The 144,179-nt window shown below is 38.1% G+C and overlaps 3 protein-coding genes and 1 non-coding gene across 7 annotated transcripts; all 4 read left to right on the forward strand.

Annotated features, from left to right (window-relative positions):
• The first annotated feature begins 9,595 nt into the window (after window positions 1–9,595).
• On the forward strand, window positions 9,596–15,060 carry LOC119250143 (uncharacterized). The gene is made up of 4 exons (XM_037517856.1): window positions 9,596–9,913; window positions 12,412–12,496; window positions 14,261–14,403; window positions 14,938–15,060. Exons 1-4 carry the CDS (start codon window positions 9,611–9,613, stop codon window positions 15,058–15,060), a joined length of 654 nt encoding a protein of 217 aa, XP_037373753.1. The 5' UTR covers window positions 9,596–9,610.
• A 25,571-nt stretch (window positions 15,061–40,631) lies between these two features.
• On the forward strand, window positions 40,632–112,734 carry SCIN (scinderin). Its single transcript, XM_037513394.2, has 16 exons — window positions 40,632–40,902; window positions 47,474–47,628; window positions 50,606–50,767; window positions 62,438–62,587; window positions 80,296–80,388; window positions 83,226–83,355; window positions 83,806–83,894; window positions 84,404–84,619; window positions 87,997–88,118; window positions 95,781–95,871; window positions 98,038–98,208; window positions 104,501–104,678; window positions 104,946–105,067; window positions 108,880–108,957; window positions 110,719–110,779; window positions 111,936–112,734. The coding sequence occupies exons 1-16, from the start codon at window positions 40,704–40,706 to the stop codon at window positions 112,061–112,063; spliced, it is 2,145 nt and encodes a 714-aa protein (XP_037369291.1). The 5' UTR covers window positions 40,632–40,703; the 3' UTR covers window positions 112,064–112,734.
• LOC119251879 (small nucleolar RNA SNORA13) lies at window positions 91,529–91,662 on the forward strand. The gene has a single exon (XR_005126632.1). It is a non-coding gene; the product is annotated as a small nucleolar RNA SNORA13 (small nucleolar RNA).
• Window positions 112,735–133,889: 21,155 nt separating the features above from the next.
• On the forward strand, window positions 133,890–136,117 carry ARL4A (ADP ribosylation factor like GTPase 4A). Of its 4 annotated transcripts, none has more exons than XM_037508329.2 (2): window positions 133,890–133,963; window positions 135,116–136,117. In XM_037508329.2, the coding sequence occupies exon 2, from the start codon at window positions 135,205–135,207 to the stop codon at window positions 135,805–135,807; it is 603 nt and encodes a 200-aa protein (XP_037364226.1). In that variant the 5' UTR covers window positions 133,890–133,963; window positions 135,116–135,204; the 3' UTR covers window positions 135,808–136,117. The 4 variants fall into 4 exon arrangements, with proteins under 4 accessions (XP_037364226.1, XP_037364221.1, XP_037364217.1 ...); XM_037508324.2 differs by having other exon boundaries at window positions 135,119–136,117; XM_037508320.2 differs by lacking the exon at window positions 133,890–133,963 and adding an exon at window positions 134,557–134,668.
• The last annotated feature ends 8,062 nt before the right edge of the window (window positions 136,118–144,179 follow it).

Consider the following 144,179-nt stretch of genomic DNA (forward strand, 5'->3'; position numbering starts at 1 on the left):
AGGGCCAAACATGTCCACCCACCATACTTCAAAAAGAAAATGAAACCACAGTGAGAAGTCAAAGACCACAAGGATTGAAATTCCACTCATCACTGCTTGACAAATTTTCTGCCAATCAGAACTGCAATTACTGAAGCCTTCATTTGCATAAAGAGGACCTGAGTATGGACTCCCACTTTTTTGTATACATAAGGGTTCTCTAGTCCAGGTAACTCAAAGATATGGTTAGAGTCCTCACTGGATCTGTCTTAGATCTGCAGTCCTAAGACACGCTTTCCCCAATACATACTTTTATCTTGGCTATAACTGCACCAGACTTTGTTGCTTGATATATGGCTGGAAATTACTCTGATAAATAAAAGCAGCTCTACTTAAAAATGAGGCATTGCCACCTCACCACAAGAAAACAGATAAAATTATTCAACAGCTAATCAAATTCTAAGGTATAGAAAGTAAGATGCAATTTATTCTCAGGCTGATTTACAGGCATATATACCCTGGTCCTCTGCCAGGCTCCTGCTGTGAAATGACTGCAGCTTTGTGAGGTGTTGCCAATGGCCCTTTTGCCTACTTAACATCTGGTTTTGCAACTTCCTTGACCCTTTCTGCAGGTGCAGACCTCTGTGTGATGACTCTGGCTTTTTCCTTATAGACAATTACTTTGGGTGTGACTGCCCCTGTCATCTGGTGGCAAATTTGGGTTCTTCAGCAGAACACTGTCCCTTCTTGGGAGCAGAGGGCTTCCTGGAGAAAAGGATGAGCCTGGATTGTTTCTTCTTTAGCTGCACGTGGGCAGGCAGTTAGTTCACCCTTTTGGATTCATGGATATCCCAGTGGTCTCAGTCACTTTCTTGTGGATGCTGGTCAACCCCAATTCTTCTAATCTGAAGCCTCTGCCAACTCACACTTGATATATTACATCGCCCATGGGTATCTCACTGTGAACCGGTGGCTCCAGACAAGGGCAGGGCAGAGGGGGATGCTACTTGGTTTTGCTTGCCCAGACTTTCATATGTGGATCTTCCATTGTGGCTGAGAACCATGAGCTGCAGCCAATTTTGAGGAATCAGGACTTCAGGATCAGGTCTTTCTTGCTGGGTCTCTGAGGGAGAACAATGGTGAGAATGCAGCTCAAACCTCCTTGGGCCCAAGGTAATGAACAGGTTGAAACTGCTTCTCGAATCATGTTTATATCATGTGTCAAACACATCAAGTTATGAAAGATTACTAAGCAAGAACAAAACATGAGTTGTCAGGATTTTTCATATAGTAAAAGTGCACGGAAGGACAATTATTCTCTCTTCCTATCTCCTCATTGAGTTTCCGAATATGTCCATTTTCTAACCTTTCAAAAAGAGGGTTGAGAGTTCCTTTCCTCCACATCCTTGCCAACATTTGGTTTTGCCAGTTTTGTTTTTTTTTTTTTAATATGTGACATTCTCACTGGTGTAAAGTGGTATCTCCTTGTGGTTGTGATTTGCATCTCCCTGATTACAAGAAATGTTGAACATTTTTTCATATACCTGTGTCCTCTTTGGAGAAGTGTCTTTCATGGAATTATACTCAGTGAAATAAGTCAGAAGGAAGAAGAAAAATATGGGATGGTTTTACTTATAGGAGGAATATAGGGGAACCAAATAAGGAATCAGAAAAAAAATAATAATAAATAAGCAAAGCTAGCAGGCAACTATAAGTCAGAGACATTCTGCAGGGGACGGCAAGGGAGAAGGATCCAGATAGGGGTGGAAAAGCACAAGGGACTATGGTGATGGTGCCCAGGTGAATTGGTGGTGGGAATTTTACCCGGGACTACACCTGAGAGGAGAAAGCAAACATTGTACAAAAATGAGCAATGATGTGATGTGATACACACACACACACACACACACAAATATAAAAATAAATAAACCAAAAAAGAGGATTGGTGTTATTGTCTCGTTGCTAGGTTTTAGGCAACAATTACAGGTCCAGCTTTCACTTTTTTGTTTCTACCCTCAGTTGAATCCTTTAGAAAATTCAGTTTCATAGCAACCCAATGGGTAAAACTTAAGTATACTATAGTTCTTTTGTAGAGCAGAGGATAAATGTTTTCTTTGTAAACTGTTTGCTTAGTCTTGCTTGACTTTGCAGAAAAGATTTGCTATGACATACAGCCCTAGAAATTTTTACAAAAAAACTTTCAATTTCAAATGGTAAGTGTAGTTACCAATTTTCTTGAATTTTCTACTTTCTTGTTTATTTTGAATTATTTTAGACTGTCAAATTGAATAGCTCTTGGGAAAGTACATATTTTATGAGATTTGTGATGAATTCAAGTAATAATAAATATGTGTGTGTATATATACTCACACACACACACACACACACACACTGAAATATAGCACTCTAAATGAAAAACCATGAAAAAATATTAAAGGGAAAACCCAGCTGGAAAAAAGTACAAATTTCTTTACAAACTTACAAATGTAGTTGAATTTGTAGTCTAGGAAGTTCACTGTGATCTTAAGAGCAAACTATTTTAAGTGATCTTTTCTTTATGTGAGCAGCATTTAATTATATTGCATGTTTTGTCAATCTCTCTAGCTACCAAAATATTTAATGTTACAAAATTAAACTCAGATATGTAAGCCAAAGAAATTTAAATTTGCATACATTTGCTAATTGAAGAAGTGTGTTTCTTTTTAAGTAGTAAATTGTAAGTTACCAAAATATATATTGGAACTTTCCAGTGTAAATTATTTGAGGAATAAATTTAAATTAAACTTTATCTTTTCATTGCCACTGTTATGAAGAATTTAGAAAAAATTATGGGATTTTAGATAAAATTTGCAAAAGGGGGACTAACTGTGATTTCCAGAATTTGACAAATATAGAATTCCTATTATTCCTATTGTGGGTGAACCATATAGAATTTTCATTTTTGTAAGGTTAAAAAATTATTGATAACAACAATTTCACATGAAAGAATCCTGTATAGGGTTTGTAAAATTAGAAATCCTTGTTGCAATAATTTTATAATTTAACTTATGGGAAAATTTATTAAATTATTTACTTTAATGCATGGTACAAGGCAAAATGTCATTTTAAGTTCTATTGCTGTGTTTAGAAGGATAAATGAATCCCCTTAGGAGGACCTGCGAAGTGGTATTTTTGAATTTCTTCTTGAGACATTGGTATAATTTCATTGATGGAGAATAACTTGCTTACTAGAGGTAGAGTGTCATTTTTTAAAAAATTTATTGAGCTATCTAATCAATAGCTTCTATAATGTCAACATTTACTACTTAATCTTTAGCTAAAATGAGAATAATTGCTAGTTTACTTTTCTTAAGCATTTCTTAAATACTCTTTTATTTCTCTGTGCCTTAGTTTGTTGTTGTTGTTGTTGTTGTTGTTGTTTTTCATTTAAAGTGAGGAAGTGATGTGTTATTGCCATCACGGACTTCAAACATTCAACTAGATCTCCAGCTGATTTGTTTCTGTTGGGTCACCTTTGGATTGCAGTGACACATACTAATACATGATTCATATACTATAGAAGCATAATTTTAAACACACAGTATTCAAAAGAATAGCATGTAAAATAAATTTATAATATAAGGACACAATAAGGTGTCATGTGAAATTGAAGATAATTTATGACCATTTAAAAATCACATAGTTGGGCCGCCCCTGGTGGCCAGGCGGTTGAGCACCACACTGTGAAGCTGTCCACAGCCTCTGCAGTGCGAGTTCCATCCTGGCCGGCTGGCGAGGGTCCCATATGCGCGACAGATCTCTCCTGTCTCTCCCGCTGCTCCCCTCAGCATATATTTTGTCAGTTTGCCTGTTCTGTTCCCCGCTCTGTCTCTGGTGAATCCTCTCACCCTCCCATGCATCTGGCCTGTACTCCAGTTCTTGTATAAATAAATAAATCTTTAAAAAATATATAAAATAAAATAAAAATAAAAATCACATAGTAACCAGGAAACCCCAAATCATACTGGTGGATACAGGGAGATCAGTAGCAAACAAGGTGAGCACATGTCTGCTCCCAGCTGCATCATCTAGTATAGTCTAGAACAGCACTGTACTCCCCACCCTAGCTTGACAGCCATCCACCTTGCACTGTCTTGAGATTGTTCATTTATATCAATAAGACCTTCATGGTCCTATTCTTATTCTTTCGGTTTATAGCCTCCTAGCATCAGTTTTTCTTTCCATCTTTACTTCTTGGTGCAACACTCACTACGTGATTCACTGATGTCCTCAACTTCAAAGTCTTTTCATTGTTACAGATTACATTGTCCTGACCATGAATCCCTTCACTCATGCTTTCTCTGTTCACCAGTTCGAATTTCTGAGCCATGTAGGAGACAAGGGTAGCCACAGTTAGGCAAGCCTAACTCTTCAATACTCTCAGAGGTTTAACTATGTTTCCATAGAAATGTATAGGACAGTTGAGTGGATTAGGAAAATGTGGTAAGCTTCTCGGCTGCAAAAATAAAATAAAATAAGAAAGTCTTGCCATTTGTGACAACATGGGTGTGACTAGAGGGGATAATGCTAAGGAAAATACATCAGAAGGAAAGAGACACATACAGGATGATTTTACTCATGTCATGATTTTACTATATTGCATGTCATACATGGAAACTATATTCCATGTTATACGTGGACATCCATGTTATACATGGAATATAGAGAAATAAAACAAAGGAACCAACAAAATTGAACCAGGCAAACAAAAAAAAATGTATAGGGTCATGGGTGAGGCAAGGGTGTTATGAAAGAGGGCTTGTATCTGGAACAAATTAACCACTGATTGTCAAGGACTTGATTTTCATAAACTCCTAGTGTGTTGGGTGACTCAGAGTTGAATTTATAACAACTGGGATCAAAGAGTCCAAAGTGAAAATCAAACAGGCAAATTTTTTTTTTATAGATTTATTTTATTTATACAAGAACCGGGGCACAGGCCAGATGCGCGGGAGGGTGAGAGGATTCACCAGAGACAGAGCGGGGGAACAGAACAGGCAGACTGACGAAATACACTGCTGAGGGAAGCAGTGGGCAAGACAGGAGAGGTCTGCTCACCATGTGGGTTGCTCCGAGGCCGGCAGGGATTGAACCAGCACTGCAGAGGCTGTGGACAGCTTCACGGTGTGGCGCTCAACCGCCTGTGCCACCAGGAAGGCCCCAAACAAACAAATTTATTAATTTACTTGAAATATAAGCCAAATTATCATATTTTCTTCTAGCTCATTATCTCTCGATAGATTATTGTACATGTGAACTCTAATTATCGTGAGGGTTATTCTGTGAAAATAAAATCAAAACAAAGAGAATTAATTATGTGCTTGCCTCAAGTTATGAGAAGTCATGCATCAAACCCCAAGTATAGATCAATATAAGAAAAATGAAAATATCAAATATGAATAAGGATATGCTTTTCCATGGAAGAATCCCAGAAAGGTACTGCCAGCCTTCAAGCTTCTAGCCTCTCAGTCCTCCCTTTATTTTAGAATGTCTTTTACTTACTAACCCTTAAAATTCCTTGCAGTCATTCCTATTTTTTACAGTAAATATAGAATATGAAATTAAGATACTTTTATTTAACTTTCACATTGTATTTTCAGCATGGCTCCAAGAATAGTAAACCCACATCTTTATTTCTACATACTTTGTTAATTAGGCTTACATCTTAATGATTAAATTTAATTTATTTGCAAATAATTTATTAGAGATTGCAAGTGGCTCCATATAAATCAAATCTGATTTGCTTTAATGCATTATTTAGCAGCAGAGGATAACATATCTTAAACACTTTTTAATTTTCTCACTCAAATATTAAGTAACACTTTTTCAACTCTTCAGATTTTTTTTTAAAGATTTATTTATTTATGCATACAAGAGCTGGGTACAGGCCAGAGGCGTGGGGGGTGAGAGGATCCACCAGAGACAGAGTGGGGAACAGAACAGGAAGACTAACTGAAACACATTGCTGAGTGGAGCATTGGGCGAGACAGGAGAGGTCTGCTGCGCATGCGTGTTTCTCCCTGGCCAGCTGGGGATGGAGCTCGTGCTGCAGAGGCTGTGGATTGCTTCACAGTGGGGTGCTTAACCCCTTGCACCACCAGGGAGGCCCCTCTATTCAGATTTTTTTGTTGTAGTGTTATGGCAAAATTCTGTCAGGGAAGCAGGCATCACTCAGAGAGGAGGAAGGAAGATCTTTATTTACTCCGTCAGACTTTACACTGGTGGGCCCAGAAGAGATCGCTCTCCAAAGTCTGAGCCCTGAGCCATTAGGCAACAGAATATTTGTTATCTAAAACAAGGGGTATAGTTAGCTGGGAATGCATGAATCAAGGTGCATGTGACCTTGAGGGCACTTATCAGTTGTTCCCTGAAATTTTCAGTTTACAGGCTATGTCCCAACTAATTAACAGGTCAGCCTGACATTTTCCACTTCAGTAGCAAGAATGGTAGATACTTAGTACTTAAATGAGATCTACCCTCTCAGATTTTTAAATGCACAGTACAATATTATTACTATGGTCACAGTGCTGTGCAGCAGATCTCTAGAACTTACTGGACTTGTGTCTGAAACTTTATATCCACTGAATAGCAACACCCTATTTCTTGCTCCCCTCAACCCCTGGCAACCACTATTCTACTCTCTGCTTCTATGAGCTTATTTTAAGTTACTCATGTAAATGGAATCATGCCATTATTTGTCCTGCTGTGACTGCCTCATTTCACTTGGTGTAATGTCTTCCAACTTCATCCATGTCCTAAATGACAGAATTTCCTTCTTTTCTAAGGTGGAATAATCATCTGGTTTGTGTGCATATCATGTTTTCTTTATTCATTCATCCAGCAATGAACATTTACATTCTCAACAATTGAGTTGTAGATCTTCTTTATATATTCTTTTTTTTTCTTTTAAAGATTTATTTATGCATATAAGAACTGGGGTACAGGCCAGAGGTGCAGGGGTTAGAGGATTCACCAGAGACAGCGGGGAGCAGAACAGGCAGATTGACCAAAGTACACTGCTGAGGGGAGCAACAGGCGAGCCAGGAGAGGTCTGCCTCACCATGTGGGTAGCTCCCTGGCCGGCTAGGGATAGAACTTATGCTGCAGAGGCTGTGGATAACTTCACAGTGCTGAGCTCAATCCCCTGTGCCACCAGGGAGGCCCCTCTTTATACATTCTTGATATTAATCCTTATCAGAGAAATAGTTTGCAAATATTTTCTCCCGTTCTAGAGGTTACCTTTACGTAGTGACCATTTTTTTGCAATATTTAAGTCAACTCAGGTAATATTTATGGTCTTGATCTATCATCCAGAAAATATTTTTTTATGTTTATTAAACATTTATTAATTTACCAGTATTATTTAATGGTAAATTTGGTTTGAGATAAAATTCACATAACAAAATCTCACAACTTACTATTTAAAGTGCACCAGGTAGTGGTTTTTATTATATTCACAATAGTATGCAACTATTACCACTGTCTAACTTCAGGACATGTCCATTACCCCCCAAAGAAATCTTGCATCCATCAGCAGTCAATCCCAACATGCTCTTTTCTATATCTTCTGGGAAAAAATGAAAAAAAATTTAAGTGATCTTGTTCAAGAAACTTTGCATTGTCTTGATTCCTTGTGTGGCATAAAATACCTTTAATAATATAACTTCAATTGATTTTTCTACCTTTAAATATCATACCACTTTCCATTGCCTCCTTGTTTCACATATGCTGTGCTCCTGCCACATTGTGCTCCTTGCTTCTCTCTCAATGTTCCATAGTCATTACAATTTAAAAAACAATTCTTTTTATTGTTAAGTAATTCTTTCAAATTGACATATTCAATATTTCTCCAAAGTAGTTTCTCTTTATCCACCACTTTGACTCTTACTGTACAATAGCACTTAGAATTTTAGACATCCTATATATTGTTAGTATTGTCAAACAGCACAAAGTTCTGGCACTAGACAAAAAAATTCATCCCCACCTTGAGTCATTATTGCCCAGAAACCAGCATTGTTATATATTTCCTTTCAGCATTCTCCAGCAACATGTTGACGTAACTACATCCTAAAAGTATGCCAACAATTTCCTTGTCATTGGTCAGCAAAAAGCAATTCCACAATTCTTATCCACAGAACTCAATAGCAGTAGCTACATTGCATTTGTGATGACTTAGGTGGCCACAGATATGCAAAAAGTAGCTTAAGACAAATTGTATATACTTTCTGTTCCTTAGTGATGTGCTCTTCCTTCCTCTACCATCTCGAATATTTCTATCCTATAAGATCAACCCAAATGATAACTTTTCTTTCCACATCACTACTATTTTCCTCATAGTTAAATGATCCCTCTCCTTGCTAATCAGGACAAAGTTGTAATATCTATCATAGTCATAGGGTTGTTTGTTTGTGTTGGTGTACCACTCACTAAGGTTAAAAACTAAGCTCCCGGGCCTCCCCTGGTGGTGCAGCAGTTGAAAGCTGGGCTGCGAAGCTGCCCACAGCCTCTGCAGCTCCGGTTTGATCCCCAGCTGCCGGCAAGGGTTCCACATGGTGCGCAGACCTCTCTTGCCGTGCCTGCTGCTCCCCTCAGCAGTGTACTTAGTCAGTCTGCCTGTTCTGCTCCCCGCTCTGGCTCTGGTGGATTCTCTCACCCTCCCGCGCTTCTGACTATACCCAGTGCTTGTAAAAATGAATAAAAAAATAAATCTTAAAAAAAAAAAAACTAATAATAATAATAAAAAAAAACTAAGCTCCCACTCCTTCCCAGTAGACAAGTAAGGGAATTAATAGGGTTGCCTCAGGGACAAGGCCCTAAGAATGACCACCATGACCAGAAAAACCAGCCCAACTCCAGGGATGCAGAAGTAGAGGTTAGGGAATGTTTCTGTGTCAAAGGCCAGTGCCTGAGACCAGACATCCAGCATATAACTGCAAACTGGAGGCCCAAGTTAGAAAACCCACAAAAACAGAGTATAAAAGAGAGTCTCAAATCCACCTTAAGGTGCAGATGACTTCTCCCTCTTGCCCACTACTCCCCTTAGCAGTGTATTTCAATAAAAGCTGCCTATTCTGTTCTCCACTCAGTCTCTGGTGAATTCTTTCACCCCCAAACCTCTGGCCTCACCCCAATATTTCTCCCCCCTACAGTGTGTTTGTTCCCATCATTTTTCTAAGTAGTTTCTCAGTTCCTTAAGGATGTGGATTTTAAGCTCATCATTTTTTAATTCCTAGCCCTGACCAAAAGGCAGTGACAAAGCTGCTGAATTAATGCTTGCAGCAGCCATGACAGTCATTTGCCATAACACACATTCTTAATTGTTTCTGAGCTTTGTTTATGCTTCATAAATCTTTCAAAGATTACCCAGGCCTGCAAAGAAAATATGCAGTACACCATTGCTATTGGTGAGGTGGCAAACTTCACCAACTTCTATGTCTTTGCAGGTTCCTACTTGTGAAAATGCCCTCCATCTAAAGTGCTTTCAGTCCCAGAAAGGTAAGAGAAGCAGTGATATTGCAAAAAGGCTATACTATCCTGCACAAGATCTCAACTCCAGATGGAAACAAAATGTCCTGCAACTGTCACACCTAATATGAAAGTCAACATATGGGAAATAAAGCCTCCTGACTTCAGTTATAAACTGTACACATCTTTGAGATTTCCAAAAAGGCCATCAAGGACCATCAAGGAGGAACAAAGGAGGAAAAAAGGCAATTTCTCAGAAACAAAGTTTCACCTGCCCATCATAAGCGATCATTCTAAGAATGCTGCATCTCCTAAGTTTATAACTACATTTCCACACCTGGATTCACATAAGGCAAAGCTATTGTTTGTGAAGAGTGGAAAATATTCAAATGGTGTATACTGCAATCCAAAACCACATGACTTTCGACAGGTACCAAAGGCCATTTGATTCTAAATAACTTATAAAGATAAGGGGAAATGTATATATATTTATTCACTTCTTAATTGTAACAACTGTTACATGAACAAAAAATGTATGTGTATATAATGTGTATAAAGCTACATCTTTATTTCTTATAGACAATACAATTAAGAATCAGTGACAAATCACAAAGGACAGAGATAAGACTTGTTAGTCTCTGATGGAATTTCATCTGCTAACTCTGGGATGGCATTTCAGAGTTATGAGAAGAACATTTTAGACTTAGATGTGATTGAGGAATAGACAGCAGTTGACAGGAGTTTGCAATCTAGCAGTCAATGAAATTAATTCATGGAAAAGATGGAAATGAGTAGAAATTGATAAAGAGGAGTATTATATTATTTTAATGAGTCTAATTAAATATTGATAATATATGGGCAAGAATTAAATTTATAGTTTTTTAAAGATTTATTTATTTATTTATTTGTAAGAATTGGGGTACAGGCCAGAATTGAGGGGGGTGAGATGATTCACCAGAATGGGGACAGAACAGGAGGATTGACTGAAATACACTGCTGAGGGGAGCGGCGGGCAAGTCAGGAGAGGTCTGCACCATGTGGGTTAGCTCCCTGGCCGTCTGGGGATCAAACTCGTGCTGCAGTGACGGAGGCTAGCTTCATAAATTGCGTCTTAACCCCTTGCACCACCAGGAAGGCCCTAAATTTATAGTTTTAAATGGTGAATATATGTTTAAGGAGATGAAAATCAGGTCAAACATCACTCAACCAGATTACAAATATATCCTATAATAGGACTATAATTAAACTCATAAATATGGCTCTAGTTAGGCAAAGAGAAAAGCAGTAGGACTGATCATACAAAGAAAAATAGTGAATAAAAACAATAAATTTATTCTGGTGTGAAGATACAGGAAAGCAGATAAAGAATGTGGTCTTTGGGCCTCCCCTGGTGGCTCAGCAGTTGAGCGCTGGGCTGCGAAGCTGCCCGCAGCCTCTGCAGCACCTGTTCGATCCCCAGCCCTCAGCAATGGTCCTACATGGCGCGACAGACCTCTCCTGCCACGCCTGCTGCTCCCTTCAGCAATGTATTTCGTCAGTCTGTCTGTTGTGCTCCCCGCTCTGGCTCTGGTGAATTCTCTCACCCTCCCGCGCTTCTGACTGTACCCAGTGCTTGTATAAATAAATAAATACATCTTAAAAAAAAAAAAGAATGTGGTCTTTGGGACCAGATTATTCCTGTTCTCTTTTTCCTAATTGTGTTTCTTAATTTATAACATGGACTAACAATACCATTTATTTTTTGTGCTTGTTTTAAATAATGGAGACAATTACATGAAAGTACTTACAACAGAATCTGGACTATGGAGAGATTCAATGAATGTTAACTCTTAAGACTATTAGAATGGGAAGTTAGGTAACCCAAGAAGCGCTATCTATAAACTTTTTTACTTGATGAGGACTTCTAAATACTTCTAGTGAATGAAATATGTCACATTTTGAAGATGAAGGGAGGTCAGTTAAATATAGAATATGATTGGTTTGTATAAATAATTTGTTAATTACATTTAGAATTACAAGACATAGGTAGGTAAAGTTAAAGGGCTGGTGGACCTTTTAATTTTACCTGAATTTGTTTCTATAAATGGGTGAATTGGAGTCAGTATGATATAAATTGTGCAACCACTAGATGTCAGTATGGTTACAAATCAAACCTAAACTGAATTTGAGAAAACTATCAGTGCGTTGGCCTACTTGTGTTTTGTTAGAAGGTGAAAATCTTGTATTAGAGTTTCTTTAGGATAGTCAAGAATATTTTATTTGCTTGTGGCAGGACCTAGAGTCACTCACAAGAAGAGAGAATTCAGTCATCAAGTTCAGTCATGCATGATCAATCATCAGTGCCACACTGAGTTTTCAAACAGATATTTGTGATTTTTTTATCAGTTTCTGGAAGTGCAAAAATTTTAACTTAAATTGTTTCATTTAAACAATCTAAGAAAAACTACTTTGTTTTATGGCTTACTAAAATCAATCAACAGTTACTCTCTTCTAGACTCAGCAAAATATTTTAGATATTAGAAATATTATCAGTTCCAGAAATATCACATGTAACTCTAAGTACATTTAAGATTAAGTTCCAATATTTTGAATAGGCTCCCTTAATTTCGTCTTGTCTAAAACACTATTTCTTATTTATTCAGACAAGTATAATTGAAGTGTTCCTATTCACCATAAAATAAATTATTTATATAGTATCTTGCATCTTAGATTATTCTTTCAAATTTTCATTGGCAAGTGTTAAATGCTATAACAAAATCCTCAAAATATTTACTATTCTGAAAATAAAATTTTGTAAAAGTAGTATTTTGAAAATAAAATTCTAAATACAAATATTTAATATTTGGAAAAATAAAATTCTAAATGCAATGCTAGCAATAAGAAACAATACATATAAGTAACAGCACAATCTTCTCTTTACATATCTAGTACCAGCATAATTTACCAAACTTTGTGACAACTTATGAAAAGGACCCTTTTGGATTAAAATTTAAGTCACAACACTTAAGTACAGGTAAGTCATTATAATAAAGTTATGAATATTCAAAAGAAACTTTCTGCATTATGTCTCTTTTTATTTAAATATTTATTTATTTATGCATACAAGAGCTGGGGTACAGACCAGAGATGCAGAGGGGTGAGAGGATCCACCAGAGACAGAGTGGAGAACAGAACATGCAGACTGACTGAAACACACTGCTGAGGGGAGCAGCGGGGTGATAGTGCGGTTACTCTACCTGTTCTGTTCCCCACTCTGTCTCCAGTGTGAATCCTCTCACCCCCCGCACCTCTGGCCTGTACCCCAGCTCTTGTATGCATAAATAAATAAATCTTTTTTAAAAAAGAGTATTTTTATTTTATCTCTCTAGAGATAAAATGGTAAATTTTAAAATGTCCATTTAATGAATAGCATTCATTTACTATTAATTCCATATATATTAATTTTATTATTATTATATGTAAGTATATGAATATTAACATTTGACATGTCATTGAAGATTGAGTTTGTGACTCAATGTGTTCTGTAGAGAGAACCAGTAATTAGTGATTAAGAGTAATGGATTCTGGAAGCAAGCTGGCATAACTTTGGATCTTGGCTTCACTACCCTCAGTTACCTAAACTGTTTATCTTGGTCTCCATCTGCAAATGGGAATGATAATAATTGAATCTAAATTGTAGAATTATTGTGAGCATTAAAACAGTTATACCACATGTAAAGTACTTAATTACTAATGTATGTAAAGCACATATTGCTTGACACACAGTAAATACACACAAGGACACACATGCCATTATTATTACTATGGTGTCATTTATGTAATATTTATCCACAATTAATTGGTATTGTCCAGCATTCTTTATTGAGACAGAGATGAATAGTACATGCATACACAGTATTTGCATATTATAATTACATATCAATTATAAACAAAACAATAAGATGTCAGCAGTGGATATGTTTAAATAGTGGTCTAATGAGAAGCAAATAAATTGTAAAATTAAGATAATTTATCTGCAAATAATGTACACATTTTAGCCAAGCCTTGTCTAAGTGAGTTACTAAAATGGGTCTTTTCAATGATCCTTATAAATACATGATGCATAAGTCACTGTGGAAAAAAATGCTAATCATGTTTTTTTTTAAAGATTTATTTATTTATGTATACAAGAGCTGGGGTACAGGCCAGAGGTACAGGGGGTGAGAGGATTCACCAGAGACAGAGTGGGGAACAGAACAGGCAGATTGACCAAAGTACATTGCTGAGGGGAGCAGCTGGTGAGTCAGCAGCATGCTCTCCCACCATATGTGTTGCTCCTTGGCCAGCCGGGGCTCGAACTTGTGCTGCAGAGCCTGCGGACAGCTTCATAGGTTGCATCTTAACTCCTTGCGCCACCAGGTAGGCCTGCCAATCATGTTTTATAAGACAGACTCTCTGATTTCAAGAAATGCCCAAATAAAATATAAGGTAAAATGCTAACTATTTCACAATTCACATCACATCATGTCCTTGTGTAGTTTGAGATGAAGTTTTATAAACATTTCCAGAAAAATGAAACAAGGTAAGATTTGAACTGGAGTCTGAAGAAGCAGGAAACAATTCCAGCAGAAATAGTACAAAGTATAAACAAAATTTTGTTTAGATTTGCATTTGTAAATTGCCTGGCATTTTACTATTCCTGGATCTTGATGTCCAAAATTGGCACCATATTCTGAGAGACACTGTGAACAAAGACACATATAATTGCTAAGTTTCTCATTTGTCTTCATGTCTCTAGTTCATGGGTGTCAATTCCTGAAAGATGATAATCAGAAAAAAAATACTGGAAGATTTATCACCTACAAGCCTCGTGAATGCACCTGGGATTCAAAACTAATTTTACCCAAATCCCCGTGGCCCATTAAATCTGCCTCATACACGGTGAGTTTGACTTTCTCTATAGCTGTTGGAAAAATCTCCAGCACAGGTGTTAATGACTGCTTTAATGCAAGAGTATTTAATTTATTGTAGTGTGTGAAAATGAAAGATATCCCTACTTTTTAAAAGTAAAGCATGCGTATCTCTGTTTTTTCCTTAAAATTCAAATGGACATTCTAGAGTTTGAGATTTTCTTTTCTTTTTATAAAGATCATTGGTATGATGGATTGAGTCCTGAATATAGTGAGGAATTCCCCCCAAATTTATACCCATCTCATGTGCAGCTGCCCATTTTGAGTGAATTCCAGAAAAAAGACCTGACAAAATTCTCTCACACACTCATGAAAAGATACTGAAAAACATACTTTTACTATGGCTCAAATTCTAGCCTGGACAAATAAGGCTGCTTTGTAGCCCTGTAGATACAAGCAGAACAATACGTGCATTTGGCATATAGCAGAGATTGTTAAGTAGGAATTAAAAAAGCAAACAAACATGTTTTCTCTCTTTAACATCCTTTGTACCATCTTTCTTAAGAGACACAAAGTACAGCGTGATGTGTACAGTGCATTTATGGATCGTGTGGAAGAAAAGTTTACTTACACTTGCAAGAACAGGTATGCAAAAGATTTAAGATTTGTTGTTGGACACGTTCGTTAACTCTAGAATTACTGATCGCAGCGCTATTTTCAATAATATGTTCTTTACCTTATAGAAGCTCTCTATCATAGGAACAATATTTACATGGTGCTGAAACAATGTTAAGTGGAATCTGAAAGAGTCAGTCCCTGATCCAATAGCTATTATTTTTCCTAAGTTTCAGCAGAATCCTGCAAAATTCCAGATTTCAGAGATACTTTTGACGCCACTTTTTTCTCCCTTATCATTCCGGAGTATTTCTGCATGAATTCCAACATCCAGTATCTGCATGTCTGAGGGCTCCTGGTCTCTGGCTGCTGCAGCTGCCAAGCAGGTCAGCAGAGCTGAGGGGTAATATCTCCCAGTAGCTGCTCTAAGCAGTAACAGAGGTGATTGTTTCGCATTGTCCTCCAAGCCCCCAAGGGTGTTAAATTCCAGTGCCCCGGTAGTTACTGGTAATTTATTGGCTTACATCTCTTCCCTTTTTCATTTGCACACATTCTTATCTTGGTTTTGGGGATCACCTCTAGTTACATTCAAAACTTGTTCCATGACAACTTCTGGAGAGGCCCCAATCAAGACATCAGGAGTCAGTGCAAAGTTTCCAGAAGGCCGAAAATCCTGCCTTGTGATCTTGGGCAGATTACTTAATTACACTCCTTCATGTCTTCACCAGTAAAATAGGGATAATGTCAACTATCTTTACTTATAGGTGAGGGGCAGGATCTGAGTAACATTATGCCTTAGAACTTCTGTTTATTCACTTGCCCACGTCATCTACAAGAAGGGTGTGGAAGGGCATATTAACATAATGGGTAGAGTTTGGACTTTGAGCTTGGTCAAAATAGGTTTAAATTCTAATCAAATTGCATATAATTGTGTAATCTTAGACATCATTCTTAAATTTTGTAAGCCATTTTTTCTTAAGTTTTAAGAGAGTTGATTGAGATCATATGCATATAAGCTGCTAGCAAAGGACCTCATCTTCTGGATTGACTAATTATTCAGAGATAGCATAGAGATATAACTTCACATGTTCATGGAGAATCTATTTAATTGTCTTTCATTCAATGTACTTGTATTCAAAAAAACAATAATCACAATTAATTCCACAAACTTGTGAAGAGTCGAGTTTGAATTTTTAAAACACTTGGCATATAGCACATAATAGTGATTCTACATAAATATTTTCTGAATAAAAAGTTTTGAATATGCACTCTGTGTGTACACAATAAAAGCTATTCTATGCCAAGGACCAGAAAAGTCAAAAGTTGGCTGAAAGGTGAGAGAGAAAGAGAGAGAGAGAAGCTATTAAATAAGATTTGTTTATGGACTTGAGTAAATAAGGGTAGTCTAGAAAGTAAAGATGTTACAGGGCAGTGTGATGGGCACCCCAGAACCCCCAAATCTGTCTGTTCTAAATGGGTTCCGCCATCTACCACATCAAGACAAATAAACTCTAGTGCAAAAAACTTTTAATGGAAAGGAAATTTAAAACAATTAGTGTGCAACAAAGAAAAGACAAAGAATATAGTTCACAAACCAAGCACCCAAAGTTCCCCATCCCCTTGTGGGTAAATGCCCAGCCAAGCAGGGTTGGCCCAAAATAGGGCCACTGAGGCCTGAAAGCCTGCTATGAGTCTAAGACACATCCTGGTGAGGAACCATAGGAAAGGGGCAAAAGGGGCAGGGCCTAGCACATCTGAGACAGAAGAAACAAAATCAAAATAAAAGCTGCCATTGTTAACCTTCCTGTGGGTCTCTCACCCACATCTGTTTCAACCAGTCCAAGACCAAGAAGCAAGTGCAGCTTCTTACATGTCTGTGCTCCATGTGCCTCCTCCAAGTCTTCTTCTGGATCTCCATCCTTTTCCCATCTTCTCTGGTATCTTTTCCAGCTTTTCCCCTCCTTCCTGCTCAGCTTCTCCTTTCTTTGGGTGGGCTAGGAAACCTGGAACCTCCCCTTTCCCTGGGACCATCCTGTTACAAAGAGTTAGCAGACAGCTATCTCTAAAATGACCAGATTATAGGTGAAAATAAGAAGGAGAGAGGTGGCCAGAAAACAATCTTCAAATACTCAGGAATCATTTCATATTTACGAGTGTAGATGTGAAGTCACCCTATGATGACATAGAGTGTAGTTTTATCTTAGCAAAGTTTTGAAATGGTTATTTCAAATGCTATACGTGTGTGAAATTCTTGTTTGCATAGCAAGAGCAAAGCTTCTCCTTTATATATAATGTACTTCAACTTAATAATTGAGAGCTCAAGTTAACTGCTATCTTGCAGCCAAACATAGGCTTCAACCAGGAAATCACATGGCAGTTCATCACCACATTTCTGAGCGGTTACAGAAAATCATTGACCACTGCTAACTATAGCACTATGAGTTCAGGGTTTGTAGCCTCAGCTCGAACCTCATCCTTTCTAGCTGTCACTGGAACCTATTTTCTTTGATTAACATCAAGAGCAGATCTATCTCCAGATCTCACAGGTTTCATAAAGTAAATATGTTTTAGTGTGGTCATAGTTTCCTCATATTTTTCCCTTTTAAAAATATTGTACTTACTTAGTGAATTGAATATTGTGAAGTTTTGAACAAAATGGCTTTATTTTTCTCAAGCCATGATTTTCATAGGTGCTCTGTTGGCTCTTCCTCCCCTTACCCTGAGAATACCTTTGCAAGAGCCCATAGCTTCGCCACCACTTCATCTGTACTCACGGTGTTATTTCTAAAACCTAAACTCAAGTTTAGTTATGAAAAAACTCAGAGACAAAATAGATAGTTCCCACTTCACATTGCATAAAGAAATTAACATAGATTGTAGATCTACATGTGAAGGAGGGAAAAAAAGCTCCTAGAATAAATTTGGAAAATTAAATGATAATTTAAACAGAACTCTCCCCAAATGGTATTTATATAGAAAGAAATTGTATAAAGTACTTTACTGAAGAATTAGAAATCCAGACTTCTATTCCTCCAAAGACACTATTAAAAGGGAAAAGGCAGACATAGAATTCAGAGAAAGTATTTGTATTCATATCACAGCAAAAAGGTTTTTACTAATAATATATACAGTATTTATGCAAACAAATGTGAGCTACACAAGGAATCCAATAAAGCATAACAGAGTTTCCACACAAGAGGGCATCTAAATGATAAAACTTATGAAAATGTGTTTATCTTTATAAGCCATCAGGAAAGCCATCAGATACACATTGGACTACCACTGCATACTCAGAATAACTAAAATGATGAAGATAAAAAATGTGAGACATTGGTGGAGGTATGAAGCAACTAAAACTCCCATACACTGCTTGAGGGAGTATAACTTGGACAAGTACCTTAGGAAACCACTTGGCAATATAGTCTACTCTACAGTTGAATGTACAATGTAATTTATAATACATAATTCCATTATTAAGTATATTTATCTAAAAATATGTAGTATATACATGTATACTAAAAGATATATACAGGGATATTCCCAGCAGTATTATTTGTAATAACCTTCAAACTGGAAACAAACCCCAGGCAATAAAGAGTGGAATTGTTATAGGGCAGGGAGAGGGGCACCCCAGAGCCCCCAAACCTGCCTGCTCTAAATAGGTTCTGCCATCTGCCACATCAACACAAAACATATAAGACTTTAATGGAAAGAAACTTTAATACAATTAATAAACAATACAGAAAAGACAAAGAATAGAGTTTCTAAATCAAGCACCCAAAGTTACCCATCCCCTCGTGGGTAAAAGTCCACCCAAACAGGATTGGCCCCGAGCAAGGCCCAAAAGTCTGCCACAAGTCTAAAGCACCTTTCATTGGGGACCCACAGAAAAGGATCAGAAACAACCAGACAAGCCTGGTAGGAAAAGAGCAAAATCAAAATCAAGATAAAAGTTGCCATTGTCACCTCCCCACAAGTGCAGTTTTTTCACATGTCTCTCTGCTCCCTGTGCCTCCTCCAGGTCTTCTTCTTGCTCTCCATCCTACTTCCTTCCTTCCTCAGTCTCTTCTTCAGCTTCTTCTCTTCTCTTTAGCTCCACCCTCCTTTGGGTCGGGCAGGGAACCTGGAACTTCCCCTTTTCCTGGGGCTCACCCTGTTACAGAATGAATAAATTAAGTGTGGGGTCTTTACACGGTGGACTACCATAGAGCAAAGAAAATGAACAAAGTGTTACTATAAGAAAAAACATGGATGAGTTTCACAACCGTTCTAATGAGTAAAGTTTAAAAAGATGCAATAAATATATAGCATTATTTCATTTATGTAGATGAAACACTTGTCCTTGTGCAAGATGTCAGGAAGTTGGCTTCCTTCAGCTTGAAGAGAAGGAATATAGTGAGGATCTTCTGTGTCCTGAAATGCAGTATTTCCTTACCTCCTTGTCTGACCTGGTGGCAGTTACACTGATGAGTTCCCTGGGGATACTGCATAGAAATACTGACTTAATATCTGCATACTGTGCTGCATAAATGTAAAACTTTAAAATTTTTAACAGCTGTAAGCTTTCTTATAATTGCCTGAATTCCACAAATAAAGGAATAAATAAATAAGAAAGCCTTATCTATTCTAAATCAAAACTTTAATCTCACAACTTATTTGCCCTTCTCAACAAGCCAGCATGCAGCTCAGGAATTTGCAGTGGGGAAAGGAACATTATCTCTTTCTTTCTGTTTCTTCCTCATCATACTCCATTGCTACTTGGTCTGCCTTTTAGCTCCATGATGTTGGTGCCCAGAGGAGAAACAGCAAGACAAGAGCAAAAATCTCAGAAAAAAAACAGGGATGTTTCTCTGCCCTGCCCAGAGACTTGTTTCTACAGAGTCCTTTGTTATAAGGACTAGTTCCAAGCAACTTGCCCTCAGGCCTACTTCACCATAGATCCCACTGTGTTCTACAGGGAGACGTGAGTCCCTTGGGGGTAACCATCTTGGTGGGTTACTGAAGAGGTAGCAGAGCCCAACAACATCATCTATCCACTATGTTCTCAAGACACTCTGTATGGCATAGAGTATTGAGAGTGAGTATAGATGGCCTCATGTTAATCTTTTTCGTTTTTTTCTGACACTGTGAGTCACCAGACTTTTAATCCCCAGGTTAGAATTAGGTGCCATTCTCTATAACTGAATGGACAGCTCCTGAAATCTCTTGGGGACAAATGTTAAACCCCTGTCCACATGAATTCCTATACCATCTTGTGCCGAGAGGCTCCTCAGGGGCTTCTACATTTCTACACCTCAGCAGGAATTCACCCAGGGCACACTTTCCAGTTTCTCACACTTACAGGTATCCTAATCTCTGTTTTCCATGAATGTTCTTTCTGAGCACTTCTGAACTGTCTTTGTAGGATTCAACCATCTTTCCTCCCTCACAGGAATCAGAATGGGAGTTTTGCAGTACTTCTTCCTCCCAAGGGAAACGATGCTTATTTTAAACAAAAGCAAAACCAATCAAAAACCTGTCACCTTCAGCATTTCATTTACTTAATTTGGATGGAGTAGAGTGACCTTTTAGAAGGCTCTGTAGGGACAGGTCTTCTAGAAGCTTCTCTGTGGGATATAGAAGTACTTATCTTGTATTTTCAGTTTCAGGGCTTTGCCTCATTTCAGACTAGAAACCTCCATTTCCACATCCTCTTTAATGCGTGTTCTGTGGCTCAGTGAGCTCTTAACCTCCTTCCTCATACATGAGAAGCCTGGCTTCTCTAACTTCTCATATGTCTTTATCCATTTCCTGGGAGTCTTTCCTCCAACATCCCTGCTCCAGCTTTCTTTCCTCACCAGTTTTATTGAACACCTTTGGTCATTTAGGAAGCAACACCACCAGAGAATGCCTCTAGCAGAGCTTTTATTATATGCTTACAGGTGAGGTGCCGTTCTTTTCCCAATGGGTAATAAACAATTTCAGCACCAGGGGATCGCCTGCTTTTATTTTGTAGATGAGTACTTGGAATATGATACTTTTAAAACTTAATGAATGAAGGAATGAATGAATACAAGTAACTGGTTGAGTTTCATTGTAATATATTAAGATATAAGGAATTGGACATAAAATGGCCCATTGTAACACTTCTCACACTCTTCCACCCTACTGTTGTCAATTGAAGAGATGTTTACCTGCTTGAGACAGAATATATTTAAGTGTCCTTGAGATTTGCATCCTATAGTTATCTTTTACTAATCAAACCCAGCAATGTACAATCACTTTCATAAGCATAATTTCACTCATTTATCTCCAAAGGATGCACTGTTTAGTCAAGTATTATTTTTATTATCATTATTATTCAATTTTATAAACTAGGAAAGTGAAGTCCTCATTAAGAATTTAATAGTGGGCCTCCCCTAGTGGCTCAGCGGTTGAGCGCTGGGCTGTGAAGCTGCCCGCAGCCTCTGCAGCTCCGGTTCAATCCCCAGCCACCGGGCAAGGGTCCCACATGGCGTGACAGACCTCTCCTGCCACGCCCGCTGCTCCCCTCAGCAGTGTGTTTCATCAGTCTGTCCGTTCTGTTCCCCACTCTGGCTCTGGTGAATTCTCTCACCCTCCTGCGCTTCTGACTGTACCCAGTGCTTGTATAAATAAATAAATAGATCTTTAAAAAAAAGAATTTAATAGTCACAACATTTTTTCATGATGCTCTAAAATATAGCATGGTGCAGGCACAAGGTGACATATGCATATTCTAATAAATAACCAAAAATAAATTTGATTCTTTGATTAATGAATACATTGTAAGTCTTATTCTGTATCATAAGTGTAGTCATCCTCAACTATTCTTTTTAGCTATCTTGTTATTTGGCTTAGGTGGTGATCTCTATAATGAGACAAGAGGGCTAAGCAATTGACTTCCTGTATTTGCAGTCAAATTTCTATTCCTGGGAGTGAAGTATCAAGTAAGATTCACCTTTCATAGCTGATTCAGGAAATCTTTTTTGTTCATTTAGGTAGGTGACAGACCAAAACAACATAGGAATCTCTCCCAAATGTCCTTCTTCTGTACATTTCCTTATCAAACATAGATGCATTTTGGCATCATCCTGGGATGCGTGATTTTCTTAGAGGCATAAGAAGTTCTGAAACTCCAAATTTTTTAAACTAAGTTGCTGAACTTGAAATTTTCTTACTGGAACAGAGAAGAGAATAGTGTCATGGGACTTGCAATTTTATGAAAATAGGATCTTGCAAGTACAAGTGAAAATGCTGATAAAATGTGTGCTTTCTGTGATGTTCAGCATTAAAGAGATGTTCTAGTCTCAGCTAAGCTAAGAAGAGACAAACAAGATAAATGCTTAATTATTTTGATTACTAAGCTTCTCTAATTATTTTGATTACTAAGCTTTTGATTACATTGTAAATTTTGTAATCATCCTTTATAGTAATAATAATTCCATATATATCGCATGGTTTCCCTTGAAGAATGAATTGGAGTACACAGTGGTTAAAAGTAAAAAGTTTTAATCAAAAAAATTAGAAAAATATAGCAGAGTTGAAGCAGTTTACATACAAATGTGGCATTTTTTCCACAAAGATATTTTTCAAAATAGGAAAGTTTAATTTGTGGCAGAGTAACATTTTTTCTAAAGTTTAAGTTTTTGGGAACCTCCCTGGTGGCTTAGGGGTTAAGCCTTAGTTCAGTCCTGGCCAGGATGCTAACCCACATCTCCTGCCTTACCTGCTGCTCCCCTCAGCAGTGTATTTCAGTCAATATGCCTGTTCTGCTCCCCACTCTGTCTCTAATGAATCCTCTCAACCCATGCACCTCTGGCCTGCACCCCAGTTCTTTAAATAAATATATATTAATAAATAGAAAGTTAAAGTTTTTCCTAGGTGAAGATTTTATTTCAGGATTTTTAGGATGTCATATGGTCTATGATAATATTTATTTCTCAAACACAGTAGTGATAATGTGTGAAATTTTTGTTAATGTTTGCAAGGCAACATGGGTAAAATAATCAAAATTTACTTTGTAAATTTATGATTTATTGAACAAAATTCTGCATCTTTTTTGTCTTTTTCAATATATTTTATAAGTTTCAATACATTTTATTTATTTTTAAAGATTTATTTATTTTTTATATAAGAACTGGGGTACAGGCCAGATGTGTGGGAGGGTGAGAGGAATCACCAGAGACTGAGAGGGGAACAGAACAGGCAGACTGACGAAATACACTGCTGAGGGGAGCAGCAGGCGAGACAGGAGAGGTCTGCTGCGCCGTGTGGGATTCTCACCAGCCGGCCGGGATTGAACCTGCACTGCAGAGGCTGTGGACAGCTTCACAGTGCGGCGTTCAACTGCCTGCGCCACCAGGGAGGCCCAAGTTTAAATACATTTTATAAGTTTAAAAGTTTATCAATACATATAAGAGAGAAGTTCTCCAACTAATAATAAAATATGTCCTTCTAGATCATTAGGTGTGTAGCATTTACAGTTCCAGAAAGGGGTAGGGGGAGTCTTTCTTTTAATGTTTTGAAATAATTTTGAATTGTTGTGTATATATTCTATTTATATTTATTTTTCAAACTTACAATAGGCGAGAACAAACTGATTTTTCAATTAATGCTTTGAAGGAATAGTATGCATTTATACTGCTTTGCATCTGTCAAAAGTATTAACATTTAAAGATTCTTTCTTATATACACTTGAAAATAAAATACCATGCCATTAAGTAAGAAATGAAACTTTTAGGGAAAATGCTTGCACTTAAATGATTGGAATGTCTACATAAGACTTGCTGATAAAATTAATGATTAAGAACTCAGAGCTTCATGAGAGAAATGGTCTAATTAACATAAACTTCTGTGTTTTCTGTGTTCACTTTCTTACAGCAAATAGATAAAGAATATCCAATAAGCTCTTTGTGAGGTGTATTTATATTTCTCTTTGTGAGGTGTCTGTGATTGGGAAGCAGCTTTCAGAACAATATTAAATTGTCATAGCTGAATTTTTAAAAAAGTCATCACTTTACAAAAGAACAATAAAAGTTAGATTTTACAACACATTATGAACTTTTGTCCATCAAAGTAAAATTTTCATAAATTTGAAAAATATTTCATGTACATTATTGATTGGAAGAGAAATCTTCTAACTCTTATCTATTAAATCCAATACAGTGAAAACATGGTCAAATTTACAATCTCATTAATGAGGAAGTCAAGAAAATGGCAAAGCTGGTTAAAAGACCATTTTGAGTATGTGGACATTCAAATATATGTTTAAAAATTCAATATGATTTTAGGTTATTACAAAACTGATTTATATTCTTTAGGACAATAAAATCATAACCTGTGGGATTAATTTTCTACCAGAGAGAAATCCTTTATATCGTTACTGGAACAAAATCTACTAGTTATCATTGCAACGTCACCAAGTCCGGATCTTAGCAAACACTCAATAGTGAATCACACAAGGCTACAAGCTCTAGGACAGCACTCTCTAATAGAAATAAAATACCAACCATAGGTGTAATACAAAATTTTTGTTAGGCACATTACAAAATAAAAATAATTTTAATAATAAAGAAGAATATTATCATTTTATAATGTAACATAGTATTTTCTCAATTAATTTGTAACATGGGTTATGAATGAGATAGTTCATGTTATTTTTTTACACTATCTTGAAAAATATGATGTCCATTTTATACTCACAGTTTATCTCAGTTCCAGCTAGGCACATTTCAAGTGACTATCATATTAAATGTTAGTGACTATCATATAAACTTTGTAACCAAGTAATTAAATAATTACTGGATACGCAAATTAAACAATGCCCTGGGTGGATGTTGAAAGGTCATGCTATATCTCTTAGCCTTACTTCCAAATATTGGGTTATTTTTCTTAATGTTTTTGACCAGGAATTTTAGTTTTTTCACTGGATACTAGGACTTTAATGATAGTGAATAGAATCTTTCTATATAGCATTACCTCAATAATGCCGAGGTAACTTTTTTTTGAAGTAACATCATTTTATAGTATTATAGCTGAATATCTATATAATATCAAACATCTAGTTTCTACCCACCACCATACAAATGACTCTCTTTACACCTTTTACCTACTCATGACCCCTCCCCCTCTAGTGACAATCTGTGTGTTCGCTGCATCTAAAAGTTTTTGTTTTGTTTATTTAATTGTTTCACATGAATGTGAATGAAATTACTCAGTATTTTTTTTGACTAACTTATTTCACTTAGCATGAGGTTCATTCTTGTCGCAAATGGTAAAATTTCATCATTTTAATTTTTTTTAAGATTTTTTTATGCATGCAAGAACTGGGGTACAAGCCAAACGTGCGGTGGGTGAGAGGATTCACCAGTGACAGTGGGGAACAGAACAGGCAGACTGACTGAAATACACTGCTGAGGGGAGCATCTGGTGAGACAGGAGAGGTCCTCTGCACCATGTGGGTAGCTCCCTGGCCAGCAGGGTGCTGCAGAGGCTGTGGATTGTTTCACAGTGCGTATTGCTTCACAGTGCTGTGCTTATTAACCCCTTGCACCACCAGAGAGGCCCAAATTTCATCATTTTTAAATAACAAAGTGTAATCCATTATATCTAATTGCTGCATTTTTATACATTCATTGCTCAGTGGACACTTGGGTTGTTTCCATACCTTGGGTATTGCTAATAATGCTGCAATGAATACAAGGGTACATAGCATCTTTCCCAATTAGCATTTTTGTATTCTTTGAATACGTGCTCATAAGTCAAATAGCTGAACCATGTATTTCTAGTCTTAATTTTCTGATGAATCTCCTTACTGTTTTCCATAGTGACTGCACCAATTTATATTCCCACCAATAGTGTATAAGGTTTCTCTTTTCTCTACATACTCACCAGTAACTTGTTTCTTGTCTTTTGATAATAGCCAATATTTGTAAAGAAAACACCTGGAAAGAAATACTAAAGGTGCACCAATGTAACAATATATTCAAGAATAGAATCAGGGGTCTCCCTGGTGGCCTAGGGGTTAAGTCTCAGTGCCGTTACCACAACAGCCTGAGGTAGATTCCCCATCCCCAGCCAGGGAGCTAACCCACATATGGTACAACAGACCTCTTCAGTCTTGCCTGCTGCTCCCCTCAGCAATGTATTTCAGTAGGTCTGCCTGTTCTGCTCTCATCTCTGTCTCTGGTGAATCCTCTCACCTCCCACCCCTGCATCTCTGGCCTACACCCTAGCTCTTCTATGCAAAAATAAAATAAAGAAAATCTTGATTAAAAAAAATAGAATCAATACAGCATGCTAGAAGACAGCAATATTTTAATGGCATATATATATATATATATATATATATATATATATATATATGCACCTCTGGCCTGTACCCTAGTCCTTGTATGCATAAATAAATAAATCTTTTTAAAAAGTCATATCATTTTGATTAATAAATGCATTTATTTGTATGTATGTGTATGTGTACATATATACATTTATATATGTTATATTTCATATATTCTCTGTTAATAATAACAATAATTAAGGATCCTTATCTTGTGGTATGCACTGTCCTAAGCACTTTACATTGAATTACTCTACAAATCCTCAAAACAACACTATGAGCTAGAGATTAATATTTTCCCTTTATTTTTTATTATTTTATGTATTTTTTACATTATTTTTCATTTTTGTACAATGTATGCATTTTCATCTTGGTTATAGTCCCTGTGAAATATTCTCCCTTTTTAAAGAGATCATAAACATCTTATCCAGGTTATACAGTAGTTGGTAGGGCTGGAATGCATTTCATGTTGGTCTCCAGACTATACCTCCTAAAACTTCCATTAAAAATTCTCTAAATATTTCCAGCCTAAAGCAGGACAGCAGATCACATGGTCTGTTCACAAAATTTCAAAATATATAAATCCTACACTTTGTTCCAAATCATCCATGAACATTTTGAGAGTTCTTGCACAACTTGTTAATGTTTGGATTCCTTTCCTCTCCAATAATAGATAGCTGAATTCTATTTTCAGTCTCTCAGTTGATACCTTTATGGAATGAAATGGAGGGTCATTGAATTTTATATTATATATAAAAGTCTTAATAGATAAGAAATAACTTTTGAAGAAAACATTGGCACTTTACCAATTTGAATTGAAACTTTTTTTTAAAGATTTATTTATTTATACAAGAACTGAGGTACAGACCAGAGGTGCGGGAGGGTGAGAGAATTCACCAGAGACAGAGCAGGGTGCAGAACAGACACACGGACCGAAGACAGTGCTGAAGGGAGCAGCGGGGAGGCAGGAGAGGTCTGCCACACCATGTGGGTTTCTCCCTGGCTGGCCAGGAATAGAACCCACGCTGCAGAGGCTGTGGGCAGCTTCACAGTGTGGAGCTCAACCCGCTGTGCCACTGGGGAGGCCCTGAATTGAAACTTTTTATCAGAGCCATAGTATTGATTCAATACTCAAGTTAGTGGAAATATTAATAACTTAGAATTCTAAAGCACAAAAGAAAAATTTTCTATATTTGCATAAAGTTATAAATTTGGGTAAAGTAAAAATAGGTCTGTTCACATTTCTTAGGGTCAAATAATTTCATTAAAAACTGGTGAAGGCTAGATATAATCTGCTGTATAATCTTGTATTTCCCTTTGTGAAAGTTTTGAGCAATCAAGTGACTATAAAAAAAATAAAATGACATCATTGTCAGGGTTATGTGGGGATTATGAATTACTTGTTTTAGGGGGAAAAAGGGAATGATATTCAGAGATTATTCAATTCTGATGCAATTTAAAATTCTAAGAAAGTAGCTCCTGGAGAAAAAACATTCTCTCTTTCAGGGAATTTCATGACAACTTTTAAATCATTCATATGGTGCAGATCCATGCTGCTTTTCCACCTCATCCTTACAATATAACTTATTTTCATAACTATTGTTTTGCCAATCATACATATTCATTGCTATGGATTTTAAATTAAATGCAAATGCAATTATTTACTAGCTTTTTTATTTTTATAAATAATTTTTTTGCTGAGCATATGTTATGTGTTTTAGTGGCAATATACTTTTTATTTATGTACAGAATAATTTAACCTTTATCACAAGATGCTCATATTTTAATATATATGTGTTCAGATTATATTCAGTTTATATTCCTCATCACCATTTTATGGATGGGAAGGTTGAGGGGGTTACTATAATGCTTCATACAACTTATAAATGGAGCAGCTGAAAATCAAACTTAGAATTTTCTTTTAAGGTGAAATTCAAGTTTCCTAACTACTCTACTTATGCCTGTAGAGTTACAAGGAAAAAGCAGGAAACAAGTTTCACATTTTTTCATCTCGAATTTTAACTCTGAAAAACCAAATCTGCTAAACTGTATCTGCTATACTACTAAGTATTTAGCATATTCACTTGTCTACAATATTTGATGCACAGAAATAAGCTATTTTTTTCTATATGCATGGAAAAATGTCTTTTTTATGTTTTTTACGATAGAAAAATTCCTTAAAGCAACATTATCTGCCATATTTTTAATTACTATAAATGTACGTTCCTTTTTTTTTTTTATTTATACAAGCACTGGGTACAGTCAGAAGCACGGGAGAGTGAGAGAATTCACCAGAGCCAGAACGGGGAACAGAACAGGCAGACTGACGATGTACACTGCTGAGGGGAGCAGCAGGCGCAGCAGGAGAGGTCTGTCGCGTCATGTGGGACCCTCGCTGGCGGCCGGGGATCGAACCGGCACTGCAGAAGCTGCAGGCAGCTTCACAGCCCAGTGCTCAACCGCTACGCCACTGGGGAGGCCCTGTACATTCCATTTTTCCACTGACAAAGTACTCAAATTTCAAGCTATTTTTTCTTTCATTGAGATAGACTTTTGAACTATTTTTGTATTTTCAATTTCATTGTAAAGCTTAAATTTTTTAAGAGGAAGGGCAGAGCATTTTCTGTAGAAAAATTCACTTTTAATCTTACAATCCCAAGAGGGAACGTGCAAGGTTAAAGAAATTGAAAATCTGCCCTGTCCACCAAATGACAAAAGAAAGTTAACATCCTAACAATCTTTTGAAAGACTTTCACCATTCTCTAGTGAATGGGCTTAATTTACTTGCTATGACTAGGAAAGAAGCCAGAGAGGTGTACTGTCATCTTCGAAAGCCACTTGGCAAAGACCTCCAGAGTTGTTCTCATTGGCCATTCAACACTCTTCTTCGGATTTAAATATGCATAATTTAAAAGATTTAAATTATTTCAAATTAAATGTTACTAATCTCCAACTATGATGATATTATAGAAAATTCCCCCATGACAAATTACCGATTTGTTTAAATTGTGTTGATAGCATTAATCAATTTTACACACTTATCTCCATTTGGGTAATTGTTCTCTCTACTGATTTTTGAAAATAGAAAAAATAATACATCCTACTCTTCCTTCACAAAGTTACTTGATTGTAATAATATCTATTAACAGCAATTTTGAAATTGCTCTATGAGAGGGAAAGCAATGCTTTAGACAGGAGACACAAATTCAGAAAGAAAGAATTTGTCAAAGATCATCACACATCTAGACAAGCAGCCCTTACTGACTAGTTGTTTGTATTGGAGGTAGATACATGTGTCAAGCCCTAGTTCTCCCTGAATGTGGCTGGCCTTGGAATTGGCATCATAAGCTCTACCAAATCTATTGAGTTATGTATTCTAAGAGCTTTATTTATCTCATAAATATTTCAGAAGGCAACTATAACAAAATGACTTTTCAAACCATACAAAGCCCAAGTTTATTATTTTTTAAGAAAAACATTTTATAATGGGGAATTTTAGTCTTATTACAAAAGTACACCTAAGAAAATAATGCATCCCTATATCCCTGTCACTCAAAATCAACATTTATCATTATTCTGCCAGTTTTATCTATTCCTCCTCAATATTTTCCCTAGGATATTTCAGAGTAAATCCCATTTTATTTATAAATATTTTACTGTACCTCTAAATAAGAACAAGTTATTTTTATCTTTTTTAATCTCTGTTTTTCAAAGAATGTATAACTGCAATTTTTTGGTCATTGTTTAAATAATTAAATGTTGTTAGCCTGTAAGGAAGGCTATAAACGAATTGAGCCTATTTCTGTATGGAGGGCCCTTTTACCCTACTGCAGTAGCTTTTATGAATAAAATATGCTTTTAATTGCTTAAAAATAAAAGTTATAAATGTTAAGAGGGCAGTAGTTAAGATCATTGGGAATAATATAGCTGAAAGGAAAAAAACACTTATCCCATTTCTGTCTCCTCTTACCATAAATACTCAACAAGTTGTTTCCTCCTTGTTGCTTCCTTGATTCAGTAAGTAAATATGTTTACTGGCTCATTATAAGCTTTAAAACTAGAAAATAGAAAGACCAACATAAATGTAATATAACAATCATTTGAATACTTTCATAATTATCGTTTGTGAGGTTGCAAGATTTCAGGTCAGAAAAACAAGTATTTTTCTACCCATTCTAAAACCAGGTGGCAATCAAATAGTAAATTAGTAACCTAGGTTTTACAGTTCATGTGATACACTTCCTAAGTTAAAGGATTTTTTTTTTTTTTGACACACAGCTAAAAGAATTTACAGGGAAAGAGGAAATTAGAGCTAATGAATTCTCCAGTAATTCTCTGTGCTATTCTTTAGGTCCCAATTTGCTTTAAATCCCTACATAGTGTTTATTATAATAACTAAGTTTTATAAGTTGATATACCACTATTTAAAAATTTTATCCCCAAAATGGTCATTCACTTCTTCAATAATATGTTTGTCAAAATAGAAAGAGAGAAAAATGTGATCATGGGCAAGTGAAATTCCCTTATATTTTTTTTAAAGATTTTATTTATTTATGCATACAAGTACTGGGGTTTAGACCAGAGGTGTCGGGGTGAGAGGATTCACCAGAGACAGAGTGGGGAGCAGAACAGGCGGATCTACTAAAATACACTGCTGAGGGGAGCAGCAGGTGAGACAGGAGAGGTCTGCTGCACCACATGTGGGTTAGCTCCCTGGCCAGGCATTAAACTCAGGCCACCTCAGTGGGCCCTAGCAGTGATAGTGTTATTACTTAACCCCTAGGCCACCAGGGAGCTCCTGTAATTTTTTTTTAAGTTAAAATTATGCTTTCAGACACTCTAAAATGATTTGAGATTTCTTCATGCCTAACAAGTCAGGACTTCTCAAAAGGAAGGATGGAAAATTTTACATTGTTTTTGGGCCCACCTATCAAATGAAAAGATTATAAGTAACAAAAATATTACAAATCAAAGTGTAGAATTTCATGTCATGGTATTAATTCTGTTTACAATGTTATCAGAATATATTGGTTGTTGTGGCCTCTCTACCACTTGGGGCCTCTGCACCTGTGTGTGTATATGGCCTATTTATGCACCTTTGTGAGTGTGTGAAAGAATTGAATAAGGTGGGCCTCCCTGGAGGCACAGGGGTTAAAGATAGCACTGTCAAGCTATCGCCAGCCAACCCAGCATGAGTTCACATGGTGCAGCAGAACTCTCCTGCCTTGCCCGCTGCTCCCCTCAGCAGTATATTTCAGTAGATCCTCCTGTTCTGCTCTCCACTCTCTTGTGTGAATCCTCTCACCTCCCCATACCTCTGGCTTATACCCCAGGTCTTGTATGCATAAATAAATCTTTAAAAAAAAGGAATTGGATAAGGCACTCCTGCATGACTACCTTAAGTCAATGGCCCACATCACGAGGCAGCTGGGGATGCCTAGGTAGATGTTGACTGATTGTGTGTCCATGGCCTGGGGTCATCTGGGAGTAGCTCAGAAATTACACCAAATACCTGAATGGGAAGTCCTCCCTGTATACGTGGCCAACATGTCTCCTCCTATTCCCCATAAAGTTGATTATTCTTTGTCTCTCCTGGACCCTGTTCCTCCTGCCATTCTCACATAACCAATCATGCTTGTTCATTACTGCTAATAAATGCAAGAGGGCTGCTCACTGAGCAGCAGAGTCTTGCCTTGCAAACCTGCTCCACGACTCATCTCTCAGCATGTCCCTGGGGATATGCTGGTGCGTTCCCAACCAAACAGGTTGGTTATGTGATTAGAAATAGTGTTAATGTTATTTATAATTGGAACATGTTTAACTATTGTAATCAGAAAAATGAATAATATTAAATTTTGAAAGAGTAGAAAGATAAAAAGAATTTTCACCCATTTTTAAAATCTTCCCCAAGTATAATAGTGCCCCACAAATTATTTGGTAAAACAATCATTTTTCATTTCTTCTCAGTGGAACTTGGTTGGAAACATGAATGCCAGGAATTCAGGAGATAGTTACTGAATAGTACATTCTTAATCTCTGTCATTTCAGCAGAGAGGTTAGGTAAGAGATGGATGGAATAATGAAGCTCTTTTGGCAGGTTCAAAATACAGTATTCTCTGAAATATGTGAAATATATCTTCAAAAATCCTTCCAAACAATTTGAATATTCCATAAAAGCCTGTAATTTCTGGGAAGTGTCAAAATATCAAGATAAAGGAAAGTCAAGAGTAAAAGAAGAACTATACTAAAAGCTTAATATAGCTTCATAAAAATAAATATTGACTCAAGAAAAGAATTAGCTAAAGGAAGTGATTTCCGGCCAGTGAGAGGAAATCTCCAAGTGTTAATTCTTTTAAACAATCTACCATTTGGTTTAGATTAAATAATAAACCTATTTTTGTATTTGTACAAAACAATGGTCTGATCATAACTAATTTCCATCATTCTCTATTATCACACAGTTCTGTCATTCAAATATTCTAATATCCCTTGAAAATCTGAAGGTAAAGTCCATGAGAAACTGAATAAAATGTTAATTGTGATAATTAGAAATTAGAAAAACCATGTCCAAAATGTTTCTATCATCTCAAGCAACTTTATCCTCAGTTTAATCATATTTTAAAACCATAGTTAGCTTCAGAAATTCCATTGCATAAACATAAGTCAAAAGCCAAAATTACTTTAAATCATAAACCTCCTTGAGAGACCTTGTGTCTTCAAACCTCTTTGGTCATAAGCAGTCTCTAAAATGTAAACTATTAAAGTAATGATGATGTCATCTCTCAATAATCTCATAAAGGTTAGTTATTTCCCATTTAATAATAAGTAATTTTGTATGTAATAAAAACATTGAGAAGGAAGACTGAATGAACTTGCTGTATTAAATAGGTTTACAAGAAATAAATTATCACAACATCAAGAATTTAAGACCAATCAAACCTTCACCTTAGTATTGAGTCATGAACATACCTTTAGAGATATAGTATTATATGTAATTTTAAAACAATTAGTGAAAGAAAAGGTCTTAGGTCCTGACTGAAGGTTTTTTTTTTTAAATAATAAATTTTATTTTTATATTCCCCATACAATTGCAACCCCCCCATTCTGACCCCAATCCCTCCCCTCCCGCTCCCACCCCCCAAAAAGTGTCTCTAGTTCATAGTTTTTTGTTGATTTTGATTTTCACTTTCTTATAGTTATTCATTTTCCTGGTCTCTTATTTAAGTTTTCTAGATTCCTGCTATGAGTGAGACCATCCGGTATTTTTCTTTTTCTTTCTGGATTGTTTCGCTGAGCATGATCCCTTCCAGCGCCATCCATGTTGCTGCAAATTGCATGTGTTTATCTTTTTTGAATGTTGAGTAATATTCCATGGTGTATATGTACCACATCTTCTTGATCCAGTCATCTATTTTTGGGCATTTGGGTTGTTTCCAAAGCTTAGCTATTGTAAATAGTGCTGCTATAAACATAGGGGTGCAGGTGCTCTTTGGAATTGATGTTTCTGTGTCCTTTGGGTAAATACCTAGGAGTGGAATTGCTGGATCATATGGAAGCTCTATGTTTAGTAGGTCCAGAAATCTCCACACAGCTCTCCACAGTGGTTGGACCAGGACCCTCGCCGGCACTCAACCGCTGCGCAACCTGGGAGGCCCTTCTGACTGAAGCTTTAAAAAATGGGGGGGAGGGTTACTAAGAAAAAGTCCTAGTTTATCTAGAATAGCTGGAAAGAATGAAATTATACTTCCCTAGAGTGTATCTTCACTTTTTTTTTAAAGATTTATTTATTTATTTATGCAAGCACTGGGTACAGTCAGAAGAGTGGGAGGTGAGAGAATTCACCAGAGCCAGAGTGGGGAGCAGAGCAGGCAGAAGGACCGAAGTACACTGCTGAGGGGAGCAGTGGGCAGCAGGAGAAGTCTGTGCGCCATGTGGGACCCTCCCCCGGAGGCCAGGGATCAATCTGGCGCTGCAGAGGCTGTGGGCAGCTTTGCAACCCAGCACTCAACCGCTGCTCCACCGGGGAGGCCCTATTTTCACTTTTAATAACCACATAATTTTGATAGTTACTAGGACTAAGAGCCCTTGCTGATTAGTAACTATATTTATTGATTATGTTCTCTGGGCTTTGACATACATCATCCCTTTTAATCTTCACAACATTGAAGTCTTCTTGTTGGTGGAATAGTATGTCCTAAATGAACTCACCCACTAATGTTTTATGGACTCCCCTCTCACCTCCATGTCAAAAACATCCAAGGCACTGAGGATTACAATTCTCATCATGCTATGAATCTGACATGACCTCTTGATTTCTTGAAGGAGGGGAGAAGACCAGGAAGAGAAGACTTGAGGAGAAACCTGGAGCAGAGAGACATATGAAGAAGATGCACTTACTTCTTAGCCTTGTACTTTTTTTTTTTTTTAAGATTTATTTATTTATTTATACAAGCACTGGGTATAGTCAGAAGTGCAGGAGGGTGAGAGAATTCACCAGAGCCAGAGCAGGGAGCAGAACAGGCAGACTGATGAAATACACTGCTGAGGGGAGCAGCGGGCGAGACAGGAGAGGTCTGCACCCTATGTGGGACCCTCACAGGCGGCCGGGGATCGAACCAGAGCTGCAGAGGCTGCGGTCAGCTTCGCAGCCCAGCGCTCAACTGCTGTGCCACCAAGGGAGGCCCTTAGCCTTGCACTTGTACCCGGAACCTGAGAGATAGGAAAGGAGACACTTGAAAGAGACAGAGATGTGGGTGAGAGACCTGTGGGGAGACTGACAATGGCAGCCTTTGTTTAGCTTATAGTTTGATTTTGCTCTTTTCTTTCCAGACTTGCTTGGTCCCTTCTGCCCTTTTCATATTGTTCCACACCATAAAGTGCCTTAGACTTGTGGCAAGCTTTCAGGCCTCAGTGGTCCAACTTTGGGCCAACCCTATTTGGCTAGACACTTATCCACAAGGGGGTGGGTAACTTTGGTTGTTTAATGGGGAAACTATTTTAACTATACTCTTTCTCTTCTCTCTAATGCACACTAATGGTATTAAAGTTTTTTTTCTAATGAAGATTTTATACACTGAGAGTATGTTTTGTCCTTAAGCAGTGGATAGAAGAATGCATTTAGATCAGTCAGGTCTGTCACAGGATGCCCTTCATTCTGCCCACTAACATTCTGACTCCAGGTTCAGCCCTTAAGCTCTCAAATAATTTGTTAAATCAAACATGTTTACACAATTAGCAGAACTTCCAGTAAAATGAATGTATTTTTGATTATATTCTTTCATTATTTATAATCAAAGGAAAGCAAATAACACACTTGAAGTGTTTTACTTTCCTGGGAAAAAAGTGCGCTCGCTGTATTTTGCATATATTTAGTTTCAACAATTCTGTGCCCATGATATAGAGATCGAAATAAAATGCCTCTCAGCTAAGAGATTTTATGACTTGGATAATGAAGATCAATTAAAACCAACTGGGTTGTGTAGTGGAGAGAAATATCAGAATTAGGCTGTAGGTGTGGGGCCGCAAGAATTCACCAGACATAGAGAACAGAAAAGGTGGATTTATTGAAATGCACTGCTAATAGAAGCAGTGGGTGAGAGAGGTGAGGTCTGGGCCTCCCTTTTATAATCTGTTTTCATGGGCTTTTCATGACGGGGGGAGTCCTTTTGGGGCCTTTGACCTTTGACACAAAATGTGTCCTGGTCAAGCTTGTGCATCCATGGTCAAAGCTAGCAGCCTATGGTTTAGTTCCAATAGCAACTTCATCCTTTATTCAAGTCTACCAAACCTTCCTCCTGGGCAAGGGGTGGGAGCTTAGTTTTTAACCTTATTAAATGATACCCAGACAGGTTGTTTTCTGTTTCCCAGCCCATGCTAGTAAATTGCACAATGAATCAATTAAGTTATTTAACACTGTTATTTATTTTAAGGATTAAAGTATGCAACATTTCCCCTTGGGCATTAACAATCTAAAAGAACACCTACCTTGAATTCAACCACAAGGTCCTTCAACTCAAACCTTGTGACTGTTGGTAAAAGACTTAATCGCTTTGGCTTTTTCTTACTGGATTGAGAGAGAATTGGTAAATTGACTTCTAAAAATATAATTTAATCTAAAACCAGCTATTTAACTACACTATTTAACAAATACCAGGAAATAAAATTGTGAGACATAAGTCTTTGGGTGAGCCTGCAATCTCAAGAGAGAAAGGGCTCTTCAGAGTGTGATAAATACATCCATAAAGGAGAAAAGAACACTCTTTAGAGAATACTTAAATTCAGTGGAGTCAGGGGAATAGATGGTGATGAAATATGTTTGTTTAGTTAAACCTTAAAGAGCTGTTAAAACTTCAACAGCTGTGGGGCCTCCCTGGTGGTGCAGCGGTTGAGCCTTGGGTTGCGAAGCTGTCCTCAGCCTCTGCAGCACCAGCTCGATCCCCGGCTGCCAGGGAGGGTCCCACATGGCGCGCAGACCTCTCCTGCTGCCCGCTGCTCCCCTCAGCAGTGTACTTCATCAGTCTGCCTGTTCTGCTCCCCTCTCTGGCTCTGGTGGATTCTCTCACCCTCCAGTGCTTCCGACTGTACCCATTGCTTGCATAAACAAATAAATAAATCTTAAAAAAAAAAAAAATTCAACAGCTGTGGAAGTAGATTAATAATATGAAGAACATAAAGGGGCAAAAATGTATTTATTAGAAACTTATTAGAGGGCCTCCGTGGTGGCGCAGCGGTTGAGCGCTGGGTTGCGAAGCTGCCCGCGGCCTCTGCGGCCCGGTTCGAACCCTGGCTGCTCCCCGGCCACCGGAGGAGGGTACCACATGGCCCGCAGACCTCTCCTCTGCCGCCCGCTGCTCCCCTCAGCGGAGTGCTTCGGTCTTTCTGCCTGCTCTGCTCCGGGCTCTGGCTCTGGTGAATTCTCTCACCCTCCCGCACTTCTGACTGTGCCCAGTGCTTGTATAAACAAAACAAACAAATAAATAAAACATGCCTCTATTAAAAAAAAAAAAAAAAGAAACTTATTAGAGACCAGGAATGTGTTTGTGGTTCCTGAAAAGTAAAATGTTAAGTAGAGTATGACTCAGAGCAAAGTATTTATTAATGTATAACCTAAACTGCAAACAAGCTAAAGAATTCCAGTTGCTTTGCTTCTTCTGGTTGAGTTATTTTCTGCTCTTTCATTTGTTCATTGACATCACCTATCTCTCTGGTATGGGCTTGAGAAACATTTGGACACCCCAATTAGAGAATGAGAGTGTTGAGGCAAAATTAGATCATGCTGAATTGGAAATAATGGAAGTATGTTTGGAGGAAATGATGAGATTGTTTTGAATGTGATGAATTTGACCTTGAAAGGATCAATTAGGTAGCTGTATCTAGCAGGAAGTTACATGGTTGATTCTGGCGGTCCTTAGGACAGAAGTAGTGTGATGGAGTGAGACATTTACCTTAGGCACCAAATTTAAGGGGGACGGCAAATAAAATCACATAAAACACAGTGCAGCATAGTAATAAAGATAAATAATATTTAATGTAATACTTTTTAAAATATCAAGCAATGCAAAGAAAGATGAAACAAATATCAAAGTGTTAAGTAAAGGAAGATAAATCTTCTTTGCCCTCAGCCACCAATAAGTACCTGCACTGCATGATTAACAATTCTGCCTTTCATTCAAGTTTTCTTATTTTTCATCATGTTTTTTGTATTTTTTGACATAGCACCTCAATCTTTATTCCTGAGTTTTTTTGTTGTTCTGTTAAGTTTTACATCCAAAGCACATGTCTCATTGTCTCACCTCATTCTAGTTCTAGCTAAGTAAAAGGAAAATTTCATGTATCTCTACTAAAGTTCTTTTTATTTCTTCACTTCAATGGATTATTCCCATTTATTTTTATTTCTTCACTAAAAGGAAAGGAATTGTCATTAAAACTAAAGCTGAATTCGAAATAAGTCAGAAAGAAAAAGAAAAATACCGGATGGTCTCACTCATAGCAGGAATTTAGAAAACCTAAATAAGGGACCAGGGAAAAGACTAATTAATACACAGTAAAAATCAAAATCAACAAGCAACTATAAACCAGAGACACACTATGGGGGGGAGAGGATGAGGGGCAGGGAGAGGAAGGACTAGGGTCAAAATAAGGGGGGGGTGCAATTGTATGGGGACTGTAACCAAAATGAAAATGCATACTTTGTGCAAAAATGAAAAATGATGTAAGAATTATATAAAATAAAATATTAAAAAAAATAAAGCTGAATTTAAAAGATACCTCTGGTTTTTAAGTTTCCTCCAGATCTCATATACATTTCCTGGAGAAAGAGGGAAAAAAAATGACTTCTATTTTACAGGTAAGAAAACCAAGATCTGTTTCTCAGTGACAGCATTAAAATTAAATTCTTGGTGCTGCATGGGACACACTGGCTCTGGAACTTCTCTAGGGACATATTGGAAGAATATGAAAGTGAAAAGTATACTTAAGAGAACAAACAGTGACGAGATAATTGGGACTCAAAGAGCAAATTTCTTTTTTTAAAGATTTTTTTTATTTATTTATTTATGCATACAAGAGCTGGGGTACAGGCCAGAGATGCGGGGAGTGAGAGAATTCACCAGAGACAGAGTGGGGAACAGAACAGACAGATTGACCAAAGTACACTGCTGAGGGGAGCAGCAGGTGAGCCAGGAGAGGTCCACTGCACCATGTGGGTTGCTCCCTGGCCCACCAGGGATCAAACTCGTGCTGCAGAGGCTGTGGATTGCTTCATAGTGCTGTGCTTAACCCCTTGCACCATCAGGGAGGCCCTCAAAGAGTAAGATTTTGGTGGTTTTTTTTCCCCTAAGATTTTATAATGAATTTGAGCTTTCACATTAGACATGGTGAGCTTGAATTGCTCTTTGATACTCACCTGCTGAGTGATTTTTGGCAAGATCAAAGCCTGTTTCTTCATCTATAAAATAAGCCTTATATCTACATTTAATTTTTTGAGTTAGGAGTAAAACAGGAGGATGTAGCTAGTATTTATCAATCAGGATTTCAACCTATAACAGATAACAAACAGGAAAATTCCCAGTATATTTAAAAATGGACTATATATAAGTGAAGATAGAAAACAAAAGGGATACAAGTGAGAGGACCCAAAAGAAGAGAAGTCACATAGAGCCACATAGAGTCTTGAAGGTACAGTGCTATTTCGTGGAGGACACCAAGGAAACGAATTTTCTGACCTCTTTTCTCCCTCTGGTTTCTAACCAAACCCAGAGTGAAGGCTGGTTGTTTTAGTTCCTGCAGGTGGGCTTAAGGGAGTGTGGCAGATGCTGGAGGATGGTGAAGGGATGCACAGGAGCTTTGAAAGGAAGCTCACCACTGCATAATAATAGCTCATAATTGTGGGGCATTTTCTATATAACATATAAATATTTATCTTGAATCATCTCATTTAATCCAAATAATATTCTTTTCAGCGAATACCATGGATTTTCCATTTTATAGATGAGGAAACTAAGGCTTGGTGTCATAGAAAAGTTGCCAAAAGCCTCACAACTAAGAGACGGCGCCTGGAATTAAATCAAGGCAATCTGTGCCATAGCTCATCACTGAAGAAGCACAATAAATGATAGTGACTAGTTTCATAATTAATAATCATCATAAAAACCATTTAATTCCTTTCAACCAACCTAATAATTTTACTTCTAGGAATTTATTTCACAATGATAATCATGCCTGTGCTTAGTGCAATGTGTTCAAAATGTTGTTTGCAACATTGTATTAGCAAAAAACAAAGTTTTAAAGCCTACGAATTTGAACACATGTAAATCTGGACATTTACAGAAACCAGGCTGCCAGGAAGGAGCAACAGCCTTCCAAGTTCTCACCCTTCCCATCCTTTTAATTTGACATGCTGTTTTTCATAGCATTTTCAAACGGAGAAGCTCAAGACAGAAATTAAAGTCTTCAAGGAAGGAAAGACTGGCCATTGAAATGATGGAGTTGATGATTAGGGTGATTGTTACTGAAATGCGTCAACCAAAATTTTAATTGTTAATGTCTCCAATTGTGCCAGCAAAAAAATGCCCTTCCTTGAAGGAGGTATTTCCAGGAATTTAAGTCCCCTCCCAATCTCAAGATTTCAGAGAATTCCCTAGCTGGGAAGAAAGGCGGTAGCGCTAGTTACTAGGCGGGGCAGGAGGCTTGGGAAGAGCTCACCTCGCGAGCGGCACCCAACCGGGTGTTTAGTCCCTCCCGTTTCCCGGCCCCACCTCCCCGCAGGTTGAACTCTATAAAGTCGCTAGTCGAGGAGAACCGGGTTCCTGCAGTCAGTCTTGCTGCAGCCACTCTCAGGTCGGCGAGGGCCAGCGCCCCCTATTGCATCGCGCACAGGAGCCATGGCGCAGGGGCTGTACCACCCGGAGTTCGCCCGCGCCGGCAAGCAGGCGGGGCTGCAGGTTTGGAGGATCGAGAAACTGGAGTTGGTGCCTGTGCCGCAGAGTGTTTTCGGCGACTTCTACGTCGGGGACGCCTACCTGGTGCTGCACACGACCAAGGGGAGCCGGGGTTTCAGCTACCGCCTGCACTACTGGCTCGGTAAGGGACCGCAGCTAGCGGGACCCGGGCACGTCTAGGTCGGGGCGGGGCAGGATCGTGGGGAGCTGAGATTTGCAGGCTTGGGAGTGTGGGGGCACACAGGTGCGCGTGGGATACGGTCTACCTGGTTGTGCCCCGGGCGTACTGCCCCTTGCACCACCTTCTCTCCTTGTCAGTCAGCTCTGGCAAACCCGACTGCAAACACCGGGCTTTGACCTTTGTTGTGTCCAGCCCCCGAGGTTTGGGGCTGGTTTCTCTTCCTTCTTCCCCTTTTACCTGAATGTCTCCAAACCCCACTCCCGCCTGGACTGCTGCTGAGCGCTCTCTGGCGCTGGCCAAATCCAGCTCACCTTCAGACAAGTTCAGTCCTGGTTTCCCTGTTCCAAAGAGATGAAGTCAAACGAGTTTGTGGGCATCCGACGCAGCTGGCGAGAAGTTCTTTAAATTTTTTTTTTTTTTTAATTTTTGGCTCTTGCACACCAGCTTGCATTTATCCACTAATTGCGGCGATTAGTGTTCTGGGCCACTTTAAAGCAGCGTCTTGCCTGCACGATGCTGCTCAGCTGCTGGTGGGTTCGGTGAACAGAAATTCCAGACTTTTAGGATGGAACCAGAAAAAATTTATTATTCACATAAATAGCTTTGTATGACATGTTTATTTAAATAGGTGAGCTGCTTTATTATATCAATATTTTTAAATAAAACAATAATTTTAAAAATATTTATTTATTTGAACAAGGACACAGTGTGGAACTAAAGGATCCTTCAGCAAGAGTAATTATTTTGGGCTGCACTCACGCCAGGTCTTCAGACAGTAGGTCTTGTGTGTTCTACTTTTTCCACCTTCTACTTTTACTTGTAAACATCCTGAACGTCCAACCTCTGCTCGGAGCTTCTGCGCCACTGGGCACACCCAGCTAACAAAATGTCGATTATTTGAGCTTAATTGCCTTCTTTTAAAATTACCTTGCCTGGATGTGTTTCTTTATTTTTAGCTTTATTTCTGACCTTAGGGGGAAAACATGAAACCACACACATGCATATTTTGAAGTCCCTGGATGCCATTTTTTTTTTGTTTGTTTCTAATATATGAGGATTCTAAGAAACAAAGTGAAGAAAACATTGAGAAGTTATGTTCTCAGTATTAGCAAACACCTAGAGCAGACTTTTGAAATAAGAAATATGTAAGAGGGTGAGGAATGTTTTGTGGTAGTCAATATTAAAATTATGTTCTTGCTGAAGAAGCCGAAGCTGAGTTCCAAACACATTTTAGTTTCCCAGTGTAATGTCACTCTTCCTATTAAAATAGACAGTGATCTATGTATCTTTTATACCAGGAAAACACTGGAACCTTAAAATCTGCCAGCTGGGATGGCAATGTCATCACTTTGGTCTTTCTATCCAGAATATAGTTTTCAAATGAAGACAATGTCTGAAATGCCATATTTGTCATTTTTGGTGAATTAAAATGTGAAAGAACTTTATATCTTTCATCAACAACAGTTCAGTTTGAATTTATCAGAAGGCTGCAAGAGGGTTTTGAACTCAATTTTTAAATTCCACCATTTCTTGTCCAATTAAGTTTCAGAAAAACTATGTTTTGTAGGATTTACAGAATCAAGTTAACTTTTAATTATTTATTTCATGCTTACCGATTTTAAAAAATGCTTTGGGCAGAAACATTTTATGATCTTAAAGATCTGCTAGATATAAAGTTAGTAACATGTTATAATAAGCTAATTCGTTCAGTATTCAATGCACACAACACTGTGCACAGCTTTTTTTGCATATGAATCATTTATGAACCTTTCCTGAAAGTTTATGATCTCAAAGGTGTAATAAGACAAGTAAAATGTGACAAGCATTGTGAAGGAACTTGAAGTATATAGGTTGTGAGGAAGCAGAAGAACCTTGAGAATAAAAGAGAATAAAAAGAGAAATGAGGGTAATTGGGAATGATTGTGTCGGAGAAAATCAGGGAGAACTTGGAAAAGTTTAGAGTAAATTAATCTACAGGACCTATAGATAGAATTGTTTACCAGTTCTTCCTATTTCAGTTCCCTAAATAATAAGGGGGATTTCATTCAAAATATCCTCTAGACTTAAATTCAGATGAATTCATGAGAATGAATGAGGAGGACAGAGTGAGAGAAAGTTTTAAGAGAGAACTCAAAGTTCATGGAAAAACAACAACAAGTTTTCCTAAAAGAAAGCAGTTGGCAGGAAGATGAAAGAGTCTGAAATTAAAATTAGACTGGGATGGAAGAAGTATGTGGCCTAGAAATGAAGATACAGACCAAGTAAGAAGAAGAAAGAGGAGATAAGAAGATGTGCAAAGACTAGAGGAAGAGTCACCCATTCCAGATCTTTTGCTCAGTGTCTTCCCATAATATCCTTGCATGTCTCAGATTATTTCATTTTATTTTTTAAATTTACTTTATAAAGTAAGAATTTGTTGCAATAACTTAAAAGTTTTTTTTTTTTTTTTGCAGTTTTAGCAATTTAAATGCATCCTCCTTTTGCTTCCAGTAACTTACTGCATCAGTCTCAGAGCAGAACTAGATGACAAAGCTCCTCTCTGTCACATGACATATGCTTCAGACACCCATCCTCACATTTCTCCTTGGCATGTTTAAGCTTTACATAAGTATATTTAAAAGCCACAAACATTTATGGTATCATCAGTCTGTGCTGGTCCCTGTGCAAAGCACTGGAACCCAAAGAATTGGATTAGAATGTGCAATATACAATATAAGAAAATTAAACAAAGGCCTGGAGAGGATGCTGAGAAACTGGATCTTTTATGCATTGCTTAGCTTGGGGAATGGGTGCAGGGAGCAGGGAGGAATGTAAAATGGTAAATCCACTCTGCCAAAGAAAGTTTGGCAGTTTCTCACAAAACTAAATATGTGGCTGCCATATGATGCAGTAATTGCATTCTTGGGCATTTATTCCACAGTAATAAAAATTTATGTGCATGCAAAAACCTATCCATGAATGTCATTGTAGCTTTGATTGAATATCCAAAAAATTTATCAACAGATAGCTGGTAAACAAATTGTGACACATCTATACCAAGGGGTGCTGTTCAGCAATAAAAAGACCAAACTATTGACACATACACAACATGGATGAATCCCAGGGAATTAGGCTGAGTGGAAAAAAATGCCAAAAATGCCCATCCTATATTATTCCATTTATACAACATTTTTGAAATGATGAGCTTTTAGATTTGTTGGTACTAATGTTTAGAAATGGAGTGGGGAGGGTTGATGCTGCCAGGGAGATAAATTCTTGCCTTTTATAAGGACAATGTAAGGGGTATTTTGGGGATGGAAAAAAAATTTTGTTTGCCACCAGAGAAATTATTTATATATATTTTTTTAATTTTTTATTGTGGTGACATTTTTTTTTATTGTGGTAACATTGATTTACAACACTGTATATGATTTAAAGGTATAAGACCCCACACCTTCAGGTGTATGTTACCATACCACACCCACCACCAAGGCACTCATAGTCCTCACCATAGTCCACTATGTCCCCTCCAAACTTTGCTTTTCCCTCTCTTCCTCCCACTCTGGTGCCTTAAGTCTATAGTCAGATTTGTAGGGCTTGTTACTGATTTAAGTTTATCTGACCCTTTGTTTTGCTTCTCTATATTCCACATATATATGAAATTATCTGGTCTTTGTCTTTCTTCTTCTGACTTATTTTATCTAGCATTATCCCTTCCAGTTTCTCCTATGTTATCACAAAAGGCAAGAATTTATCTTTTTTACTCACCGAGTAATATTCCATTGTGTGTATATACCACATTTTTCTAATCCAACCCATCTGTCTTTGGGCAATCAGGTTGTTTCCATAACTTGACTATGGTAAATAATGCTACAAGGAAAATAGGTGTGCTTATATTCCTTCAAATTAGTGATTTTGCATTCTTTGGGTAGATATTTAGGGGTGAAATTTCTTCATCATATGGTAGATCTACTTTTAATATTTTGAGAAACATCCACACTGTTTTCCATAGGGGCTGGAAGAGTCTTTATTCTCACCACAGTGTATGTTTTTCTCCATATCCTCATCAACACTTTTGTTTTTGTTCCTTTTGATATGGACCATTCAAACAAATTTGAGATGGTATCTCATTGCGGTTTTTATTTGCATTTCCCTGGTGATATAGGATGTTGATCAATTTTTTCTTGTGGTTGTTGAATATCTGGAACTATGCAATTTCTTCACGGTGATGACAGATATATAAATTTATATGTGGTAACACTGTATAGAACTAGATACGCAAATATACATGGATAGTTAAATAATCTATAATCTATATTATATATATATATAATTATCACTTTTCCTGTGTTATGTGTCATCACATTCTCAAAAGAGTTTTATGAAATTTGTGACACATACACAAGTGAAACAAAAATAATAGCCCATAACGTAACATGACATAACATAAAAACATCAATAAAACCAACACAGGGAAAATAAATAGAGTCATAAGCACAATTCACATAGAAGTTCATAAGGTTCTAAACTCTTGCTAGAATTCCATCATAATACAACTAATTTGATTCTAATTTTCACATTCAAAGGCTGGTGTTGACTTTATTTATACCCTTCATTCTCTGCAGTGCAAGAACTCTAGCTTATTCAGCTGATGTTCCCTGGCGTAACACATTATAAAAGCAGCAACAAATGACAATGTAATTCAATTCATTTACTTGCAGTTCCTTTATTAATTGCATTTAATTGCATTAATAGCATTTATTATCTGTTTATGTCTACTTATGGGGATTTTGGTTTCAGTTTATACTCAGTAAGAATGTTTATGTCAAATACACCATCCTTAACATATTCCATGTTAATCTTGATTTGCTTCTCAATTAAAGCATCTCTGTCCAGAATCTACATTTATTCCTTTATAAATATTCTTTCTTTTTTTAATTTTTAAAAATTTATTTATTTATATGTATTTTACATCATTGTTCTTTTTTATATTTTATGTATTTTTTACATCATGAATATTCTTATTGGATGAGGAAGTGGGCAGAAAAATGCCACTAGGGTTCCTTTGGACTGTAAAATTGCATGCGTGTTTTCTATGTGTGTTAAATACTTCCTTTGACCACAACAGGGTCACAAGTTGATATAATACCAAATCATGTCAAATAATTGTTAAGTCACTGAGTGTTTTTACTGAGATGAAACTTGCTACACAGGTCCCCTTTGAGGATAAGGAAAAAATGGTAAAGAAATGTGGCTCTTTAATGTAACTCACTGGTTTACTTTCTTCAATTTTGGTGAATACTCTCAATGGGAGCTGTTCAAGTAAACTATTATATAATTCCAGCTTTTAAACCTTTATATCTATCTAAATTATCTACAAAGGGAAATAACACAAAATTTTACTGCTAATGAGAGGAGAGAGAGAGGTGGGGGGAGGGAGGGAGAGAGGGAGGGAGGGAAATCTACTACTGTTGTAGTTTTCTAAGAGTCTGTGCTTTAGTATCACTAAAAGATGCCTCTGGGGCCTGTTTTCCCAAAGGTCAACTCTGTGACATTTAGGATATTACTCAGCTTCTCTAAACCACAGTTTCCTCACATGGAACATGTTGGGAATTAGTTTCAGAGTCACGAAGTTTCTTGAACAATGAGATCATCCATATAAAACACTAGCACAGTGTCTAGCTCATAGCAAGGGGGTAATAAAGGCATAAACATTAGATATTTTTTCTGGAATCCTTTATTATTTTCACATAGGTCAGATACATATGGGTTATGAGGTGTCTTTTATAGAAATTTGAGTTCCCCTCAGAACTGTCCTGAGTCTGATCATCTTGTCTACTGAAGATTTGTTATTTTGACCTCAATGATGCAACACCAATGGGACCTGTATTAGGATTAGGAAAGTTAAATGTTTATTCAGTTTCTGAAACAAATGACACGTTAACATTCAGTAAATATATTAGCATGCTAGATCCTTTTGTTTCTCTTTCCTTCAGAGAATATTGTTTCATACCAGTGAGATTTTAAAGTGGGGTCACTGGGACTCAAAATAGGGATAAGATCGGTTACATTATTTTTCCCATTTTAAAACCCATTTGCTTTCCTGAAGTTGTTTAACTGTGTCTTATGATGTTAGTACTCCTTATGAATATTGGCATACTGGCATTTTGGAAGCCTACTGATTGTTACTAATAAGACTAAAACCATTATGAAGTGTTTTTGTAGCCTGATCCTATTAAGGACAAAATGAATGCTTATCTGTTGTATCCTGCTGGAATATATAATTGTGTCTATTCAGACAGTGGTATTGTAATATTTTGAAATAATTAAAAATTTCAAAATATTTTGAAATAATTAAAAAGTAAGAACAAAATTCCTATGGTTATTAGCAAAATATTTTATAGTATACCATTTTTGCTAAAAGATAGTGTTGAAGTTTATTGGATATACAGAAATAGAATTAAAGGAAAATGTATCTTTTTTTCATATCAGAAATTCTTTCTTAATCCTTTTTCTTTGCTTGGTAAGTGAGGTGTATCATTTGCTATTTCAGGAAAGGAGTGCACTCAGGATGAAAGCACAGCGGCTGCCATCTTTACTGTTCAAATGGATGACTATTTGGGTGGCAAGCCAGTACAGAACAGAGAACTTCAAGGCTACGAGTCTACTGATTTTGTTGGCTATTTCAAAGGAGGCTTAAAATATAAGGTAAGCAGCTGTCTCAAAGTTTCCATTATCACCTACTTTTCTTCTTTATCCATCCACACCTCTTATTTTCATTAAGTGAAAGTTCATTGAGAGCAGGATTGTTTTGTTCTTGCTTTGGTCATATTTTTTTCACTGATATATCCCCAGTGTCTGCTAGACACATAGTAGTTGCTCTGTAAATATTTGTGGAATGTCTCATGTAATATGTAAAATATTATGACTTGATTTCATAACAGTTAACTTTTAGTAAAGTTAAGAGCTTTCAGTTACATATTCAAAAGAAAGTTCTTTAATATATTGTAAAGTTACTTCAATATTAAATATTATTACCTTTGCTATTAACAGTTTTCAACTTTACTATTCTAGAAAATATTTGAATTTGCTGTGAACAACCCAAGATAGAATCTCAGTTGTTCTATAATATCATGCTACAATGTTTGTAACAACCACAACTTCAGTTATAGGAATAATATGGTTTGGTCTTAGAAATAATACAAATAAACTCCTGAACTGAACATATAAGTGTTTCAGTCTCACAAACTCATATATACATGTATTCTCCCCACACACATACACATATAGGTTATGTGTATTGGCCTGAAACACTGATCATCAAATGCCTTCATCTCTGCAAATTAAAAAATGATAATTAAATAGTTCTATAACTTTGAAGGACAGCTTTTTTTTCTGGAACTGGCCATCCTTCAGCAATCCCCTTACCCCCAGAATGTTTAGTTAAAATGTGAAAAATGCCCTTTCTAGACACATATTACAGAGCAATCCTTTTCAAAATCAAATATGCCCCAATAGGTTTTCTGCAGACCCCATCATTCCACCCCTAGTTTATTAACCTAATGAATACCTGAAGTCTCAGAGCTCAACTAGATTTCTGAATTATACAAAGGTAGCTTATTATGCTGCTAGGTTTATTTCTATATTACCTGATCAGACCTTTAGTTGAATATTCTCTAATAACATTGAGATCAGGATAAAACACAAGTTTTGTTTATCTTTCTTGAAGTCATTTTTTTTCCACCCTGGGCTATAAAACACCCTAAATATGAAACTGTTGGCTCTTATTTTATTTGATTCACTTGGATTCCTACAGTTTATGTCAAATGATCCTGAAATTTCCTTTGTGTTACTAAACCCAACCTTTTAAATAAGCCAGGTTTTGTAGTTACTCAAAGTATATACTTAGCTTTCATCCTGGTTCTGAACCTGTTTTTATCATATATGACTTATTTACCTCAAAACAGGGACATGAGCTTTCCATTTCCACATTTCAAGCTCCTTATGAGCTCAATTTCCTCACATATACAATGGGGATAATAACAACTTCTTCATGCGTGTGTTATAAAGATTCAACTGAATAATGAAATACATTTATAGTACAAATGCAATCAGTAAGGATTTATCTTATTATTAATCCTGCCAGCATCAGCAGAAAAATCAGACTTCTAGAAACATATTTGAACATATGTTTGAACATACTGAAAGTAACTTGATAAAAGTAATTTTATACTTGTATGATTGTATCTTCATTAGCAACATTAAAACTACCAGAGATGTCATTTTTAGACAAAAGAAGTTACAAATGGAGGTCAAATTTATCTAGCAAAAACAATTCATTATCATCAGTGGCATTGAACAGATGGCAATGTGTGCGGTTGAAACAGTATTTGGTAGGAAAGGTGGAAGCAAAGATAATTTACCATTAGATAGCAAAGTCTATTCTGTTATACTTAATTCTTATTTATAGGTATGTACTAAGAATGTTATATTATCACATCTAATCCAAACAACAGCCCGATGGTAATGGTGTGGCACCTGTCATTATCACTTTATTAAGATAAGTAGACAGGAGCCCAGAGAGACTCTGTAATTTGCCAAGATCTAAGAGCTGGTATCTGACAATGTGATGATCTGACTCCAGTGTCTAACCTGGTAATCACTAAACCATGATGCTTTCAACATAAATAAATGGTCAAATGACTATCAGATTTAGTTATCATATATAATGTAAAGATTCAGCTAGAAAAATTGTGACCATCTTCCCATGGCACTTAATTGACTTGAATTTTTTTTTTTTCTCTAAGGTTTTTTAGGGGATAGGAGGTTTCATAGAGGACTATTATCACTAGTCCTTTAAGATTTTGGGGAGTAATAATGTAAAAATAGGAACCGTAAATAGGAGTCACCCCATGCCCGGCTAGCACTCAATTCCCCATCTCGGTCCAGAACTTTGATGATGGGAATTTTGGGGTGCCTAGTTTCTGGGTGCTCATTATATATTCTTGTTACCTCTAACTCACCTCCAGCCACTTGTTGCTTTCCTCCTTACAAACATTGTCTGCCTTTCCCCTCAATGATTGAAAATCATTAGTTTCCAAAGGACAAGTGTTACAACTTCTGTTTATTAATGGAGCAGGTTTTATCCATTGCAGGTTCTCTGTAGCAATATAAAATTGAGTGGTTAAAACAGGAAGGACAAAGAGCCTAAAAACAAAACAAAATCTATTAATTTTCCAAAGAATTTCTTCTGCATGTTTAATTTTTTAAAAGATTTATTTATTTATGCATACAAGAACTGGGGTACAGGCCAGAGGTACAGGGGGTGAGAGGATTCGCCAGAGACAGAGTGGGGAACAGAACAGACAGATTAACTAAAGTACTGTGCTGAGGGAAGCAGCGGGCGAGTCAGGTGAGGTCTGCTGCGCATGTGGGTTCAATCCCTGACCGGGGATCGAACTCATGCTGCAGTGGCTGCGGAGAGCTTCATAGGTTGCATCTTAACCCTTGTGCCACCAGGGAGGCCCTGCGTATTTAATTTTTCACAGACACTTACTTAGGTGACTATTTTATTTTGGCCTGACAAACAGTTTTGACAAAAATACTTATCATTTTATACTTTGCTGTGTCTACTCAGACACCTCATTCACTTTGTTTGATTTTCTGTTTTCTTTTCACTGATCAGGCTGGAGGTGTGGCATCTGGACTAAATCATGTTCTCACAAATGACCTGACTGCCCAGCGGCTCCTGCATGTGAAGGGGAGGAGAGTGGTCAGGGCCACAGAAGTTCCCTTAAGCTGGGACAGTTTCAACAAGGGTGACTGCTTCATCATTGACCTTGGCACTGTAAGTCTCATATACATGTAGGCATCTAAAGGGAAGTAAATTGTCTTCATATCAAATCAGATGATCTGGAAAGAGGTTATGTTGTGAGATTCAATTGTATCATGTGAGTAATAGGCAAGTTTTAAAATGACACATGAAATGTGATAATATAACATGACACATGAAATGTGATAATATAACATTCTTAGTACATACCTATAAATAAGAATTAAGTATAACAGAATAAAACCTTTTTATTTTCTTTGACAATTTTAAAATGGAATAGTCACTTAGTTCTACCAGTGGACAGAAATTGGACACTTCAATTTATTTCCCCTTCTCTCTGGGCAGAACTTCCTCTAATTATTTTTGTTCCCATGTGTGGGAAAACATTGCTTGAGGGGAAAACTGATTCCCCCAGAAGGCCAAGTTTCTAGAATTTTAAATGGATATAGAATGAGTTAACAGCCTGTCTGAAGAGCTTGGGAACAATATTTTAATACATACTGTATATATCTCTTACACACAAACAAATCACTCCATACTATTTTACACTTTTAATTATTCCAGTTTTATTAGAAAAAAAGGCATAAGTGCAATTATTAAGTATAATTTTATTTTTTTAAATAATTAATAAATTATCAGGCACAATGATGTTGTATTTTATTTTTGATATATTAAGTATAATTTTAAATGGGATGGGCAAGATCAACTTGTATTTTTTTCCCAAGAAAAGAGGCCCTCTAATATCAGTTTTTCTTATTCAACATTATCATGACAGAGAAGTTTTATTGTGAGGTATTGTGCTAGTAGGTAGGATTTAAATTGTGTTTTAAAGCTATGTGAGATGTAAAAAGTAGAAATTAATGACATCCCCTTCCACTGAAAACCATGTGCATAATAAGCAAAAAAAAAAAAGAAAAAAAAAAAAGAAAAAAACACAGACTACATTTATGGTGTCCGTTTTGTGATCATTGTTCTCATCACTTCTAATCATCATCCCTAATGATCATCCTTAACATGTCTGGGCCAAGCACTATGTAGAGATGTAGAGACTGATCTGACCTGTGTTGCTTAGGTTAGCGAGATACTTGGACTGACTATGGAACTTGGCCAAGTGTATGAGGTGTAATTTGCTCAGTGCAGCCAGTAAGTGGTGAAGTCAGGGTAGACCCTACTTATATATAATTCTCACCCAAGAATTCTGTTATACTGACTCTCCTTGGGCAGTATTTTGGAGCAAAAACATCAGATAGAAGCCCAAAGAGTTAATTTCATATGTATATAGGAAGGACACTAAGCATTTTGAAAATGAAGCTGCACCATTAAATTTCTGATTTAGCAATATTAATTTGGTAACAGTGCAGAGGTAAAATGTGCTGTCAAAAGTAGTTTGAGAAATGAGCCTAAGTTATCAACTTTATTGGTTTCTTTAATTTAGGGTGCCATAACTGCTGATGTTTAATATAATCTGACTGTCTTAGATTACACCAATTCCTGTGCACTGCTAAGACAATAATACTATGCTCAAAGTGCATTTCTCAGTGTCATACTTAGACATCTCTTACTCTGAATCTCACAATGAATTTCACTAAAAAGTCCTTTGCAAATTCAGAATGCTACCTAGTCCCCTAACTACGATGAAACTCTGTTCCTCAGAAATAGGCAGAAAATACTTCTGTTCCATGTCTCCATTCCCCTGCAGCCAAAACCACCACTATACAAATATACATTCACATGTGTGATCAAGTCACACAGTTCCAAAAACAGTTACTACATTCAGCAGCTCCCAAAGCCTATCCACAATTATCATCTATTTCAACTTTTAATGTCTTACAATTTATAGTTCTTTATTCCTTCATCATTTATAAAGTCTTTTTACTTATGCGATTTTATTTTTTCATAGAAAAAGGAGACTTCATTTTTTTTTTAAGATTTATTTATTTATTTATATAAGCACTGGGCATAGTCAGAAGGGTGGGAGTGTGAGAGAATATACCAGAGCCAGAGCAGGAAACAGAACAGGCAGAACGATGAAATACACTGCCGAGGGGAGCAGCGGGTGCAGCAGGAGATGTCTGCGCGCCATGTGGGACCCTCACCGGTGGCTGGGGATCGAACTGTTGCTGCAGAGGCTGCGGGCAGCTTTGCAGCCCAGTGCTCAACCACTGTGCCACCAGGGGAGGCCCGAGACTTCATTTTTTATCCACGTTTACTTTAATTTCAGGTTCTCATCTATGAAAATTGGATATTTGATTAAATGTTTTCTGGGGTCTCTAAATAAGAGAGATGTTTCCCATTAATAATTAATCACTGCCATTACTTGAAAATACTCACTTTTTTTTAAAGATTTATTTATTGATTGATACAAGAATTAGACCAGAGGTGCAAGGAGTGAGAGGATTCACCAGAGACAGAGTGGGGAGCAGAACAGGCAGATTGATTGAAATACACTGCTGAGGGGAGCAGTGGGCGAGACAGGAGAGGTCTAATGTGCCATGTGGGCAGCTCTCTAGCCAGTGGGTATCGAATCAGTGCTGCAGAGGTTTCAGATAGCTTCACAGTGCTGTGCTTAACCCCTTGCACCACCAGGGAGACCTGAAAATACTTACTTCCTTAAAAAAGTTTTTCTGTTTAATGTAATTGTGCCACAAATGTGTTGCTCCACAATATTGTCTTTAATTGCCCTGAATAACTCTTAAATCAGTATCCCGACTATCTGTATTTTCATTTCAAACAAGTTATTAATGTCTTTTAACCTTAACTTCCTCATTTTTTTTTTTTTCATTTTGACTCATTTCTGATGAAACTACTAATCCTAACTGGCTTTGATTCAGAATCATCTGACACACACTCGTGATAAGAAAAGGCAGTCATTTGGGCCTCCCCAGTGGCGTAGCGGTTGACCACTGGGTTGCGAAGCTGACCAGGTCCCACATGGGGCGCAGACCTCTCCTGCCACCTGCTGCTCCCCTCAGCAGTGTACTTTGGTCCTTCTGCCTGCTCTGCTCCCTGCTCTGACTCCGGTGAATTCTTTCACCCTCCCGTGCTTCTGACTGTACCCAGTGCTTGTATAAATAAATAAATAAATCTTAAAAAAAAAAAAAAAGGCAGTCATCATACCGGTTTCACAAGGGTGTAAGAAGGACACTTACATTAACACAGGTTAAGTGGAGACCTGGGGTAGGACCTGACTTTTTCTATTCTGCTTCAAATGTCATTACACTTTTCATTACACCAAGCTAGCTTAGTTGTATATAAGATGATGTACCCTTCACAGAATATCTGGTAATAGTTTTAGAAACTGTGAATTCAAAATTGGCTGTACCTAATCTGGTTGAGAATCTATTGAAAGTAGCAGTGTTCACAAAATCATTGATTGTTTTGTTGTACAAGTATTAATTGAATTTTCACAGGGAACTTGATAGGTGGGTGCTGTGGTAGACTGTAGTTCTAGTGACTTATGCTCTCTTCCCATATGCACATCTGCCTGTGGGAGTATCACCCAGGGTTTTAAAGTAAGGACAGAGTCTCTAAGTTTCTTCTATTTAATAGTAAGTAGTTGATTATATTTCAGTCACTTTCAATTTGTCTCCTGCTCTTATGCCTGGTTAGAGACATTTGGAACAAACTGATTGTAAAGGAACCAGGTTTGATTATCTCTTATGCTGTAAAAGTGTCCAACACCCCAAAGAGATACTCTAGTGTGTATCAAGCATTAGATTCCTATATTCACTGGAACAAATGCTCACATGATCTCTTTTTACCTTACTAACCTTTAACTAGTTGCTATATCATCAAACATTCCTAAATGGTAGTAATATCTTGCAGTTAATCTGGGGACTTTATTTTTGGGGCATGTTACAGTAAACAAACAAGGATGTGGGACTAAAATTTTCTCTACTGCAATATTTTAATAGCAGTTTTAGAGTTAATTATTTCATCATCACCTTCTGCATTAGAAGGCACAAAAAGGAGCCAGTTTGTTTTATTACCCAGAGGTGAAAAAGAGATCGAAAGCTGTCAGCCTAAGCTAACTGGCCAATACTAAGATTAAAGATAAAATATAAATTCTCTCTCTCTCTCTCTTTCTCTCTCTCTCTCTATATATATATGATATTCTAAAGGATATCATATATATATATATATATCCTAAATTCCATATCTTCATTGTATTTGAGGAAAGTCAGCTTTTTAAATAAGCAATCTCTGTTATTAATATGATATGCAATACCTTGGAAATATTTGCTGGTGTGATATGATTTCAGACTATAGTAAATAGTAAATAGGTGTGCAGTGGAACTCCTCAACCTTAAGGTGTAAGGTTGTAAATGATCAGTTTAATCAGTTTGAAAGTTAAGATAATCATCAACATTTTAGAGGATAATAAGAACAAGGAGTTTCATAGTATCTTTGAAAAAATAATAAGGAATATAGTTAGATTTAGCAATTTGGAATTATTAAATCTTTAAAAAATGCTTTTAAACAATGTATTTTTAATGTTGGTGAGTTTGTTATTTTCCTACCATTTGAAAGAGATGAGATATTTTAGAAATTAATAAAATCACTTCTAAATATATTGCTAGAAAGCATCAAGAATGACAAAATGTGAGTGATAATGAAAAAAAAAAGTCCATGTTTGCAAAGTATATGATCTGGAGAAAACTCAGTCAGCCATGAGTAGAGAATTCATAGGAATAGGGGCATCTGTGGCAAGTTAGGTAATTGTGACGTTCTGCATGTGCTGTTTCCTTGTCAACTTGTTTGGGCATTGTGCAGCTTTGCCCCATCCCCCTTGCTGTTTATAACCTGTCACCTCTCTCATTGTTCAGTCATGATACTTTGAAAAAGCAGTCTACACTTCCTTATTTACCAGGCAGTATTCAAACCACATTTTCTGACTTCACTCCTACTTAAAATTCTTCCTCTAGGCATCAGTGCCTTCTGCTAGATCCAGACACGTTGATCATGATCCACTTGATCCCGGTGCTGCAGTTGACACTATTAACTGTTACATCTTCTTCAGCCTCCCTCCTTCCCTGGTTCTCTGCTCCTTATCATCTAGATCATTCTTTCTCATTCTTCTTCACATGGTCTGCCAACTCCCTTGAGTTTTTTTCAAAGATTCTGATGTAATCCTTTGTCTCTTCTTTATATGTTCTTCCTGAGCAAACTTACCCTTACCCAAACCTTCAATACTAACCACTAGTAAATCTCAATTTTATAGTCTTGCTCAGAACTCTTGATTGAGCTCTATGTGTGTTTCAGACTGCCTCCCAGCCATTTCAGCTTGTGTGTATCACAAGAACCTCAAACTCAGCAAGTCTAAACTGGATTTCTCCACTTCACTATCTCATTCAAAATGATATTTCCTTTTATATGCTTATCTTGGCAAGGGAGCCACCACGCAGGCCCTCAAACCCAGGAGCCAGGAGAAGTGACTTGGGCTCCCTTCTTTTATAGAATTTATTTTTTTATTTTTTAAAGCTTTATTTATTTGTGCATACAAGAAGTGGAGTACAGGCCAGAGGTGTGGGGGGTGAGAGGCTTCACCAGAGACAGAGTGGGGAACAGAACAGGCAGATTGACTGAAGTACACTGCTGAGGGGAGCAGCGTGGTGAGTCAGGTGTGCCTGACTGTGAGGTCTGCTGTGCCATAAGGGTAGCTCCCTGGCCAGGAATCGAACTCTTGCTGCAGTGGCTGCGGAATAACTTCATAGATTGCATCTTAACCCCTTGCAACACCAGGGAGGCCCCCTTCTTTTATAGAATTTAAATGTATTTAGAAAAAATATAATTTAGAAAGGGACAAAAGAATGCTGAATTCTTTGCATATGTTGAGCCAACATCTCATGGGTAGTTTCGGGTACTCCTTTAAACTCAGCTTCTAGAAGATTGCTTCCCTTCAAGGGCATCATTAAGCATTGTTTTTATTTCTGCTCTTATTTCCTGTACCCAGATGAGGTTTGGCTGAACTTTGATGTTTAATTTTAAAGGAAATTTTCAAAACCTCTCATTTTCCCCCAATGTGGTCATTTCTAGAAATATCACTCACTTGCTTTTATTTCTTGCTGTTGGTGGACCAGACTAATTGCCAGTACATACTGTTTTTATTCCCTACTTCTTCCTTTTCTAATTATCCAGAGTAATTTTGTTTTACTTTAATAGTCTGTATATTTAGAATTAATAATAGCTCACATATTCTAGTTGAGAGTATTCATAGGAAATATGTATATCAATATGTACATTTTTTTAAAGATTTATTTATTTATGCATACAAGAGCTGGGGTACAGGCCAGAGGTCTGTCACGGGGAGGGTGGTGAGAGGATTCGCCAGAGACAGCGGGGAACAGAACAGGCAGATTGACCGAAGTACACTGCTGAGGGGAGCAGAGGGGCGAGTCAGGAGAGGTCTGCGGCACCATGTGGGTTGCTCCCTGGCTGACCGGGAATCGAACTTATGTGGCAGTGGCTACGGATAGCTTCATAGGTTGCATCTTAACCCTGGCGCCACCAGGGAGGCCCCAATATGTACAATTTTAACCAGAATTTAAATAGACTTCATTCTGTATTAGCTGTTTCCATATTTATAGGCAGCTTTTATATTCTCCTCTCCCCAAATATAAGATGGATTGTTGAGTTGTTAAATTTTTTGAGATCTTAGAAAATAAAATAGTTGCCTCTAAAACCATGTTTGCTTTATAATTTTCTCTTTCTAGTACACTGCGATCACATTTATGAAGTTTGTCATCAAATTCCCGTCAATGTAATATAAGTAAAACAATTTGAAGTGCAATAAAAGCTTCTCTGTTGTAAAATACACATCAGGCTACCACATCAATTCAGAGATTTTTAGCTTCATAGAAAATTCCTTTTTTTCAGCCCACTCCCTGGAATGGCAGGATAAGTTGAATTATAGGAGTTTTTCAAGCTCAGTGCCAATTGAGTGCAGTTTCCTGTGCAGAGTGGCGAAGTAGTCTTAACCAGCTACCTCTGAATAGAGTAAGTGTTGGCAGTACAGCTTATTAATAGTACTATCCACATTCTCATATGTCAGCACAGTAGAGCTCTGTTAAAATGAGATGTTCTAAAATTATCACCCCACATAGTAACCTATAAATTAGTCAAATTTAATAAACTGTTAAAATTCTGTTTAAAACTTTAAATCATATTTTCATGTACTGTGGTTTTAGTCAAAATAATGACATTACATAAACTATTAATTAGTATGGACTGAAAATATTAATTAGCATTTTATTACTGTGACTGAACATTTCTGATTTTTAACAACTTACAATGAAAACCTATATTTTATTGCATTCTTATATGAATTAACCATTGGAAATTAAGTCTAGTAAATAAGATGTCATTTTAATAAAATTAGCAGCATAAAATAAGTTGAAAAGAATAAAAAAGACAGTATAACACACACATTCATTTTCATGTTTAATAGGAATTTTTCTGTAAACTTTCCTAGTGATTGAGTAATCTTTGCATTAAAAGGGAAGCTTATTTTTTTTAAATCTTTATTTTTGTTTTTATGAGTACTTCCTAGAGATACATTTGCTATTTTTTTAAATTTATTTATTTATGCATACAAGAACTGGGGTACAGGCCAGAGGTGTTAGTGGTGAGAGGATTCACCAGAGACAAATTGGGGAACAGAGCAGGCAGACTGACTGAAATACACTACTGAGGGGAGCAGCGGGCAAGTCAGGAGAGGTCTGCTGTGCCATGTGGGTTGCTCCCTGGCCGGGGATGGAACTCGTGCTGCAGTGGATGCGGATAGCTTCATAGGTTACGTCTTAACCCCTTGCGCCACCAGGGAGGCCCCTATTTTTGTTATTTTAAAGGTAGAAACTCTGATTTCCATGCAATGGTGAATAATATTTTCTACAACTAAATTTATCTATGAATTGGTAAGGCACATAAAAGTTCCCAACCCAAAGCAATATTCTAGAAAATATTTTGGGATCCATAGAATATTATAAAATTATGCATTAAATAATGTTTGTGAAATTATTATCTATAATACATGGTTAATTTACCAAGCTTCCATATTGTTTTATAGATACTAATAAAATTTACTGTGATTTTATGTAATCTCTTTGAAGTAAATGAGAGGTCACTTCTACAACTAAATTAGGGAGAACATAAACATATGTTAGATGATTATATAAATACAGGGCAAGTCAGTAATGAAAGTTGCTAATACATCTGAGAAATCTAGAAAACAAGTGGCTGTTGATGTATTTCCTGTATTTCACTGTAATGTGAATATTAGATATTATCTTTCTCAGACCTACAGAAAAATAATCATTTCAACATTTCATGAAATAAGGTAGATAAGGAAACTGAGCTAAGAGTCTTTGACATGCTCTGCAGCCACCTGCTTGGCTACACTGGATAAATTAATGTTACAGTTTCCCTGTCATATCTGCCAGGTCTGATGTGCTTAGGAAGGCCAGCTAAGGTCTCAGTCCTGGTTAAGTGCTGGAAGCATGCAAGCACTTGGGAAGCATGCAAGCACCGGAATGCTGCCCACAACGCCCAGAGTGTGTCCCCTAAAGACAGGGATTGGATGTTTGTATGTTTAGAAATCATCTTCCTATTCCACTATCTGATTTTCAAGCTCTGTGATTAGGCGTGGGCTTTAATCCCTGAGAACTGTTTTTCTCTCTTTGCAAATGCTAATCTGAGCTTGGTATTCAAGCTGCTTCTAAAAGTGAGACTCAATAAGTTTTTTCTATATCTATAGAGCTCTTTTAGACATTCTACCTATGATTTTGCTATGCAAGCTTGCATCTTTGGTACACTATTTAGTGGTAATGAATTATCAGTTGATCCTTTTTGTCAAACCATATTACATGCAGTTGTTTAAAGGGTATATAATAAAATTAATACTTTTGCATGTATGATGTAACAACCATTTATAAAATTTAAAAAAAAGTGAGACTCATGCAGATACAGGAAAGAAGTAAGAGAGGAAACAGAAGAACTGCTGGATTCACTTAGAAACAGTCTTCCACCTTGTTGAAGTAATCGGATCAGATTCTAAAGTAATAGGAATCGCAATCTTAGTCCTATTTATTTTGCTACTTACAAAGACTTGAATCCCTAACATTTATACTATATTCATAGAGAGGAATGTGGCATACATAGGTCCATCAGAAACATGGTGGGGTGGGAGCTCACAGAGACTTGCAGGCCCACATTGTTCTAAGCTGTGCCCTGCAGGGCTTGCTAAAAAGCTAGCCTCATTTTAGACAGCCAGTCAACTGTTAATGAATGAAGAAATGACTATGGATTCAAAATGTCTTCCGATCAGAAAAAGAACCAGTCTCTTTGAATGGTTGGGCACTCTATTATCTTCTTATTAATTTACTTATTCTTTTCAAAAATTGCAAACATCAGGTCATATAGCCAATAAGTCACTGCTGGGGTCTATCTCCTTCATACTTAAATCCTGCAACTCCTTCTCCAAAACTGACTAAAGGATATTTGAAAATATGATTTGACCATATTTTTACATCATTGTTACATCATTGTTAATTTTTAAACAATGTTTGCTTTCTTTTCTCAGGTGTAGTCCCCATAGAAATAATATATGGTGAGCACTAGTTGTTTACATGTCATCTCTCCTTGCTAGTTTTCTTATTCATTTCTCTGTGCCTAGCAACTTGTTCATGATATGAAACTAATAAATATGAGAGACATAATAAAAAGAAAGAAAAACAGTGACTTAGATAACAGTAACAATGGACGGCTTTTGTTCTGCATATACACGCCCTTGGCTTCCACTTAACTTGTATCTTTAAAAATATTTGTCTTCAAACAGAACAAGATGTATGTTTTCATTTCTACCTAAATGCAACTATATTATTCTGATTTTATTTTATTCTTGATAATGTAACGTGGATAAATTTTCAGATCAGTGTTTAACATTTTCCTCAATTTTTCACCATGAAAGAATTGTTAACATTTAAGAGCATTCTGGTTATTGATGCACATTTATTACTGTTTTGTTTCCTTTTTGTTTGAGTATTTCTATAGTATAGATTTCTTAAAATTCCATTTTTAAATTCCATTTTTAGAAATCTTAGAGATCTTAAAAGTATGTATAGTTTTGTAGTATGATGCCAAACTGCCCTTGGAAAAAGCCTGTGCCAGTTTATACAAGCCTATTCCCACACCCACCAGACCTGGGTACTGTCAAGTTCTCTTTCATTAAACCATATTTAATGCAGACAGTGACATTGTTATTTTAATATTTGTCTCTGTATGCCTCTGAAATATTTTTTAAGATTTATTTTTTATTTATTTATGCATAGAAGAACTGTGTGTAGGCCAGAGGTGTGAATGGTGAGAGGATTCACCAGAGACAGCGTGGAGAGCAGAACAGGCGGATCTACTGAAATCCACTGCTGAGGGGAGCAGTGGGTGAGACACGAGAGGTCTGCTGCGCCATGTGGGTCAGCTCCTTGGCTGGGGATCAAACTCAGGCTGCAGTGGCTGGCAATAGCTTGGTAGTGTTGAGACTTTAACCCCTGTGCCACTAGGGAGGCCCCCACCTCTAGCATTCTTTAATCTAAATAGCAGTTATAATTGTAGGGGCAGGATGGGCCACTGAGCAGATTTTATGATCTGAGCAGACAGGGTAAAGGAAGAGTCCTGGAGCCCTCAGTGGCTTTCTCAGGCTTTTATTTGAGCTTTACATGCATTGTAGCAACCAGGTACATGGCCCCAGGGAAGTCTTCACTCTGGGCTTCTCTGGCCTTCTCTCTCCCCTTCTCTCTCTCTCTTGCTTCTCTCCTGTTTCTCCTCTCCTACTTCTCTTCTCCTGCCTCTCTTGGTGACTACCTCAATACTCCTCCCATGGCCCAGGGAAGTAAATAAGATAGTTTGCAACAATGTAACAACTGTAGGTGCACCATCAGGCAGGGCAATCCTAATGATGGGAGGGCAGAAAAACCTGAAAAACCATTTACCCTACAATAATCTACTTGGTATACAATGTAAACAGTTCCTCCTAAATTTTTATATTAAAGTATAACTTTGATAAAGTATCTGCTGTTTTCCTTTATATCTTAATTTATATAACAATTATCCTATCTGAGCATTTAATATCTTTTATTATGTTAAGATAATGCCTCATTAATATAATCACACAGTAATAAAAACCCTAATTTATATGTTTTTTCCTTCTCTTTATAAAAAGCTTATTGAAATAAATACCATATAGTGATATTTCTAGGTCTAAGGTTTTTAACGTCTTAAAATGACTCTTGATAAGAACTGCTTAATTACTTTGAATTTTTGTATCAGTTTTTATGATCACCAAGAGTATCTCATTACAATAACTTACTGACTACATTTATGGTAAGTTTATTTTAATTTTTTGGTAGGTTTATTTTAAATTGAAGAAACACGTGAGTATACTTTCATAAGCCATAATTATTGGACTGTATACACAAACAGTGGTGAGATAAGTATTTACTTTGTCCATGTTTCAACACTTAACTTTATAATGCTAGAATACAGAATGTGATACAAGTGAAATATAAAATCACATATACAGCAGCAATAGATGATTGTATTTTTCATAGCTTTTATTTTTTTCTAATGAATCCAAACAGGGTTGACCAGTGTGCACATATTCCTGGGGTCATTCAAAACATCTGTCTCTTGTAGGAAATTTACCAGTGGTGTGGCTCATCATGCAACAAATATGAGCGTCTGAAAGCAAGTCAGGTTGCCATTGGCATTCGGGACAATGAAAGAAAAGGAAGAGCTCAACTAATTGTGGTGGAAGAAGGAAGCGAGCCACCAGAACTTAAAACGGTATTGTGACTTATGTTATTTTCTGAGTTTCTATCTTAAAGTATTTATGTATGTCCGTGTATCCGTTTTAACAAATTTTCTAATACTTTGACTACAATTAGGTGAGAGGAAATATTAGGGTAATCTATATCGAGGTAAGAATCAAATGGGATGTCAGGACCTCTCTCCCCATTTTCATAACTATAAAATCTTGACTCCTTATCTTCTGTGGTTTACGAGGACAAGCAGATGGGTAACACTTTTAAGACTGATTATTAGAGTATGTTTTGGCAGGATAATAATGGTTTATTCATCTGGACTTGTAAACAGTTTTTGAAAAATGCATTTAATTTAAAAATAAGCATTTAATTAAAACAATGAATAAATCTTATACCGAGAGGTTAAATACACCAATATTTTAAGCTAGAATTATAGGTACAACACTTGTGATTTTTATTGTAGTTGTTAAATTAATTGTAAAATGGACTTAATGGTTCTTTATGCCTACATCATTTACGTGACCACTAGTCTTGAACATTTCGTTGTGATCAATTTTTCACCATGAAGGAAACTGCAGTAAGTATATACAATATATATTCCCTTAAGTAAGATAGTCAGAGAGTACAATCATATTCAAGGGTCTTGATTCCTGTTAGTAAATTGATTCCCATTTATTCATCCAGCAAGTACGTATTGAACTCCTATGTTATGTCAAGTACAACATGCTTATATGTATCACTGGGTCCTTTGCACAAGTGCTATTTCATCATGACTTAATGAGCTCTGTAAAGATTTTCTATTGCAATACTTTCATGAATCTTTCCAAATTTAATAGTATCTCTTTGAGTTTTAATTTCTACTTTCAAGGGATATTATAAATTTTTCCTCAATGACTTTAGCCATTTGCATTTATAATTTTCAAATTACTACCTTGTAAATATTTTAAATGATTCTTATTTCGAGCAGTTTTATGCACTGGAGTTACTAGGTCAGTGAATGAGATAATTATAACACCTTTAAACTTTATTACTGAATGACTACAAAGAAAGATTTTTACATTAATGATGTTTTGGAAATGATTTTAATTCAGTGGGAAGATACTCATGGTACAATCCCAAGAAAAAATGCAGGATATACCATTTCATGCACAATACTATTTTGATGTATAAGCATATATGTACATAGTTAGATATACATATATATGGAAAGAAATATGCTGAAATAGTACCAATATTATCTTGGACTCTGGGGATACAGCTATTTATTGTTTTCCTCTCCATTTGTACATATTTATGTGTGTGTATATTCATTTTAGATATTAAAAAAGGGCCATCTAAATAATTAGTTAGATATATCTAAATTGAGTTTTCAGTGGTCAGAATACATTGCTAATAAATTAGACTTTGAAAACTATTCAGAACAAATTTTTGATCTTTTAATTTTCATTCAGAACCTCTGTTCTTTTCTGTCTCTCATATTTGGAAGCAAAAAGCTATAAATAAGATGTATTTCTAATTGGTTTTAATGTCTTGTTTTAGTAGCTATCCTTTGATAGAAGCAGACCCAGCAACAGGAATTGCTATGTTGAGTGGTGGGGAAGGTGGCCTTATCTTAACTATCACGCTAGCTTTTCTGTGGTCATCATAGTTCCCAAGTTAGTCCTTTAATCTTTCATCGTCTTCAGTTCCTCATCTGTAATGTAAGGGGTTAGACAAAGTGACCCCTCTAGTCCCTGATGATCTGTAATTCTGCCTTATCTCCTAAATAATCATTGTCTGTAACTACCAATCACTTATAGTCTGTACAAGAAATAAAGCCACTGAGGGTGAGAATGTTGACTGTTCATGTACACACACATTTGGTGTCCTTGCAAATTGAATTCCATTCAAGATTTTGAGAAGAAACGTTTAAGTGATCAACTAATCCATTACACTGTTAAAATAAGAAAATGTAAACCTGATGAAAAACAATCTGTAAAAATAAAACTTTCATCTTAAAACATTAGTGATAAGGATAAGGGACATAGTGTTTAGTATAAAATATCATGTCAGTTTTAGGGCTTTTCTTTCTTTTTTTTTTTTTTAAATACCTGTGTTTCCATGTAATACATGCAGTGTATACTGCATTGTATTTGATAGCTATCACTCACATAATGAATTAAACTGACTTTTCAGTGAAAACCTTCATTAAAGAAAGAGAAAAAGGCATTCTGAGCCTTTTGTTTTTTTTTTAAAGATTTTATTTTTTTTTGTGCATACAAGAACTGGGGTACAGGGAAGAGGTGTATGGGGGGAGTGAGAGGATTCACCAGAGACAGAGTGGGGAACAGAACAGGCAGACTGACTGAAATACATTGCTGAGGGGAGCAGTGGGCAAGACAGGAGAGGTCTGCTGCGTCATGTAGGTCATCTCCCTGGCCAGGGATCAAATTCACCCTGTAGTGGCTGTGATAGCTTCATAGGTTGTCTTAACCCCTGTGCCACCAGGGAGGCCTTTTTTTTTTTTTTTTTTTTCAAGATTTATTTATTTATTTATACAAGCCTTGTGTATAGTCAGAAGTGTGGGAGGGTGAGAAAATTCACCAAAACAGGGAGCAGAACAGTCAGAAAGACCGGAGTACACTGCTGAGGGGAGCAGCGGGCGGCAGGAGAGGTCTGCGTGCCATGCGGGACCCTCCTCCGGTGGCCGGGGAGCAGCCGGGGATCGAACCAGCACTGCAGAGGCTGCGGGCAGCTTCGCAACCCAGCGCTCAACTGCTGCGCCACCGGGGAGGCCCCCTTTTTTTTTTTTAATAAATAATTTTGTAACCTGATTATCAAAGTAAAGTACTCGCTCAATGAATTAATTATGCACCTGTAATATTAGGGTCAAAATAAGGGGGGGTGCAATTGTATGGGGAATATAACCAAAATGAAAATGCATACATTGTGCAAAAATGAAAAATGATGTTAGAATTATATAAAATAAAATACTAAAAAATTTTAAAAAATTATGCACCTGTGATATACTAGTTTGAGGTATAGATTTTCTTAATCTTGTGCCTGTAATAATGGAGTTCAAAGAGGTCATGAACTTGGTTCAGAAAAAAAATCACTTTATTTTCACTAACCTCTTAATAAAAATTTTCACCATCTGTGAATATAGTTGACAAAACACAGTAGCATGAGCAGTACCTGTGACTCTTTAGATCACATTGCATATAACCTTAAGATAGTTATGTTCCCAGGGCCTCCCTGGTGGCACAAGGGGTTAAGTGTCAGCACTATGAAGCTGTCCACAGCCACTGCAGCACGAGTCCACTCCCCTGGCCAGCCAGGGAGCTACCCACATGGTGCAACAGACCTCTCCTGTCTTGCCCGCTGCTCCACTCAGCAGTGTATTTCAGTCAATCTGCCTGTTCTGCTCCCCACTCTGCCTCTGGTGAATCCTCCCCCACACACACCTGTGGCCTGCACCTCAGCTCTTTCTTGTATGCATAAATAAATACATCTTTAAAAAAAAAAGTTCCTCACTACTTAGTAATTGTGATAGTTGTTCGACCTGTCATTCAATAATATCTTTTAATGAATTAACGCAGAGGCTCCTATATTATTTTGTTTTATTAAATATATTTTGATTGTTGCATTCTAATATTTTTATTTTTGTTATAATACTTCATAAATTATTTTATGCCTTCAAAAATATCTTTCTCAGGAGGGACCCATAGACTTCACAAATGAGCCTGATTGGCCTATAGGACACACACAATAGATTTCTTTTTTTAGAAACTGGAATGTTATTTCTTTTTCTGAACTAATGAAACTTGATTGTTGCCAGAGAAGGATTATAAAATCTTTAAACATGTCTTTTAAAAAGGAACATTTTTTGACTTAGATTTTTATATGTTTAATTATTTATTTTAATTGAGGTAACATTAGGAAATAGCACCCCCCAATCAGGTATCACTACTGTAGTGCACCTGCCACAGAATCACCCGTTATCCACCTTCATAATCTGTTGTGCTTACTTTCCTTTGTTCCTTTTTCTCCTCCAGCCCCTTCCTACCTTGGTGCTTCAGTTTTCTAGTCGGCATTCATGGTTAGTTTTTAAGCTTGTCTTCATCTGACTCTTCGTTTGGCTTATCTCTACCCTGCATTAGTGAAACCATCTGGCTTTTTTTACTCACTTAACATTATTCTTTCCAGTTCCATCCATGTGGCTGTAGGTGACACGAGTTCATTTTTTTTTAATTTAATTTAATTTTATTTTATTTAAGATTATTTATTTATTTATACATGCACTGGGTAGAGTCAGAAGCGCGGGAGGGTGAGAGAAGTCACCAGAGCCAGAGCCGGGAGCAGAGCAGGCAGAAGGACTGAAGTACACTGCTGAGGGGAGCAGCAGGTGGCAGGAGAGGACTGCGCGCCATGTGGGACCCTTCTCTGGTGGCCCGGGAGCAGCCAGGGATCGAACCGCTGCTGCAGAGGCTACGAGCAGCTTCACAACCCAGCGCTCAACCTCTGTTCCACCGGGGAGGCCCCTGAGTTCATCTTTTTTGATCTCTGAGTAATATCCTGTATGTGTTTGATCCACTCATCTGTTTGGGGACACTTATGTTGTTTCCCTAGTTTGGCTATTATAAATCACAATGCAAACAATATGGGAGTACAAGTCTCCTTTTGAATTAGTGTTTTTTAATTTTTCAGGTAGATGTTTAGGGAGCAGAATTACTGGGTTGTATGGCAGAATCATTTTTAATCTTTTCAGACACCTCCACACTGTTTATCATAAAGATTAGACCAATCTACATTCCCATCAGCAGTGTAGAACCCAAAAAAAAGGATCCCTTTTCTTCACATCCTTCCCAGGACTTCTTGTTTCTGGTCTTTTCTGTGTGGGTGATACTCACCAGTGTGAGGTGGTATCTCATTGTGGACTTGATTTGAATTCCCCTGATGATAAGTGATGATGTGTCTGTTTGCCATCTGCATGGCTTTGGAGAATTATGGTGACTTATTTTTATTTTTTTTTTTTTTTTTTTTTTTTTTTTTTATGGTGACTTATTTTTAATGAGATTCTTTAAATGTTATTTATATTTAAAAACTTTGAAAGGCTCTATGTGACGTTAATAATGACTTGAAATCAAGGATTTTTCAGTCAGTTAAATGACCCCATTCTCATTATTTCATATTCAATGCTGAATTTTTGAAACATGTATTTCTGACATACATGTTAAAGTGTTCAACAATTAATATATTGAAAAATGATTTTTCTCAGCTTTTTAAAATGTTCCTTATTTTGAGAAATTTCAAAATCTTTTAATCCCATTGTTATTTTCACACAAGTTTAATATGGGTTATTTCTTGGATGATCATATATTTATCCTACAAACAAAAACACATTGGGGAGTAATAGAGGGTACTGTCCAGCCAGGACATAAAGACAGTACATATTAATAAAACATTCTGGACAAGCAGGGTATGTGATCAGCATCTTAATTGTATCTTTAGTACTTTAAAAAAGCCCGTATACCTAAAGTTGAAAATAATCCTATACACAGAACAAAAACCTGCAACTAATGTCAATTTTACTCTGAGCTTGTTTTGTCATATTTCAGCAGATTTACTATGAAAAGTTGAATAAATTATGCAAAACACTTTTCTTGGTCTATCTTTTCATATTTATAATGAATAATTAATGAATGTGAAGGGAAATTATAGATAACACTAACCCTAAGGTCCCAAACTTTATTGGCTCTATTCATCCTCTAAACATTAGAAGGGAAGTAAAAAAAAATGCCTGAGGAAACATTGCTAAGGTAATAATTTATCAATCTGTTTTATAGGTTTAATTTTTTTGAAAAAGCAGCATCTGGTAGCTATCAAGAAGAGAGTGAAGACAAAGCATGTGGTTTGAAATAACAGAATACAACTACTTTTTCTGGTATAGAAAGGCTTTTCCTATATAATTTAATGAACTTGTTAAGACTATAATCATTCAAATGCCAGTGGCAGAATGCTGGCAGTAAATATACTACAAGTAGTTTATAAACAGATGCTCTATTGCTGATCTGTTTTGTTTCTTGTTTTTATAAACACACCAGGACTCCCTGGAAATGGCATATGCACAATCATTGTTTTGAAATTCTAGGCCCAAGAAAAGAAAATTGGAAGGAAAATCCACTATCATATTATATCTCAGTTAATCAGTATTTATTGAGCACAAGATTGTTACTTGATTTTCTGGCTGATTTGATAAGCCTGTATTACATTGAAACAGAGTCAGAGGGGGAATGTACTGTGAAGATCCTGAAACACCAGTGAACTGGGTCTGAACTACCACCATTACTTGAAAGCCTTGTCATGATAAAGTTCATCTATTTTAGACAGCATGTAAGCTAGATTATCCTCCAGAGGGTCTCATAATACATGAATTGTGTTCATTTAGTTCTAAGTCATAAAAGAAAACCTGAAATAAGGTAATTTTTTCATTCATTCTCTTGACAAGTTGATAGGCTATTTATGATGTGCTCATATGTATCTTGTAAATTACATCTAGAGTTGAATAATGCAGATATTTCTTGTTCTTTACAGATGTCTGCATAGGCAAAGAGTAAAATTTTAATTCTGTTTTCCCAAAAACATTTGTATCATGTCAATGCTACTCTAATTTCCTTGAGACACTTTCTTTTATATCTGTTTACCCTCATAGCCCTAAATCATTTCTCATTAACATTTAGATAATTAATATAGTTAACTGAAATATATGGTACCAAAAACCTGTGATATTTTCCTATCTTCTAGAGAAACTAGAAACTGAAGTTTTTCCTTGTGTTTTAGATGATAGTGAAGATAAGGACAACACCGTATTATTGAATGTTTTAAGAAGATCTGCATATATGTAGGAGCAGTTAGCATCTAGATGATAATTCATATATTCTGCTTTTCTCTTTCTACCTCTATTTTCCACCTATTTTCCACCTCTATTCTCAGGTGGATAACTGTTGTTTCAGAAAGCAATAACTGAATTTTGAGCTTATTTATATTGACTGAAATACCTTCCTACATATTAGACAGATAACATATACTCCAGGTGAAAATACCTAGTGCAGTAAAAATAAATAGCTAGTGTCTAAAAGTTTTAGTCTGTAAAAATATGCATGTTTCCAGAGCTGTAGTTGGATACTCCCATCTGTGGAATTCTCTTTCCCAATTTGGGTCATCTCCACATTTAAGGTCGAGCAACCACAGAAACCCATTCCTTTAGTGCACAACACTGCTGTCCTCTTGCCTTGACCACTTCGATGGGCTGTTGCCGATAGTACTGGTGCTGCCTCTTTTCCACCATCGAGTTTAAAGTGAATGCACTCCAGAAACTCCAAGGGACAGTACAGATATTGAGCCTTGTTTCTGAATTCTCCCTATCTATGTATTTTTCTTCTTTCCTAAAACTTAACATCAAAAGACTGTGTACAATGCTAATGCTTCTCAAGCTCTTAGTCTAAATTTACAGAAACAGTAGAGGTCTTAGTGTTTAATAATCTAATATTAGAACTCATTTTAGCATATAAGGTAAAAGATCAAGAAAAAAATTGAGTTGGGATTTGAAAATTTCAAATTCTGTAAATATTTCTTAACATTTCTCTGGTAAGTACTTGCTTTATAGCATCATCTTGAAATACTGGAATTGCATGGGATTATATGTTAATCTAATTATATATCCTTGTATATTTAAATCACACACAGTCATTATGAAGATAATGCTATAGAGAGGGAGAGAAACTTTATTTTCAGGAGCATGATCTTTAATTAGAGAAATCATTCCCCATTACCTTGGTAGAACAGCATCAAATGAACCAAAAAAATACCAGTAGCAGAAATGGGGAGCTGTTTTTAAAGTCCCCTTCCTGATCATGCTCAGTGAAAAAGAAAAATACTGGATGGTCTCACTCATAGCAGGCATTTAGAAAACCGAAATAAGGGACCAGGAAAAAGACTAATTATAATAAAGTAAAAATCAAAATCAACGAGCAACTATAAACTAGAGACATACTACAGGGAGGGGAGAAGGGAGTAGGATCAAAACAAGGGTGGGGGGAATTGTATGGGGACTATAAACAAGATGAAAATGCATAAATTGTGCAAAAAATGAAAAATGATGTAAAATATATAAAGTAAAAAAAAATTTTAAATAAATAAAAGTCCCCTTCCTAAAAAAAATAAATAAAAGTGCCTTTCCTGATCATTTTAGCACTTTGAATGTAGTATTTTAAAACAGCTAAAGATATATAGGAAAAAATATAAATAAGAATAAAAACATTGTTTTTTAACATTGGGGGAAATTATGGATGTTTAGATCTTAAATGTTAAGAAATAAGGTTATTTTGTGGCTTTATAATTCACACACACACACACACACCCCACTTAGTAAATTATTTTCTATTATCATAAGGCATTGTCAATCACAACTCTCTATACTACCTTGTAGGATAGAAATTTGAGTTGCCTGAAATATAAATTTGGTCAATAGACACTAAATATTTCAGTACTAAAAGACAACAAAAAGGGCTTATCAGAGGCACATGTCTCATTGTGTGCTGTTCAAGTAGCTTTAACTTCATTGTTTAATAAATCCCTCCTTTATTTTCCATGGTTTTTTTTGTAAGTTCTTGGGAATTAGAACAATGTTTTAAATATTTTGGAACAAAATATTTTAAAACAAAATATTTTGTTTTAAAATATTTCCCATTCATGTAGTGTAGTTTCTCACACAGAAGAGATAGTCAAGTATCTGCTATATGATTGTAATAACGTTTCTATGTCACATGAAAAGAGGAAGTCCTTTCAAAGATTTTCAAGTTAAAGGAATTTAGAATGTCATTCTCTAGATTATTCCTTCAAGTCTATAGATCATTAGAGATTTAGTGTAGAGAGAAGCGTTGGAGATACCAGCAAATGGAATAATTTTTCATCTCTCCTGCATTGTAATTGCATCACTTCTTCCATTTCTCTTTATAACAATGATAGTACACATCTGAAAATGCAAAAAATTATAGAATCATGCTTTCTGGAGCACTAGGACCATTTGTTGGTATCTTACTGTGTGCCAGACAGTGTTCAAAGCACCATTCATTAGTTGTGGTTTGTTTTAATGAGTCTTTTATTTGGATTTGTATGCTTTAATTCAGATAATCATTTCGATCCTCTCCAATTCATCCAGTGGGGAAAATTGAAACATTCACAGCAAAGAAATAGAGTAACAGCATAGTTGACCATATGCTGCAATAAAATAATATTTCAGATATCTCACATCAAAGTTCAACACAAACACTTGTGCCGTACTGATAGGTGTAATTTTTTATAATCAGCCCAATTAATTTCACTTGGTAATCATTTTTGAATGAGGTCATTTTCCCTTTAGTTTGCAAGTGATGTGAGGAAACAATAATAAGACCCATAAATGGGACAGTGTAATTTCAGATGGACTGCTTGGAAGATGGATCTTTGCCCCACAAAGTGTGAATACGATGTGTTTAACACAAATCTTAAAATTGACTGGCAGGTTTCTATTTTCTCTTATATTATATTCAGTGTTTGTTGTATTAATGATAATATATAATAAAAATCTTAACAGTAACATCATACTTCCTTTAGTAATTTTAAGTCAGTTTCTTCCCTGTGCTAAGAAATACACAAACATAGATATCAAAGGACTATATCTCTAAGATTTAGTGATTCACAATTGCTTGACATTCATTTTGTAAGCTAAACAGTTTTTATAATATAGAATAATAGTTAACAGTAACATTAATTTTATATCAGCTTCATTTTATAACTGTGTTAATAACTAGACCAGCTCAAATATTAAAAAGTTGATTCTTGGCCTCCCTGGGTGGCACAGCGGTTGAGTGCTGGGTTGCGAAGCTGCCCGCAGCCTCTGCGGCGCCGGTTCGATCCCCGGCTGCTCCCCGGCCACCAGAGGAGGGTCCCACGTGGCGCGCAGACCTCTCCTGCCGCCCGCTGCTCCCCTCAGCAGTGTACTTCGGTCCTTCTGCTTGCTCTGCTCCCCGCTCTGGCTCTGGTGAATTCTCTCACCCTCCCACGCTTCTGACTGTACCCAGTACTTGTATGAATGTATCAATCAATCAATAAATCTTTAAAAAAAAAAGTTTATTCTTCAAAGTTCAGCAATTCACAGTTTGCTATTATTTATTTTGTTATCAGTATTTGTTTAACATCACAAGGAAATATGTTCACATACTGGAAATGACTCCCTAAAACAAAGACCATCTGGATTATGATTCTATATCATGTTTTTCCAGAGCCAAAGGATCACGTTGTAGTGAAACTGGGTTATATTGACAAATGAAAATTTTAGAAATGAATAACCATTTTATTATGATTAGAATTGCTAGAATACTTGCAAAGATAGCTGTGCATCACAATTTTACAATTACATTGTGTATGTGCATAATTTTAAACTTTGTTAGGAAAGCATAATTTGTTCATGTGAATATAATATGTTCTCAGTGGAAATCCTCAGTTTAGATATTTCATAACATTCTACTAATCATAAAAAGACATTGACAGGGCCTCCCTCGGTGGTGCAGCGGTTGAGTGCTGGCCTGCGAAGCTGCCCGCAGCCTCTGCAGTGCCAGTTCGATCCCTGGCCTCCGGCAAGGGTCCCACATGGGGCGCAGACCTCTCCTGCCGCCTGCTGCTCCCCTCAGCGGTGTATCTTGTCACTGTGCCTGTTCTGTTCCCCGCTCTGGCTCTGGTGAATTCTCTCGCCCTCCTGCGCTTCTGACTGTACCCAGTCTTGTATAAATAAATAAATAAATCTTAAAAAAAAAGGCATTGACAAATTGCTAAAAAAGAAAATATACTAGTGTCTGGGCGTTAAAAACAAAAGGCTTACAAATATGCTGGGAAATGAGATCCTAAATATACCATGCACAACCAAAACATTAGATACCAACGCTTCACTTTAGCAAAAAAAAAAAAAATTGAAAAGAAATTGTAGTGAAGTCTGATAGAGTAAAATAGCAGGGGAAGGCTGGTAATACAAAGAAAGAATACCATACAGTAATCACTTTTTTTCTTTGGAAGTTTCGCTATAGTTTTGGTACATATGATGTCATTAGTCCTTGGTTATAAAAGGAATTCTCTGATCTCCTCATGTATTTCAACCATATCTCACCATTTATTCTTATGATCTCATTTTGGTAAGGCAAGAAATATGAGCTATGTAAGGTTTATTTGTAGAGTGTCTGTGATATATCAGCACCTACTGCTTGCTTCAAAAGCTTTTAATCAACTTACTTGTCTTGCCCACATGCAAGACAAGATCTTTCTCAGTATTACCAGTCATTTCTTTGCTAATTGCACAGAAGACTATTTTCTAGATTGGCTTAAAAAGTGATATATGGATATGTCTTCCATTTGTAGTATTAATTCAGTTTGTAGTTTAAATAAGACTTTGACATGGGCATCCTATCATCGCATAGAAATGTCATTAGATGAGGACATCTTTAGGTAGAAGCTTGAACAAATACTAAGTGAAAATCTACAGGGAGGTGTGTGACAATATTTTCTATGGCAAAATCATGCAAAGAATCAGAGCAGTGATATGATGGGTCATTTCAAGGAGAGAATGACTTCTTTATCAATGCAGGATTTGACTCTACCTGTATAATAGTGAAAAAATTATGAAAGATACAACTTCCACTGACTTGTCACTCATGTCAGATATAGTCATAATCACTTCACACACATTATTTAACTTAATCATCATAATTGTGAATGGATTATTATCCCATTTCAAATGTAGAAACAAGATCACAAAGTCAGTACTGTCTGATCAGATTGCATTGATCCTGCCAAATGAAAAGATTGTCCTAAAGAAATGGGAGAAGCATCAAAATTAGGAACCCTGAAGGCAAATGAAGGAAATTTAGGTTGAAATGTGCAAATGGGTTTGGGATCTTACCTAAATGGTTTAATGATCCTCAGAAAGGGGAGATGGCCTAAAATCTTAACTTCATTTGCCCTGGGGCGGCTGCCAGACACCGAACTCTGATCATTTGTACAGAGAAGTTCCCTGAGAAGCTGATGTGAACATTAGCAATGCTTAGCAGAACTGTAGTGATGGTTGAGATATATGAACCAGACTGACAAAGCTGCTGCCACTAAACACTTGAATATATCACCAAAATAAGTGCAGCAGGCACTAAATACACAGTGTCAGGGCTTTCCATCAGTCTGTGGGGCTTGCCTCAGAATCGGCATTCTTCATCATAATTTCTCAGACCATTCTAGTACACAGCCAGTGAAAACAAATGCTGTAGTTACTTAGTGGGCATTCTTGCTATGCATCTTAGTAACTTTTTAGTTAGCTTTTTAAATTATAGTCACTTGTGAATTACCTTTCCATGTTATAGTAACCTATGAGTTAACTACTTCATGAGTCAGAAATCTGATATTTAATATGTTGATGTCACAGTAACATTGAGGATTAAACCTGCATGTTGGTGAGTTCCCCAAGGCGATAGCCTTCCCTGAGTCATCTGGAGCTAGATCGTCAATATAGCATCCATGAGACACATGTGGCTATTTAGGTTTCAATTTAAATTAATTAAAATTAAATACTATTTAAATGTCAGGTACTAAATTGCACTAGTCAAATTTCAGATACTAATACTTAGAGGTGGCAAGTGACTAAGACTGCACAGATATGGAATATTTCAGTCATTTGCAGAAGTTCTATTTGGCAGCACTGAGCTAGATAAGTATCTTGCAGATACTCAATTTACTTTTTCCTTTTACCCAAACATCTATTTCAAATGCTTTTGCTTAGTCCAAAATACCTATCCCACTATTTGCTGTATTAAATTTCCCTTTATTTGGTATATCAATAAAGGAAGGAAAGTATTTTAGAGGCAGGGCAGCATATCACTGAGAGAACAGGAAAGCAAATGTTGAATTTTCATATCCAGCTTAGGTGAAGCTGATTAAATGAGGTTGCAGCTTTCCTTGGAATTGCTTGTCATTTTCATCTCTGTGTATCTTCCCTATTATCAAATATTTGTCTTACCTAAGGCATAAAATGCCTCAAAGTAAGTAAATACACCATAACAACAAGGCTATATTTCTCTTTTACAATTTACTTCTATTTGCCATATGCTGGCCATCTACTGATTACACATCCAGTTAAGGAAAAGAAGTAAGACACAACAATTACTAATTAAAATGTTAGATCTGGGCCTCCCCTGGTGGTGCAACAGTTGAGCGCTGGGCTGCGGAGCTGCCCGCAGCCTCTGCAGCTCTGGTTTGATCCCCAGCCCCTGGCGAGGGCCCCACATGGCACGCAGACCTCTCCTGCTGTGCCCACTGCCCTCCTCAACAGTGTATTTTGTCAGTCTGCCTGTTCTGTTCCCCGCTCTGGCTCTGGTGAATTCTCTCTCTCTGCCATGCTCTGACTTTACCCAGTGCTTGTATAAATAAATAAATAAATCTTAAAAAAAAATAAAATGTTACATCTTAGAACCTGGGAACTTACAGTGCATTTAGTGAAAATTGGAGCAGAGGTGCTCACACTACAATGATTAAGGTAAGAAGAAGGTGACGTCTCATTATCTGTATAGATTATTGCAGTAGAAGTCCTGAGGTTTACATGTTGCTTCTGCATTTCTATCGTGGGTATAAGCAAAGTTCCTAAATTTTCTCAGCCTCATTTTCCTAATATATCAAGTTGAAATCAGAGTTCAGAAGTATCTAAGACCCTCTAAATTAAAGGTTAAATTTTATAACTTGATAAAAACCTGGAACATTTTCATCCAAAGTAATCTGTAATTTTGAGTTATGTATTGTCCTTCCGTTAGGCCACATATTATCCCCTCTTTTTCTGTTACTTACTTCAAATACTTACTATAAAGTCTTTGAGCAACTTGACTGTTTTTTTCCAATAAAGATAAAGAAAGGAAAACATCTTGAATAGCAAGATTGTAAACATTGGAATTTCACATCAAACTTGGGGGAGGGAGTGACTAAGAGCTTCAAAATAAAGACAGATACAAATGTAAAAATTCAATAAGGACTGTGGGGATACAGCAGACTCTCTTGACTACCTGGTCTTACTTTCTGAAAAACACATTTACACATAGGCCTAGTTATATTTTAAAAGAAAAACCACACTTGGTCGTAAGAAGAAACAAACACCAAGAAGTCTTGACACAGGTCACAAGAACATGGAGCTTCTGAAGCTAAGGGATTGTAATTCTAAAGCAAACTAGATTGTCTCTTTGCTTTAATGATTTATTGTAAATTTCCTCTGCTTATTTTGATTTGAACTGTTGAAGACAGAGTAAACAAATAAGAGGTCTATACAGACAAAATAAAATCGTATTACCACAAATTTCCAACTTCAATATAGTTGGAGTAGTTGCTAAATGTCTCCACAAAGCAGAGGAAAAGATACAACTATTTCCATTTTTCTATTCATATATTTATCAAGACAGAGCTGTGATCTTTAGAACCACTTATTTCCTAACTAAAATCCACTGGGCCCTTCTTGGTCTTCACATTAACATATGACTTTGATTAGAATGTCTAGAACGGGCATCAGTGACAGTAAGGAGCCAGGCTCACCTCCTCCACATATTTATAATCATTTTACATCTAAACATTGACTGTGATCCCTGAATAATGAATGAATGATTATTGTATGCATCAGGACTGATGGCAGGCAGAAAGGGGAAGGGAAACTGATTAAATTGTTTTTGAGCAATACTAGTTTTTAAGATTTCTGTTACCTACTCTTAATCACTTTCAAAAATTTTCTTTCTCACCGGACACTGACTAGTAGAATACGAATCTTTTCCAATACTGGATTATTAGTTTTCTCTTAACCTCTGACAATATCCTGGGTAAAGAAATATTTTTCTTTACATTTTTGGTAGCTCTTTGGTTGAACATCTTTAAAGAGCTATTTCTTCACACAACACTGATCTGATGAAAGAATTCCCTTGCAGCCTTTAATGTCCATAGAATAGGCAGAACCCCGAAGAAAGAATAGAAAGAGAGGATTTGGAGAAAGGTGAAAATGGAGCTCTGCAAAGAGGGAGGCAGAACACTTTTTTTTTTCTTTTTTTGCTCAGAACACTCTCACCATAGCAAAAGTAGCTGCATAATAGATTTACTTGTGTTGGTCTGATCAGAGTGAGAACACTAATCTCAACATTTTCTCTCCCTGAAGCAGTTTCTGCTTTATCTCCAGAGACAAGGCCAACACAATGAAGTGAAGACCTTTTGAAGTGTCTACAAGAGGCAGCACAGCATATTAGTTAAGAACAAACACTCTGGAGGCAGAGTTCAAATCCTGAATTTGTCCCTTACTAGTCATGCGTGACTTTGTGCTAACAACTTAACCTATTTCTACAGCTATAAAATGAGATCACAACAGTGCCAGCTTGTAAGGTTGTTATGAAGATAAAATGACTTAAATATAAGATGCTTTAAATGGTGTCTGACCTTTAGCCATATCAAAGATCTGTTAAATAAAATGTTTCAAGTGTGTCATATGGCACATAATGACACTTATCAGCTCATAACCTCTGTGAGTATCAGTGACAATCCTTAAATTATAATACTCTCTAGCACATGGGCTCTTATTAGGATGATATTATAGGTGTCTAAAGCACCTGATACAGTGTATGGCTCATAGCAGACATTCAATAGCTGGTAACTATTACTGCACTGATTATAATTAACTGAGCCACCTAAAGACTTAATTACTCAGTTTTTCCTCTGCCACTTCCAGTCAACCATTAAGTAAAACCTTTGGGGAAGAAAGGTGCATGGTTCCCAATGGGGACACCAAACCATCAGTCTGTTTAGAAAATAGTATCAGGTAGAAAATGCTGAGAAACAACATGGGTAGATAATGTCCAGAAACCTTGAAATTCAGCCAGAGGAGTTTGGACTCTGGACAGAAAACAACTGAATCAGAATAATCTAGAATGCAGCTCCCCAGACCTCACCCCAAACCTATTGGCTTCGTAACTGAAGTTGGAAATCTGTATTTATTAAGTTGCTCAGAATTGCTTAAGTACATTGAACTTAAAGTTCAGATTGAATTTTATGAACCATTGCTACAGATGTGAGCTCTAAATCTTTATCCAGAGTCATATTCTTGAAACATATGAATAAAGTGCAATAAGGAACTTTCCAACCATTGTTCAGAGAAACTATTTAGATGAAATGATGAGCTGACACTGAAGGCAGGAGGAAATTGACAGGAAAAGATAGACCCTGACTAGAGTTTTGAAGGTCTTCAAGACCTTGAAAGGTGTGAATAAAAGAAAAGATAGGAGTCCATGACTCAAACATTTTCATAAAGAAATAGAATTTAATGATTGTGTGGGAGATTCAAAGTGGAGGAATATTCAAAACTGACCACATGATTTTAAGTTCAGGTGACTAGGAAGAAAGAGATTCATTGGCACAAATGGGCAGTTGAGAATGGCCAGTCATGTGGAAAGATAGGTTCAGTTTGGGGCTTGCTAGAAGAAGGTGATATTTCAAGTGGAAACTTAAAGAAAATAATGGAAGGAAAGGAACAGTCCACACTTGAATCTTGGGTAGAACAAGAGATAAAGTTTTATGGAACACCCTCAGATAAGGCTTCTCCGTTGCCCTTCCTTTTGAAATTATCAAAACATGTTATTCCACACAGAAGGGATTAGATGAACTAAATGCTTGTCACTCAGAAGCCTAATATGAGTGTTTTAAATTTAGGCATGATCCTACATGTAAAGAAAAAGAAAAGCTGTATTTACACATCAAAATGAATGACACATTTGATACATATTTAATTATTTTCCTCCTTTGAGAAGAATGTAAAGTCCCTAAAGACTAGGCAAGGTGGCTAGAAATCACTTCATAGCTCAGTGAAGATTTTGGTAAACGCTTAATTGTTGAATTGAATTTTAAAATGATCCTTAGAGATAACTGAAACTATGCAGCATCTTTGTATCACATGCATTAATCCTGTTTCTTACAGACCCTCTGGGTTCAGTTTCTAACAGTGCTGTATTCCTGTGAGAAGCTAATTAAGATCTATAGCCAATATGGGAATAGTCTGAAAATTAGAAGTTTCCCTAAACCCCAGATTCCCGAAACCCAGACTCGCTTGACTTACCGAGAGAGTTCCTCGTTTTAGATATGTCCTTAACACAAACTGCTTATTTCAGGTTCTACTGTCCTGATTGCAATAGTATTACAAAAGTATAAATGAGGGGAACTTGCAACTTTAGCCTGTAAAATGTCAATAATGAAACCTATCTGCTAATTGTGATTTTGATCTAAGCTTTTGTATTAATAGATTGATAAAGTTTATAGATTGCTTCTAGAAGTAGAGACTCACAGAAGAAATTATGTCGCAGAACTGAACTTAGTATTTTCATTAATTACTGCTACTTTTCAATAAGTGGAACCTTAAGCTTTCAAGTTGAAGGTTTCACTTTCTTGGAAGTTAGTATCACCAGGAAATTCAGTGTTTATTTAATGCCATTGACTTAACATATGGGAAAAGGCCAATGTAGTATGAATTGTTGAGAAAAATTTCAATCTGGTTATTTCTAATTGCAAACATTTTACAACATGTATTTTGAATTATAAGATGGTTTACTTTTTTTTTTTTCCTTAAAAAAAGAGAGGTCATTATATTTAATCTGTTGTTCACTTTTCCTCCAGGTTTTAGGAAATAAGCCAGAACTTAGAGATGGAGATGATGATGACGACATCATAGCAGACATAAATAACAGGAAAATTGCTAAACTCTACATGGTGAGTTTACTGCTAGTGAGTTTTGTTATTTTTACTGGAGTGGATGTAGTTGGGGAGGCCACTACTAGGAGAGAATCTCTTTTCTACAGTTATTAAATCTTATTATCCTCAAAGAGAAATGTTTGACTATAACCCATTCTTTGCTCTACTGTGATTGTTAAAATTACTCTTTCTATTACTTGAGTTATGTTTTTTTAAGATTTATTTTTTATATATACAAGAACCGGGGTACAGGCCAGATGGTCTGGGAGGGTGCAAGGATTCACCAGAGATAAAGCAGAGAACACAACAGGTAGACTGACGAAATATACTGCTGAGGGGAGCAGTGGGCGAGACAGGAGAGGTCTGCTCACCATCTGGGTTGCTCCAGGCCGGCAGGGATCAAACCGGCACTGCAGAGGCTGCGGACAGCTCCAAAGCTCTGTGCTCAACGACCTGCACCACCCGGGAGGTCCGAGTTATTTTTATTAAAAACAAGTAAGTGAAGTAATTGCTTCAAGCAAACAAAATTACATATTGTTGGACTCCCTGGTGGCGCAAGGGGTAAAGCATCAGCACTATGAAGGAATCCTCAGCCACTGCACCACGAGTTCGATCCCCAGCCAGGGAAGTGACCCACATGGCGTAGCAGACCTCTCCTGTCTCGCCCACTGCTCCCCGCAGCAGTGTATTTCAGTCTGCTCCCCACTCTGTCTCTGGTGAATCCTCTCCCCGCCTGCACCTCTGGCCTGTACCCCAGTTCTTATATGCATAAATAAATCTTTTTTTAAAAAATTACATATTGTTGCTTTACAAGTTTGCAACAATATGTTCTGATGTGTTACATTCAATAAAATATTTCCTTAGAGGGTAAAAATAAATTTTGTAAGTTTTTTTCTTATGAAATCTTGATAATCTTTTAAAACCTTCCCCTTATTTAAAATAATTTACTTAGTCATAATGAAGGCTTTCTTTGTTACAGGAGGGCAAAGCTATCAAAACAAACAGTGAGGGAAACAGGGTAAAAACAGCCCTGTGCTGGGCATTGGCCAACCTAGTTCCGTAACAACTCTGAGTGTGTGGTCTGGGCAAGACATAGCCACTTTGGATCTTAGTTTTCTTTTTTTTAAGATTTTTTTTTTTTTAATTTATGCAAGTGGTGGGGTACAGGCCAGATGCACGGGAGGGGGAGAGGATTCACCAGAGACAGAGTGGGGAACAGAAGCAGACTGACAAAATACACTGCTGAGGGGAGCAGCAGGCGAGACAGGAGGTCTGCTACACCATGTGGGATTCTCACCAGGAGGCCGGGATTGAACCTGCGCTGCAGAGGCTGCGAACAGTTTCACAGTGCGGCGCTTAACCACCTGCGCCACCAGGGAGGCCCTGGATCTTAGTTTTCTTATCTGAGAGACAAAAAAAGAGATTACATTAGAGAATTATTCAGGTCTCTCCCAATTCCACAATTGTGTGATTTTAGTGCTGGTGAAGGAAACAAAAGCCCCAAGATACACCAGCTGAGGAGACTGCCTGGATAGGATCCTTCAAGCATTCTCCCTCTTGTAACTTTCCAAACTCATGGTTTGGAGTATGTGGTGATCTCCTAGCAGAAATGAATTGTTTTCTCATCTCTTACAGGAAGGAGTTAATATTTGCTGCTCTTTAAGGGACTGTCTGTCTAGCCCATAAACGTTGTGATTTTTAATGAAGATTAAATTGCTAACTTGTAGAGTGGAACTTTCTTTTTATAAAGGGGAAGTGAATTCCTTTCTTCCTAGATGGCAAAGAAAAGTGTGGCTTCCTTGCTGCTAAAATACTAGTAAATTCAATACATGCCTTACAGAAACTGCTATAGAGATTTCATGGCTCCTGTTTTTTTTTTTTTTAATTACTCTAAAACCCATTTTAAAAACAGCTTAACAAATATCATTTATGTGGCATCATTCGCTGAAATTTTTCTCCCTCTTGCACTAAAGAAAGATTTCAGGATGTAAATGTTAATACTGAAGCATCTTTCCCTCTAGTGGACGTGTGATGTATTGCACAGACCATTTAAAGCAGAAAGCCATTTTGAAAATAAACAAGTGCCCAGGTTATTATGTTGTAACCTATAAGCAGGCCTCTGAGAAATGATTAATTCTAACTTGTGCATGAAGAGCATTTTTAATTTTGTAAGACCATCTACAACTCTTAAAAAAAATTCTGTAGTCATTTCCAAACCCCAAGCATCTAGGTGAATAACCATTTATTTGTGACAGATGAAATTTACTTTGATACTATATACAAATTGTATCTAAACTGCAGGACCTATACTGAAAAATATCTATAAGCATAAACCGTAATGTATCTTTGCCTTAGCACAGTGCATACATATGGTAGGGTCCCAATAAATGTTAACTGAATGAAATGTTTAAGCTTTAATTTTGTGTGTGTGTGTGTGTGTGTGTGTACAGTGAGTTGAAGATTATTACTTATTTGAAGAGATTGTTGTAAAAAATGAGAAATAGTCATATAAAGTTCACTGCACGGTACCCAGTGCATATGAGGTTTTCAGCAAACTATCATTTTGTTATCACTATTATTTTCTGATGTTTTAGGCACAGTGTCAAACTTCACTGTATCAGTAGTTCTTTTATCCCAAACAACTTAATCCCTTAAGGGGTAATTAGGGTAATGAATTTCTCGTTTATTTTCTTTGAAACAGTTTTGTTGAGATATAATTCATATACCATAAAGTTTATGCATTTAAAGTGTAAAATCCAGTAGTTTTTATAACACATACAGAGTTGGGCAACCATCACTATTATCTTATTTTAGAAGATCTTTATCCCCAAACAAGCTCATGGTTTTTATATTAGGTGTCAGATGCCAGTGGATCCATGAAAGTGACTGTGGTGGCGGAAGAAAACCCTTTCTCAATGGCAATGCTGCTTTCTGAAGAATGTTTTATTTTGGACCATGGTCCAAAACAAATTTTTGTATGGAAAGGTAAAATATGTCATTGAAATTCTTGCTGTACTTCAGATTTGTAGATATATCTCTAGAGGGTAAACACAATGTCTTTTGTAATTTAGAAAATGCTTTCCTTTCTGAGACTTGATCTGTAAATAGCTCTTATAAAATGCAGGCATCAAAACCATGTTTTCTTTTACTAGTATCATTTTTCCGGGATTTGGGGGTTAAAGAAAGTACTATAAGGAAGAATTTTTAAATATGGGTATGTGTATATATACATATATATTTATACATTATTACTGTAGCATATATTACTATTTATTAAATATATTTAAATTGCTAGGAAATTTTTGTCTTTCAATTTTAATAAAATTTCAATTTTAATAAAACTTTAATCATTTACTTCTGGTTTGCATGAATCATTTAATCATTTCCCTTCCCTCTCTGAAATTTTGTTTCTCTTTAATTTGTCTTGTATTTTAGGTAAAGATGCTAATCCCCAAGAGAGAAAGGTTGCAATGAAGACAGCTGAAGAATTCCTACGGCAAATGAATTATTCCTCCAGTACCCAAGTATGTGTGGAAATGAAATAACTAGAAAAAAAAATTAAGCAGGAGAGCTCATGACTTCCTCACAAAACTCATGAAAGAATTTGACATGTGTGCAATTTGAAGTCATTCTTCACTGGGGTGTGTTATATTGTGTCATATGTCCCTGAAACTAGATCAGTGGAGAGGATGGAAATTTGCAGAAGCGAGAGAGCAGTCCTGCCTGATGAGAATACGAACACACCCATTTCCCCTCATTGCCTTTAAATAAAATAACCCACCTTCTTTTTCTCCTTCCAACACCCAAATTCAGTGGCAATTACTTTAGTTGTAAGAAAAAGCAGGATTAGGTTGGTTAACATCATATTAAATAATCTTCTCTTTGGTATTTACTTAAGGATCCCAGCTTCTAAGTTTACACGTTATCATAGAAATCAGGATTTTTTTTTCTTGTTTTTTGTTTCCCTCCACTACTAGATTGTTTTCCTGTCTCATTTTCTTGGTTGTAATAATTCTTATTTTTTAAATTTCAGATTCAAGTTCTTCCAGAAGGAGGGGAAACCCCAGTCTTCAAACAGTTCTTTAAGGACTGGAGAGATAAAGATCAGAGTGATGGCTTTGGAAAAGTGTATGTCACAGAGAAAGTGGCTCAAATAAAACAAATTCCATTTGATGCCTCAAAATTACACATTTCCCCACAGATGGCTGCCCAGCACCACATGGTGGATGATGGTTCTGGCAAAGTAGAGGTAGGGACTGTTTTTCTTTGTTTTTATCAAGCCCATTTATTGACAATATATGTGCAAATAGGATTCAGGAAATTACAAATTTTGTAAAGTAGGTGAATTTTACTTAATTTAAAAAATCACCCCATCTGGGCCTCCCCGGTGGTGCAGCAGTTGAGCGCTGGGTTGCGAAGCTGCCCGCAGCCTCTACAGCACCGGTTTGATCCCGGGCTGCTCCCCGGCCACTGGAGGAGGGTCCCACATGGCGCGCAGACCTCTCCTGCCGCCCGCTGCTCCCCTCAGCAGTGTACTTCGGTCCTTCTGCCTGCTCTGCTTCCTGCCCTGGCTCTGGTAAATTCTCTCACCCACCCGTGCTTCTGACTATACCCAGTGCTTGTATAAATAAATAAAAATAAATCTTAAAAAAAATAAATGAAAAATCACCCCATCTTTAATATACAGGAATATTAAATCAGGGAACTTAAAGCTGAAAGATGTCTGACTTCCAGTTGCCCTCTTACAGATGTACCTGATGAGATTCTAAGAAGTTAGGTGGTTGGTTTGTCCACGATCACCCATTTATAATTTTAGAGACAGAGTGTGGAATCCAGCTACTTTGTTTCCTGGTCCAAAATTTCTGCTCTCTGAACTGGGATTTTCCAGTGAGAGTGTGTTATCTAAATGTCCCTCCCATTATCAAGTAATGGGCTCACTACCAAAATGCATAGACCAGATTATTATTGCTCCAGTGTTGTGAGAAAAGAAAAAAACTCCACTGCAAATCAGTTGGCAAAGAGACAAGATAAACTCAATTCTGCCTCTTTGATTAAGAAAGGGCGTGAAGCTATATGAGCTTTGGGGGTCAGGATGGATAACAAGGGACTTCTATTTTATTGGGCTAGGAGTGGGCTAAGGACAAAGAAATGTGGACTTGACTGAAGTTCATTTGCTAGTTATAGGGCAGTTCATACAAGAAGTAGTGTATGAACTGCCCAAGAAGTAGGAACAAGTTTTTCTTCAGAAAACTGGAGCTTTGAATTGTGGGCCCCTCACTGCTGGATTGCCCCTTTGCTCTGTGTTGGCAGTTTCTTGGCTCAAGCCAATCTGGGACTCAGTTCAAAGTTGGTCACTTCTACTAGCTCAGAATGGGCCATCTGGAAATAAACTGCAATCTGTGAATACAAACTTTAAAGAGAAAGATACTCCCCCGCCCTCCACTACTTTTGTGCTCTAGAGTTTAAAAACAATTTTTTTTTTAAAGATTGATTTATTTATTTATGGAAGCACTGGGTACAGTCAGAAGCGCGGGAGGGTGAGAGAATTCAACAGAGCCAGAGTGGGGAACAGAACAGGCAGACTGACGAAATACACTGCTGAGGGGAGCAGCGGGCCAGACAGGAGAGGTCTGCGCGCCATGTGGGACCCTCACGGGAGGCCTGGGATGGAACTGGCACTGCAGAGGCTGCGGGCAGCTTCTCAGCCCAGCGCTCAACCACTGCACCACCAGGAGAGACCCTAGAGTTTAATAACAATTTAATCATTTATCCACAGTTCCACTTCTACCTTTGAGTCATTCACAAAGCAAATTGGGCATGTCTTACATGCTTTGAATTTTGTTATTACTCTTTTTATTGACAACAATTGCTAAACCCCCCCTAATCATCCTCCTTCACTAAAACCTCTTCTCAAATTACCTAACTTAAAGAGAATTGGGTGATATTACTTTCATTTCAGGAATGTTTTAATGGATCCCTACACACTTCCTGAGACCATCCTTATTCAGCTGGGCCCACGAGGCCTTCCATGATCTGATCCTTGTTCTCCTGTGTCCGTCACCCTTCCACAGCCTTGAGGGCTCTGTCCTCCACCGTCTGAAACCCCCACTCTTCCTTTGTAGCTCAGGTCACATGCTGCATATCTTCTAAAACGCCTTCTTTCCACACTGAAATGACTGTTCTCTGCGCTCAAACAATCACTAATATTTTTCATTGAACTTCTATATGTATCATAGAATTGTTCATTTACTTACAATTTTTTCCTCCAAGGCTTCCTTTTAGTTCCTTGAAGATAGGTATTGAGTATTTTATCTCTGTTCCCGGGACTTGGCGCAATGCTCGCAACAAGAAATTTAGGAAGGAATTTTTCCTTTTTTTAAAAAATAGGCAGTGTAAGTCCAAGGGAAAAGGCAGAAAGGTTCAGATGTCCCTCATAGCCTTTGTGAAGGGGGTGTTGACTGCGGGGGCTGAGTTCATCTCCTGTTTGACCATCTTTCTCCAGATCTGCAGAGCCACAGTGCCCTTGTAGCAGATCTGAGTCCCCAGCCTCAGCTGTGTCTCAGCTGCAGTCTCCATGGCAAGCCACAGCCCCTCTGAGATATCCTCTAGGGCCTCCCTAAGGCTCCTGAAATCTCTCCAGACTCCTTGGTTTAGTGCTGCTCTGTCACTTCTCCTCACCCAGGGGATGTGGGAAGAGTTCCCTCTGAAAAGTTCACACTGCTCTTTTCCTCTTAATCATCTCCAAATTTCAAACAAAGCATCTCTCCTATAATCTCATGACCTAGACAGGGTGTGTGTGTGTGTGTGTGTGTGTGTGTGTTTACAATGCCTGGTGTAGGTGTGTGTAAACTGTCTAGGGGAGAGTGTGTATGTATGTACAGTGCCTGAGAGGTATACGTGTGTACAGTGCCTGGGTATGGAGGGAATGTGTATGTGTATACAATGCCTGGTATGTGTGTGTGTGTGAGTATGTGTGTGTACAGTGCCTGGCAATCTCTCATTCATATGTTATTTTCCTATTCATCTACAGTTCTCATCTCTCCAACTTGCAGTATCTTTAATCTGTAATAAGAATGAGGAAATAGGAAAAAAACTAGTTTTCCCTTCTTTTATCTTTTCAGTCTTACCTCTAGATGGCACCTTTTGAAAGTAAAATTCACTCAATTTGCATCTTTAATTTCAGTCAACTTCTACCAACACTTGCCTATGAAATCAATAACCTTGATGCTTTAAAGCATGGGAGGAAAACAAAAAAATTCATCTCCCGACTTATGAAAATTTTTATGTAAGTTAAGAGATATACTTCTGAGTTAAATATTTTGCTGTTATTCCAATAGAGAGTTGTGCTTTTCACTTTATCAGTCAAACAATAAGTATTTCTTAATCAGAAGACTCATAACTGAGTTAAGTATTGTGGAGGATGCAAAGGAAACATAAACATTAAAAAGTCAATAAACAAATTGCTAAACTTGATAAAATTTCTTCCTGTTGCTTGACTTGTAAACTAATTAGAAAAATAATTTAAAAGCTGTTTAATGATAGGTCTAAACCAAAAATTTTAAAAACCTATGAGAAGTGTTAGAGCAAGAAAATTTTAATATGGTATACTTATTGCATTTCTTTAAGATTTGGCGTGTAGAAAACAATGGTAGGATCCCAATTGACCAAAACTCATACGGCGAATTCTATGGGGGTGACTGCTACATTATACTGTACACTTATCCCAGAGGACAGATTATCTACACCTGGTAAGTTTCCCTCTTTTGAAAGAACTTAGGGGCCAGATGCTGCTCCAAAGTTAAATTCAATTAAACTCCATGTGTTCTGGGGTGGAATAATCCTATATTGGGGTATACAGTATTTGTGAGGTTTGCACTGCATGCATGTGTTATTTCTTTTTGCTATGATTTAACTCTATTTTGCAGCTTCTGTCCTTAAACAGGAGGGATTAAAGAAAGATCTTGTTTTCTGGTCTAGACAAAAAGTTCAAATAGCCTAAAAATAGTGTTCTCAGTGAATATGTTCAATGCATCATCTCCTATGCAAGCTACAACTGGCTAGTGTTGGGTGCCATACTGACTTATTGTTAAAATTCACAAAAAAGATGTAAAACAAATGAACAAACAGAGTAAACCAGACTCCTAGATTATGAAAACAAAATGGTCATCAACACAAAGGAAGGGGTGGGGAGAACAAGGGTATACAAATCTGGTAAGGGAGGGAGTCGGTTGTGTGGTGATGGATAGAAACTCAGTTTTTGGTAAGGATCATAATGTAGAATGTACAGAGATTGGTTTATAATGTTGTACACTTAAAACTTAAATAATGTCATAAAGCAGTGTTACTTCAATAAAAATAAAAAATGAATAAGTAAGAGATATACTAGATGAAGCAAAAAATAATAAAGCAATACTAGAAATGGGGTTTAATATTAAATAGGCATGTGGTTTCTCATTAGAGTAATAAACATGTTCTAAAACTGAATGAGTGAATGAATAAATAAGTAAATTAAATGAAATTCACAGAAGCTCATCTTGATTGGGGCAGCAAAGTTGCAGTAAGACAAGACTCTAGGGATGTAATCTGGGATTCTGCTTCATACTCCTGAGACCTCAAGTTGATGTATCTTTATTCTTTGTCCCCGTGAAATTCATAGCAGTAATGCAGAAAAAATTCCAGTGTATCCACACCTTTTGTGGTTTTTGCCCAGTGACTTGAGTTAGTTTAGGTTGTTGGCTTTGAGTCAGTGCCAAACTCTGCTCAACCATGAATCTCTGACCAAGTAAGTTAAGTACAAACAAACACCATGCTGGGCTATTCCAAAAGGATAGGGATCCTGCAACAAATTATATAATGTGAGGTTCTTTGACTTTTTATTAAGTGAAATCAGATAAAATAGAATATTTTAAAAGACTATTCTAGAAGGGTGGGAAAAAAAAAGAATTTTCTGAAATGGTGTTAAAGCTAAAAGGTATAGGTGGAAGGTGCAAGGTCAGAGCAGGGTCCTACGTGGTGATGGCAGCCTGCACTGGGTGTAGTGATGTACTACATTCCACCACGTAACAGAGCCACCGCTGTCCCCCCAGTGTGATCATTTCCCACTAACACTGACCAGTGTGTTGAGCCCAAATTCAGGAGATGGGGTGATTATCCCTATTCCATATGCTCTTACCACCTAAAGTGATACCAGAAGCCTCAGCATCACCTGGAAACTGGTTAAAATGTAGACTCTCAGGCCCTACCTTTACCCACTAAAGCAGAACCTGGATTTTAACAAGATCTCTAGGTGATTCATAAGCACGGTAATGATTGACAGACGTTGCCTTAGGCAGTGGTTCCAAACACTAGCTGCGCATAATAAACTGGACAATTTTCACAAATTCAAATGCCAGGCCCTCACCCCGTATCAAATAAATCAGACTCTGAGGTGAGATTCTAATGTACACTGAGTCCTAATGAGAACCATGTCCCAGGGGTATTCCTGATCCCATGGTCACACCATAGCTTTTCAGAGATTACTGTCTCTAGCTGTTTTGCTAGTGTTTAAAAGACTGTCTTCATAGCAACCATTTTTGAGTGACATGTTTGTGCCAGCAAAGTGCTAAATGTTTCCATATATTATCTCACTTCACAGCTAGGATATTAAAAAAAAAAGTAATAAAGGAGAGGGAAAATCAGATAGTAAGTAACCCTTGTAACTAATGAAACAATATTTCAAATCTTGTTCCATAGCTCTTTTCAGCTCTAAGTTCTGACTATGTCTATACCATGAGTTCAGATATGATGTTCTCATTTTGCAATTTCTGTTTGTAAAACTTTTAAGTCAGGAAAGTGTGTAAAACATGGTATTTATAGGGATAAATTCTTATTTCCAGTTAACTTCTTTTACATTTTATTTCAAGTTCTTCCTCTTAATGCTCTTGTATATAAAAATAATATTGATTGTGGCATTTAAGTCAAACAAAAAACAAGCAATTAAGAGACTATTTGGAGGAATTAACAAATATTCAATCCATATAATAACTCTGTGGATGTGATTAAGATAGACTAAATCAGGTTATAAGTTTTAAATGCGGTACCAGGCCTCCCCGGTGGTGCACGGGTTAAAGTCTCAGTGCGATCAAGCTGTCATCAGCCAATCCCTTGGCCAGGGAGCTGACTCACATGGGGCAGCAGACCTTGTCTTTTTTCATCAGCTGCTCCCCTCAGCAGTGTATTTCAGTAGATCTGCCTGTTCTGCTCCTCACCCTGTCTCTGGTGAATCCTCTCACCGCCCCCATCTCTGGTCTACACCCCAGTTCTTGTATGCATAAATAAATAAAATAAATCTTAAAAAAATAAATAAATGTGGTACCATTCCTTAAATCATTTGAAAGTATTTATCACGCACTTTCTATATGCAAACACTTCTCATGCTGGAAATACAGTAGTGATATATGTATACATATAACCTATGCCCCAATAACTTATACTTTAAAGAGAAGCAAACGACTAGCAGGCATTTCAGTGAACTATAAAAAAATTTTAAGATTAGACCAAGCTTGGTGATCTTTGAGGACTTGTTCATGGACACTCAAGCCCACTTTTGGCTTTTGGGGTAGAAGGACTCCTAAAAGTGACATCTACACAGGAGAAAAGTGGGAGCTAGACAGATAAACTAATATATAAGCTGTTCCAAGCAATGCAGAAAAAAAGGTGTGTTCTAATCCTATCTACTGGTAATGATATTTGGCTGGAGCAAAGTTAGGGGAGCAAAAGACAAATTCTGAGAAATTAAAAGCAGAATTGGGAATTGCAAACCATGCTGAGGATGGGCTTTATTTTCAGGACATCTGAAAACAGTGAAAGTACACAGAGGACTGACATGATTGGTTTTCATTTTAGAGAAATTATTCCTGTTGACATTTAAAGAATGAGCTGGTGGGAGAAGACTGGTGACAGGGAGGCTATTGGGAATTTGTTGCAATAATCCAACTGAATGACAATGGGAACAGAATTTTGTGTAAGGGAAACAATCTGGAAAGGATGAGACAAATTTGTAAGTAATTAAGGAGTTGACATCTGAAAAACTGGTTCTGAGGAGTAGAGAAGATGGTCAAGAAATTCTGGTCTGCATACAAGTAGGCAGTGTTTCATTCACTAAGATAAGAAAATCAGTGGCCTTTCTGTTACCCACTCACTTTTAGAAACTAGTGAATTTGGTGTTAAAAAAGGCATAAGCTAAATACTTTGCAGGCTTTTTCTACCTCTGAATTTTATATCTTTGACATAAGAATTCCTTAAGTAGCAAATTATACTTTTACATTAATTTATTTATATCTGTGATCGTCAGTCTGCAAACGTGTAAAGTTCCCCTATAACTAATTTTTGTAGAGTAAATTAAAAATTGCTTTCAAAAAGATACGGAACTCAGAAAGAGTCAAGTTTTGTGGCCACTCTAAAATAATTCAAAAGGAGAAAGAAGATAAGAATATGCTATGTTGTTCGTGTTCCTTTCTTAGGGATAGAACTGGGAATGGGGTTCTTTCATTTTTTCTTTCCAATTTGATGTATCAGGTTTTCTATAAGAATGTATGATTTTTTAAGATATCAAGATATAAGTTAGACATTTGAGTCCTTTGTATTTCGATTGCCATTTAATATGACATGTTAAATATGTAAATTTGTCAATGTTAAAGTATGGTTTTCAGAACTTCAAAAACTTCATAAAGTTAGTGAAGAGGGATTCAGAAAAGAAGCACACTTCTTTGAAGACTGACTTTCAAATTAAGCAGCATTTTTTTTAAAGATTTGTTTATTTATTATTTATACAAGCACTGGGTACAGTCAGAAGCGTGGGAGGGTGAGAGAATTCACCAGAGCCAGAGCGGGGAGCAGAGCAGGCAGAAGGAGCGAAGTACATTGCTGAGGGGAGCAGCGGGCGGCAGGAGAGGTCTGCGCGCCATGTGGGACCCTCACCCAGCAGCCAGGGATCGAACCAGCGCTGCAGAGGCTGCAGGCAGCTTCGCAACCCAGAGCTCAACTGCTGCGCCACCGGGGAGGCCCCAAGCAGCTTTTTTTTTTAAAAAAAATTATTTATTTATGCATACAAGAGCCCGGGGTACAGGCCAGAGATGGGAAGGGAGGTAGGTGAGAGGATTCCCCAGAGACAGAGTGGGGAACAGAACAGGCAAATGACCGAAGTACACTGCTGAGGGGAGCAGCGGGCAAGTCAGGAGAGGTCTGCTTCGCCATGTGGGTTGCTCCCTGGCCAGGGATCGAACTCATGCTGCAGAGGCTGTGGACAGCTTCATAGGTTGTCTCTTAACCCTTTGCACCACCAGGGAGGCCCTTAAGCAGCTTTTTTATTTCAATGCAGGAATATCAATAGGTTAAATCCAAAAAACAGAGTTAAAATGTGAAAGAGTAGAATTAAATCAACTACAAATATGTAGTTGAATACACAAATTTGTCTTTTTGTTTCTGAAGCTTTTTTATTTCTAAAATGATTGGAGACAAATAATTTCAGTGTGATTTTTCTCTGAAATGTCAGGTAATTGAAATTGAACAAACAATCAACAGTGATATGATGAATCTCTTGAATTAGTAAATTCCATTTTCAGGCTGCATTTGTTTTTAAAGAGTAACAAGCACCACAGGTTTATAAAGAAGAGATCATGTCAAAGTAAATTTCTTTTTTTTTCTCCTAAGCATTGAATTCCAAAATTAGGCAAAGAGCCATTTTATTATGTCTTGACCTCAGTCATAATTCCATAAAACAAATTAGTTAGAATCTGCGTGGATGGGATCATGGGTCACTTTGACAGCAAGAAAAAGAGGAGTTAAAAATATATAATGAGGTATTATTAAGAGTTTTGATAATTATTTAAAAAAAATTTTTGGAGGGCTTCGCTGGTGGTGTAAGGGGTTAAGTCGCAGCACTATGAAGCTATCCATAGCGACTGCAGCATGAGTTCAATCCCCAGCCAGGGAAGTGACCCACATGGTGCGGCAGACCTCGCCTGTCTCATCTGCTGCCCTCCTCGCAGTTTATTTCAGTAGATCTGCCTGTTCTGGTCCCTACCCTCTCTCTGGTGAATACTCTTACCTCCCTCACCTCTAGCCTGCACCCCAGCTCTTGTATGCATAAATAAATAAATCTTATTTTTTTTTTTTTTGTTCAAGTACCATTGGTTTACATCCTTGTTAATGTTTTGGAAGTATAGGCTCTCCCCCTTCAGGTGTAATCACCATAGCGTACCCACCACCAAACACCCATAGTCCTCCACCATAGTCCATTGTGCTTTCCCTCCTTACCCCCAATCTTGTCCCTCTCTCTCCCCATCCCATTCTGGATATCTCTGTTCTATGGTCAACTATAAAGGGCTGGTTTAAAGATTTGTCTTTGTCTGACACTTTGCTTAGTTTCTCTGTATTCCACATATAAGTGACACTATCCAGTATCTATCTTTCTCTCCTTCTGACTTATTTCACTTAGCATTATTCCTTCCAGCTCCATTTTTGTTGCAACCAATGACATGAGTTCATATTTTTTAATCCCTGTGTAACTCCATATACCACATCTTCTTGATCCACTCATCTGTTTTGGGGAACTTAGGTTGTTTAGTTGTTTCAATAGCTTGGCTATAGTAAATACTGCTTCAGTAAACATAGGAATGCAAGTTTCCTTTCAAATTAGTGTTTTTGTGTTCTTTAGGAAAAAGTAAAAGCAAAGTGGAGATCAACTTTGGGGATGTTGTCATTCGTTGATTGAATTTTTTTCCTCTGGAGAAATAGTCGGGAAGCTGCTGGCTGTGTGATGAAGGAATGACAGGAGGAGAAGACTCTGCTTTGAGTTTCTCCCCAGCAGGACTCCCAGTGGCTCCCAGAAGTGTTTGTTAGCATCAGAGGTGCATGTTGAATGTTTATTTCCAGCATATGACTAGCATATGGGTGTTTTATGAGGGAAATCATGTTTTATTTTCGCTTGTGTGCCTCACATGACCATGTCCTTCCGTTTTATTGTTACACTCCTCTGTAGAATATGCTTATGTGAATCACTTAATTATTTCTAATGCAATGAAATATTCTGAGATCAATTAAGACCAGGGTTTGTGTGTGTGTGTGTGTGTGTGTGTGTGTGTGTGCGCGCGCATGTGCGCACGCACATCATGTGGTGTGTGTTGCCCAGGATGAAGATTACTGTTCAGTTGTTCTGGGTATGGAATAGATAGATTGCTTTCAAGGTTTCACAAGAGAAGATTGGTTAACTTTCAAAACCCAATTCCCAGATTTGTATTCTTCTCCTGCCCCCAGTCAAATAGAGATGAGAGAATTGGCTAAATACAATGTTCAATGTTTTGAATGCCCCAACCCCCAGCCCTCTGATTCATCAAACAGGTAGATTTCCCACAAGTTGATATACAGGGTTAAGTTAGTAATTGGAGTTATGGACACAAACTACCTGAATGGGAATGTAAATTAATTGGAAGAACTAATTTATTGACCATTATGTGGGTTACTAACAGTTTAACCTCTTTTAGAGTTTTATGAGTAATTTAAAGAATTGCTAGAATGATAAAGTGGGGCCTCTACATTGCCTCCTTCTGATGATTATTTTCTTGATTTTTCTGGATCCAGACATTGGTACTGTGTTCATCAAATATTCATGAAAAGATATAATGTATAAAATGTCTCTGCTTTCCAAACCTAAGAGATTTCACTCGTATTCTACTATTCAGATGGATTACTTTCGCTATGGTGATCATTTCCAAAACTAGGCTGCTCCAACTTGAAATAGCTAAGTTAAGTAAGGAACTAAACCTCAGGGTGTTTTTTTTTTTAAACCTATAGTTAAAAATCCCTACCACATATACTTGGAACACATATGCAAATACACTGTCAGTATTTCTAGCATTGATAGCTTCTCCTGCTCATATCATATTAAACAATTGATTCCTTCTTGTTTGTTTTTATTGAAGTACTATTATTTTACATTATTGGTAAGTTCAGGAGTACAACTTCGCACCTCAATAAATGTTTATACCACACCATTCCCAGGACCAGAGGTCTACTTACCACCCACAACTATCCAATTGACGCCCGGTTCCTCCCACTCTCTTTCCCTTTCTCCTCTGTCGCTATGATCGAAACTTGTTTGTTGTTGTGCTTGTTCATTTGTTTTGTTTCTTTATATTCCACATATGAGTGAAATCATAGTTTATCTTAATGCTTCTGACATACTTCACTTAGCATAGTGCCTCAAGGTCCACGCATGTGATTACCAATGGCAAGATTTTATCTTTCTCTGTAGCTGAACCATTGGTTTCTTCTAGGCCTTTCATAGTAACTTAAGTCTCTGCTTGAAGTGAGCGCATTAGAAGGTCTTAAACTTAAACAAAAGCTAATTTGTCTTACTTTGGTTCCTCTAGGCAAGGGGCACATGCCACTCAAGATGAGCTGACAGCATCTGCGTTCCTGACTGTCCAGTTGGATGGGACCCTTGGAGGGCAGGCTGTACAGGTTGGAATATTTTTACCCCTCAAAGTCATACAAGTTAACTTTTTGCTAGTCCAGTTTTGACTTAAAGTTCTCCTCCCAAGTTGGGATGGGAATTTAATACTTTCTAGATATTACCTTTTATTCATTTTGGAATTCAAATATTCCTACTTTCATGCCATAGCAGTTCTTCAGATTCTAAACAAGAGGGAAAAAAACAAAATTTTTAAAAATAACTATTAACAGGGTCTCCCTGGTGGTACAAGGAGTTAAACACAGCACTGTGAAGCTATCTGCAGCCTCTGCAGTATGAGTTTGATCCCCGGCCGGCCAGGGAGATACCCATATGGCACAGCAGACCTCTCCTGTCTCGCCTGCTGCTCCCCTCAACAGTGTATTTCAGTCAGTCTGCCTGTTCTGTTCCCCACTTTGTGTCTGGTGAATCCTCTCATTCCCGCACCTCTGGCCTGTACCCCGGGCTCTTGTATGCATAAATAAATAAATCTTTTTTAATAAGAACTATTAACAGATTTAAGAACCCAAAAGAATTTTTCCTTTAGAATCGCATAATATATCAGTGACTGTCACTTGACATTAAAACTGTGCTCCCTGAGTTACCACTTTCAGCTATTGTTAAACAGGTAGGTAAAGTAATTTCCTCACTCCCATCCCTGCAAAGTAGTCTAATCGTTGGGACTTGTGCATGTCACAAAACGAAGGGGGATTAAGATTGGAAATAGAAATAAGGCTGCTGATCAGCAGGTTGTAAAATAAGCAGGTTGTAAAATAAGCAGATTCTGGGGTTATGGATGCAGCAGAATCACAAGGATTTTTATAAGTAAAACAGAAATACAAGCAGGGTTAACTGGTCTCCTTTCCATCTTGGTACTTGTTTATATGTATTATAAATTTGAAGGTCCATCTTATTGAATTATTTAGATGCACTAAACTGTTTCTCCAATAACTATTACATAAATTTCTTAAATGAACTATTTCTAAATGAACCGACATTATCTATGTGTTTTAATTTTCTTTAAAGTATTCCTTAGCAAATTATACAAAGACTTTGAAAATAGGCATTTTTCCTTCTAAATTCTAAATTTTGTTGTTAACCATTTGCTATGAATTGGCCATTTAAACCTAAATTGATCGTGAAAGATAATGCTTAGTTTAACCACTAGGTGGCAGTAGTTTGCAACAATTCTTAAAGATTTTTATTCCTGTTTTAAACATTCCTTTGTAGAGCATATTAACAGTATTGAAAATTGTTCAATTTACCATTTCTTTTATTCTCACTTAACAGTACAGGGAGGGTTTAGTCAGTGACCCTCTTCCTCTTTCATTGGCGATTGATGTTTTCTGAACGTTATGGGAAATACAAGGCAATAATAGTTTTAAGTACTCCCAACTAACCTCACCTCAAGCCTTAGGGCTATGACTCAAAAGGCATTTTGTCTTAGTAGGTGTTAAGCTGTTAAGGGAGATTAAACACCTTACCATTTATTTTCTTCTATTTCCTTATCCTGAAAAGTCCTTTATTTATTGTTTATATCATTAAGCAAATCTATTACAATTTCTACAGGTAAATTAAAAAGTAAATTCCATATATATTTGCCAGTTTTTGATGTTTACATTAAACTCTTTTAACCATCCCAGATGGATCTATGATTATTTCTTCATCTTACAGTTCTAGAAAAAATACAGAAAGAATATGCTTTTCTGTTGTCTTTTTTTTTTTGGAAGCATTTGAACACACATCTCTTAACCTTCTGAATAAGATCTAATACACATGAGAAGCAAGTATATCCCTAAACATCTGTACAGTGTTGGTGCTTTTGAACAAAGAATAATTTTAGTAAAGAACGGCCTACATCAGCATTGCTTCTTTCACTTTTGGAGATGTAAGCGAGCAGACTTATATCTTTATGCTTTCTGGACGCAAAAAGTTGTCCAGGATGGTGTGGAGTTTCCTCTGCTCAGAGGATGCTGTGTCTGCAGTGACAAATGAGTCTTAAAACAGTGAGAAAACTGAGCTTGATCATCATTAACCTATATTTTTCTGTTAATCATCATTTCTCCTGCCCTTCACTTTTTGCTTTGCTTTCAAAAAGAAATATATGAACAACCTTGGAAATACAATCGTCTTTCATTGCACTCTTTATTAAATTTCATTTCTCCCCCTACTCCCAGGTCCGAGTCTCCCAAGGCAAGGAGCCGGCTCACCTGCTGAGTTTGTTCAAAGACAAGCCCCTCATTATTTACAAGAATGGAACATCAAAGAAATTTGGTCAGGCACCTGCTCCTCCTACACGCCTCTTTCAAGTCCGGAGAAATCTGGCTTCCATCACCAGAATCGTGGAGGTAATGTCATGCATTTGATAAAGCAGGCCCTGTTTATGGGTTTCCCAGTGGACCTGAACCATCAGCAAATATTAGTCTTTTAAAATCTGGCAAGCAACCTCCCTCCATTTCTATAATTAAGGCAGTGTTTACAGCAGAAAACACTAACAGCAGGAGAATCAAGTAAAAAAGTTAATGCCAGATACTAGACCTCACACATTTTTCACATGCATTGTATAAAAAAAAAATGTATTTTAAGGATAATATGACAAATAAAGCTGTTAGATACATCAGGTGGCTCAAACTCGACCTTGTATGGCCTGCAGGAAGATGGATGGCAGGTAATGGTCAGGGCAACTCTGGCGCCCTCGGAGCAGAAAGGCCCTTGTTTGTGCAGGTGTAACAAATGTAGGAAGCAACCTTCACCACACTGGGCCAGAACCATAACTCAGCTGGCCAAATAAGGTGCCTGACAGCAACTGTGAAAGAAATCAAACCCCTTATCACAGTGTCGTTAAGATAGGAAAACCTCCTGGAATGGAGGAGGCAGGTAGACCTGCCTCCTCTAGGACACCTGAATGCTTCTACTGCTAGGACAGTCGGTCACACCTCTTATTCCTACGGCCTGAGCCACCATGGAAATTTAAATTTCCCAAGACATCCCTAAACTGCCCTGTACCTACTGCCCTGTACATCCCCAAACCTCACTCCATCTGCCAAGCCTTCCCTTCTACATAAATCATTCAGCTGAGCCTTTCAAACCTAGTCGGTGATCTCATCCCTCCACCTGCTACCTCCTTCTACGTTGCTCGCTCCCTCCCCCTCTTTGCTATCCGGTACTGTCTTCTGATGACACGGATTCTCATACAGACTCTTAGACTCTTAGGAGAACTCTTGTGTTCTCCCCAGTGCCCAGTTACTAAGGGTGAGGGTGGATGGGAAATCCTTCTTGCTCCTTTGACTTCTCCCCTTCTTGTCAGACTCCTCCGGGCCTCCTGGGCTGTCCACTGCTCTGCAGCCTGTCCTTCCCCTCTCATTGTTTTAAGGCTTCAGCCATTGTCTCACTACTCTATCACTGTGACTTTTCTCATCCAATAATTCTGCCCTTGATCTCATTTTATCTCATACTCACATGGTCCTGCACTAAACCTCATAGGCAATAGCTATAGCATCTCAGAAGACTGTTTCAAATGCTCCATCCTGGGGCTCCTTACTGAAGGATGCTCTTCCTAGCAATTATCCAGTCTCACATTTGAATCCATGAGCCCTCTCCATCCATCACACCGTCATGTCCACCTCTCGAGCTCTCCAAGGGCCTTGTTCTCAACTGATTACGGATTCAGAGTTCAGAGAGAACAGAAATGTCGCCACACAAGAATCCTTCCCTAACCTACTCCCCTCTTTCACCAACTTTTCTGCATCTGTGCACATATATATTCTTCTTCCCAGCTGTTGTACATTGATAACTTATGTTTAAAATAGGTATTTTAAAATAGTTTTTATACGTAAAGTACTAAATAAGTTAATTATCAATATATTTGTATGCATAAATTGATAAATGACAGTTTTTATAAAGAAACATATTAGTAAATAATTTGATACATACTTATTACTGAAATAAATAAAATGTGACTGCTATCTAAAAAAAAATTTCTCCTGTCCCCTTTAACTTCTGTCCCAGTTCCCCTGCCCTCTGCCCTTTCTGAGGTCTTTGTTGGATTTCTCTCAGTCCCTTAATCTAATCTTGTGTCCAGTTCTTCATTATTGCAGGCAATAATCTCTTTGGTCTCCTATATCACCAGTTTATTCTTCTAGCCTGGTTCATTTACTTTGAAATATAAATGTGCCTTCAAAAAGTTCCCATCCTTTAAAATTGGTCTCCTGACCCTCCCAGCTACCACATTATTCTCTGTCCTGCTTTGGAGCACAGATCCTTAAAACAATTTCCTTTGCTGTCACTCACCATTTCTACTTTTTAAATCTGTTCTCTCTTGGGCCTCCTTGGTGGCGCAGGCAGTTGAGTGCATCGCTGTGAAGCTGTCCGCAGCCTCTGCAGTGCAGGTTCAATCCCGGCCGGCCAGGGAGATACCACATGGTGTGGCAGACCTCTCCTGCCTCGCCTGCTGCTCCCCTCAGCAGTGTATTTCAGTCAGTCTGCCTGTTCTGTTCCCTGCTGTGAATCCTCTCACCCTCCCGTGCCTCTGGCCTGTACCCTGGTTCTTGTCTGCATGAATAAATAAATCTTTTAAAAAAAAATTAAATCTGTTCTCTCTAAAGCCACCCCACTCCAGGAGTCCTTTCCACAAAAGTGGTTTTTATCTAATTTGCTAATGACTCACCTCAGTCAAAAGTCTCTTCTCTGATCTCACCCCCAATAACATTTGCCATAGTTGGCCTGTCCTTATCTTCTTGAAAAGGTGTTTTTTTGTTGTTTGTTTTTATTTTGTTTTTTCCCAGCTAGGCTTCTGAAACACCACACTCATTAGAATTCCTTTCATACTTGTAGAGGTACTCTTCTAGCGTCTGTTTTTCTGTATCATCCTCCTTTGCTTGTCTTTAAGCCGTTGATGCTCCTAGGATCAGTATCGGTGCTTTTGATAGGGACCTCACTCAGTTAAATGCCGCATCTGCATTGATCTTGGCCAGGACCCTCTGCAGATTCTCATGTGTTTAATTATTACTATTTTCTTTAGCCTATCAGATTGACAGTTAAGTTCCCATTGACAGGCACTTTCACTTGATTTCAGATGGAGGAGAAAGAATTGTTCCCTTCTTGGTCTCCTCCCTCATGGGCTCATCTTTATGAGACTTTTAAGAAACTTGTGATGCATTGCCTTCATTTCTTGGAAGCTTCTCCAGCTGGGCTTCTCATTTCTAGTCTATTTGAAATTCACTAGTCAAAATCATTGTTTATAAAGCTTTCCGTTTTCATCTCCTAGGAAGCTAATGCTTTATAGTGTTGTTTTGGAACTAAGTCCCTGATCCCATTCCAGGCAAGGTAGAGGGACAATTTCCCTCTAGACCTCTAGGGAATACTCAAAATATAACAGACAGGGCCTCCCTGGTGGCTCAGCGGTTGAGCGCTGGGTTGCAAAGCTACCCGCAGCCTCTGCAGTGACGGTTTGATCCCCGGCTGCTGGGTGAGGGTCCCATATAGGGCGCAGACCTCTCCTGCCGCCCGCTGCTCCCCTCAGCAGTGTACTTCGTCAGTCTGCCTGTTCTGCTCCCTGCTCTGGCTCTGGTGAATTCTCTCACCCTCCCGTGCTTCTGACTGCACCCAGTGCTTGTATAAATAAATAATAAATAAATCTTTAAAAATATATATATCAGACAAATTAGCAAGAGAAAAAGACCAAATTAATTATGAACATACAGGGATTCTATGTAGAAATAAGTATTCCAATTTCAGTGAGGGGAAAAGAGGATATGTATCCTGAGCTAAGAAATGGCATAGATAGCAGGGCTTCGAGTAGAGAGGAGAAAGAGGACTCACATGAAAAGGTGAGGGTGACTCATTTGAAAAAGACAAGATGTTCTATAATTTGATGTTTGTCATGACATTAAATTGGTTTCTCCAATAGAGTTTATTTCTAATCAAAATCCTAATACTGGGTAATACCTCCAATGTCCATGCTTCTAAATAGTTAAAAAAAAAGTGGTTAAAGTTTCTTGCGAGCCTGTAAGATCTAGAGTGCCCTCAGCTTAATATAACCAGCATGCCAAAGGAGCAGATCTTGGCAGGGCCTGTTCTGGACACCTTGGGATGACTGCTCCTTCAAGGGCATGGCAGGCTTGTCACCTATCTCCCCATCATCCACGTTCTCTCCTCTATACTATAACCAGACATTTGGACTCAAAACTAGTCGTATTTCCTGTACTTCCCTGTCATCTGGTGGATTCCTTTGAGCTTGGTCAGTGGGGCCTCACTTTAACTGACACAGGATGATCACCACTTTCCTGAATATGACCAACTCCTTCTGGATATATCGTTAAAATTTACAGCAGCCATTCCTTCCTGCACTCGATCTCTCCTGGCGACAGAGTTCTGATGAATTGGTGAAATCCAGTTCTCCACATAGCAGCACCTTCATCTGGCAGCTCCACGTGGTTGGCCAAGCAGCATCTTTTGGCACAGCTGATATTTACCTTCTTCTTGAAACCCATATTTTTTTAAGATTTATTTTTGTTTATTTATGCATACAAAACTGGGGTTCTTGTTCGGAGGTGAGAAGTGTGGGGGGTGAGAAGATTCACCAGAGACAGAGCGGGGGCAGAACAGGCAGATCTACTGAAATACACTGCTGAAGGGAGCAGAGGGCGAGGCAGGAGAGGTCCACTGTGCCTTGTGGGTTAGCTCTGTGGCCGGGGAACAAACTCAAAATGCTGCAGTGGCTGCAGATTGCTTCATAGTGCTGAGACTTATCCCCTTACACCACCAGGGAGTCCCTTGAAACCAGTTCTTCACACCTCAAGACCATCACATTCTCTTTTCTCACTACATTTTCTTCTCTCACAGCTGCTCTGTTCAGTCTTGCTTTACTTGTTCTTCCCCATCTCCCTGTTATCACATCTTACATTGAGTCCCACAGTCATGCAGAAAGTCAAACATATTAACACAGTCACCCCAACCATATGGCCAGTCACAGACACAGGTTCTCAAGAGAAACCAACTAGACACAAAAGCACAAGACACAAACCCACCTTGGTGCCATCAGACTCACTTCCAAGGCTATGACTCTGCACCTGCCTGTCCCTCAGAGTTTCTACCTTTAGCATCCCCCTCAGGGCAGAGTCTGGGCCCAGCCAGATCCCTTTACTCCTCTGTGGCCACATGGACAAGCACTGTTTTCTCCTAGCTGAACCTAGAGTTTCCACCGAGAAGATTGAAAGGAAGGGTGAATTCAGTGCCATATTTTTAATGCCCTCTGGATTGTCTTTTAGAATTTGAGCCATAATTTATCAGAGTCTGGGGAACCTTGTGGTGAATGTATATAATTATCTCTATGCCTTGTGAAATTCCAGTCCCTGTTTTTGAGGTGCCCCTTTGATTATTTGTTTAACTTGATCTTTAGTGGATGGAACATCTTTATTTTAGTGAAAACTGTGAACATCTTTACTTTGTGGAGGTCATTTGTGAACATCTCACCCTCTTTCCATTAATCATTTAGAGTCCATCCTTGTTCTATGGTCTCTTTGGATTTTTTTTTTATAAAGATTTATTTCAGGCCTCCCCTGGTGGCGCAGGCAGTTGAGCGCTACGCTGTGAAGCTATTGGCAGCCTCTGCAGTGCTGGTTCGATCCCAGCCAGCTGGCAAGGGTCCCACATGGCGCAGCAGACCTCTCCTGTCATGCCCGCTGCTCCCCTCAGCAGTGTATTTTGTCAGTCTGCCTGTTCTGTCTCTGGTGAATCCTCTCACCCTCCCGCACATCTGGCCTGTACCCCGGTTCTTGTGTAAAATAAATAAATCTTGAAACAAAAAAAAAAAGATTTATTTAAGGCCTCCTTGGTGGCGCAAGGAGATAAGCACAGCACTGTGAAGCTATCTGCAGCCTCTGCAGCATGAGTTCAATCCCCGGCCAGCGAAGGAGCTACCAGCATGGAGTAGCAGACCTCTCCTGACTCACCCACTGCTCCCCTCAGCAGTGTTTTTCAGTCAGTCTGCCTGTTCTGTCCCCCACTCTGTCTCTCGGTGAATCCTCTTACCCCCCGCACCTCCCAGTTCTTGTATGCATAAATAAATAAATCTTTAAAAAAAAGAAAAAAGAAAGATTTATTTATGCATACAAGAACTGGGGTACAGTAGGTCAGAGGTGTGGGCAGTGGGGTGAGAGGATTCACCAGAGACAGAGTGGGGAGCAGAACAGGTGGATCTACTGAAATACACTGCTGAGGGGAGCAGTGGTTGAGACAGGAGAGGTCTGCTGCACCTTGTGGGTCAGCTCCCTGGCCAGGGATCCAGTAGTACTGCAGTGGCTGCGGATAGCTTCGTATTGCTGAGATTTAACCCCTTGTGCCACCAGGGAGGCCCCTCTATGGTCTCTTTGAATATTATCTTTGATACTTACCATTTAAGTTTGTTTATTTTATTCTTAGAGCTTTGTGCTACTCTCTGTGAGTAGTTGAGCACTCAGTGGATACAGACCAAAGTGCTCCTGTTCTAATATTCCTTATGTCACAGCGTCAGGCCACCCTGAATTCATTTCTTGGAAATAGGGCTGTAGATGGATATTCACTGTCATAGCTTCTGAAACATGTTTATTGAGGGAGGAGCAATGCACTTGAGTTATTGTTTTGTTTTTCTTCATACTCTAGGTAAATGTTGATGCAATTTCATTGAATTCCAATGATGTTTTTGTCCTGAAAACACAACAAAACAATGGCTACATCTGGATGGGAAAGGGTGCTAGCAAGGAGGAGGAGACAGGAGCAGAGTATGTGGCAAATGTCCTTAAATGTAAAACCACAAAGATTCAGGAAGGCAAGGAACCAGGTATGTACCGTGGGGCCCAGCACACTAACCAGAACTTATATGTGGTATGATTACTAATCAGGCTGTTCATGTTTCCCATAAATGGTAAATTTGTAATGGTTGTGGCAGCTTAAGAATTTTTGCATTAATTGCAAAAATGGGTGTTACCACTTTATGTAATTTCTTAAAATAAAAGTCAAAATGAGATGATGTGATTTGGTAATGTAAAGCAATACCAACTTCCATGCTCCTGAAAATGCATTGGATAACTCAGTGTGTTTTCCACAGTGGAGTTCTGGAATTCTCTTGGAGGAAAAAAACAATACCAGACCTCTCCACTACTAGAAACCCAGATTGAAGACCATCCACCTCGGCTTTATGGCTGTTCTAACAAAACTGGAAGATTCATTGTAAGTGTCATGCAGAACACTGGACCAAACTGAAGGGCAATGAAGGAAGGCTTCCCATGTTGTCTCTGCCACTTTCAGCCATATCACTGCTCCAATTCTCAGTTTTAACTTGCTTACCAGACACCAATGATAATCTTTGCTCAACACAGGGTTGTTTTAAGAATCAATGATATAAGAGAAAGCATTGAAATACTGTAATATGCTCTATAAATCAAGCTACTCTTTTTTTTAAGATTTATTTTTATACAAGAACTGGGGTAAAGGCCAGAGGCACGGGAGGGTGAGAGGATTCACCACAGACAGAGCGGGGAACAGAACAGGCAAACTGATGAAATACACTGCTGAGGGGAGCAGCGGGTGAGACAGGAGAGGTCTGCCACACCATGTGGGTATCTCCCTGGCTGGCCAGGAATCGAACCTGTGCTGCAGAGGCTGCAGACAGCTTCACAGTGCTATGCTCAACCCACTGCACCACCAGGGAGGCCCTAAATCAAGCTACTCTTAAATACTTTGCATTCACTATCAGCATATGGTAGTTGATGAAAGATTATGTATGTAATGAAATTAGCTAATGTAATAATTTCATACATTTTTGTGGGCAACAATAAGTTGTTTCTAGTCAAACTAAATTTTGCACTTCAGTTTCCTAAAGTAAAACTGAAGTGAAAATGGAAAAGTTTCATCATATTGACTGAAAAATAATATGGGAATGTTATGGTTATGGGCAAAAATCACAGTTTTATGTACACCTGCAAATTAACTAACATGAGCAGGACTGTTTTATTCCATTTATTTATAGACTTTGAATTTTAGGCATTTCAAAGTAAAAGTATCTGTGTAAAAGAGATTTTGTACTGGGTTCTGAAATATCCTGGGCTGCAAGCTCCCATAAAATATCTTTTTTCTCAACTTAATGTGCTACACATTTGTGTAAATTTTTCATTTAAAGAGGAAATTTGAAACTTTTCTATTTAAATAAAATTGATCTAAAGCTTTGGTTACCATGTCCTGGTGAATTCAAACTTTATTTTTTAATATATACACATGAAAATTTCCTAAGTATTTTCCCAGGTACATTGCATTTTAGAAATAGAGTGCTTTGAAGAAGAAACTTACTTTTATACCAACTACACTTGAGGTTTATCAGTGATTTTTAACTAGAAATGATTTGAATACTGGATGACAAATATTTGGTTGTTGTACATTATAACTTAACTACTTGTTTACCAGGAAATCCCTATTTTTATAAACTTGTAAAAATACCTACTGTTTTATACTTTTCACTATTAATTTGATATTTCATCCAAAAAACTTATTCTTCAACATATAATTCTCTATTTTCTAAAATTCTTATTTTAAAATCAATGTTGCTGTAAATTATACATTTATTTCTGGTGAAGATATATTTTACAAAAATGAGTACCTAGGTTTTGTTCTCAGTAAGGTTTATAAAAAAAAAAACTTTGTCTTTTATCATGCACATATTTTCCTTTGAAGCTTTTATTTTCTTCTTTGATATTTGGAATCCCTTCTATCCCTTTCACAATTTAAGGAAAAGTGGCATCACTAACAGGTGTTTGATCTTGCAAGTAGTAGATAGATTCTAAGGGCAACAGAGCCTATTGGTTAAAAGTACAGCTCTTAGAACCAATGTGCTTGTGTGATATCACTTTTTTTTTTAAATTTTATTTTTATATTCCCCATACAATTGCAATCCCCTTATTTGGACCCCAATCTCTCCTTTCCCTGCCCCCCTCCCCCATAGTGTGTCTCTGGTTCATAGTTGTTTGTTGATTTTGATTTTTTCTTTCTTATAGTTATTCTTTTTTTCTGGTCCCTTATTTAGGTTTTCTAGATTCCTGCTATGAGTGAGACCATCCGGTATTTTTCTTTTTCTTATTTCGCTGAGCATGATCCCTTCCAGCTCCATCCATGTTGCTGTAAATTGCATGTGTTTGATATCACTTCTTGGTGATATTATTTTCTAGCTGTGTGGCTTCAGACTGGTTACTTACCCTCTCTGTGCTATAGTTTTCTCATCTGTAAAATGGGGAAAATTCTAATACCTACTTCATCAGGTTGTGGTGAAGATTAAATTAGTTGTAAATAAGGAATTAGAATAGTGCCTAGCACAAAGTAAGTGATTTTTTTCCCCTTCAAATCATTATGTAATTAGAAAAATAATCTGTAAGAAAGTAATATGAACCAACTCTTTGCGATCTGTAAATGTTAGCTTTTATTTTTTATATGACAATTTCAGAATCTCCTAGATCACATCAAACATGTATTGTCATGCCCAGAGGGCTACAGGTTTACCGAGACTGGGCTCAGCTGGGAGGTTCTCCTGTGGGCTACAGGTTGGAAGAGCCCAGGACACGAGATGGTTCCTGCTGAGCCACATTTTGCTAATATGACCTGGTCAAGGCTGCAAATGCCACTGCAAAAATCACATAGCAGAGAGAGGATGTGGAGAAATAGGAACAGGATAATCTAACTTACCACATCTTCCTTGGTTCAAGACATTTTCATTCAGGATTTTTTTTTAAAGACTTATTTTTATTTATTTATACAAGCACTGGGTATAGTCAGAGCACGGGAGGGTGAGAGAATTCACCAGAACCAGAGCAGGGAACAGAACAGGCAGACTGACGAAATACACTGCTGAGGGGAGCAGCAGGTGTGGCAGGAGAGGTCTGTCGCACCATGTGGGTCCCTCACCGGTAGCCGGGGATCGAACCAGTGCTGCAGAGGCTGCAGGCAGCTTTGCAGCCCAGCACTCAACCTCTGTGCCACCGGGGAGGCCTTTCATTCAGGATTCTTTAAAAAGATTGAACTTTAGATTAATACATGCCTACTAGTATTGGATTCATTAAGCCAACCCTCTCCATTACTCTCTATAATGCTAACTATAGAGAATGCAATTTAATCCATTAAAAGTAAAAAAAAAATAGGATTTCCTATTACATATTATTACATGTTATTACATATTATTACATGGATGAAACCTGAGGACATCAAATTAATTAAAATGAATCAGTTACAAAAGAAAAAAAAAAGTAAAAAAAATAGGGCCTCCCTGGTGGCACAGAGGTTTACATACAGTGCTCTCAAGCTGTTGCTAGCCACTGCAGCATGAGTTTGATCCCCCAGGGAGCAACCCACATGGGGCAGCAGACCTCTCCTGCCTCTCCTGCTGCTCCCCTCAGCAGCGTTTTTCAGTAGATCTGCCTGTTCTTCTCCCCACTCTCTTTTCTGAAACCTCTCTCCCCCATAAACACATCTGGCTTACACCCCAGTTCTTGTATGTATAAATAAATAAATCTTTAAAACAAAAAAAGTAAAAAAAATAACACAACCTTGAATATGGAATGTTATGTCATAATGTTAGTTTATTGAAAATTATTGATTTATTATAATGACTATTTAATAAAATGACCAAATTTTATTCAAATAACCTTCACCTACAAAATGAGAGAAAATTTAATACCCAGACCATAAATTCAAACGTCTTTAGGGACTAGAAAGATAATTTTTTCAAAAGGAATTGGAATTATAGAGAACTGTGGTCAAATTGACTATGTGTGACCTACCTGTGGCATTCAAATGTTTTTATTAAGTTCTACCATCACTAAATAAGATTACATTGGTTTGTGATACTCAATTAAACAGATGAACAATTACTCAAGTCTTTATTATCTTAAAGGAAGAAAAAAATGACTACCAAATTTTATTTTTGCTGTACTCCAAAAAATACAAGGCATTTTTATCCTAAGTATCTACTATTTGGTCATAACCTTTTTTATACATTTCAGATTGAAGAGGTTCCTGGAGAATTCACACAGGACGATTTAGCCGAAGATGATGTTATGTTACTAGATGTTTGGGAACAGGTAAAAACATATTTTTTTCCTAACAAGAGAGTGTGCTTATGTTTGGGAGCTGACAGAATATACTTTGAGAAACAGCAAATCTAATAATAAATGGACTTAGGCTGCGTTAAGAGACTCAATGTAGTGTGGCAAAAAAATAAATAAATAAAACCAATATATGTGGCAAGTTGATTTCTTAATGTGAAAATAATCCCTCAGCTATCATATTTGACTGTATATTATTAGGCAAAACAAAGGAAAATCTTTTATTTTTCATTTACTTGTAAATTCACTCCAGCTTTTCATGTATCCACCTAGTTATGTAAATAATAAATGCATTAATTAGGGTACAGTGCCATGTGGGAGACCAAAATATTCAGAATCTCTCTTGAAATTTGATAAGAAGTCATAGGAGACCCCTCCCCTGTTAAACAAATACAGAATAGTTTTGAATCTACACAGTAAAATAGGTTACTATTATATAATATTTATCTTTATTTTGGAGAAGATTAATACTGATTATTTGACATTCAGCATCTGATAGTTTGTGTTTGTTAAACCTCTGCATAACCTGACAGTAGAGAAAGGGAGAAATAAATATGTTAAGAATTTAATTATAAAGAACACTTGTAAAATGCTGTATGATTTAGGCCTAGTCTTAGAATCAGCCACAGAAATTGTTACTTATACATCTGTTCCTATCTGGAAAGTTATTTTGTTACATTACACCATTGTTTCTTGGTTTAGAATTACAGTGTTTGAATAGGTTATCTAGTTCCAGATTTTCTTCTAAATGAATTGATCACTTCTTTCTAGAGATGAAGTTTAAAACCTCATGTCAATAAAACGCCTGTGTATATTTTAGAATTATAAAAAAAATTGCATTTCCTGATTTAGAAATATTTAATTATTCCCACCTATAGGCCATTCTATTGTTTTAGTGGTCATAGATACTTAGAATATTCTCCATACTACATTTCATTTTTTTAAATCACATTTTTTCATTTATATTACTATTCTGTTGTGGTTCATTCTGTATCCTACAAGCAAATGTTAAAATATTTCACCACTTTCACTATGAATCAGAATACAATCAAAGCTAATTTGACCAAAATTTCTCTGCCAACAAGTGATTTTAAAGTGATTTAAATATAAGACAATTCAGGAGAATTAGTGAGCATTCAAGTACCCAACACAGATTCACAAGGAGAAGGACACATGCAGAACATAGAATTTTATCTGGGTTTTTAAAAATCAGTATTTAATGCTAAAGGATAGTAGAACTTGCACCAAAATGTTACAGAACAGTAGGCATCATTTAGAGGCTCCTAAAGAGGTTCTGGAGTGCCCTCAAACTAGAGTTCTGTGTCTAGACTGGGGTCACCCACATCTAGCAAATGGGGATTTGTTAGATCCACATCTAGAGCCACATCTAGCAAATGGGAATTGTGACTGCCTTACACACCCCAGGGGCCAGTGCAAAAAAACAGCAAATGCGTTAATTTTTGAAAGTTCACTTTATAAACTAGAAAAAAATACTACATACACATAAAAGGTCAGAGTGTGAAATGTGAAGTCGACTGACTGGCTGTAAATGTAGGTGTCTCCTCCTAAGTGTAAGTATTGGGAGACTGATTAAACTGCTCAGCACCTCCATTTCCACATCCCTGACCTCTGAGGGGGTTGTGAATACTAAATGAATAATCTGTGAAAGAACTTTGCATAGTGCCTGACTCTGAGTCCCCACTCCCCGACATTACTTACCATTGTTTCATTTTTCAGATTTTTATTTGGATTGGCAAAGATGCCAATGAAGTTGAGAGAACAGAATCTGTGAAGTCTGGTAAGCTCCACCACATGGGATGATTGTGCCAGTAAACCTGGGTAGTTATTTCCAAGTTCCTTACAGCTCATTTTCACCTCACCCACCAAAACTATGCATCAGAGGGGCCTCCCTGGTGGCCTAGGGCTTTAGTCTCAGTGCTATCATGCTGGAGCCTGAGTTCAATCCCCAGCCAGGGAGGTAACCCACATGGCACAGCTGACCTCTCCTGTCTCTCCTGCTGCTCCCCTCAGCAGTGTATTTCAGTAGATCCACCTGTTCTCCTTACCCACTCTATCTCTGGTGAATTTTCTCACCCGTCCCCACATCCCACCCCCACATCTCTAGCCTACATCCCAGTTCTACAAAAATAAAAATAAAAATTTAAAAAAAAAACTACATATCAAAAACTAGGACCAATCTTAACCGTCATCTTCAGAACTAAAGAGAATTTTTTTTTAAGATTTATTTATTTATTTATACAAGCATTGGGTACAGTCAGAAGCACGGGAGGGTGAGAGAATTCACCAGGGCCAGAACGGGGAGCAGAATAGGCAGACTGATGAAATACACTGCTGAGGGGAGCAGCGGGCACGGCAAGAGAGGTCGGCGCAGCATGTGGTACCCTCACCGGCCGGGGATCGAACTGGTGCTGCAGAGGCTGCGGGCATCTTTGCAGCCCAGCGCTCAACCGCTGCGCCACGGGGGAGGCCCAAGAATTTTTTTTTTAATAAGGGAAAAATTTCAGGATAGCAACAAATAAAATATAATTTGTACCTAATTTAGAATATAATTGTATCATTTCCTTCTGAAAATTTTAAGTCCACTTAAGTGCTTATTTTGTTATAGAAATAATAATGCCTCCTTATCTGTGATAGCCTAGATGTTTATTTCAATTTCTTTTGAAAAATATTGTTCTTTCTGGCACATTTCTTTCTTTTTTTGAAAATTGTGAGAATTATGTCTTTGTGTTTGGAAATTTTTCAGACAATAATGAGATTCCCCTGGAATATTCCATGGGACACCCCAACAAGGAATTGTCTTTATGAATAGTATTTGGCTATTTGAGGGCAAGGAAAAATATGATTTATTGCTTTTATTGGAAAACTTAATTTTATAGCTGTTTTAGTTACATCAAAAACTAACTGAATTTATATGTCTTTGCAACTTTTTTTAGCCAAAATGTACCTCGAGACAGACCCTTCTGGAAGAGACAAGAGGACACCAATTGTCATCATAAAACAGGGCTATGAACCACCCACATTCACAGGCTGGTTCTTGGGCTGGAATTCCAGCAGGAAGTAAACTGATTTTTATAGGAAAAAAACAAAGATTATGGGACAGTTGTCCCACTGCTGTTTGGGGCAACTAATTTTATATGTTTCACTTTAGAAAATTACCCTCAACCTTATGGCTATTTTTTAATGCCTAGTATTGTTTTGAAATCATTTTTAAGCTCAGTTTTTCTGATTTATTATATTAAAATAACCTAAAGCAAACTTTTGTTATAGACCAATATTAAATGTCTAGAAACTGATGTGCAGCTTTTCATATGACCTTTTAAAGGTGAAAAAGTTATTGCACAATCAAGGGCAATTCATCAGGAAATTTTATAATTGTGGAATCATTAGCTAAACTTGTTCTTTAATATGCCAGTGAAGAAGGCCATACTACCTTTAAGTCTATTCTCTTCTACATATTGTATTCAAAACAATTGTGTTGTATTCACAACAATCATATCTCAGCTGTACGATTTACACTGCATGGCTTTAAAAGTATGCTATTGTTTCCCTTCTTTAACAAATGTGACTTTGATGCCATTAACCCCTAAGTGCCATTTTTTAAAGAAACTTTGCCTTTTTTGCCTTTAAGGTCTTTGAAAGCTTTTAAATGTAGCAGAATGAATAATCTGTGTTCTTATATACTTAGATATATTCATCTATCATTTGACAATAGATGCTTATATCATAAAAAATATGTACCAAAATTTTCACTGTTGCTCTTTTATCATTAAAATCAACCTTTTTGGAAAAGTTCTGTGTTGAAACATTTTATCATTCTGTTGTGACAGATTTGATGAGTTAATTATGCTTTCAATTTCAAATTAAGATGCTTGTATGCACAAAAAAATCAATGTAGTATTTCTTTTTTAAAAAAGATTTATTTATTTATGCATACAAGAACTAGGGTACAGGCAGAGGTGTGGGGGTATGAGAGAATTCATCAGAGACAGAGTGGGGAGCAGAGCAGGCAGATTGACTGAAATACACTGCTGAGGGGAGCAGTGGGCGAGTCAGGAGAGGTCTGCTGCACCATGTGGGTAGTTCCCTGACTGGGGATCAAACTCGTGTGGCAGTGGCTGCAAATAGCTTCATAGGTTGCGTCTTAACCCCTTATGCCACCGGGGAGGCCCTGAATGTAGTATTTCTTAAGCCATCCTTATTAACTAGTCAAAATTAAACAATTTTTCCATGGCTATATACTTAAGAAAAGCCTTAAACATTTTCTAGGGAATATGAAAGAAACCTGTATCCTAATAAAAGATAAGCTAAGGGATATTAAAATTTTTGAGTTTATTGAACAAAAATCCATTTGAGTTGGACAATAATCAGGTAGTAGTTAGGAGCATCTTGGGGTCAGAAGAGACTTTTAATACAGGGCAGACCCAATGTGAAATGGGTTGGCCTGACTATGGGTCCTCACCCACGTGCTTAAAAGGGACTTATAATAAGACTCAACCGTAGGTACACACAAAAAGGGTATTAAAGGGTTTATTTACAAAAAGGGGAAATGAATAACTCAGGGAGAAAAAGAGAGAGAGAAATTGGCGAATGCATCCTACCAGTTCTGCTGATCTGGAACCCCAATAATATGCTGAAAGTTAGCAAAAAACCAAGGACTCCCAAGGCCCACATGTCTGATTATATACCAAGCCTGGCTGCTTAACTCCACCCTCAGTTCCCAGCAATCCTCCCTTCGGTGGTAATGACATTATGGGATTTGTTGTCCTTGTTGTCTTGGATCTCTTTGGTCTGAGGTGGAGGTGAGGTCCATAAAACCTATTTGTGGAGTTCGTTCAGGACATCCTTCCCCCCTAACAAAAGGAGACACTTGAAAGAGACATAGAGATGTGTGAGAGACCTGTGGGGAGGTCGACAACGACAGCCTTTATCTTTTTTTTTTAATAATTTTTTTTAAAGATTTACTTATTTATTTATACAAGCACTGGGTACAGTTGGAAGCGCAGGAGGGTGAGAGAATTCACCAGAGCCAGAGTGGGGAACAGAACAGGCAGACTGATGGAATACACTGCTGAGGGGAGCAGCGGGCGCAGCAGGAGAGGTCTGTCGCGCCATGTGGGACCCTCACCGGGGGCAGAGGATCGAACAGGCGCTGCAGAGGCTGCAGGCATCTTTGCAGCCCAGCGCTCAACCGCTGCGCCACCAGGGGAGGCCCGGCAGCCTTTATTTTGACTTGTATTTTATTTTAATTTTGCTCTTTTCCTTCCAGACTTGTCTGGCCCCTTCTACCCCTTTCACAGGGGTCCCCACCAGAAGGTACCTTAGACTTGTGACAAACTTTTGGCCTTCATTGTCCCTGCTTTGGGCAACTTTGGATGTTTCATGAGAAAACTTTAAACTATATTCTTTCTTTTCTCTTTATTACACTCTATCATAAGAAAACTTTTGACTATATTCTTTCTTTTCTCTTTATTACACTCTAATCGTATTAAAGTTATTTTATATTGAAGGCCTTACACATTAAGAGTATGTCTTTATGCTGTGGATGGCAGAACCCATTTAGAGTGTGCAGGTTTGGGAGTCCCAGGTTCCCTCTCACCTTGCTCACTAGTAATTAGAATATACAGCTGGGCCTCCCCAGTGGCGCAGCGGGTTGAGCGCAGTGCTGTGAAGCTGTCTGCAGCCTCTGCAGCATGGGTTCTATTCCTGGCCAGCCAGGGAGATACCCACAAGGCGCGGCAGACCTCTCCTGCCTCACCTGCTGCTCCCCTTAGCAGTGCTTTCGGTCCATCTGCCTGTTCTGTTCCCCACTCTGCCTCTGGTGAATCCTCTCAACTTCCCGCACCTCTGGCCTGTACCCCAGCTATTGTATAAATAAAATATAAATCTTTAATATATATATATATATGTACAACAAGGATAAAAACCTACTAAAGCCTTTTGCAAATCAAATACACTTCTCTTTAGCTCTTTTTGCAAAAGGCTTCACTATCCAGGGAACATTACTGATTTTTTATATGCAGGAACAACAAAAACCATAAGTATTTCTCCTTCAAACACAGTATTTAATAACTGACAACATCTCTTTGACTTAAAAGTCCAAACCTCTGTTTCAAATCAAATTTGGGATAGTAAATATTGTTTAAAAAAAAAAACTACATGAGTCTACAGCATAAAACTTACTTTCTGTTACTTTAGAAATAGATTTTTATTTTAAAGCATTAAGGATGGAAGTTATCTGTATGTAAGTTTCCTTACATTCAGTAATAATAGTGCTTTGCCTCATTAAAAACGAGTTCAGAAATTAGACAAAAGAGCTCAGTAGAGGGCACTCTTGTCTATGTAAAGAAAGATTGCTAGTTCCTAAAAACTCTTCAGAAATAGAATCATATTAACCTATATTTTAGATTGGAAAAGAATAGTGCTGTGTTCTAGAAACACAGCAAATGTGGCTGTTTTCCTAGTCTAGGAACAATTTATATTGTTTTCCAATTTTAGGGTCAGTTAAGCATGATCATATATTGATTATATGTCCACCACATAACAGGCTACTCTGGGTGCTGGTGATGCAGCGGAGAGTAGAGTTAAGGGCAGTGACAGTCGAGTTGGTAGAAACAGAAAAGAAGCAAATACTCAAATATGTGTTCTGCCATTCATCAGTAAACGTTAGGAAGAAAAATAAGGTTAGAAAGAGGGAGCGAGGGCCTCCACGGTGGCGCAGCGGTTGAGCGCTGGATTGCGAAGCTGCACGCGGCCTCTGCGGCGCTGGTTCGATCCCCGGCTGCTCCCCGGCCACCGGAGGAGGGTCCCACATGGCGCGCAGACCTCTCCTGCCGCCCGCTGCTCCCCTCAGCAGTGTACTTCGGTTCTTCTGCCTGCTCTGCTCCCCGCTCTGGCTCTGGTGAATCCTCTCACCCTCCCGCGCTTCTGACTGTACCCAGTGCATGTATAAACAAAACAAACAAACAAATAAATAAATAAAACATGCCTCTATAAAAAAAAAAACCTATAAAAAAAAAAAAAAAAAAAAAAAAAAAAGAAAGAGGGAGCGAGATTGTGAAATGAGGAAATTAGAGTGTGAACAGGCAAGGCTTCTCTGAGATATTTGGAAAGAGACCTGAAAGAAGTAAAGGAGTGAGTATGTGATGGTTAATTTTATGTGTTACTGCGACAGCTGATCTATTGAGCTTGTAGATAGAACAAAAAGGTGGAAGAAAGTTCAATTGACTCTGCCTGAATATGAGCTGTGTCTTCAGTCTCCTCCTGCCCTCAGCCTGGTGCTGACACCTTCAGCACTCCTGGCTCTTGGGCCTTTGGATCACCAACTTCCCTGAATCTCCAACTTGCAGGTGGAATGTCATAGAACTTCTTGGTTTCCATAATCATGTAAGTCAGTTTCTTACAATCTTAAAACTAATTAGCATCACATCTCTATTTTAATCCTTGTAAAGTTGCTGTTTTGTTCCAATCTGACAATCACAGGGGCAGAAAGAAATCTCTCATACTGGGCACATATAAAGCAGTTACTCTGTGCAATTTTAATTACATCTACTTGTATGCTTGTATGCTTAAAATCATATGTGGGGCAATTATGGAGACAAGGGAGTTTGGGGCATGTCATTTGAGTTTAACCAAAAACAAAATATTTAAATAAACTGGAGATGTAACTTAATAAGATAATCTTGCATTTTGGTTTTTGAGAGAAGTTTCTATCTTTTTTTTTAAGATTTATTTATTTATTTATTTATTTATACAAGAACCGGGGTACAGGCCAGATGCACAGGAGGGTGAGAGAATTCACCAGAGACAGAGTGGGGAGCAGAACAAGCAGACGGACGAAGTATACTGCTGAGGGGAGCAGCGGGCGCAACAGGAGAGGTCTGCTGAGCCATGTGGGACCTTCGCCTACCGGCGGGGATCGAACCCACACTGCAGAGGCTGCGGACAGCTTCACAGCGCTGTGCTCAACCACCTGTGCCACCAGGGGAGGCCCAGAAGTTTTCTTCAGTCACAGGGTATCTGTGAATCATATGTGTTTGAAAATCCAGTAGGGACAATGTTGGAATGATTACTTTCTCAGTGTAGGAGGTTAGCTAACTGACTTCTGAGTGGTTCAAAACATTCAATCCAGCTTTGAACAAGAAGAATCATTGAGATTTTTAACTTCTGAATACGCACCCCCCAAAAGTCATATTTTCATAATGTCAAACACTATTTTATGTGAACTTTTATTGAGGACAACAGAGATAACATCCTTTTTTTACAGTCCTTGAAACAGCTGCTCATTTGTGTGTGCATTTTTCTTTTTCCTTGGTAATGTTCCAGGTTCCAAGAGGTCATTAGTTACTTAAAACAGAAAATGTTTATGCAAAAATAAATAAACAAAGAAAATGTGGAGACTCTGTGTCCTCTGCTTTTCTACTTCCTTTTCCACTGACTGGGAAATGAGGACCTGAGTAGATGCCCTAGGCCCAGAGATTGTAGCCACAGTGGGCAGGTGTAGTGATGGAGGAAAAGAATAGAAAAGCTGGAGGGCCTCCCTGCTGGGGCAGAGGTTAAAGACAGCACTATCAAGCTATGGACAGGCACTGCAGCAGTAGTTAGATCCCTGGCTGACCAGAGAGCTACCCACAAGGAGCAGCAGACCTCTTCTGCCTCGCCCGCTGCTCTCAGCAGTGTATTTCAGGGAATCTGCTTGTTCTGCTCCCCACTCTCTCTGGTGAGTCCTCTCACCCCACACCTCTGGCTTATACCCTAATTCTTGTATGCTTAAATAAGTAAATCTTTAAAAAAAAAAAAAAAAAAAAAGAGTAGAAAAGTTGGAAAGACACCAAAAACCTGGCTCACACAATGCCTGGAGCTGGAGGTAGGGGTAGAAGTGATTAACATAGTTGTTAAACCAGCTATAGAAGTGAAAATTCTTAGGTGCCCTGGAGCAGACCACAAGCAGGTATCAGGTTGCTGTTAGACTGGAGGTGAGGATATGGAGCTTGACTATTGTAGAATCTTTGGTCCTTTTCAAATTCTATAGTTATTCAAAATCAACAAAAATGAATCACTCCACAAAGGAATGAGCCCCTCCCAAATAGAAGAAAACTCTTATCGGTGCAATTTCTGCACTGGCTAAGGACAGCAGTCCTGTCCACCTGAAACTATGCAGGTTCTCTTCGTAGCCAACTGTCCCTTTGCAGGGCAGCTGCCTTCCTGCCTTGTGATCTGGGACCTGTGACCATGTTGGTGATTTTCCACTGACATTTTGCAAAGCAGCAGAGGCAGTTCTTGTGCCAAGGCTGCTTGCCTGTGACTATGCAGGCCTTTCTTTTAGCAAATCTGTCCCTTTTGGGGGCAGCTCTTTCTGCCCACTTGTATCTATGCAGCTGTCCTTTTCCCTTCTTTCCCTTCTTCATAATAACCTGCCCATTTGGACAACTAATGTCTCTCTCATGGAGAAACTCACCTGAGAAACTCACCATTGCTGCTGAAAGAGGAGCTCTGTTAAACACCACCCCCACCACCACTGCTGAGTAAACCTAAGATTCTCCAAACCCAGCATCTCCAAAAATGACTTCAATAGACTCTTCCTATTCTGACTAGGTCTGTTTACTTTAAAACTGATAGTTAATTAGAAAGATCTTTGTTGAACCACTATTTTGGAGTTCCTTTTTACTACAATTCAACCTTTACCCCAATGAATATAAAAACAGGTATCAGATAGGGAGTTTCACTGTAAAAATTTCCTAATATGCGTAGTCCTGTCTTAATTGTAGGTGTTCTGAGAATGAGTAAAGAAATTGCAGGCTGAGAAGCAAGTAATTCTTTTCATGGTAAAATTTCAAATAAACTGATAATCAGCCATAATGAAGAAGGCAGATTATATGTCTACCAAGCCTATACCTCCTGAAAAGGGGTTAGGAAAATTAAGAATATTTATGTGAATGGGTGTTTCCTTACAGCTTTTAGCAATGCACTATATGAGAGATGAAGTCAAGCAAGAATTAATCATTTTAAAGCAGAGATGAGAAGGGATATAACTCTGCTCTCTTCTCAGCAGGTGGCCCTTAATCTAAATTGACTGAGGATTACTCACTTGGAAAAGTCAACTGCTCCTGTAAACAAAATCACTGTCAAGTTGTCACTCAAGACCTTGCTCAAAGGCTTTCCCTTAAGTGTTCTCAACTAGGAATGTAAGCCAATCCCAATACAAAATCAGATTTAGTGTGTTTTCCCACCCAAGGTAACTGCTATTAATTCAAGGTAAGGAGGAATGATAGCACTGCCAGGGTCTCATCCAGGTAAAGCCTCTGGCTGTGGACCCTCACATATAACCACCTGGAACCAGACAGAGTCAACTATGTTTTTGAGCAAATTATATTGCCAAAGAACTTGCAAATCTACCTTACAAAAGTTGTGCTTGTTTGACTACAAAGCCTAAAATGAGTTTGTTGTACAAAATTTTAACCCCTCCAAGAGAGTGAAGAAAGCACAGCTTTTACTTCTGAATGAATCACAGCAAAAAACATGCACTCAGAAGGCATTAAAGAAAAATATGATCCATTTTACTACATGAAATATAAGATGATGGAGGACAAGAATAGAAAGACTGGAAAGGAGGTGCCCCAAGACAAGAACCTGACTCCCAAGGAGGAGGGGGTAGAGGGAATTAACATGACCATTAAGACCCAAACAGGATAGGACTGCTCTAGGGAGTGGAGCACAAAACTGAGGGTAAATGTATGGAGATTGGGCCCACCCTGGAATCTCTGATCCCTTCCTGGTTTTGCCTAATTGTCCCAAATCAGCAACAACAGCCACTCCACAGAGTGAGCCCCTTCCAAAGAGAAGAGGACTATATATCACTGCAGTCTCTGCACAGGTTTGGGCGGCACTCCCACTGCCCACCTGTGACTATGCAGGTGCCTCTTCTCACCAACTCTCTCCCTCTGCAGGGCAGCAGCCTCCTGCCTGCTGTGACCTGTACCATGCCGGGACTTCTCTTCACTGACCTCCCTCAGCGGAGGCCTCTCTCCTCAAGGCCGCCGCCTGCAACCATGCAGGCCTCTCTCAGCAAACCTGTCCCTTTCGGGGCAGCTCTTCCTGCCCGCTTGTGTCTATGCAAGTGTCTTTCATTCTTTTGTCCCTTTCCCTAATAAACCTGCTCTTTAAATATAATGATCGTCTCTGTCTTGTGGAGAAACTCACCTGGGAAACTCGCCGAGTGCCGCCGAAATGGGAGTTCTGGTGAACCTTTTCCAGAGTGAACCCCAGGACCCCACACTCCAAAAACCTCATCATAAGACATATGTAGTACTCAAAACAGATGAGAAACTTAGAAATCAATATGGAATACATACTGCTAACAAAGCTATACACTCATTTTTTTTAAAGACTTATTTATGCATACAAGAACTGGGGTACAGGCCAGAGGTATGGGGGGTGAGAGGATTCACCAGAGACAGAGTGAGGAACAGAACAGGTGGATTGACTGAAATACACTTTTTTTTAAAAAAAGATGTATGTATTTATTTATTTTTACAAGCACTGGATACAGTCAGAAGCACGGGAGGGCGAGATAATTCACCAGAGCCAGAGCGGGGAATAGAACAGGCAGAAGGACCAAGTACACTGCTGAGCAGCGGGTGGCAGGAGAGGTCTGTCGCTCCATGTGGGACCCTTGCCGGTGGCCGGGGATTGAACCAGCGCTGCAGAGGCTGCGGGCAGCTTCGCAGCCCAGCGCTCAACTGCTCAACCGCTGCGCCACCAGGGGAGGCCCTGAAATACACTTTTGAGGGGAGCAGCGGGTGAGACAGGAGGGGTCTGCTGTGCCATGTCGGTCACCTCCCTGGCCAGGGATCGAATTCGTGATGCAGTGGCTGAGGACAGCTTCATAGTGCTGCGACTGAACCCCTTGCGCCACCAAGAAGACTCCAGAAACTCATTTCTTCCATTGAAAAGTAATGTTGACAAATCAGGAAAGAGAGGAAACAACCTAATAGAAAAATGCTGAAAGGACATGAAGGAACAGACCACAGAAGAGAAAGAAAATGACCAATAAATATTGAGACTATTTTACAGGACAACTCTGATATTAAATGGGTTGCCTGACTGGGCCCTCACCCGTGTGCTTAAAAGGGACTTATTAATACTCAACAGCAGGCACACACAAAAGGTTAATAAAAGTTTATTTACAAAAGAAAGGGAAAATGAAGAAATGAATAACTCAGGGAGGAAAAAGAGGGGGATAAACTCAAACTCATGAAAGTGTCCTACCCGTTCCACTGACCTGGAATCCCCATGGCACGCTGAAAGCTGGCGAAGAGCCAAGAGCTGTGAGGCCAAGAGAGCGACCCCTGGGCCTCCCCGGTGGCGCAACGGTTGAGCACTGGATTGCGAAGCTGCCTGCAGCCTCTGCAGCGCCGGTTCGATCCCCGGCTGCTCCCCGGCCACCAGAGGAGGGTCCCACATGGCGCTCAGACCTCTCCTGCCGCCCGCTGCTCCCCTCAGCAGTGTGCTTCGGTCCTTCTGCCTGCTCTGCTCCCTGCTCTGGCTCTGGTGAATTCTCTCACCCTCCCACGCTTCTGACTGTACCCAGTGCTTGTATAAATAAATAAATAAATCTTTAAAAAAAAAAAAAAAAAAAAAAGAGAGAGACCCAAGGCCCACTTGTCTGGTTTTATACCAAACCTGGCTGCTTAACCCCACCATCAGGCCCCAGTAACCCTCCCTTTGGTGATGATGGGATTTGTCATTCCCAATGTCTTGATGGCTTTGGTCTGGAGTGGGGGTGGAGTCCACAAAACCTGTATGGAGTTTGCTCAGGACATCCTTTTCCCCTAAAAAATATTGTTACTGGTCATCAGAATGTAGGGACAAATACTGTCAAAGGGTATATAAATTGGTCAAACCTTTTGATCTATAGCACAGTATTTTGTTAAAAGTTACACGCTTCTTTATCAAATCTAAAGATACTAGACCCGGCAAGGGGTTAAGATGCAATCTGTGAAGCTGCCCTCAGCCTCTGCAGCACGAATTTGATCCCTGGCCAGGGAGACGACTCCCTGACTCGGCCGTAGTCTCCTTCAGCAGTGTATTTCAGTCAATCCACCTGTTCTGTCTCTGGTGAATCCTTTCACCTTCCACACCTCTGACCTGTGCCCCAGTTCTTGTATACATAAATAAATAAATCTTTAAAAAAATAAATATACTAGACCAGGTATTATAAAAGAGAAAGATGTATATGTTCCCAAACAAGCTAGTATGTTGGTATCCCTTCTAATAATCCCAAACTAATATTTTGGCATAGTATCTAATATTTAATCAAATGAAGAAAAGACAGAAGGGCCCAATCTACTTGCAATGCTCAGCCTCATTTCTCCTGATGCATATTCTATTCAGCCCACAAGAAGTCCTGCAGTTATCCTCTGCCTTGGAGATGACATATATTTACTCAAGCATAACCCTTGGTATTTTTTAAAAAATATTTATTCATGCATCAAGAACCAGGGTACAGGTCAGATGTGCGGGAGGGTGAGAGGATTCACCAGAGACCTAGTGGGGATCAGAACAGGCAGATCTACTAAAACACACTGCTGAGGGGAACAACAGGAGAGGTCTGCTATGCCATGTGGGTTAGCTACATGGCTGGGGATTGAACTCGGTGCTGCAGTGGCTGCTGATAGGCTTCATAGTGCTGAGACTTAACCCCTTGCGCCACCAGGGAGGCCCCCTAAGCACTATAGATTTAAATATTAAGCATCTGTTCACCTCACTCATCATTCAGTTATGCAGTATTTTCATACCCATCACTTTCCAAAGCTACACACTGTAAATAAATATTCTTTATAGATATACCAGCCTTCTACTGGTTAACTTAAGGCTTATTTTGAATTAAAAGGGGAAAAATATTTATTTTAAACCATATGCATTGGAACTGGGCTTGAATTTAAAAGCCTACATATGCTGAACTATGGGGAATGACAGTTCTTTCTAATTTGTTGTCACCCTGGGTTAGATAAATAACTCAAGAGGGGAAAAAAACATCCTTCACATGGAATGATATTTTTAAAAAACTACTAAGCCTATAAAAAGTGACTCAACTTAAGAATTCATTTGGAAATGTCTAAAATCAAATACTTTACTTGACAATACTAATAAAGGTGCTAGTGAGGATGTAATGCCACTAGCACTACCACTGACTATTGTGGCAAAGTTTGAATTTATGATACGTACCCAAAAGAAATGCACACAAAAGTCTACTAAAGGATATAGCTGAATTTTTAAGTGTTAACTTTTTTTTTTTTTGCATTGGTAAAGAAATGAAGATGCTAATTATCAATTTCTTTGTATAATGCAATCAATGGAAGACCAACTGGAGGTATTATTTTCCCTTGTGCTTTCCAACTTGTGTTTCTTTCTTTCATATTAATGTGAAAAGCAGCAGACTGTTATTTGATAACATCACGCCCCTATTAAGATGTCAGTTCCACTACATAATTGACTATGTTATTTGCATGTACTTGCATCAGATCCCCATCTCTTCAGAATAATTATTTCTAATACATTTTTCAGCTAATGCAGGAATAAAAATTCACTAATCAAAATGTTTCCTGAGAAACTTGTGAAAAAAAATTTTTTTATGAAACATAGTTAACATGACAAATTCCATCTTGTTTAGAGGGATTGTTTTTAATGTAATAATAATAATCATGCCTTTATTAAAAATGCTTGATCATAAAATGTGTTTCCATTTTTCTTCACTGATTACCAATAGTTATGAATCAAAATATAATTCTCACAAATTTACTATGACTCAATCTAAGCTTTTAATAATTCATGAATTAAGATTAATGTTGATGTTTTCAAATGGTTCTGCCTAATGTCAACTCTTAGGTAAACAAGTAAATAAGAATAATCTAATTTCATTTTCATAATTATCTGACATCGACACTCGTTTGTGCTAGATTTTTAGCTAGAATACGTTTTGTCAGATCTTTCCTCAAAATGTAATCTTGGAATATATTTGGCCAGATAGAAACTGGAATGGGATTTAGAAAGGCAAAGAATGACCCTTCTAAAGCATTGACCCGCCAAAGATGTTATGGAGGTACAAATTTCTTCTGCTCCCCCATCCCCTTTCCAAGAAACTGGAAATAGCAGCAGAGTATGGAGTCCTCAGTAACACAGTACTTTCTGAAACCTATCTTGCTCTCCATTTTATTTTATTTTTTAAAGATTTATTTATTTAGCATAGACGAGCTGGGGTGTAGGTCAGAGGTATGGGGGTTGGGGTGGGGTGAGAGGATTCACCAGAGACAGAGTGGGGAGCACAGCAGGCTGGTGGACTGAAGTACACTGCTGAGGGGAGCAGTGGGCAAGTCAGGAGAGGTCTGCTGTGCTGATCATTCTGGGAAGGATATGCATCAAGAGGTATGAACGGGAAAGCCCAGGGGGCTGAGGACGGATGCATAAACTTACTCCCGGCTCGTACATCATGAGGTATGACCAGGATTGCCCAGGGGGCCGAGGACCAATGTATGACAAGGGACCCCAGCAGCTGATCAGTGGAATGCCTTGTTGATAAGATTAGGACCAAGACCGAGGGTCTGGGGTTTGGTTTCGATGACAACACTTGGTCATCAAGCTGATAAAATGATCAGCAGACTCATGTCCCCCAAGCCCTAGATAACACTGCTGAGTTTCACCCATTCTTTTCTCCTTGTCCTCCTAACGCACGTAGCTGATGCTCTATGATTATTCTATCAATAAAAACGACCAGGATCTTGCTCTCAGCAGCATGCTGCCTTGTGCAGTCTGCTCCACGACTCCCCTGTTTTTATCAGTGTTGTGTTGCCCGACCCAACAGATTGCTTCATAGTGCTTATGCTTAACCCCTTGAGCCATCAGGGAGGCCCCTACTCTCCATTTAAAAAATTTTTTTATAGATTTATTTATTTATGCATACAAGAGCCAGGGTACAGGCCAGATGTGTGGGAGGCTGAGAGAATTCACCAGAGACAGAGCTGGGAACAGAACAGGCAGATCCATTACACACTGCTGAGGGGAGGAGCAAGCAAGTCAGGACAGGTCTGCCTTGCCATGTGGGTATCTTTCCAGCTGGCGGGGATTGAACCCGCGCTGCAGAGGCTGAAGGCAGCTTCACAGTGCTGTCCGCAACTGCCTGTGCCACCAGGGAGGCCCTCCATTTTAGATTTTTGATATAAATAATGGAACTCATGACAGAGATTTCAGGCGATAAAATGAAACAAAAAGGAAGGCAACTGATGTAAGGTCAATTTTCTCTGTCAATAGAAAAATTGTCAGACTGAAATGTAATCAAGAGAGCACTTATTCAAGAATAGGGATCCTAGTCTAGATCCACTATCCCACAGTGTGTTCCACAAGGGTCAGGGAGTAGGGAAGTGGTCTGAGTTTAGGTCACTTGTTTTGCAATTTTTGAATGGGCAGAGAAGAGTCTTCAGATTGAAAGTTGCAATGTGAGGTCTTCTGTAACAATCAGAGGGTGATTCCCCTGTTTTTTCCATTCACTGATAAGGAGAAAGCAGGGAGTTGCTGTTCTTTTCTATTGCTGATAGAGAAAAGAGGGAGTTGAGCTAAGTACACTCACCCAGAATTCTCATAGTGGCTGTTCGAGACATAAATGAATTCATTTGATTCAAAATAGGCTCCACGTGGCCATCATTTTTTTTAAAAAAGATTTATTTTATTTATGCATCCAAGAACGGGGTATGGACTGGAGGTGCAGGGGGTAAGAAGATTCACCAGATATTAGTGGGAAGCAGGACAGGTGGATCTAATGAAATACACTGCTGAGGGGAGCAGTGGGCAAGACAACAGAGGTCTGCTGTACCATGTGGGTTAGCTCCCTGGCCAGGGATCTAACTCGTCTGGCAGTGGCTGAGAATAGCTTCATAGTGCTGAGACTTAACCCCTGTTCCACCAGGGAGGTCCCTCTTTTTCATGTTTTTATAAATAGGAATTGTCATGCATTTTCAATTCCCTAGTGCCTAGCACAGTGCTGGCAAGAAGGCAGTCTCTAAATATTGCACATACGTACCGGTAAATGCCAGCTTTACATAAATACATGCTTAATTTCCAAGACATAAATATCAGCCTGCAAACAACCCATATACATCACACTGTCTGTGTTTATACAAAATTTTTACCAGTTACATGAATGTTCAGCTTGGTGCAGCCTGAATGCTCAGCCTGGATGAGAATGTATACAAACACAGCTGCCAGCGATGTGATTTGCGTTGCCATCCACTGGCACAATGGACTGCCAAATAACTTTGCTTAATCTTCATTTAGTGCTCTTTTTTTGATGTTGTAGCAGTGTAATTTTTTTTTTTACTTTATTTGAAATGGATTATCTGTTAGATAAAAACACAGAATGATACAATGTAACTGGTGAGAGTCTGTAAGTACATGCTAATTGTTTGCTTGTCAGCTAATGACTCATCAGACACATGACCAAATATTTTAACATAAAAACTCAAGATCTATTAAAGCCTGATGCTATTTCCTCTTTGAGGTACAAGAAATGTAATGAATTCGGTCAAAACATTAGTTTTTTTGAACATAACATGAAAAATGGCCCAATTCTGAAGATCTGGAGTATTGCAAGGTATTCTTTCTACCTCTGTAAATGTGCTTGATTTAAATATCATTGTACTTAAACAAGCATGCAAGACTTTTAAAAAGGAAACATGACTTATTTGCACAAACAGATTATTTTTTAAAAGTCTTTTTCTTTTTTAAGATTTATTTATTTATGCATTTACAAGAGCTGGGGCCAGTGATGCAGGAACGGGGGCGGGGGAGAGGATTCACCAGAGACAGAGTGGGGAACAGAACAGGCAGATTGACCAACATACACTGCTGAGGGGAGCAGCGGGCGAGTCAGGAGAGATCTGCTGCGCCATGTGGATTTCTCCCTGGCAGGCCAGGGATCGAATTCATGCTGCAGAGGTTGTGGGTTGCTTCATAGTGCGGTGCTTAACCCCTTGTGCCACCAGGGAGGCCCCAAAGTGATTTTTTTTTTTTTTAAAAAAATCATTATTTCCTTTTTTCTTTTAACCAATTCAATGATTTTTGGTATATTCACAGTTGTATGACCATCATCAAATCAATTTTAGAATACTTTTTTCACCCAAAAAGAAACCCCTTAGCCATAACAGTCATTTTACATTTTTCTCCAACCCTTCCCCCTTCACAGCTGTAGGCATCTACCAGTACATTTTCTATCACCATAAATTTGTCTACACTGGACCTTTCATATAAACAAAGTCACACAATATTTTGTCCTTGTGACCTTACTTTTTTTTAATTTTACTTTGCATAGTGGTTTTAAGTTCTATTTGTGTAATAACATGCATCAATATTTCATTTATTCTTAGTGCCAAAGAATATTCCTTTAAAAAGAAGTATATTCTTTTTTACAAACACCATATATTGTTTGTCCATTCTTTAGTTGATGTACATTTGGGTTGTTTCCTCATTTTGGTCATTAAGAATAATACTGCTAAGCATTCATATACCAATTTTATAGGAAGATAGGTTTTCATTTTTCTTGTGTATATACCTAAGAATGGAATTGCTGGCTTATGTGATAATTCCATGTTCATTTAATTTTTTTTTATTGAGGTAATAATTATTTACAATACTTATGTAGGGGGAAAAGGTCACACATCTTTGGATGTATGTTACCACACATACCCACTATCAAATGAATGAAGTCAAACTATATCATTCTTCTTTGGACTTATTTCACTTAGCATAATCCTAGCAGGGGCCATTCATGTTGTTACAAATGGCAAGATTTCATCCTTTTTTTATTTGACCAAATAATATGTATGTATATCTATAGAGAGAGTTCTAACCTGGAGTCAGTCAAGGTACAGCTCCAAAACACTAGCTTAGTGACCAGCATAAATCACTCCCTTACTGAGCCTCAGTTTCTTCATTTAAAAATTCGGAATAGGGCCTCCCCTGTTGGGGCAGGCGGTTGAGTGCCGTGCTGTGAAGCTGTCCACAGCCTCTGCAGCGCATGTTCGATCCCGGCTGGCCACCAAGGGTCCCACGTGGTGAGACAGACCTCTCCTGTCTCGCCCACTGCTCCCCTCAGCAGTGTATTTCGTCAGTCTGTCTGTTCTGTTCCCTGCTCTGTCTCTGGTGAATCTTCTCACCCTCCCGCACATCTGGCCTACACCCAGATTCTTGTATAAAATAAATAAATAAATCTTTAAAAAAAAAAGTCAGGATAAATCACATAGATTTTGCTTTCCATATAAAGCAGTTTGGAGGATAATTGGTAAATGTGGGAAACTTTTTAAATTAGTTTTTAAACTATAACTGCTGCTTGTTCCTCTGTTTAACAAATTTTATTTTTATAAAAATGCAAATGTTTTATAAAATATCAAATGTTAGTCTCAGTTTACTTATTAAATTATTCAATGTATGTAGTATATCATATTCATTGATTTGCATGTGCTGAGCCATCCTTACATCCCAGAGTAACTCCCATTTAATTATAGTGTATGATCCTTTTAATGAATCATCCTTTTTAATGTATAGAATCCGCTTGCTAATATTTTCTTGAGAATTTTTGTACCTCTGTTCATCAGGGGTACTGGCCTGCAATTTTTAAAAAAGATTTATTTATTTATGCATAAAAGAACTGGTGTATAAGCTAGAGGTGCGATAGATGAAAGGATTCACCAGAGACAGATTGGGGAGCAGAACAGGTGGATCTACTGAAAGACACTGCTGAGGGGAGCAGTGGGCAAGGCAGAAGAGGTCTGCTGTGCCATCTGAGTTAGCTCCCTGGCCGGGGATCAAACTCATGTTGCAGTGGCTGAGGTTAGTGTTTTATCTAACAATTAATGGCGTTATGCACAGAGTACTTCATCCAATGGCCCACAAAACAACCCGGTGAGGAAATGAGGCACAAAGACTCTAAGGCACACTAAATTTGCTCATTTATGCATTTTACAAATATTCTCTAAATGCTTATCAATTGTCTAGTGTGGATTAGTAAAATTTAAGAACTAAATTTCTATTTTGTTCTTCCTTTGACCCTGGACCATCTGCAGAGGGCGCTGTGCCCAATGCTATCTCAGATCTCTCCACTGTGCTTGGTCTACTTGCACAGCACAGCAGTCTATGCCAGGATGACCTACATTCGCTCCTAGTAAAAAGGAAGACCCATGTATTCAGTCACTTGGTAGTACTGATTCAATGTAGCTAAACAATAGCACCTCCCTCCTGAGTCTCTGGTCAAATCCTCTGTTGGTTCTGAACACAAAGATTGCAATATTGATATCTACTAGCCTGGACTGTATGCATAGCAGAGTAATAGTTTGTCCTGCCAGAGCAAACACACCTTTTCTTTTGATCCCCATCTCTTTTGACCGCCTCCTCACAGCTGAAGAGTTGTACAAAGTAATGCTATTTTAAAATTCCTTTGAAAGCGATAATACAGGCTTTCCTCCAAGTTTCTACCCCCTTCCCACCCCCTTCTCTAGTAACTACACCTACCCTACATCTTTCCAAAAACTCTGGAAATTTGTCCTGCATTAACTTTTATTCTTAACTTCAGTCAATGATTTCTAGCTACATTTTGTTCCAGAAGTTTCTAAAGCACTCACCCCTAGGTAGTCTGATTCAATAGGTCCAGGTGGGAAAACTAATATTTTAACCAATTACAGAGTTGTCTTCTGAGGAGATCTCACAGTATCACAAAGTGATACTAAATATTAAAAATATTTCAGTGATGAAAAAAGAGAGTTGGAGGTGATATGTTTTTTCTACATCTATTGAGGTGATCACATGATTTTTATTCTTCATGTTATCAATGTATGTAGTATATCATATTCATTGATTTGCATGTGCTGAGCCATCCTTACATCCCAGAGTAACTCCCATTTAATTATAGTGTATGATCCTTTTAATGAATCATCCTTTTTAATGTATAGAATCCGCTTGCTAATATTTTCTTGAGAATTTTTGTACCTCTGTTCATCAGGGGTACTGGCCTGCAATTTTTAAAAAAGATTTATTTATTTATGCATAAAAGAACTGGTGTATAAGCTAGAGGTGCGATAGATGAAAGGATTCACCAGAGACAGATTGGGGAGCAGAACAGGTGGATCTACTGAAAGACACTGCTGAGGGGAGCAGTGGGCAAGGCAGAAGAGGTCTGCTGTGCCATCTGAGTTAGCTCCCTGGCCGGGGATCAAACTCATGTTGCAGTGGCTGAGGTTAGTGTCATAGTGCTGAGATTTAACTCCTTGCGCCACCAGAGAGGCCCTGAAGTGTCCCCTCTTACATTTATAATTTTGAGTGCTTTCTCACTCTCTTTTTTTTTTGTAGGGTGGGGGTGGATGTAACCTGGCTAAGGGTTTTTCAGTTTTACTTATCTTTGAATAATCAACTCTTAGTTTGCTCAGCTATTATTTTTCTATTTTCTATATCCTTTGCTCAAATCCTTATTATTTCCTTTTCCTGCTATCTTTGGGCTTAGTTTGTTCTTTTTCCAGTTATTTGAGGTATGATGTTAGATTATTTTAGACATTTCGTTTTTCTTAATGTAGGCATTTATAGCTATAAAATTTTCTGTTAGAATTAATTTTTAAATTATTGCACCTATAGGTTTTGGTATGTGTGTTTCCATTTTCTTTTGTCTCATTTTGTCTCAATTTTGTCTCAATTTTTTTCCCATTTTGACTTTTTGTTGATCCATTGTTATTTAGGATGGCATTGTCAATTGTTTAATTTCCATGTATTTGTAAATTTTCCTCCTGTTACTAGTTTCATATCATTGTGACTAGAGTTTAGTTGATGTAATTTTAGTTTTCTGGAGCTTGTTGTTATTTGTTTTGTGGCTTACCAGATGATTTCCCCTAGATAATGTTACAGATGATTTCCCCTAGATAATGTTACATATGCATTGGAGAAGTATGTCCAAAAGGGTTTGAGAAGTATGAGATGACATTTTCCATATGACTATTGTGCTTTCCTACTCCTTATCTGGTATTCAGTTCATTTAAAATTTAGTTTGAGAATTATAATTTTCTGTTAAGCTACCCTGACTTTGCCTGATAAATTTTGTAAGGCACAGTTCTTGATAATAACTTTTATTTTACTACTTAGAAGTCCCACTGTATATCATAGCAATTATGTGCTTATGCATCCTGCACCTCCACTGAACTAATTCCTTTAGACAAAGATCATATCTTCTATTTATTCAGACCTTCAAACTTGGGAGATTCCAAAAAATATATACTGAAACAAATCACGTGAGGTATCCCAGAAGAGAAAGCATTCCATAAAAGATGAGGAAAGTGAGAGGTGGCAAAGATTAGAAAGGACATTAATTGCAGTACCTGATGCTTTACTTGAGTATATCTTAGAAAGTCAGATTACACGAGAGAGGAAGATTAGGGTTTAGTAAACACTTAAGATTAGTATTTCCTCTGAATGTCTAACCGTTAATTAACTGGGATACTTGTTGAAGATGCACATGGTTAGCCCCTCCCCTGGTGGGGACCAGAAACCTATAGTAGGTGTACAAGGACTGCCAATTGATTTCATTAGGCAGGTTTAGAAAAGTATATATACGGGTAGAGTTTCACAGAGCTCATTGTCTCAGCAATTTTTTCATGGTTCCTCAGGCCCAAAGAAATATCCCAAATTTCCTTTTCCTAAATAGATAGTGTATTTCTTAACATGGTCTAAACAGATGTCACTGTGCTTTCCTTACAAAGTTAAAATACCCCACAGAATCCCTATGAGTTCCCCACAACATCAGAGTACTTTCGCATACAAGTAATGAATTACAGTGTAAAAGGGGACATTTTCCTGGCATAGCATATATGTCAAATGGAATGGGCCTCCTATAGAAAGATTGTGCAACAAAGTGGGCAGTGTGGAATACTGCCATCATTTTTATATCATTGTTGCAATTGTCATATGGTTGTTATTGCTTAGAGAGCAGGAGTATAATTTTCCTCTACAGAGCCAGAAAGCAAATATTTTAGGCTTTGTGAGCCACAGATGGTCTCTACTGCATTTCTGTTGCAGACTTGTAAATACTAAAAACCTTCTTATCTCCTGACTGGCCCAAGGGCTGCAGTTTGCCAAGTCCTGTACTAGTTTTAAGTCTAGGATATAATATTAGAAGTACAATTTAGTGAAGGTAATTCTGCAGGACTGGAAGCTCTCAGTATTTTCTCTCATCCTTTTTGCTCCAGGGGGGAGACTCTACAAAAATGGACTCTTGCAACAAATACTGGAAAGGCCTACTTGATTTCAATGTTATAAATGGAAGGCTGTCGTGGAATCTTGCTCTTAATTTCTCATTTAATGAGAACTTGTAAGTTGTTCTGGTTTAAGAAAGAATCCCAGTTAAATTTCCTAGGGAAAAAAAAAAAAGCAACTAATTATTGCAGTAAGCCCTTTATCTCTTGATAATTATTATAAAGAGAGAATGAGATTCCACAATTACAAGTCAAGTCTCAGCTTACTCTAGAAACATTAAGCAACAAGACAGAATATATCATTTAAGACTTCCAGTTTTATTTTTTAAATTACTGTTGTTTTCCTGAAAATACGCATCGTGCTCAGTTCTTAGGTCTAAAGTTAGCTTTTAAAAACATTTTTTTAGGGCCTCTCTGGTGCAAGGGGTTAAGCACTGCACGCTGAAGCAATCCCCAGCCTCTGCAGCATGAGTTCTATCCCCAGCAGGCCAGGGAGCTAACCCACATGGCACAGTAGAGCTCTCCTGTCTCGCCCGCTTCTCCCCTCAGCAGTGTAGTCTGTCAGTCTGCCTGTTCTGTTCCCCACTCTGATGAATCCTCTCACCATCCCGCATCTCTGGCCTGTACCCCAGCTCTCATATGCATAAATAAATAAATCTTCTAAAAAAATCTTTTTTAAGCCTAGTATGTTCTTATGGTAGTGAGGACAAATGTATCATAAAGGAGAAGTATATCATTAGCCACAACAGCCGTGAGAATAATCATCAGATTTCTTGAGGAAATATAATCATATTTAAAAAGTGAATGTTTTTGAAAAAAAGCATAAAGTTTCTTCCAGGTCACATATTGTAATTCATTCATTCCTGTGGCAATTTGGATAATTCCCCCTTTTCCCAAGAAACGCCCAATATTCCAAACACAGAGCAGTGTGCCTACTGCCTATTACGTGTCAGGAAATACTTGCAAATATATAGATCAAGCACACAATTACTGCATTTAGAGTCAATTATCCATAATGACGAATAGAATTTAAGTTCTAGGGCCGCCACTGAGTGAGCAAGTGCGAGGGGCAGCCGCGGCGCGAGCGAGCGAGCGAGCAATTCGCCCTGCAAAAGAAAGGTGCGTTGCAGACCCCAGGGTGCCTCTGGCCACGCGGGGCGGCTGTTGAAGCCCGGCTCGCCATTCTGTTATGTAAGTGTCCCATCCGTCTGCTGTTCTCAGAAATCCCTGGCCCTGCGTCACCCGCTGACGCCCCGGGCCGCCCTAAGGTGCCCAGAGGAAGGGCGGTGTCGGCGCGAGCGGGCCCCGCCCGAAGCGAGCTCCCCGGGGCCCCGGACCGCAGACGTCTCCCGGGGCCGCGGCCGGAAGCCCCGCCCCCCCAGCTCGCCGCAGCCTCCGCTCTGCGGGTTCAAACGTGACCTTGTTTTTGCGTTGCTAGGAGACGGGCTCGCGCGCGCCCCGCACTGGACGGCGCCGGAGCCCGCGCTGGGAAGGGGCGGGGCCGCGGCCGGCGCCGGGAGCGCGCGTCCGAGCACCGTTAGGGCGGTTGGCGCGCGGCGCCCGCCCGGCGCCCCCAGCAGCGGCGTTTCGTCCACTGCCACCGCCCCGGCCTCGCGGGTGCCCCCCCGCAGCTGCCAGCGCGCGCCCGGGCGCCTGAAAACGACGCCGCGTCTGGAGAGAAGGCCGGTCAGGTGAGCCGCAGCGGGGCGGGCAGCCGGCGCGGCCACGCCCTGCAGAGGGAGTCGAGCCGGCCGGGTGCGGCGGGCAGGGGTGGGGCGAGGTGAAGGGGTCAGACCGCGGGGACCCGGGCCGGCCTGGGCGGGTCCCGCACCTCGCGTCAGGCACGCCCGGGGCACGGCGCGGCCGCTCCGAGCGCCCCAGGCCGGCGGAGGGAGGGTTAACGCGCCGGGGGTGGCCCCGGGCCCCGGAAGTGAGAGCCGCGGAGCCGAGTCCGTGGGCTGCGCGGCAGGTGCACCCGGCGGGCGGAGCGGGCGGGCTGGCGACGACGCGGCCGGCGGGTCGAAGCTCTCGCTCCCCTGCAGGGGCCGCTCGGCTCCGCCGCGGGCGCCTGGTTTTCCAACTTGCGGGCAACAGGTGGTGCCTGTGCACCGAGGGAGAGTCCGGCTCTGCTGCGCTGGGAGCGGCAGTTGTGCGCACCAATTAGGGCGCGGGGGCGGGCGTAGCGTGGACGCTCCGCCGCGAGTGACCAATGGCATGGGGGCTGAGGGGTGGGCCCTGCGGAGTGGGCGGGGTCGGAGACTGAATCCCAGCTTTCTAGTGCGGCAGCCGCGGGCAGAGCTGCGTGGAGAGTTGAGGCGAGCGGGCGTGGGGTGCGCACCCCGCGGAGAAACCCCTATCGATGCGTTCTCGGTTGGACTCAGGCTCCAGTTCAGGAGGTGAGAGCGTTGTGGTGTCTTCTAGGGGAAGGGGTAGTAGTGGTGATTTAGGTAACGCTGTTAAGCTTGTAGGGTAGAGCACCAAACTAGGATCATGTGTTACGAATTTTCTGCCCCAAAAGGCACTTAACGTGGTTACTGCGAATTGTAAGAATACTGGGGACTAGGGTTGTCTCTTTGAGGTTTAGGGACCGAGGGAAGTAAAAAAAAAAAAGTATGTACTCCTGCAATTTTCGTCAACATTAAAGAATTTCAGTCAAAAAGATGATTTTGTCATTTGCCTTGTCATTTGTGTACGTTTCATATCATATCTCATTGGGTTTGTTTACCAAAGCACCTTTTTTTTTTTAAATGAGGTCCTTATTTTGCTTATTTCAGCAGAGAGAGAGAGAGAAAAACAGTTGTAGTACATTATTTCACAAGAATAACTTATTCATTTTCCCTCAGCAGTCTTGTAGCTGGATCCCTTAGGAAGAAAAGTTCTAAAGCTGTGAGAAGAAAGTCTTTCAATTTGGAACACTTATTTACAGCTGGAAATGGGGAATGGACTGTCAGACCAGACTTCTATCCTGTCCAGCCTGCCTTCATTTCAGTCCTTCCACATTGTTATTCTGGGTTTGGACTGTGCTGGAAAGACAACTGTATTATACAGGTTGCAGTTCAATGAATTTGTAAATACCGTGCCTACCAAAGGATTTAACACTGAAAAAATTAAGGTCACCTTGGGAAATTCTAAAACAGTCACTTTTCACTTCTGGGATGTAGGTGGTCAGGAAAAATTAAGGCCACTGTGGAAGTCATATACCAGATGCACCGATGGCATTGTATTTGTTGTGGACTCTGTTGATGTTGAAAGAATGGAAGAAGCCAAAACTGAACTTCATAAAATAACTAGGATATCAGAAAATCAAGGAGTCCCTGTACTTATAGTTGCTAACAAACAAGATCTGAGGAACTCACTGTCTCTCACGGAAATTGAGAAATTGTTAGCAATGGGGGAACTGAGCTCATCAACTCCCTGGCATTTGCAGCCTACCTGTGCAATCATAGGAGATGGACTAAAAGAAGGACTTGAGAAACTACATGATATGATTATTAAAAGAAGAAAAATGTTGCGACAACAAAAAAAGAAAAGATGAATGGGGATAACATTTGTGTGGAGTAGGTTTTCTCTGACCTGATTTTGACAAGTGGAAGAGTGTCTACAGCCTGGTTTGCCTGCCTGCCGTCCTGGATGCTGTTAAAGCTTTGTTTTGTTGAACAATCAGATGCCCAATTCTATTGCCTTGTGGAAGATGAGTAAATGCAGTGCTTCTTAAAGTGTCTCTTCCTACCCCACAAATCTTTTGGTACTACCATTTTGGGAAGCCAAGCAAGGATAGTAAATTGACCAGAAAACACAGTTGTGGAATTTGACTTGAAGTTAGTGAAATAAAACTTTGAAGAGTGTCTGCCTAGTGTTTTGTGCTTATATCTTTTGGGGGGAAGTCTTTGCAAGGTAATTGCAGACAGGCTTTGTATGTTAAGGTAAAAATGCTAATGAATGGATATGTTAAGGTAGATTAATATGTATATTCAGTTATAATGACCACATTGGTCCAACCAGTAAGGGAAAGAAGGAAGTATTTGGCCTTTTTTAAGTTTTGGCCAAATAATTTTTGCCTTTTTCTGGAATCAAATAATGTAATGATATATCTTAATTCTAGGCAATGTTTAGTTAAGTTGGTCTCATTTAATAGAAATAAGGTATTTGGGGTATATTCAAATGCATGGATTAGTTTTCCCAACAAAGCATGTTTTGGTGTGTAGTCTTTTCGTTTTTAGAAATAGCTATGCATCTTTCTACATGGTCAGATTTAACTCCTTTGGGATTTAGGGCTGTTACAGAAATAGTTTGTTGACAGAAGCACTTTCACTTAAGGAACCTTAGGTAAATTACATAACACTTATATAGTCAATTTGGGCATGTAGACTAAGTATAAATGCATATGTTTGGATATATGTATGGATAAAGAAGAAAGGAATTAATCAATTCAGCCAAGAAGGTATAATTACTATACGTGGTCTCTAAAGTATTCCAGTTATAAAATACATGTTTTACTAATGTTTGCTGGCTGAACACAGATGTGGTTGTTCATATATTTTTGTAATGTTTTGAGAGGAACAAAAGCTTTATAAACAACACCTGATGCACTGTGGAGTGAAAATGTAAGATAATCCTGTATGTGCTCCAAACTTTTTTTTGTTTACAAACTGAGCATTGTTAACAGGAGCAGTCAGTCCTGATTATAAGTTAGGAAGAAATGATACAGTATTGCAGATAACAATTACAATTATAGAAAATGAAGGGGAAAATAGCAAAAGCTATGTTTTGTGAAAATTCCCTGGTGCTGTTTACATTGGAATAAAAAACAAACCTACTAAATTTAAAGGAAAAACCTTTCCCTAATTTTTATCTACAGGCAAAGACTTACTTCCAGTAATCATAAATTAACAAATCAACATGATTTTGTGAAGCCAACAGCTGTTTGTTCAGAAGTTAAGCAAAAAAATGCACTTTGCTGGCAGGGTTTTTACTTTGGTGGTTTTTTTTTTTAGTGGCACAGCTGAAATTTTGGAACCTTAATTCTGTTACACACAAAATGAAGTAGCTTCCTGTGGAGCTTCGTATGTCAAATGTACCTGCACTAGTGACAGTCACTTAGAATGTTTATATTTATAGAAATGTGGATAATATCTACCAATAAACTACTTGAGGCACTAGGAGAACAGTGTTTGAGTTTTAATGTATTTCCTTTTATCGAAGCCTTTAATTAGGTGTGTAAAACCACTTTGACAACTAGGTTACATTGCCTGCAGCAGTATGATCCTGCTCAGATGGGACAGAGGTACAGAGACTATTTTCTGGGAAGACCTCTTTTATTGTCTTTTTTTGATACGAAATATCAGATAATCGAAACTTCACTGGATCCATGATGGTTAATAAAGCTTGCTAAAGAAACCAAAAAATTGAATCAAGTTAGATATTCAGCCTTCCTGTACATTTTATGTACTTGCTATGTATGGCAGTACTGTTTTGTCTCTTAAAGTTTAAGTGTGCTTTATCCATACTTAGTTAGCTTAAGAATTTGATAACCAAGTCTATTATCTTGGTTTTTTTTTTTTTTTGGAGGGGGGGATTTCCCCCATATTTAGTAACAGCAGCAAAAAGGGAAAATGGCTTCATCTTTGTTTTGGCTTTTACTTATAAAATATATTTTCAACTATAAAACTTGAAACATTTTCCAGTTTGCTAAGTTCAAGTTCCCCATTACCATTTCTAGCTGCTACTGCCATAAGATAGTAAGGTAATAAGGAGTTTCAAAATAAACCCTGTGAATTTGAGTCAGTGCTTTTACATCTAGGGTATTTTTACTCAGATATACTTTTGTAAAGTATTTCTAAAATGCTTTCTTACACATGAAGTTACTTGGTTTAATACCAAATATTAAAGACTGAGAAATTACTGTTAGAGAATAAAGTTCAATAAAAAACCCAATCTTTTTGATACTTAAAAGACTTAGGTGTCCAGAGTTATTCTAAAATGGATTGTAAATATTAACGGGAAAAAGGTGGAATGCTTAAAGAAGCTGCATAAGTTCACTAAGCAATTAAAAAAAAAAAGAGTAAATCCTTATTGGAAGCCAAGAATAAAGTTATAAATATATGTGTATACATTTATATAACTACTTGTCTGTAGAAAATGCTAGTTTATGAGCAGGAGAGGCAAAGTGTGTTTTGTTTGTACAAGGCAATTGACACTTGAAGTATTTCATTAACTATTCATGTTGACCTGGAAGGAGGTCTTTGGTAGAGTGTTTCAAAATCCTATTCAGAACAACAATTTCATTAGTAATATAAATGCAATAGTTTCATCAGTGATTAAAAAAAAGACACAAAAAGCAGTTTCTTCAAAATTTCAATACTGTAACCTCAACACTTAGATAAAATAACTAGGGCCTGAGTAGAGGTCGGAATTTTACATTTAAGGTTTGAAATTTAAAAGAACATTCTGTGGATGGATAGTAGTAGGATTTAGGCAACATTGCAAATGCACTTAATGCCATTGAGTTATACGTCTAAAAATAGCTACAAAGGCAAATTTTATGTATATTTTCAGACAAAATTTCAGCAGATTATTAAATGTCCCCTTAGATTCACAGAATGAGCTAAGAGGGAAATGAGGGCAAACTGATTTAGAGATCAGGCATTGTTATAATTATTTGGAAGATCAGGTTAATTTTAAAACTTAATCTGACCCAATATAGTATACCAATCTTGTAGTAATAAAGCTAATACTAAAATATTTCAATCAGCTGTAATATTTCAACAAACCACAGCTTAAGTATCAAGTTCTGTGCTTGCAAGTTGGAAATGCAGGAATCCTATATGTGAGTATAGGTTAGGAGGATGTCAAGTGTACCAGCTAAAAACTGAGCTTTGGAATCAGACGGGGTTCAAATACTGGCCCCCTCACTTTGCCACATGTGACCCTTCGGCAAATAACTGAAAATTTATGGTGTGAATACCCTTCTAGTAAAATGAAGGCTGTCACATGGGATTTTGAGAGGATGAATGAAATAATGTAAACCAACATATTAATAAACATTTGATAAATTCTCAATAAATGGTGGCTAGTTTTGTTAACCAGTATGATTCAATATGTTGTGGTATAGTTGACATAGTGTGGTATAGTTGACAATAGTCATAAAAGACCAGGTTGGAAAACTGGATTCACTACTTAATAGTTTCACGTTGGGCAATTTATAAAACAACTTTTGGCGTTAATTTCTTCTTTGGTAAACTAAGCCTTATCGCCACCATTTGGGTTTAACTGATTAAAATGAGTAAATGAAACAATTATATGTAGCAAAGTAAGCATTCAAGGGACAGTTGTTAATAATAACCAGGATATTTTCTGACAAAAACATTTACAGAATGCGTATAAGAGAGGAATATGACAGAAAGCTGTTAATGTGCAGTTTAGCACAAAATGGCAGCTTGATGGAACTTGGGAAAGACCAAACATCACTGAATTCCCTTGAAATTTGGGTCCTTACCTTAACTTTCTGAAGCCTGATTTTTGAAAAACAATATAATTTTTTCCTGTAAGAAACAAAATTTTAGATCGTGGTGATTTTCTGGTGTGGACATAATTCAGAATAGATAACTTCACATTACAGTAATTAAAAAAACTGAAGCTGTACATTGTGGTTCCTCAGAATGCCTCAAGACTGTTATCAGACAACTCATAAATTTTATCTAATAAGTAGGGACCTATATGCTGACACTTCTGTGAAAATTTATCAATATCTGTGGGTGCATCTAGTAGATAATGGTGGTGATTTGTGGTTAGAGGGCAGATGTGTATGCTGTGTTATTTTCCAATTACAGTTTGTGGTCTTGTTTTATGTCTTCTGCTTATAGTCAATATTTTGCTGGAATTGAGATTACCCGTACTAGGCATGGGGTTATAAAAAAGTAGAGTTGAGAATCCTGAATAGGCTCCCTCTGACTTGGGCACCCTCTTTCCTTGCTCTGTAATAAAGAAATAATTGAGATGGTGCCACAATAGAAATATTACCTGGAGCACCATCCCTCACCCCTTCCTTTCTCATTGAAGACTAAAGTAACTCAGTTTATAGATGCTTTTATCACCTGTTCTTAATGATTGGAGGTGGTATGGGTCAACAGAATGGTTTACAAATTTGGTGTGTGGACTAGAAGCCTCAGTTACCAAGTACTTTCTAGAAATCCAAATTGCTAGGCTACATTCCAGACTAAATGTGAAAGTGTGGAGTAGGGTCCAGCAATCCCTGTTTTCATAAGCCCTTCGGGTGTGATATTTATGAAGCTGATGATTGAGTTAACAGAAAATTCAGTAATTTGTCATAATTAAGATAAACTTTTAAATAATTCAAATACTTTAAAATTCAGGCCTTTTTAAAAAAGTGCTTTTTTTAAAAAGCACAATATTTGCTTTATAGTAGGTTTCCAGTAAAACTGTTGAATGAACTTTTAATTGATGTCCGTAGAAACACTAAGTGTCATCGCTTATAAATATTTTTTTATACACATATACACAAAAGAAGGGATCTTTGTGAACTATGCCGAACTGAATGTCTTAAGATTTTTAGCATTCTAAAAATGAGTAGTTGATGGGACTTGTTGAAGTTCATTCATTTCAGTGAAGTTCTAGCTTTAAATAAAAATCTTACTTTTTGATTAATTCTGCTTTTGTAGCATAACAAACACCTAAATGTCAGGTGTCTAGTTGCAGTTATTGTCAACTTGGTCAATCTGATTTCCTTAATATGCCCATTTATTTCCTTCTCTGCCAACTTCCTCTCCCCACTAACCCCTGTGCTATTTTGAGGTAAATCCTAGAAATGACATTTTTTTATTAATATTTTGGCATGTGTCTCTTAAGAACACATCTCATTTTTAAAATTTCCATACTTTAAATATCCATTCAGTGTTTCGACTTCCCTGATTATTTTATTTTTATTTTTATTTTTTTTAAAGATTTATTTATTTATCCATACAAGCACTGGGTACAGTCAGAAGCGCGGGAGGGTGAGAGAATTTACCAGAGCCAGAGCAGGAAACAGAACAGGCAGACTGACGAAGAAATATGCTGCTGAGGGGAGCAGCTGCAGGAGAGGTCTGTCATGCCATGTGGGACCCTGGCTGGTGGCTGGGGATCAAACCGGTGCTGCAGAGGCTGCGGGCAGCTGGACAGCTTTGCAGCCTAGCGCTCAACCACTGCGCCACCAGAGGAGGCCCTCCCTGATTATTTTAAACTTTAAAAATTTTTGGCATCAAGATTCAACCAGTAACAGTCTGTACATGTGATTGGATGAGTCTTTATAGGTTCTCTCTTTTGTAAATGTCTTGCTTTTGACCTGTCATTTTTCTGGGATCACTGGATTCTTTAGTGGGAAATGGTATGTAGAGTCGTCAGTTTAGACTACTGGATTTGTCATTGTTTCTAGACCTTTTCAGTGAATCAAACTAGGGTTTTTTTTTGTTTTTTTAAGAAGACATCACTAATTTACACTGATACCAATAACAGAACTTAAAACTCAGAATGGTACAGTTTTTATTAACCCTCAGTGATACTACTTAAGTATTTTCTTCTGTGCCCAATATCACAGCTATCAATGACGCACACTTGTTCCTTTGCTATATGCTACTCTAATCTTAGTACAGTCTCAAAACAATATAATACTACTACCAAAAATATGTTAGTGATTTAAGAGCAATTGAAATTCCTTAAGTCCTTCATATGTACCTCACTCTTAATTTTTTTTTTTATAATGTGGTTATGCCACCAACTAGTACTTATGTAGGTACATTCGTTTTACACAATGTTTTATTTGCTTTATAGAAACTTTCATTCTGGCTTATGCAAGTAAACATTTCTTCTAACATTTAAAATATTCAATGGGATTAAAAAATTATGCACAACACTATGAAAATCATCTCTTTTGTAAATCAAGCTACATGAATATTTCCTACAATAAAGAAGAACATTTTTCTAAGCAACTTTTTCATTTTTTCCATTTTCAGTTTGAGACCCCCACTTTGTGGAAGAAATGTTTTGTGAAAATTTAAGTTAGTATAGTTTATGTAGGAAGACATCTTAATAGGGAATAGTTCCTAGTTGTAAAAGGACTCTTACCTTCCTATTATAGCTTAATGTAATGTCAACAAAAAATATGAATAGTCATTTTCCCCTTTGTTTTAATAAAGAAACTGAATATCTAAACAGAAAGTGCTTAGAAACTATGGGCATCCTGTGGACCAAAGAGAAATACTTACTTCCCTTAGTCCCTCATTAATCTGTAGATACCCTGAAATGACTTGGTTAATGACACAATGGCGTTCCCTAGAACAACATTTTCTTAAACTAGCCATACTTAAGCTTAAAGAGTTTTTTAAAATCCCCAAACTCTACACTTTGAATTAAATCTCTAGTGAAGTGATTTAACTCTTTCTAGGATTTTAACATGCCTGGATCAGTGAGATTTAGAAACCATTCCTTTTTTGGACATGACAGAGGGATGGTACTTTCAGTAGCAAGCAGGAAGTAACCCTAGTGAAAATTTACCCAACTGTCTTGAAATCCTTTTTTTCTGTATGTTGGGATTTTTTCATTGACTTGGCATTGATGTCAAAATAACCCAACTGAGAACATTGTCTGATTCAGGGATGTCTCATATCTGATAACTAGGGGAAATCTGAAAGAGCCCAGGGAAAGGCAATATTCTTTCCTTCTTTCGACTTTGTGTATATATATTTTTAAGATTTATCTTATTAATTTATGCATACTTGGGGGTGTAGGCCATAGGTGTGGGGGGTGAGAGTAGTCACCAGAGATAGAATGGGGAGCAGAACAGGCAGATCTACTTAAATACTGCTGAGGGGAGCAGCGGGTTAGACAGGAGAGGTCTTCTGTGTTATGTGGGATAGATCTCTGGCTGGGGATTGAATTCAGTGGCTGCGGATCCCTTCATAGTGCTGAGGCTTAACCCCTTGTGCCACCAGGAAGGCCAGCTTTGTGTATATTTTATGCTTAAGAGAAATAAGGTCTACTAGAAATTTGCAAGTAGCCCTGCTTATCCTACAAATGATTTAGGGATAAATTACTAACTGGTGCCTACGGTATTGTTTTTCTAAAACCCTCTTGGGGACTTTGTTACAGATTTCAGTGATCATGATCATAGCCAGTTATTTTGGGACTATAGATATGATAAGGAAAAATCAAAGTATGATGATAGTATATCTGAAGAAAATAGTCAGTGCCAAATGGCACTAGACTAAACCCCTGACATACATGATTAATGAAATAAATACATCAAAATTTTCAGTTTACCAGTTTGTCAGACAAAGATAGTCCTTGCTTCATTAATCTTTCCATGATGACCCATACTGAAAACAGGTACTGGTTCTAATTTTTTTTTTTCTTTTAAAGATTCATTTATTTATTTATTTATGCAAGCACTGGGTACAGTCAGAAGCGCGGGAGGGTGAGAGAAATCACCAGAGCCAGAGCTGAGAGCAGAGCAGGCAGAAGGACTGAGGTACGCTGCTGAGGGGAGCAGCGGCCAGCAGGAGAGGTCTGCGCGCCATGTGGGACCCTCACCGGTGGCCGGGGATCGAACCAGCGCTACAGAGGCTGCAGGCAGTTTCGCAGCCCAGCGCTCAACCGCTGCGCCACTGGGGAGGCCCTGGTTCCACATTTTGCAGATAGTAATTTAAATCATGATCTTGACCTACATTAGTTGTGTTACTAAGTGTAAACTACTTAATTTCTCTGAGCTTTGGCCTTCTCACCTTAAAAAAAGATGTCACCTCTCTTAGAGGGATGTTATGCAAGGTTTGGAAGTCGTCTGGCATGGTTTCTGGAACATAGATTTAACATTCACTCAAGAAGTATTTGTATGACTAATGCCTGATGTGTAGGCCA

The sequence above is a fragment of the Talpa occidentalis genome, unplaced genomic scaffold, assembly GCF_014898055.3.
Source record: "Talpa occidentalis isolate TD23 unplaced genomic scaffold, MPIMG_talOcc4v2.1, whole genome shotgun sequence".
NCBI lineage: Eukaryota > Metazoa > Chordata > Mammalia > Eulipotyphla > Talpidae > Talpa > Talpa occidentalis.

Excerpts from the sequence above, each read along its gene's own strand:
- SCIN (XM_037513394.2), top strand. The coding sequence starts at position 40,704 with ATGGCGCAGGGGCTGTACCACCCGGAGTTCGCCCGCGCCGGCAAGCAG. Across the intron at positions 80,389-83,225 it reads AAATTGCTAAACTCTACATG|GTGTCAGATGCCAGTGGATC; the intron begins GTGAGTTTACTG and ends TTTTTATATTAG. Across the intron at positions 104,679-104,945 it reads TCAGGAAGGCAAGGAACCAG|TGGAGTTCTGGAATTCTCTT; the intron begins GTATGTACCGTG and ends TGTTTTCCACAG.
- ARL4A (XM_037508329.2), top strand. The coding sequence starts at position 135,205 with ATGGGGAATGGACTGTCAGACCAGACTTCTATCCTGTCCAGCCTGCCT.
- LOC119250143 (XM_037517856.1), top strand. The coding sequence starts at position 9,611 with ATGAAAGTCAACATATGGGAAATAAAGCCTCCTGACTTCAGTTATAAA. Across the intron at positions 9,914-12,411 it reads AACCACATGACTTTCGACAG|TACCAGCATAATTTACCAAA; the intron begins GTACCAAAGGCC and ends TTACATATCTAG. Across the intron at positions 12,497-14,260 it reads GTCACAACACTTAAGTACAG|TTCATGGGTGTCAATTCCTG; the intron begins GTAAGTCATTAT and ends TCATGTCTCTAG.